The following is a 144,179-nucleotide window of genomic DNA, read 5'->3' as shown; positions in this document are numbered from 1 at the left end:
GGCACAGGGTAAGGCCCCCTTAGGGGAAAGCAGAAAAAGACAAACAGCAACTTTCCAGAGAGGACCTGGCACTGTGAAGCTGTGAGACTTTATGATTAAGCTGGAAACTGCCCCGTGTAGCATCGCTTGGCTGGCTAATATCTTGCATAATAAACGGAGTGAGCACAGAAAGATTTACTGGTTTGAGCATTTCTGTCCCTATTATGAATTCACCAAGTGGAGTGAAGTAGGCACCAAGCCTCCACGAGGCAAAGTAAATGAAATAAAATGAAAATCTAATTTTCTCTAGATTCACACAAGCCTTTAGGAGGACAAGAGGATTGCAATAGATATTTGTTTTCCTATAGGTTTCCAATCATACTTTTTTTGCCTCATATCACCTCTACATACTCAATGCCGGTTTATTTCTTCTCCATTCCATAAAAAGAGGGAAATAAGCTGGGAAAGTCTAATTACTGAAATTTAATTAAAACAATTTAAAAATTACTTAATCAATTTTCTAACAAGAGATCTTTTTGGTAACAGCTGTACACAGGCAATTTATTAGTTGCTGAAGCCAACCTTGTTTTTTAATATAAACAGACTAATTAATCAGTGGCTAACTCTCGTAATGACCAGCTCTAGCATGTAATTATTGCTGCTGTCATGAGGCATAATAGCTTATTTCCCAGGGTTATTATGCAAATTGCCAACATTGACCACTCTGTAAAGTTTAAAGCACGTTCTGTGATTATCTCTCATTTCCACATTCTCAGGACATTTTGGAACACATGTTTTTCCTAGTGTGAAAAGTTTTATGCAGCTTTTCAGTTCTGTAGCATATATCTGTGTGCTGGATACTGGAGAGAAACATTCCATTTCTTCCAGGTTTTAATTGCTGGAGGGAAATGAAAGAAGAAAAAATGTTTATTTCCCACATTAGAGACCTGCACTATGCACACCTTTTTCTATGGGCCTGTGGAAAGAAAGAACCAAGATCTCAACAGGCTGAAGTTGGAGGTATTTATTTCAGTATTTAACTAATTTTGGAGGTGAAGTCCTGCACATCCATGGAAGTGAGGCAGACCCCTGTGGACGAGAGCCAAGAGCTCTCCACAGCTCAGTAGAAGGCTGAAGCCTAAATGCAGGCACAGAGGAAAAGCAGCTCAATGTAAGACTAGTAGGAGAAGGCACAAAACCTCATGAGGTACCCAGAGCTCACAGACAGTGGACTAAGAGCTGCTTGGGGTTAGAAGAAAGGGAAAGAAAATATCACAGAGATGACCTAGTCCTGACCTTGGCCTTCAAAGGCTTTGGGGCAATGACCAAGATAAGGGCAATACATGGAATAATAGCACTTTAAAGGAGGCATGAAAGTCTCTGAGGTGAATATGCATATCTGGAACATGGATCTGTAGGCATGGCAAGTATGCATGGACAGGTAGGTGGAGAGATGTGTGCGCACAGCCAGCCTGTAAATCACCTCCTGCCCTTCCTTCTGCTCACCCCATGGTAATTGCCCCAGTACCGACCCAGTGCATGCACAGGGACACTGGGGCCACCCCTTCTGCTTCCCCATCCTTACCCAGCCCTGTGCACATTATGGAGTTAAAGATTATTTTTAACAGATCTAATAAACCTGAAATTTCCAGCAACAGATGCCAGATTTTATCATCTCACTGGAGCTGGCAATAAAGAGGTTCACACAAAGACAGCAGGAAGGAAAGCAGAGTGAGCAGAGGGGCTGTTAGAGAGGAGGCAAGTGTGAGGCAGTTGCAGGCAGCCGTCAGTAGGGCAGTAAAAGCTAATAAAACCTTGATGTACAAACCACACTAATCAAAGAACAGATATTGCATTCCTGTCTCCCATTTCCTCAGCCTTCACGCAGCAGCTGGTGGGAATATCGAGCTTGTTTTTGTAGACAAACAGATCCCAAGTGAGCTATACCTGAGCATCTCTGTCAGCCCACTGACGTGCAACAACCCTTCAAAATCTCTAAAATGAAACCATGAACTTTCATGAATTTTCTTGCTGCCATCTCTCCCTAGCCTTGTAGTATACAAAGGGCTCAGGGCAGGTTTTGAAGGTCTGAGTCAGCACCAGGGAAGGAAAGGAAGGAGGAAGGGAGGGAGAGCAAGAGAGGGAGAGGGGGCCTTTTTCCAGGGCCCATTTATGGCCTGGTAGACCATCTGTGTTAACTTCAGGAAGGTGAAGGGAGGGAGTTGCTGCAGTGGACCTGGACTAGACATGGATCTAAATTTCTGCCTGCCATGGCCACCCCTGTCTAATTCTTTGTATGAAGGCACCCAGTCCCCTTTGCCCGTCACAAAAATCCTTCAACATCTGCAGCCTGCTGTGGGGTTGGATCACAACTGAAGAAAATGAAACTATTTCCTTAGAGGCAGCATTACACATGATTGTCTGGGTCATGTCTAGAATTGAACCAATGTTGAAAAATTTAGTACTGTTCCACTACTGGTGAAGGCAGAATAAGCCCTGGACTTTATTTTTGTCAAAGAAATAGTTTCTTTGTGGCTCATCATCCAGAGCTGGGGTCAACCCAGCTGCCACCTAACTCAAACACCAAACCCAGAAGGAAGCAGAAGAGCAGCTCTGCCCGCTGGGAGCACGCTGTGGAGGCAGTTGTTCTTGTCCTGGCTGTTCAGACCACAATAAGTTAAAGTATGACCTGACAGCCTGTGCATTACTGCCAGTGCTGCAAGATTGCATGGGCTGTAAACAGACTGAACATGCCAGTAAGTGCTCCTCTTGCAGGGCAAGGATGGACAGACCTTTTGTTGGGGTCTGTGTCTGCCCTCATGCTGTCACTGGAGACAACAGGAAGGATTTTGCTGGCATCAGTGGCTTTCAGCAGATGTAAAAGCAGCCTCCTTCTGCAAGGACAGACCCAGGCTCCAACAGTGATGGGCCAGACACCTGGATGTTGTATGTCCCAAACACCAGGAAGGAGCTGAGATATGTGGCCCGTGTGCCACTGTGACTGGAGAGACGAGAAGGCAGCCTGCCTGACTGCAAGGCAGGACAGCAGGAGGTGAGCTCAGCTGGCTGAACATTGCCCTGCATGTGTATTATCTCAAAGGTTTTATGACTCAGAAGTTTGTTTTCATGGGTTGCAAAAAGGGAAATTTGCATTATTTCTTGTTTGTGTACCACAGCGTGTCTCCGGGAGCACAGATGCTTTTACAGCTCTTGATACCAACAGAGCAGAGATTGGTCTGGTCCAAACCACCACATTTTTACCAGCCATCAGGGGGTACCACTCCCCCCAGGAGCTGGCAGAAGTGAGTGGTTTGGTAAGTGATGTTACATCTCCCATCAGAAAGTGCATGGAATTGGGGCAGCCATATATTTCCTCCAATTTGGCATTGAACCAGAGGCACAGAACAAGCGTAATTTCCACATCGGGCTGGAGATGTAATAGGAAAGCCATCTAACAGGTGAAAAATGAAATGGCCCCTGACACGGGCAGTTAATCCCTCCTGCCTGTCACAGCTTTCCCCACTGCTCCCTGAAGTCTGTGTGTAATATAAACTGTGCTCATTTCACAAGCTCACTGCAGGCTAAGCAGCTGTTAATCGCCCTCGACTGCACTGCTGTGATCATCTGCAGCATTCGGCTCCTGGAGGGAAATCTCCACGCTGCTGCTGGAGGACAGCATGTGCTGCACTGCCCAGGCTGCTGGTACTCCAGGCTGACCTGCAAAACCTGATACCGCAGAAGCACAGACTTCACTGTGTGCTCTAAAAGCTTGCTGGCAGTCTGGGTATCCCCCTGTGCCTTCCTGACCTCAGCTGTGTCTGTGCACGTCAGGGCTGCAGCTCCTGGCAGCGCGATGCATGTGCCTGAGTCAGCAAGAACTTGGCACTTGGAGGGGGACACGTTTTTATTCACATTTTGATGGTCCAGGTTGCTAGCAGGCCCTTGGAATTTGGTGAGGATGTAGCATCTCCACCACTGTCATGGCCTGGCCTCGCCGCCCGGAGCTGATGTGTGGTGGTGTTCGCAGGGGTCCCAGGAGCAGGGAAGAGATGAGAATCCTGACTCCATATTTCAGAAGGCTGATTTATTATTTTATGATTTATATTATATTAAAAGAAAATGATATATTAAAACTATACTAAAAGAAGAAAAGATTTCATCAGAAGACTAGCAAGGAATAGAATGGAATGGAATTATAATAAAATCTTGTGACTGACCAGAGAGTCCGAGACAGCTGCACTGTGATTGACCATTGATTGGGAACAACCAACATGGACCAATCAAAGATGCACCTGTTGCATTCCACAGCAGCAGATAATTATTGTTTCCATTTCATTTCTGAGGCCTCTCAGCTTCTCAGGAGAAAAAATCCTAAGGAAAGGATTTTTCATAAAACATGTCTGTGACACTGATGCAGTGTGGTCCTGGCTGCAGGGTGAACCCTGCATGTGGTGTGTGGGGAGAATGCTGGATGGTGTGTCTGCTGGATGGGCAGGCAGATGGGTAACAAGCACAGGCTGCCAGAGCTTGGTAGTAAAAGCCTTGTTCAATAGGAGCCTTGTTTGTTTCATGTTCCTAAAAGAACAGCCACTTCTTTGCTTTTGCTGTGCCTTCCCTTTGGGGTCCAGCATCGCAGGACTTGATGGTTCCCCATCAACGACTTGATGGTTCCTCAGTCTTGGGAGAAGGCCTCCTCTTTCTACATTGGACTGCTCTCAGAAGCACCTCAACACCACCAGGGATGTCTTTCCACAGTCCTAAAATAATTTCATGGGTTTCCTTAGCAAAAGAGGATCTCCTTTGAAAGAGATCTTTTTCTTTATTGGATGTTTCTCTTTGTAGTTATCCTATCTTAACACTCTAGCCTTGATTTTTGTAGTATTTAACTGAAATGCAAGTGAGTTTCCCCTGATCCTGTTTTCTCTCCTTGTATGCTATATTTCCTCCCCTGAATATCAGCCTGCATTAAGTAAAGGCAGTCTTTTTTTTTAAATACCGGATATCTTCAGTGTTTGCTGTTTTGATTACATTAGCCCCTAGCTCACTGTAGACCTACTGTATAAGCAAGGGGCTAGGAACTTTGTTAATTTTCAAAACAGAATGCATCTTTAGGCCTACACCTGTATGACTGATGAGCAACACAGTGCTGTGACTGTGGCTTGATTAGACCTTAACATTTAAAATAATTGAATCTCCTTTAAGTGGTGCTTACACTTTTTTTTCTGCCTACTCCTCAGTCACCATGAGGAGACATGGTGGAGCTTGATTAAAAGAAAAGGATTTCAAAATAATGCTCCTATACATGGGCACCCAAACTGAATTTGAAATGTTTAAATATGCATGTCTGCTTTGCCTTCATGTTAATCAATCACAGAAGTGAACTGGCCCATTTTCTGTTAGCTAACCAATTAGGCAGCACAGCTTACAAGCTCTAAGTCAAATATTGGGCAAGATATCTGTCTGTCACATTTGAGAAATAGATTTAGGAGTTAATGGTATGTCCCCAGATATGTTATGAGCAAAAAATTGGCCTAAATGTGTAGAATGAATTATTTACTGTGCACAATACTCCCAGTTTTTCTCATTCAAAATGCAAGATAGTTAAACACATGCCATTATCTCCACTTTTCTAGATTCATAGATCTTAAGGCCAAGGGGGTAATTAAGACCATCTAGGCTGACCTGTAGCTTAATGCAGGCTAAAAACTCAGTTCTGATTATTTCTGCATGGAGAGCATAATTTTTGCTTGAGCAACAGCACATCTTTTAAAAAGACAGCTAATTATGGTTTGGAAACATCGTGTGTTACAGAATCCAGTACATCCCTTTAAGCTGTTTGGATAATTACCCTCGCTGCTATCATTTTTTTTCTTGTTTCTAGTCTTTTAGCTTTCAGCCATGGAATCTTATTATGCCTTTACATCACCAGATTACAGATCCATCTGCCACCAGAAATCCCTTTCATAATGGTTTGTAAGTCAGGATCAAGTCACCTTTTATCTTCTCTTGAATAAGCTAAAAGCATTAAGCTTTGTTCATCTTTTACTATAAAGCCTGGTTGTCCTATCTTGGATTATTCTTGCAGCTTCCACCTGAACCTTTTCTGGTTTTAGTTTTTATTAGGCAAGGCACAAAATTTCCTTAGAATTGCCAAAATCCATAGCTGGCAATTCCCTGTCTGGGGGACTGCATTCAGCCTCACATAGCTCCAAATTAGTCATTAACTCAGAAAGAAGGGTGCATTGGGCACAGAGCTGAAACTTGCCTTGTTCTTGAGTGTCCCTATTGCATTCATAGAAGCTAAAATCCAAGTCAGTAACACAGAAGGCCTATTAGTTTGAAAACCCAGTTTCCTGATGTCAAAAACATTTAAAAGCCAAATAATCCTATAGAAATAATTTGAAATGCAAGACATCATGGTAGTTTTGTTCCCCTGCAGCTCCAATTGAGTAAAGAAGAGGTAGAAAAGTTCAGAGAAGAAGTAGAAAAGTTCAGAGCAGGACAAAGAGAATGATCACAGATACAGTGAAAATACTTTCATTGTCAGAGTGATTAAATAGACTAGACTTTGCCAGCTTGGAAAAGAGTTGATTGAGCATGGAAGGTGGTAGAATGCAACCGAAAATGAGGTAAAAAAAGATGAATGGCAATGACTGAGTGCAATAATGAGGGATGCATTGAATGAAAAGACAGAGTGAACAAAAAGAAGTGCTTCTTCATCTGTCCTCTCACTCACTTTCATGTTTCCTGCCACGTGGCCTGTGTGGCTACTAAAAGTCTATCTGTATTCCAGAAGCCACCAGGCAAGGGAAGGGAAGAAAGATCCAGTGAAGGCTTCCAATGCCAGCTTGGGAGGACATGCTGGAGGGGTTGGAGGTGGTACAGGGAGGTGCTACTGGTGTTTGTGCTGCTCTATTATTTGTACTCCAGGCAAGCTGGCTGCTGCTGGAGGGTCACTTTGGAGGGCCTTTGATTGCACTCTTTCCAGCTCCTCTCGTGGTCTTAAAATGGGAAGCGTAATAGGGAATTTTATACAGTTGCTTACTGCATGCCCCAAAGAGAAAAAATGCTCCATGCAGCTCCCCAAGAGAAAAAATGTTGCATTGGTAAGAAAAACCAGACTGGCTTGAAATAGGCAAATGTAGCTGAATACAAATGCACACACACACAGGGGAAAGGAGATAGTAAAGAATATCAATTAGAAGGATGGAAAACCAGAAAAAGTCTTAATGAAGCGACAGGACACCAAGAAAAAGCCTAAGGTAAGAGGGCCATTGGCAATAAAAGAAAGGTTTGACTATGTCTGGTAACACAAAAAAAAAATCCTAACAATGATTCTAGTCTATAAAAACATGTTTTTAATGTAGAAATGTCAAATAGTTTCAATATATCTTGTTCCAAGTATTTTTTGAAAAGTCTGCATGAAGAATTCACAGAGGGTGAAGATGAAATCTGTTCTCTTCCAACAGTAACTTGGCATTATGCAGAGCTAATAAGCTGGCTGTTTTTAACCAGTAGGTCTGGATGCAGCAAGAACTTTAAAGAGCTGGATGAGGAGATGTGTGGGCTATTAAAGTTGGTAAATCATGGGAATGCTTGAAAGGCTTGCCTAGAGAAAAAGAAGATTCAGATATTGGTAATTATAGACATATCAGCCTGACATAGACGGCGAGCTGGAGCAAAATAGTGCAATCTCGTTAACAACAAGGCAAAAGAAAAAAGAACTGCACTTCACAGTAATCAGTTCAGGCTTAAGGGAAACAAATTGTTCAATACCATCGTGGCACCACATCTATTTGTTTGGTGGCAGAGTTGTTTGGAACAATTTATTAATATTTGTCTAAGGTATTTGATATTGTAATATTTTTTTATTAACAATTATTCCAAATAACAAGTAATATTAAGAATATGGTAACATACTAGGCCTAAAACCTGCTGTTGAGTATAGGGCTATATTCAGTAGCGGACTCTTGGCTTTCTTGATCTGTGGTGTCTAACCCTTGGCTGTATGAATGTCTTAAAAGCAAATCCACAAATATTATTGAAGTCTGCTGGGGAGAGAGGATAATGAAGACATTATTACAACACTAAAACAAATTACTTCTTACAATGGGAGCCTGCAAAGACTTTAATTTAGTACAGCCAAAAGTGAAGTGGTTCTTGTAGGGAGGACATGAGTAGGCTGCACTTCCAGAAAGGGGCATGCTGCTTTGAGTAACAGCAACCCCAGAAGAGATTTGACCACAGCCTACATAGCTACATCAACAACAGAAATCTGATCCTGGAGGGCTCCTTACCCTACAGGACCCAACAGTTTGAGCCTCAGCTACAAAGCTCCATTTTGAGCTAAGATCCACTCTTTTTAACACCAGGAGTTCCTAGCCATCTAACTGCTTCCTAAGATTTCTCACAGACTCTTTGTTGCCATAGAAGCATACAAAGGTCTTTTATACAGGAGGTCATTCCAGAAAAGCAATCTTCACTTTATTCAGTAAATGAACTTAAAAAAATTTCCATATGCTGACTCTTTTTGTGCTCTTTTACAGACCTTCCACAATTAGCCCATGGACACCTCAGGAGACCAAACTGGCCCATCGACCCCTTCTGCACACAAACACATTTTCATGAGTCTCTGAGAGGGGCACAGTATTTTTGTGGATTTTCACTGGATTTTTCCAGTATTTCACTGGATTTTTTTTCACTGGATTCCTCCACCTCCTCGGTATTTTCTCATGTCAACTGCATAACCACACTGTTGCATAGGATGTTAAGGTGTGTGCTCAGGCTGATCATCCTCATCCTTTTCAGCGTCCTGCTGTCCAGCTTTTAGGTGTCACTGTGTTCTTTCTTCCTGCAGACACGATCTGGTTCCTACGTTATGAACTCCCTGGATTGCTATGTATAAATGAGTTGCTTCCTTCACTACTTCATGCTCCCTTCTTTTTAGGCTCAGCCAGAACATTATCATTGATGATTTTAATAATTTATTTCAGATAACAGTGTTAAATGCAATTAGCTTGCAAACTGATAGTAAGCAGAGATCTTTATTGCCCAGCCTAATTCCTCACCATCTACAAAGACTCTTTGACTTTGAAGGGAGATGGATTCAGATTTGACCAAGCAAATTATGTTAGGATTAAGATGGTAATTTTGTACTTAGCTTGTTTTTCCTGCTTGGACTGCTAGACAACACTTCTGTCTCATTTATTTCTATAACAGCAGTAAGGGACAAAACCAGGATTCAATTGAGACAAAGAATGAAAGGCAGAAGAAATGTTCTTCAGTGGTACAGGATTGTTTCTTTCTGCAGAAGTACACAAAGTGCCTGTTTGTTGTGTGTACAATTGCCAAGCTGAGAAGTTATAGACAATATTGATTTGGGCTCCCAGCTCTTTGGAAGCAGGCACTGGGTGGAAGCCAAGAAGGCTGAGGTCTAAATGCGAAGCTGTTCGGGCTCAATGAGCCATTCTTTCAGAGAGGGGACCCTTCTTTTCAGTGTTTGCACCTGTGTGGGTTGTGTGTGTGTGCATAAGGAGTTAACAGGAGGCAGCATTGTTCAGACACCACAGCAGGGAAACCAAGGGAAGGATACTGCCCACTAGTTCATGGTTCCAAACTCTCTTGCTGGGTTTGCAGGCAGTCCATGTGAACTCTTTCCTAGGCTACATTTAAGTGCTCTCAAATGGGGATAACATGATGCATAACATGTTGAGGGTGGTTGGAGGGGGTCTAAATGAAAGCCAAAAATAAACCAGTAGTAAGTTTCATTATGGAATTTCACAAATCCTTTTAATGAGTTTTGATGGATATTAGCTTCTCATATAGTTTCATCACTGTGTACCATGAACCTTCTTTCACCAGCCATGAGATGAGTTAATCCAGATTGATATGGTTTTTATTTTTCAGGTAAGCCTTACAAGGTTACACAATAATTGTTTGACGGTGACCTCACACAGGTAAGAAGGAATATAACTTTACCAGTTATATTTCTGAGCAGAGTGTTTGGACTAGGTGTGGAAGGTGAAGTCTCCTTAATGAAAGTTTTTGCTATTTGAAATGTTTCTGTCATGTTCTCTTTCTGATGTGGGGAGCTTGCTGACAGAGAAGGCATTTCTCAATCACAACACTGGTTGGAAAATGTGAATTTGAATTATCTTTTCTGCTTTTATGAACAATATTATTTCTATAATAACATTTACATGGCTTATGACTCTATCTAGTTTTTATGGCCTGTAAATGTGGAAAAGGTGTGCCAAAGGGCAAAAGCATTCCCAGAGATCGATATAATACAAATAGCCCTGCACAGCCAGCCTGTAAGAAAAATGTGATGCTTGACAAATTCTTTGCTCCCCGCAGGACTCTGGGTTCTTGGCTAACCTCAAGCATACATCAGTTAAAGTCTATGTGGATGGCAGGATTTTGTTCACATCGGCATTGTCTGACCTCTCCATTTCTGCTGCATATCTGTGTCACCTCCTGATTGCTCTCTCTGTAAAATAATCCTCCTTAAATTATTTAGATACATATTCTGTCTTCCCCTTGGCTGCTGTTCTAATTCTGGCGAGTGAAATGACCTCAATTAGAAATTCTTGCTAAAACATACAACATCACTGAGAGGGTTGCAGCTTGTCTTGTCCCTTCTTGCTTTTCTTAAAGGCCCATTTTATATGTGTTTGCTTGTCTGCAACTCATTAGATCCTGTCATTACTTTCCTTTAAAACAAAACTAAGTAGAAGATAATTACTCTGTTTGCAAAAAGGAATTAAAAAATGCCATAATTAAGGTTACAGTTTTCCTTTTTATATCCTTGAGGGGATACTATGTTCCCTAATTATATAATCATACAAAACCAAGTACCATACACACATATGTGTGTGTTTTATATCAGCGGGGGGTTTTTTATTATTTCATTAGAAATGCTTCCAATTTGTGGCAGCAAAAGCAAGACTGGTGTGATGGCTGTTAATTTGTAACTCAGACCCTTTTATTGTTGCTCATGTTACTATACTAATTAAGACATACAGTATTGAATGTCTCTTAACAATTCTGTTTTAGTATCACTTCCAAATATGTTTTGCACATTACTCTGATGTCAAAATCAGTAATACCATAGTTCCAAAAGTAGCTGTTTTTTGACAGGGAGAGTACTTCAATTTACCAACTCTTGCAAAAAATTGTGTTTCACCCCAGCATCCACTTACTTACGAATATCTTTTTCATAGAAATTATCTGGAACTTGATCTGAAATTTAATTCTGTAGCCCACCAAATTTTTTATCACATTTTCCCCTTTTAATTCACCTATCTAAAACTTCTGGTGCTTCCTCATTCTTCATTACCCCTGAGAAAATCAGGACTGATAACATTGAACTCTGACCTCTGCATGAGCCAGGGGTCTCCTTCAGGTCAGGCTTTCCAAGGTCACTCCTGGCTGTCACATCCATGTGATCTAAAGTTTACTGAAAATATGCTTCAATTTTTTACCTCATCTTTCCAAAAGAAAGGTACTTTGTGGAGAAAACCCACATCTATCTGACATGATTTGCCTTTCAAAAAACTCTCCTGACTCATGATTAAGAAATGATTCTCTCAGAATGCACAGTTTATGGCCCAACTGTTTGATCCCTAATCTCCAATATTAACTGCAGATTAACTCATACTTTCCTGGTACTTTGTGTCTGTATCCTACACTAGAAGCTCTTTTGCAGTCTTTCATTAATCTCAGTAGTCTCTGGTTTGGACTCAGTAGCCACACATGTCCTCCACAGGTTTGTTATTAGCTAATTCAGAGACTAGGAAAATGTCCAGTTGCTTCCCCTCCCACCCCCCAAGAGCTGTATTTATTGACCCATTATTTTTCTGCAGTTTTCATTCCTCCACTATGCTGATGACTTTTCCTTTCTTTAATGATGACATTTCCTCTCTTTAATGATGACATTTCCTTTCCATATTTTATAATATTAGAATAATATTTCTATATTTATACACTTTCTCCTTGGTTGCATTTTCCCCTCTTTTTCTCACCATGTTCTAATGTTACTCATGTCTCTTCCTATAAAGTCTGAAGATTGCTGTTCTGTTATTTTTTTCAGTACCCACAGTTAGACAATCATTTCTTTACTGGAATCCTGGAAGTATGGCCAAATTCCACCCTGACAGCATTTGTTGGATTTGGCAGATGAAAACCAAACAAGCCACATCCGGCAATGGATTCATATGTAGATAGATTGCAAAATCAATCTTATATTTACTTCAAATATTTACTGACGTCAACAGACACCTTTCTTCTTCCTCCTGCCCTTCCCTCCTCCTTTTGCCCCTACATCTTTTTCTACCATACATCACCATATGCTGCATCCTGGACGGTCTCATCGGGCAACATCTCCTGGCATCTCATTCCAGTCACCTTCTTGCTCCTAGCACTGAACATCTCTGGCATTCATGTTGAAGGCTGCTGGATGAGCAAGAAGGAACTGCTGTCTTCCCCTTGAGCCACTGGGCAGGAGCAGGAAAAAGAGAGTGGATTGAGCACAGTGCATTTTTTTCCTGCATTATCTGATATCTCAATCAAATCCTTCCAAATGTATAATTTAATGGGAAAAGAGGGTTGGGTAAAAAAAGTGATTGAGGCAAAATCCAGGAAAATGAAAATTATTTGAGGAAAAAGGAGAAGAGCTCCACTTCAAACTCGATCAAATGAACATGACCTTGCTCTATTTTGTAAAACACTATTTCTGGTTTTTCATCATTTCTAGCAAATACACAGGAAGGGCGCTGACAGGAGAAGAGATTTATTGTGGCAAATTACAGTCTGTGGCCAAAGTAAGGGTAGCCTTTTTCACTGACTACAGCCTTAGAAAGACATTTGAGATTATATGAACCCAGCTGTCTGCAGCCTGTGGAATATAATAATCAGAGAGGTACCTGGTGGGATGTTTAATCTGTGTGAATTTATTATGTAGAGACTCCACACCTGGTGGCTGTGTGCCCCAGTATCCAGTATTTTGCTGTCCCTGCTGCCAGTTCCTATGGCTTGTAAATCTTCTCACTGACAACAGCACTATCATTCAGTTTTGACCACCTGTGTGAGAGCAGAAGAGGCAAACTAAACCAGACTGCTTACACCTACTGCCACTTCTGGTTTATTTATCTTTTTATCACTTTGCTTAGCAATAGTGCTTTGAGACTCTGACTGTGGACTGAAACCCCACTGTGCTGCATGCTGTGCAAGGACAAAACAAAAAGGAAGTCCTTGCCCTGAATGATTTACTTTTTCAAGATAAAACCCAGACAGCAGAATGAGATAAAGGAACAATAGTCATCATAGCAATAGTGAAGCACCAGGATTATAGGCAGGGGATGTGGGTCTCTGCAGCAATGTCCCTGCAGAAGGATAATGATTGCTTTAGCCAGGGAAATGGATGTTAGACCAACAGAGATGTGAGATGATGAGGAACAGGGTAAGATTCTTGCTGGGCAACTGCATCATATTATGAAAAATACACGATTTGGAAAGAAAAGACTGTGGAACTAAGTGGAGAGCCTTGGAGCCCCAAAACATGAAGGAAGGACAGAAAGACCTCCCAGCTGAAGGGACAGGAAAGAAATGCAGCAGCTGCCTGCATTGAGAGTGATGGACCAGTCACGATAAAGGATAAGGAGGAAGGTGGAATCTTGCTGTCTGATTTAGAACAGTCATTAATACTTGCCTGCAAATCCCTTGCCAAATCATGTCCCTAATGATATCTGAACAGCAAAAATATATCATTTTCATGTCCTCAATTCCTATGTGTAAAGCAGAAAAGGCTGTTCACAGTCAGGTAGAACAAGCAGATGTGCAGATAAAGCAGCATCCCTGTCTGAGAGCTATGATTGTTCAGGAAAGAGGAAAAGGAGGGATTAGAAGCTGCTCACACCTTCTCAGCTGCACAGTGCAGGAAGAAGGGAGCTGCAGGGAGCTCTTGTAGAAGCCAAGAGCAGTGGCAACAATTGAAAAAGGAAGCATGGGGAGTCCAGGAATGATGCTGAGGTTGCCAAAAGCACATGGAAGAGGAAACACGAGGAAAACAATTGAAATGCCAATAATACAATTGGCAAGAGAGCTGATGAAATCCACCAAGAGATCAGGAACATCAGGACAAGGGGGGAGAGGAAAACAAATAAATATCAAGATGATGCTGGCACATCCCTGTGCGTGTGTGTAGACAGTAGCCCCTGGTTCCTGTGCTGCATCCAACAGTACTGCTTCACTGTCTTCTCCAAAGAGGCTGGACAGAGCAGGTGGTGAACAAAGAGGTTGGCCAGAAACCATGGGGCTGGTGTCCAGTGAAAGGATTGGTTCTGCGGTGACCTTCTTCCTCTGCACATCACCCACCCCTGCCCCAAAGTGCACACCTGAAACAGGCCATTTTCTAACCATCAGGACTTTTAAAACTCATCCTATATTTTCTGCTCATGGCTTGTGACAGCATCCTCTTTGTGTTTATATTCTCTTTGGTTCGTTCTCTGTTTCTTCATGTGTGGATTTACACCTCTGCTTTGTGGTGTGTGAGATGGGGAGAGCCTTTACATAATATATGGCAGGTGATGTTCATTAAAAAAAGGAGGCTGAAAACAGAGAAGTGAATGATTTGCTACAGTAACTCAATAAGCTAAAACATATTTTACAAAAAACCCCACCGGCAGTCGTGTAGTATAATATCACATGCTGAGCAAAATTTGTGGCTATGCATAAGTTAGTGCAGTGCCTTGGCAGATAAAAAGATTAATGAAATCTTCCCTTTCTGCTCACAGAAAAAACAGTTCCCACAGACTCCCTTAAATCACTTGTCGTTGCCAAACTCCCATTTTCCTTTTCCATGAACTCAAAAGCCAGGGATGAAAAGGCATAGAGAAATTTTGCCAACCTCCAGCTTCATATTTTCTGGCATCAACATTTAATTATCTCTGCAGGCATGTGGCAGGCAAGTCTGTTGCCATACATTTTTTATACACAGAGTATGAAATTTTGTGTGGTGACTAGAAGGTACCTGATGTGGGACGAGGAGATTAATTGGCTTTGAAATGATTGTCTGTGTATCATCAAAAGTGTGTAGGGCACTCTATATACAAATTTAGAAAATCTAACTCACAGTGAAAATGAAACCTCTCAATCTCCAGTTCTGCACTGATTTACACAGCACCCAACTTAACCTACCCATGCTGCTTTAGGGGACTTGGAAACCACTGGATTTGATCCAGTGAGCCCCATATGGATGTTTAGAGACAATTGAGGTGCCCCTGGATAATGTGCCACAGCTGCAGCTGGTGACTGGGAGTGGTCCAGAGTTCCCAGGCACTGCTCCACCTGCCCATGTCTCAGGAACTGGGGGACCCCTCCGGCAGTACCAGAGAAAGCCTGGTCCCCAGGTGGCTTTGGGAGTCTCTCTGGGTGGCACTGAGCTCCTGGTGAGGTCAGAGGTTTGGGATGCCCAGGCGTTCGAGGTGCCTGGGCCAGGTGATAGCAAGCAGACACAGAGCTGGACAACAGGGTGAGAATTTTCCCTTGGCACTGCTTTCCCTTCCAGTATACTTTGTTAACACCCAGAACAGTGGTGGAAAGGACTGAAAAGTGAACTTAACACTCATTGTTTTCCTTCAGACAGAACTCAGCTGCAGCCTGGACAGCTGTTCTGTCTGCATTCTTGCTAGCTATATTTTTCTAAGATGCTCATTATTTTAGGTGCTGAGTTGTTCAAACTCTGTCCTTCTTCACAGCTGCCCTTTTAACAGCTCTATGGATTGCCAATTGATTTTCTTTTACTTTTTACTGTATGTGAGAATAAAAATTGGAGTGTGGAAGAGTTCATTTCCATATTTACAAGACAGATGCATGCTGGCAGAAGGAGTAACTACACGCATTATTCAGTCTTCCTTGTGGACTTTCTGCCCTTCTTTTCAGACCCTGCTCATAGTCTCTGCACTGTCATGTCTTTCACCTGCTGAAAAGGCTCCTCTTGGGAGATTTGCTGTGTCTACCCAGATGAGCTGGCTGATGAGTGAGTTTGTTACCAGCACAAAGCAACATATGTAGTTATTGTGAATGTCACACGGAGACAAATAGTGTACTTTGGCAAAAAAAGCAAAAAAAAAAACCAGAAAAGGGATTCTTTAGCATTTTTACTTGGTTGGTTTTTTTTTAGTTTTGGGGTTTGATTTAAAAAAAATCATTCTGCTTTATTTGAATGCCCCTCCACTGTTAGAGTTTTTATTTATTTATTTATTTTCATTCTCCCTTTGGCGGGAGTAAGTGTAAAAGAAAAGACGTAAAAATGTAAAATGATGGATTTTTCCCTCACGGAACAAACCAGAGCTGAATATTTTTAACCCATTTCCCTAACTCACATGGCTCTTTGCATCAGCAAAGATTGTAAAAACACTTAACCAGCTCTTGCCTAGAAAAATAGAGAGCAGCGAGCCCAAACTTTCCAGCTTGGTGGGTCATGATGTCATTGTGGTGTCAGGGTGGGCTGGATGCCAGACCCATTTCTCTTCTATCTGACTGGATTTCCTGCCCATGCACCATACAGTCTAGCACTCTAAATCCCAGCCCCTCGTCAGTGCATTGCACAGCACAGGTCATTGGCTGCTGCTTGGGGACAGTGAGCAGTCCCCAGCCAGGCAATCCAAGAGCAGACTGTACAAACATCTGTCACGAGAGCTGCAGGTTTAGTGTATGATGAGGCTTGATGGCTCCAGGGTCCCTCCAGCCATATGGCTGCGGATGCTGCCCACGACGTTCTTGTCACTCCTGGGGAGCTCCCAGGAGGTGGCCATCAGCAGGGCACCTGCTGCCTGGTCTCCAGCACCCTTTTCCTGAGAAATGCCTTCAGAGCACGCAGACAGAAGTGCACTGTCTGCTGTAGCTGCCCTGACAGCTACTGGGAAAACTCCTCCTTGGTCACTCTGAAGAGAAAGGATTTGCTCTACATATGAGCTGAGTTTGATATTCTGGTTGTGGATGCTTCAGGACCTCTCCAGGTGACACACTAAGGTGCAGGTAAAAGCAATGCAGAAAAATGTGAGTGGAAAGGACCCACAACAGTGAGACATTTGGAGGAAGACCAGCTGGTGGACCTTGAGATTTTCATCCTGTTGCCCTAAGGAGCTGAAGAGGTAGTAAGAAAGATGTTGAAGAGGCTGGAGGAGACTAGACAGATGGCACCAAATTGGTGTTGGAAGCAGCATCCCAGAGTGCTTCTGGAAAAACAGCAAGGGAAAGCATTGAGGAGGAATGGGGCAGAGGTACAGGGAAAGGCAGAGCTGATGGGAGTACAAGGAGCTTTATGGTATGATATAGGAAAGAAAGAAAGGTGGTGCACAAGGACCAGGCCGAGAGAGGATAAGGAAAGATTGAAAAGCTAGGAAAAGAGCTTATTCATTGTACTGGTTCATACATGTTATGGTTCAGGGAAGGATTATGGTTACCCTGTGAAATGAGGGTGAAGTGACAGTAATAGCCCAGCAAATGTGTGGCCCAGTACGAAATCACAAGCTGTGTCTGGCTTTTAATCACTCAGACACACATCTGGCTAGGATTAGTGTGCTCACGACCAGAGCAGCTCCATTAGTTGTGCCATCAGTAGTGCGGGTGAGACAGTGGGCTGGCAGTGGCTGGAATGCAGGGAGATCAAGAGATAGAGACTGAAAAGACTAACTTGAAGCAGGGTCCTCCCTCAAAACCTCCAAGCTGTTCTTTGGAGGACCTCTCTGCTTTGCATGGACCATGGGGGCATGCTGCCGCGTCCCTGAATCCCGGCTAGCTGAAACCAGCACACAGCCAGCAGTTGTTCGGGGCACAGCTCCACTCTTGGGCCTCTATGGCAAGGAGCTGTGCTTCTGGAGATCCCTGGCGTCATAGCCAGCAGACGTCTCCAGGCAGACGAGACATCAGGAGAGGCAACCAAGCCGGTAGGAAAGAAAGAGCGACTCTCCGATGGTGGCGAAGTCCAGGATTTATTAGTCAAAGGGAGGAACGACACCAACCCCAACAAAGCAGACCAAGAGAAAGCCCCGAGGACGGGGGGGACGGGAGGGGGGGGGGGGTTACATAAGGTTTTAAAGGGGAAGGGGGGGAGGAGAGGAGGAACCCCACCTCGGGCAAATAAGATTACAGAAACTAATGACTGACATGAAGGTACAACCAATGAAGACAGCGTCGGGGAGGGGCCCCGGTCCCTGAACCAATCACCCCACGCCTCAGAGAGAGATTTCTAGAAGAGAGTGTGTGGCTAGAGGGTGACTGGCAGGGAACCAGGGAGGAGTATAACAAAAGATACATTTAGAAACCAGGGCAACAGGGGAGGGGTTAGGAGATTGACACTGAGGTGGCGGGAAGGGGGAACCCGGGCAGAACCATTTTACATAACTTGTAGGGGTAACAGAACAGACCAAATGAACACACCACAACAGGGGCAGGCCAGGGAGACTCGCCTCCTGCCTCCTGCGCCCTGTGCCAGCAACACAGTCCCTGGCAGTGGGGAGGGCAGGCAGGTGGGTGCTCCAGAGCTCCCCTTGCCATCCCTCAGTCATTGATGCCCTTGCCCCATCAGCACAAGTGGCCAAAATCTTGGTCCCTTCGCAGTTTTATTCAGCCATGTGGTTTGCCGAGAAAGGGCGACACAAGTGTCATCGGCAGATCTGTTGGCCTCAGCTTGGTCCAAGCAGTACTCAGACTTGCAGGGTGTTAGGTGAGTGCTGTGATAGCTGTTAAATGCTTCCCATGTGCTATTCATGTTCATGTTGTTCTTCTGACCCGTGATACCTTTTTTCCATTGAAATGGTATCCCCTTGTTGGCAGGCTTTGGGTCAGCAAGGAGGAGACCTGGCCTGATCCAGTTAATTCTGTAATTGCCATCTAACTGCTGACAGAAAGCTTTTGGGAAGCTTCCTAAGCAGCCTAATGACATTACATTGTGTACACCTGAGAAGCACTCAGCCTTTCCAGCTCTTTGGTGCACTAACATGTCTTGTAATGAAACCATTCAGCTGAGATTAGAGGAAAGCTGTAGGGGCAGGCAGCAGGGAGCTGGCTGGTCACAACTGTGTCTTCCTGGCACTTGTATTGCCAGGGTCACAGAAATGGGGGGAGTGGAGCTTGAAATGAGTACATAGCTGAGAATTTATTAACAAACCAAATTGATGTTGAGCTGTCTAATAGGGAGACTAAGATTTTGCTCCAAAATCCAGCTGTTGCAATGTCACCCTCATATTCTTATAAAGCACTTTCCTCCCTCCAAGACCTTGAAGGACGTCTTTGTCTGAGCTCAGTAAATTTCAGTGTAAAGAGATGGCGATTTCTATTCCATCACAGAAGCTCCCCCATGCCTTGTTATTAATTGTTTTTAAAAGCTGAAGTTAAGTAAGCAAAATTGCAGTTGTTCTTCCCCTAATCTTCCAGCCAAGGGAGGGAGCATTTATACAGATACTGCTCAGAATATTTGAGAAAATATTTGTTTGTGGCTTTAAGTAAATTTCCAGTGGAGCCCCCCATGGGTTATTTCATAGTTCTGTGCTCAGGGAACTCAGAAGGACAGACTTCTGCAACCCTCCCAACTGCTGGGTGGCTTATGCTCCTGTGAGTAGCTCACAGAAGATTCAAGGGACTACTTTTGCAAGCACAACTAAAATTGCTCATGGGTTTCAGAATTTATCCTGGAAAGCATAGTAGAGAAAACTCAGAGAGTAGCGTGGTTTCTCATGCTCCAAACAGAAGAAATTGTATTTCTTTTGTTCTGTCATTCCTTCATTTCCTTCCTTCCCTTACTGCCTTCTCATCCTTCCTGGCTTGCTTTCTCTTCCTTCTCTTCCTTCCCCCTCTTCAATACAGATAATTGGAAAACTCATTCTGGAATTCCTTTGTCCCTGTAGAAGGCACTGAATAGTGATTCCAAAATAATGCAACCTTTCTTTCAATCCATAATTCATCATCCTAAATTGTTGCTCCTCACTGCAACCCTGAACAAAATGTCAGATGCAGCATAAAGAAAAGAAATCAAGCAAAAGAAAAAGGGACAAAAGGAAATGCAGCAAACCCTGAGGGTATTTGCAAAGAGAAATAATTTAATCCAAAAAGCCTTCTCAGCTCTCCTACAGGAGATCTGACTTGTGCCATGTGTATCACCCTGTATTAGGGGAAAGCAAGACTGGTCTTATCTCAAGATGTGCTGTAGAGCAACTTACTGTGGGGAATAAAACAGAGACATGGAAAGACAGTAGAAAACAATTTTATCTACCACCTGTACTTCCACAAGTAGAACTGCAGTGAGTAGCCAGGCTTGGCTCTATTGAGGCCTTCTCCACCCATGTCAGAGTCCCACCTGTCTCTGGTTTGCTCAGCTGACACAAAGAGCTGTCACTGACTGAGCCTCATGACCCTGCCTTGATCCCTGTGAAATATGTAGCAGCCATGGAAAAGCTGTGAGACCGAGACAGTAAAGTGGGATGGGGTCTGCTGGGGGTGGTAGTAGTGCCCTCAGGTCCCTGAGTTTTGTACCCAGTGCAAAACTCCTCACGCCTGTGAACATGCAGGTTGCCTCACAGTGATACACATGCCAACCTGATGTTGCACTAATATGGATTTTCTTGAGAATGGCTTTAACTGGAAGGAATCCAAAGAGTGAGTTTTGTGGGACTGTAGCCTGTAGTTTCTCTTCATCTCTGGCAGTGGTCACCTGGAAGCAGCATCCTTCTGTAACCTGTGAAGTGCCACCAGCTTCAGGTATAGAAACAGACAGAATCCAAAATCCAATCCTGTCCAGACAGGATTGCAAGAGTGGGCAGGTAGAAAGCCAGCTAGGCAACAAAGGATCCTGAGGGCTGGAATAATTGAATTAAGATGTACTAGTATTTCTGCCTCCGTTGAGGTCAATGGGGGCTCTTACCATGATCTTCACAGGAAACAGGATCAGGCTCACTTTGGGGAAGAGAAGATCAAAACTGGGGACAAATGCTTGTACGTGGGGTTGTGCCATGATTTGAATCTTTTTTGTTTTCCTGTGTTATCCATGCAAGGATGTTGGAGAAATTAGATTGAAAAAGATTTTAAGCTCCTCCTGTCAAGAGAAAAAGAATGGAGAAAGCCATGGGGTTAGTAAATGCAATTATTATCCATTCATTCCCCTTATCCCCTTAGGCTTGTGGCATTCCCATTAGAGTTGTCCTTTATACATGCTGATTTCAGTTAGTCTTGATGCTCCAAATAATGCAGGGGAGAGAAAAAAAAAGATAAACATATTCAAAGCCTTTCAAAAACTTGTTCTTCTGTGAGAAAGAGAGGTTAAGTCCTTGATCCAGCAAGGTATTTTAACATATGCCTTTATTTTAAATGTGTGAGTTGTCCCATTGATTTACACTCAAGAATTCTGCTGAAGTAGGGGTCTTTGGCTTGTGCCTCAGCAACACAGCTACACACGTGCTTTGCTTTTGGCATGTGCAGTCCTGTGACTTTCATGAGGACACTCACATGCTTGGCTGGCTCAGGGCTGAGGGAGAGTCTTCAGGAGAAGAAGCATTGCAGCACGACCAGGGTTAGAGGAAAAAATGTCCCAGATCCGTGTCTCTGTCTCAGTCCTCACCTCTCTCTCAACTGTTTTACTCTGTCCAATGGTTTGTAGTTCTAGGATAAACAATAGTAGTGGGAGAGATTCTTAGGAAAAAAACCCAAACTTTTACTCAACATTTTGGCCTTTGCAGTTCTGTCCTTTGCCAGACATGGGAAAGAAATGATGTAGCCAAAATTTTAGAGTGTGGAAGAAGACGATACTATAAGTTTGGTTTTAATCAGGGAGAGGAGTTTTGGAAAGCAGAGAGGAAACAACAACTTGGGTCTAATTCTGCTCCTTCTGGCAAAATACCCCCCCTCACCCCTCTGCATGAGATCATTAGTGTGGCTTTTCTCCAGGCTGATAGCAGAAGTGCCTGGCTCGTACGCCTTGCTCACATGCTCAGATAAACCTCCTGCCAGTTTTGAGGCTAAAAGGGATTTCTCTCCCAGGTCAGCTGCAGAGACTAAGTTTCCCCCTCCTCTGCAGAGAGAGGCAGAGTTTGCTCCCCCAGACCACTTTGGGATGGTGTGTCAGACCTCCTCCCAGTGCCTTCTGTGGGAATAGCCTCCTGCAGTAATAACTAGCAGTCTTTTCTACGAGACTTGAAATTATAATGGCACACTGAGAAGCATTGTAGGGTGCAGTAGACTGTTCCTCTGCCCCAGGTTTCACCCCACACTGCCTCCAATGCTGGAGTCTGGGCTCAGCAGTCCCAAGATGGTCCCATGCCCTCTAAAATCCAGCTAGTGTGTGCACTGTGGAGAGGGGGACCCATTGCAAGCAGTAGCTGCTGGCAAATAAATATTATTGCAGTGAGGGAGTGGGGTGGATACATACACAGGGTGTGTTTTTTCAATTCATTTTGAGCTGGAATATCTTCAGTCTCGCTGTCAATGCACAACCTCCCTGCTCCTTTCCAAGCAGAGCAAAGCCTCTGTGCCAGGCATGCCACTAAAGCTTTGCTGGGAGCTCAGCAGCTCAGGCAGCTTGAGCAAAGCTCACAGAGAAAGATCTGAGCATACTGGGGTGTAGGAATGCTGGGGAAAGGATGATGGAGTTGTCTGGGATTCCAGCTTCTTGGGCCTGACTCAAGGCTTTACACTTTGTTTATGCAATAGTAATCCCAAGCACTTCACGTGACAGATCCCTGGTGATACATTTCGGGGGGGTTTACACTGATTTACACTGCTTGAGGCTTTGGCCTCTATTTTCCAAAGAATTTTCCAAAGTTTTCTAATGAAAAATACCAGAGTGGTGGGATCAGTGCAGGGTTGGGTTACCTCTGTGAGCAGGCTGGAGAATGCAGGGAGCCCCTCTCCCCAGTGTCCCCCAGGGAAGCCCTGGGTGAAATCCCTTCCAGCCTGCAAAGGGGTGCAGGGTGAGGTCTGCAGGCACTTGTACTCCTGGAATTTATCTGCTGGCTCTCACACCCTGTGGAGGACTGTCTGTAATGCTCTCAGCTCCCACTTTCAAAAGCTGTAGGGCACCCCTTGGAAGGCACAGAATTTAAAAGTCTCAATCCTGATTAACTCCCTCAGGCCCAGAGAGCACCCCAGAAATCTTCTTCTCCCATTGCCTCCATTCAGCTCTGGGAGTGGCAAAAATGAGATGACAGTGCAAGAGGGCCTGCAAGATCCCACTTCCCAAGTCAGATGAAACAACAGTAGGATCCAGACTTATTCTCCATGTTCCTGCTGATGTACAGCTCAGAAACAGGCATTGCCTTTGCCAGTACCTGCTGGAGGGAGTCATTTGGCACGAGGCAGGAAAAAGAGGTCAGGAGATCCTCTGTGCTCTGCTGGAGCCTCAGACCCACCTCTGCATAGGAACAGCCCTAGCAGGTCAGCCATGGGATCCAACTTGCCCTGGCTCCTGTTTCCAGCAGTGGCACTGATTGGATGTCACATTTGTGACCCTCATCACCCTCCGTTTCCTTGTCCAGAGCTTCCCTGCAAGGCACTAGGTTCCTCTGAGTAAGGAACAGCACAAATGTAGGTAGAATCTGAGCATTTCTATCCAGGTAGGAGGCATTTGCTTGTGCTGAGTTTATGGATCAGTGGAGAAAGGGTGTAGGAGGAGAAAAAGGATGATGAGAACTAAGTGTGCAATCTAAACCAGAGTGTTTGTCAGGATTTTGAAGTCTGTGTAAACCATATTATTAATATTTAAACAAGGCTTGCTTTTAAAATTTTTCTTCTTTTTTTCCCTCTCGCCTGCCTTCTTGTTACAGGATTGCAAAACTCATTTCCAAAGAGACTTATTTTCTTGCTGTTACTATTAGCAGCAGAAGTGATTTATATGCACATTGGGAGAATAAGTGCATCTGAAAAGAAAAAAACATCCATCCTTTCTTCCACCTGTATCCAAACTTACTCTTTTTTCTTCATCTTTCCCTCAGGGCTCAAACACACAATGAACTTAGTGTGGTTTCTGGAGCTGCAATGGTAACTTGATAGTGTGTCCAGGCCCAAGAAAAGCCCAGCTTTGCCTTGTTGAAAGCAAAGTTTCAGTTTCAGGAGCTGGGAAAGGCTGAGATGTTAAGAGTATTGTCTGCCTACAGGCAGTGAGGTTTCCTCTGAAATTCACTGCTCTGGTTAGAATTTGCGTTGCAGATTTTCACCTGGAATTAATTTTAATGATTCCATCATGAGAGCTCTGCCAAAGCAAGTTTATAATGGGAACATTGTCTTCACTTTAATGGGAGCAATGAGAGGGCAATATCAATGCCTGTGAATATTTAAGCTTGTTTGGGCTATTTTTGGTATTGGAAATCTGAAGGTCTTCCTGAGGGGCCCCAGCCCACATCAGGCTGAAGAGTGGTGGCAGGGCTGTGGGTGGCAGCTGTCCCTGTGACAGAGCTGCTGCAGAGGGAGGCACAGACCGTGGCCACACCAGCCCTGCAGCTGGGAGTCCTGCCTGAATGCTTTTCTGTGCAAGTGTTTTGCAACCAGAATAGAAGAGCTCAGCACCAGCACTGTGCTTACACTGGGGGAGAAGAGACAGACTTAAGTGAAAAAGACTTTCTAAGGTGAAACAAGTGGCTGTGGGAGGGTTTTGTCAGGTTGGAACACATGAAGTTGACAACAAATACTGTGCTTGATTTTGGTGGGAGGGTTTTCTCTTTGATGTTGGTAAAGGTATGTTAATGAGTATCATTAGAATTGGGAAACAATGCTCTTCCATGTAGGGTTGCCTGACTCTCTTGCTGTGCTTTCAAGCTGAACATATGTTTTCAGTTATTAACATGATTAATGGGAGTCAGATGACTTGAATCCCAATCAGCTCTATCTTGCCATCACGTGCAAACCCCTTGGTTATGGGTATGTTTACGCAGTGTGGATGTGCATGATTTCCTTCTCTTTGTTTCCTTCTCTTTCTTCCTGGTCTTTGGAGGTCCAGGTGTCTAACTCTAAACAAATTTAGAGATCCACAATCAGAAGCCCTCACTGTATTTGAGTCCCTGGGCTCTTGCCCCTGTGTCTCCAGGAGTATGGGATATGGAAAGTACTGTGCAGGAGCCAATTCATATTGTGTGCCCCAGCTTGGCCTGGGTTTTTGTCCCAAGTCTGAGAAAGTTTGGGAAACATGAAACCACCTTCTCCCCATCATCACCTGGCACAACGTACAGGACACACAAATCTCCAATTCAGCTGAGACTCTCCCACTAATTTGTGTGGGCTCTAAACGTCCCTCTCCATTCTTGCTAAATTTTGCTGAATTGTGCATAATTTTTCACCCTGCTCTATGTTTTTGGGACGGGAGTAAAGCTGAGGATCTAGAACAAGAAAACCAGACATTGAATATTCTTGTAATGTTTAATTTTTCTCCAGCTTCTAGACCCAGAGATCATCTATATCCTGGACCTTTCCCCCCAGCCCCCTCATCAGTTAAGTCCTGGTCTAATTCCTTCTGACAGAAGTATATATCACTCACCCAAAATCTCAAACAATGTATCTGCAAATGAGTCATTCAGCACCTTAGCAAACAGAGGTCAAAGCAGAATTGCACAGAATGAGTGCGTTTGCCAAAGATCCAATATAGAAATGGATAAAGGAACACCCTCCTTCAGATCAACAGAAACAAAGCAGTGCCAGGAGGACTGGAACCAATGAAATCAGATTTCCCATTGTTTTGGGTCTGGTTCTTGAATGAAAGTTCTCATTTAATTTTCCTCAGATATCTAGACTTTCAGAATTTGCTGTCTCTTGCAGATTCTGTGGGTTAAAGTGAGAGTAAGTTCATATCACATCCTTTGCCTCAGTCACAATACAGATTGAGGTTTTCTCCTGTGTCTCAATGCATAGTCTTGTTGATTCTGTAAGAAACTAGCCATTTCCAGGTAAGCTGCCAGAAAGGTTTGAGACTGCAAGGAGAGCAAGCAGGTGGAAGGAGAGTGAATTCTTAATTTTTTTATCCTTGCGAAATGTGACTAAAACTGCTAAACAGTGCAAGCACAGATGGCTTTTACAGTACCAGCAGAGTGTGCATGTGTGCATGAAGATAGACATAAGTATGAGTTAGCATCAAGGAGCTGTGTGACTAAATCTCCTTTTTAGTTTTGAAATATTCTATATATGTGTAAATATGTATATATACACATAGGCAAAAATGATATATTTCTGTCTGTCTCTACACTTATATGTGTGGATTTTTCTGTCTAAGGATTCTATATATATTTAGAAAGAGTGTACCGCATTGTTAAATAGGCTGATATATGATTATTTGTCTTACTGCACTTTAGTAATATACTTATTATTTTCAGATTTACCAAAAGAAACAAACAGGTTGCATATCTGGACTCTTGAATTCAGCCACAGAAGAGTGTGGGGGGTGGGGGTGTGGGGTGTGTGTGTTAGTTTAGGTGAGTGTTTGTGTGCAGTAAGTGATGTACAGCTACATAAAGGTTGCATTCACTTGGATGAGAGGCAGCTACATATCTTAGCAGCAAGGCCACCCCAAACAATGCTATCAGATGGTCCATAGTCACCTGTTCATGCTCCATCTTTCTGAGAGGAATTTTACTGCTAGCAGATGTGAGAATTCATGTCACAGGAATAATCTGAAAATGGTTATGGGTTGTATTTCCCTGGGTGAGTCTAACTGGAATCTGTATGAATAAAAACTTGCCTAGTAACAAACTGTAAGTTCCCAGACTGTAAAAGCTTACAATGATCTGCACTCAGCTGGTGATTTGTTTGGGTGAGCTGCCATGACAGAGAAGACTATTACCAGTTAACTAATGGCAAGCTAGTAGAAATTATGGACTCAAGACCATCACTGCCAGAGGTGTACACAGAAGTTGCTGTCAAGCAGCAACAATTTCTGGTAATTGCCAAGCACAGGGTGAGGCAGCAGTGCTCCATATTCCATTACCCATTCTCCCAGACATCCACTTTTGCTGAGGAAAGGATTTTAGAAACAGAACCTATATTTAAGGTCAATTGAAGTCTGAAGAGGTTCCAATTTCTTTTAAAGTTGCCATTATTCAGTGTAATGCATCACTATGAGCATCTGGGAAAGGCAAGTCAGGGGAGGGAGCTGCTCTTATGCTGGGAGCTGAGCAGGTGTCTGGAAGCAAAGCAGCTGATGTTTGGTTGGGATAAAGCAAGCCCAAACTGTGGCCTTAAATGAAAGCAAACTGCAGCTTGTGAGAGAGCGTGTACCAGACTGCGAGCCACTTTCTGCATGACACCTCATCAGCATCAGCTGGGCTAAAGAGGTTACGTATTGCAGATGATGGGGTTTCAAACAGGAAAGAGAAACTGCTTTAGCAAAGGGTGTTGATGCATGCTCATGTAGGGCATGCTCCTATGGCTACCAGGCTGGGTCCCAAAAGACCTCTTAGCTTCCTGCATCCTTGGCTGCCTCCACTTGGGAGAAAGCCATGTGTGTGCTATAGCGGGACCTGATAAAGAGGACTGACTCCTTCACACATCTTTTTTATTTTTCTAAATAGCACACAACAGCCTGAGTTTTAATAACAAATGTTCATCATCTGGGAAGTGCCTACAATTAAAGATGAGCAGGAGTCCACGGTGCAGCAGTGTTAGCTAGCACCGAAACAGGTTGCAAGGTTTGTTGCCCTGTTTTGGTACCAGTTTTTGCTGGCAAAAGCCAAATCTTTGTATTTCATTCTCAGCTTCAGATTAATCAGTTGGTTGGGCTCTTATGTGACCCTGCTAGAACCTCAGTTCAGGGGGATTTCCAAAGATGGGTCTGGGAACTGATCATCCAGGCCAGAGCACAGTATGCAGTGGTGTGGGCACTGCTGAGCCCCCAAGTCATCCTACTCAGGACCTGGTGCCCTGAGATGCGGGCTGCGAGCTATGTGGGGGTGAGGAAGGAGTGGAGGTTTGCTTTATCCCACCCCTCCTTTCCCAGCACTTTGGGTGGGCTGGCAGCCCCTGCCAAATGGCTGAGGGAGAGCTGTGGGAGCACAGCAGCAGCTGTGCCCAAGCTTGCCTTCCCTATGCTTCAGTCACAGCCCTAACTCCCTTCCAGAGTGAATTAAGATAAACTGAATTTCGGGCTCTCTATTTCTGAATGAGAGTGTTTAATCTGCTGCTGATTATGTGTCATCACCTAATCCCCTTCCAAAGATAAATCAATTTAATTCTTCTGGACGTCCCCATATCAACAAGCCCTGAACATGACTATCTTCTATGCCTAAGGTGGCTGGAGAGATAACCAGGTTTAAGGACATCTGGAGCAAGTGATGACTGGAGGCAGGCATGGGGCATGGCAATAACCTACTTCTCTACAACCCCATGAACGTTTTCCTGCAAAGACCTTTGTGTCTGTGTCAGCAGAGCCATTTGGTGGCTTCAGTAGGAGAGTGAGAGCCAGAAGCCTGCGGGTGCTGGTGTTGGCTCGTTCTCAACTCCATCACTTCACACGCCCAGAGCACATTCCTGCAGCTGAAGGCAGCACCATGAACAAACCCACATTCTTCTGCCCACATTGTCTCCAGCTGCAGTAAATTTTAAGCAAAATCAGACCTTGTTTAACAAGGAAAGTTTACTTTTTTTACTTCTTCTTGCAGGTTTCAATTTTTAAATAGTACTTAAACCTCCATATTAGAGTATTTTACCACTATGACATGGCAGACTGTCAGTACAGTGCAGTACTTTGATGAATGCCAGAAGAGACATAGTGATCTGGAAGCATACCAAGACCTGAAATTCAGTTCTGAAAGTACTGTGAAAATTTGCCTAAAATGTAGATGTGTATTGGTACTATTATAAAACTGAGAATCTTTGATTTTTTTCCTTGCAATAGGATGACACTGAGAATACAGAGTTTGCTACTGCTGTGCTGCAAATAATGGGGTTCAAACCCAGCCAACTCAGACAGAAGAATCTTCACTGCAGACTGTTAGAGGACTGGTAAGAGCAATGACAATTTTGCTGTTGGAAACTACATCTAGAACATCGCAGCGGGGAACCTGAGTCATATTTTAAATACTTTTGAATTAAGTGGTTTTTTGAGAGAGCTATTTGAATGGCACCCCCTGAAAAGTCAGTAACTGCTCATACAGGACAGAACAGGGAAGCATGTATGCTTCCCTCTCTGTAGCCCCCAGTAAGAATGTGTTATAAGCCTCTATGTGATGCACAGAGGGTAAGAGTACTTGCATGAATGAAGAGGTGCAGCTCTTTGAGAACAATTATTCATGATTTTTTTTGTTTAGGAAAATCCTGGTATTATTATTATTATTATTATTATTATTATTATTATTATTATTATTATTACATTATTATTATTACTATTAATGCAACGTCATTTGAGATGGAAACAAACTATTTTATTTCAGATAAAACAAAATATTTCATGGAGATTAATTGCAGATGGGCTGTTACTCATTTCAAAAAATGTCTACTTTTTTCCAGTCCATTTTATCTAAACCTGGAGCTGTTTTTCGTTTTCTTCCTCCTCCAAATGCACACCACACTGAAAATCCAAGTATCACAAATCCTAGATCCAACTTCCTTTCAGCACTGTGTTTCACCCCTCAGTCCTCCTGGACTGGAAGGATGTGTCCATGACACATATCAGCTATGCTCCCAGAAATATGACTCACCTCTGAGCAGTGGGTTATATGAGACACCCTCTCTGCTGGTGCCTGAGTTTTTGGAAAGAAAAATTGTTCATACAGAAGATCCCAGATTTGTTCCCTCTGCCAGATGTTGGCTGAGAAGCTGTCTTTAACTGCTGATGTGAAAGCTCAGTTTTTGAGACACATGTCATCTGGTCCAGACCTATCAATATATTGTAGCTTGTGGCTTTTAGGTTAGCAGGATGAACAGGTGAGAAATCACCTGAAGAAGATCAACAGGGGATAAATATTTCTCTCTGTGTAGTGATGGAAGACAAGACTGAGTGATTTTCTGTTTCAGCAGATGGCTTTTGTGCTTTCTTCTTGCTCTCTGCTATACCCAGAATAAACTTCAGTAACTCATTCATAAAAATACCATTTCATCTTCTGCAAATCTCATGTTGTTTGTGAGGTACTGTTCAACTGTTTTGAGTAAATGTTTATTAGATGTTAATCACATGGTTTCAGTATTTCCTGGTTGTATCTTCTAAAGAATATAACTGTGCTACTTGTGCCCAGAACACAAGCATCTTATAATTTCTAGTCCTTCTCTTCATTTCTCAATTTCTTCTTTACAGGTCTTCTTCTTGCACTTGATGATTTGCCTTAAATATGATTTAAATGTATTTGATTTAGAGACTTTTTCCCTTGGTGCTTGTATGACAGCATGATTCTTGCCTAGCTACAGTACTAATAACAATCACACAATATTTTCTTATCATCACAGCAGGGACAACATGATCCTGTGGCTTCATCCTGCTTCCAAGTGAATTCTGCGGGAATTCAGATAATTCCCTATCTCTGGCAAGGGCAAGCTGGAGTCCATTACAACTGCAGGTCATCGATATCACCCTTCAAGGTGCATACCAGGGGCTCAGAGGTTCTGCTGGCTCAGGGCACAGCTCATCTGCCTGGGTGCATTTGTGGGGATGTCTTGTGCTTGGTGCTGCTCTGGTCACAGCTGGGGAGCCAAAGCTGATCTGGAAGGATGGTCAGTTCCTCACCCCAGTCAGCAATGTTTCTGGGAGCACTAAGCCAGGCAGTGGCTCTTCCAAAGTGCCTGAATGGGAATAGCTGAGATGTCAATTGACAGCAAGTAGCTTTCAATCCAAAACACTGAATTGCAATTTGATATGCATTTAATACCAGCTTGAAACAGCTGTTGTTCATCTGCTTGTCCATAGTGCTGAATTATTTACCTGTTGGCCATTGCATAGCATTTTCTTGCTGCAGTTTACTGTTTTGTACCCTGCACTCACTCTCAAAAGAATAGTACAGACTCACAGGAAAACTATGCATGTCAGTATCCAGCAACTAAAAATCCCTTTTATCGCTGCGGTTGTTCATTTTTGAACAACATGAGACAAAGGACAATTTCTGAGATAGATGTTTTTCCATCAACACTTTTGGGCTTTCTTCACTTTTCCAGGCTTTTTATTTCCCTTAGATCCCTTTCACAAAAAACAAGTGACATACCATAGACAAGTCTGGCAGGTCATCAAGACGCAAAGATTGGACTGTAAACTAAGAAAAAAACCAGATATAGTTAACACTTCAGGCATTATTCCCAGAACACCATCCTTTTGGTTTATGGGCCTAAATATAGTCTGACTGATAATTTATATACTATTTGTCCTACCACACCCACAGATTATTGTTTTTATCACACTGGAATAACTGGTGAAAAGTAACAATTACTGTACTCTGAGCTTGCAGTGGAAGTACATTTCCCAGTGCTGAAGGCAACGTGCCACGTCCAAGGGAGTTCCACACACAAGTAATTTCTGGGTATCCTTTGGGTTCTGCTGCAGGTTTTGTTATTGCTGTTTATTTACCGAGCACTGCCAACGAACTCGGCTTTGGACACTGTGTAAGGAAAGCATGCAGAGCCTGACTCCCAGCCAAGTTAAACTGGCATGTTGTGCTCTGGTGAGTCTGGCTCTCACTCCCTTATCCTTGGGGCTTACCACCAAAGGCTTTCCCTGCTGCATTAGGTACCAAGCTTATTTAATTTGCTAACTGTACATTCAAACACTGTTGGGGAACCAGCCTTGCCGAGAAACTGGGACTTAAATCAGCTGCAGTGGGAATTCCAGTACCTCATTCCTAAACCACACCAGTCTGCTTTTCCTTTTATTGTGTTTCTCTTATTTCTTTTATACCACTTCTTGCATGCAGAAAAACTGTCTTACTGTATCTTACTGGAAGCAAATACCACAAGGTTTCTCTCATTCCTTTGAACACCAAATCAAAATTCTCCTGGACATGAATAGCACACAGTCAGGGCACTTGGTGATGTGAGGTGCTGCACAGACAAAAAGTTAACCTCCATTACTTTCCTCCCTGCTTGGACTTCTAAATGCTGTTCACCAAGGGGGCTACAGAAAGTCTCACTTGTCTGGGGGAAGGCTTTTGTATTTGCAGGGTCCTCAGATGAAGAAATGATGAATCTGACTGCATGTTCTCAAAAGGCTAATTTATTATTTTAAGATACTATATTATATTAAAGAATACTAAACTATAATACATTAAATAATACAGAAAGGATACTTACAGAAGGCTAAAAAAGATAATAATGAAAACTCGTGACCCTCTCCAGAGTCCCGACACAGCTTGACCCTGATTGAGTCAATTGAGTCATTGAGTCAAAACAACTCACAGCAGAAACAAATGAAACAATCACCTGTGGTAAACAATCTCCAAACACATTCTGAAGGAGCAGAACACAGGAGAAGCAAATCAGATAATTATTGTTTTCCTTTTTCTCTGAGGCTTTTCAGCTTCCCATGAGAAGAATCCTGGGTGAAGGGATTTTCCCAGAAAATGTGAATGCCACAGAAGGCCATTTCCTCATGAAGGAAATTTCCTTGTGAGCTCTGCAGGGAGCAGCTGAAAGGCTACGTTCCTGGGCATTTGGCAAACTCCGGGTGGAGATGTGCTGAGGCATCATGAGTTGTGAGGAAAGGTATAGAAGGAAAGGGGGCACAGCTCTTTCCACTGCCGTTTCCAGACAGGACCATGTCTCCTGGAAGAGCCTTAGGAACATCCCCCTTTGAAGCCCAGCAGAGTTTCTGTGTTTCTCAGAGCATTCTGCAGCATGGGATAATGTACAGGTGGCTAAAGGCTGTCATGCCCTGCTTATGGAGACTGTGAGCTCCCTGGTGCACCTCTTACAGCTACTTTGCTATGCAAGGATGGGCTTACACCTCTCTTGGGCCTTGTATTTTTGTCACAGCAATGAGCTGAGCCACAGCTGAGGCTCCATGTATTTATTAAGGTCCTAGACAGACTTTGCAGTCCATGCTAAACTCTGCATTGCTCTAGTCCTACTGTTTTTCATACTGAGCTATTGTGAAACTAGGTGTTCCTTCAGCTGTAATTGTACTCTGGCTTGTAGTGTGCTCATAGCTGGAGGGATAGAGAACAAAAACCTACCCTACCTCCAGGGAACACGAGTCAAAACTGGGACATGATGGGAAATGTGAAAAATGTGAGGGCTTCTGTAAGGACAATAGCCAAAAGCAATAAATACATAAGTAAATAAATCCATAAATAATTGAGGAAACATGTCCTCAGGTGTCATAAGGAAAGTAAGTGGAAGATGGGATAGAATTGGAGAAAGGACTGGAAGAGAAGGAAAGGAGAAGCAATAAGAAAAACAGAGTATTTTACCATGTGTTCATTTTTCTTAGGGGAAGTTGGGAGAGGGAATTGTGGAACAGGAAGAAAGGAAATAGAAACATTAAGATCTGTGAAAGTAAGGAGAAAAGGGAAGATGCTGAAAGATGTAAAAAAAAGTTTAAAAATAATGTTGAAGTTTGCAATAGGAAAACACCGGCTGTGAAAGGAAGCAAAAAGCAAGCAGAACCACAGTTTACTGTCCTTACACACAACATCTGCTGCCCAGTGTGATTAAACAAGTGAACTCAGAGGGTTGCTCTGCAGAGCAAAGGGTTTGTCTGTGAGAGAAAAGGGGTAAGAATCTGGCAAGACAGTGAGGTAGATGGAGAATTGGATGGCTGAGAAGGTGCAAGAGAAATAAGAAAAATCAATGTTACTGTGGAAAGGCTGATGCCAGAACATTATGGCAACAAATATTAATTACTCGGTTTCTGCAGAGCATGACTGCAGAGAGGCAGGAGCACTGGGTAGGTTTTGTGGTGGCTGAATTGTGTGTTCACAAGCCCCTGCATTTGGGTGCAAGAGTGAATCTACCTCATCAGAAGATTTCTTGAGATATTTTTAGGAGTCACCTAAGTGCATCCATGCAGTGATCTTTTTTGGTGCACAGTGATGCATCCGAAGCCCAACAAGAGCAAGCTGGCAGGAGCCTTCCTTTATTCTGACTCAAAATCTCTTTCGAAAAAAAATAGAAATCTGAAAATAAAGAAACGTCATCAGACTAGAGATCTTCTTTGCATCACCATGCAGTGTTTTTATTATGGTTGGAAAATATCCTCCCCCTGCTCCAAGAGACAACAAAATCCGTGTGGAGAGGTAGTAAAGGAAAATGTAGAAGCTTTTATGTAAGCAATTCTCTTCTTAGAAAGTGTAAAAAGGTGCAATTGCCTGAGGCTGCCATTCAGTTGATTGCATTGTGGGGGGTTTAGGGCGGTGAACAAATAAGAGCCACAGTGAAACAAGGCAAATCAGCTTGTGTGGTGCTCCATCCTCCAGCAGATAAACTGCATCTTGTAATTTGAGGTTATCTCACACTTGTTGGTACCACACCACTGTCAGCAGCACACGAGAGAGTAGAGACAAAGACAAACATTGCCCACACTGCTCCTCAGCACCAAGACAGGAGCAGCTGAGGTGATGATGGTGGTACCTTCATCTTCTTGCAGCACAGGCACTCCCTGTACTTTAACCTGCAGGGGGTAAACTGGAACAGTGCTGTGGATTCCTCATTTTCTGGGCCCTGGTGGGCAGGGATACAGCACGTGCAGCAGTTCACACAGACCTGCACAGCAGCCCATGGTTCAGGTTGGAAGGGTTCCAGTATCCCACAACTCAAGCTTTGCCTTTAGCAAGGTTGATCCTGGGATGGAGATTGAATTCTAAGGGTCTTCATGGACAGCTGAAGCCTGAATAAACCTTCTCTGTCTTTGACTACAGAGAGGACAAAGATTCAGGGTGATCTAGAAATTATCGGTAGAGTCCAATATCAGAACAAGATCCAGGAGTGACTAGAAAGGGGTTATGTGTGACCACTGGAGTTTACTCATGCCATGTAGCTGTGAACACACACAGCTCACCAGGGAGGGAAAAGGGAATGGAAATTCCTCAGGACTCCCACTACTGGAAAATCCACATGTGAAAGCAGGGAGCAGAGTTGGACAATGACAATGATTCCCACTTGTCCAAGAAAAAAGCATGAGAAAGGAAAGGTGTCTGATCCTGAATTTGTAACTGCCAAAGTGTTGAAGTGACTGAAAAGCACCTGCAGCTCAGCTTCAACTCTGTGCTGTTGCAAACAAAAAGGAACTGGATGGATCTTTTGATAAAATAGGATTGAGAATGTTGACAAGCTGTATGAAACCACTGAGAAAATTTCCCTGCTCCGAGTGGGATAAAATATACCTGTAGCACTGTCAGATCTCTTCCTAAACTTTGCTACGAGCAGAGTCCTGAGTGTTCCTAAGATTTATTAACCAGTTCTGAATTTTCCTTCATCACCCAACTGCCATTCTACCAGATCCACTGGAATCTTTCCTGAAAACTGAGCAAAGGAATTAAGTTATTGTTGCCTTTTCTTTGACAGTCTTTCATATACTAGAAAACTATTATCAAATCTCCCAGTGAGGCTTCTAGAGTGACCAACCTAATTATGCAAGCTGTTTCTGATAGGCCATATTCTATAAATGTCCTACGTTTTTATTGGTATTTTTAAAAAAGGATTACCCAGAGCTAGATCCAATACACTAGCTGGATCTTCACCAGGGCACTGAAGAGCTGAATCATTCCCTATTGCATTTGACACTTCTGTAGTAATGCATCTCATGTGAGATTTGTCTTTCAGGATATTTAACTGCTTTGCTCATATTTGTATTGAGTCATATTCTAGTTCCACATCCTTTTTTCCCCCCAGCTGTTCCAATCTTTTATGATTCCTCATTTTGTATTTGTGCATTTGATCTTTCATTTCTCCATTTAGTGCTTCATGTGCATTGTTACTAAATTCTTTCTTGATAATTTTAGACTATTTCTCCAACACATTGAGATAATTCTGTATTCTGATCCTATCTTCTGAATTACTTCCATCCGCTCCCACCTTGGTGTCATCAGCAAATTTTATAAATGCTCTCTCTACTCCATCATCTCTCAGGATGGCAAGAAGATACTGAACTAGGTAATAAAACAGTATTTTTAAACCTTGCAAAGATAAATAGGGAGCTAAACTCTGATAAAGAACTTCAGGCTGAAAAAGGTGAGAATATATCTTAGGTCTAGGATTTCTAATCCCAGTTTGTGTGCCTACTTTGCATGTACTACACACTTCAGTAAAGATTGGGAAAATGCAATCCTAATTTTTGTGAGAGGCCTTTTTCCTCTACCAGCCTAACTGCAAATGAAAAAAGATGCTGGTAAACTAAAGTTTAAAAAGAGCCATATTGTATAGTACAAGACAGTACCAGGAAGAAGTTTAGTATTCAGGGAATGTGCAGCACTAAAGTACTTGTCAATGTTGCAGTATTTTGACATATAAGTGGGACACATCTGAAGCCTTATCTTTGCCCTCCATTGCCTAGTGCTAAGACTTGGCACAGTGACAGAATTCATCTTGCTCAGGAGTCAAGATGTTATAAGAGCCATCTCTAGGAAAGAAAAAAAGAGAGAGAAGAAATGGCAGCACCTCTAGAAGTCTTATACCTCTGGGCTGGCAATTGCAGCATCTATACTCTTGACAAGCTTGGAAGGCTTGTCTGAACTCAGAAGTGCACAATTTGTGAACTTGGTCTCTGAGAAAATGTCAAGAAGCATTGGATGAAGAGGATACTTTCCTTAGCCTTTGGGATGCTGCCAGTTCTCCCAAATTGCTGTCAACCTTGCCACTGCTTGTATGATTTCACCATCTGTGTAATCATTTGACAAAATATATCTTTTTGTTTCCAGAAGGTATTCATCCTGCCTTCACTTGAAGTGCTTTGTTGCTTTTGTTTTGTTTTGTTCTCTGTAGGGTTGTTTTCACACCTGGAGCTCTAAATGGAACAATGAACTGAAAGTACAGTAAATTCCAGTTGTATCTGTTCAATTTTTTTGGTTGGTTCCAGCAAATTTCATGATTCTGAATGGTGCCATGCCAGCAGCCTCTGTACCAAAGTTGCCCTTCTTTTCCAAAGAGCAGGAACAGGATCAGTGCTGGCTTTACCAAGGTTCCTTTACTGGTTTGTATCTCAGCCCAGCAGGGCTAAGAGCAGTGTAGGCACTCGGTTGTGGTCCCATCACACAGGAACCTGTTACAAGTGCAAATGATCAGAAGCTCTGCTGTGGACTCTGATCCACTCTGAGTGGGCTGAGGCCAGACCATTTCAGAGACAGCTACTGAACAGCACTGGGAGGGACTGAGCAGCCACTTCTTTCTGGCAGAGACTGGGAGCTCTGTGTGTGCTGTTCCCAGCTGCCTGGGGCTGCCAGCTCTCCCAGCAGACACATGGAGCCCCTGCTTGTGGCAAGACCAGTCTGAATGCTTCTGTGCGTTTCTCAAGGAGGCAGAGGAAAACCTTGGCAGAGAGAGACTTACATGGGAAGGGAGTAACTGATTACACACTGAAAAGACTCCTTGGCTCATCTGATTTATTTTTTCAAACTTTTCTCAGCTCTAAATAATGTCACTTGCCATGGGGCATGCAGGATAAAAGCACAGTTCTAGCAGGGTTTCCTGCACTGGAGAGGTTCCTCTCTAAAGACTTGATTCTTCTTTGAAAGCAAAACTTCTCCACCTGGTAAATTCAGACTTCTCTCATATTTGCAGGTACATGCCCTTTGGTTCTGCATTTCTTTGAATGTCAGAAGCACACTAACTCCTCTCAACATCTATTAGCTACTGCCTCAAGTTTCCACCAGGACCTTGCTTCCTTCTCTGTGGGGGTGGGGTGTGGGAACCCTGTCAGGGTTCTCCTGGCTCTTGGAGGCCCTTTCTTCCAAGTCTTTTTTCCTGTGCATTGGCACAGAACAATTTTTCAAGAACTAATAGAATGACATATGCAGAGGGACCCTGATATGCACTTGAGATCCAAAGTCCCCATCTTTCCCTCTCTCTCCATGAGTGATGATATGAGCTCATGGCTGATCAAATGCAGCCGTTGAAGCACCAGTGGGATTCTGAACTTGTTTGGTGTCCTATCAAATTCTTTGATATAACTATACAACAGCTCAATGTTTTAGTGACTGGGGGAAAAAAAAGCAACAAAGCAGCTCTTCTGAGTGTATTGGGCCTGCTGATATTTTTTGGCTTTTAGAACAGAAAATCTAACTAAAATAATAATCTTATGAACTGCTTCATTTTCCCTGTTTGTTATTGTTACTCAAGCACATGGTATGCCTGGAGATAATCTAGCCAAGAAAGCAGCATTGACAGCAAGGAAGCATTGTGGAAAGCCAACACAGAGCATCATGATTTAACCCAGGGTACCTCCAGCTGCCAGGTTAATTATTATTTACTCACATGGCAGAAAATATGTGATTAATTAAAGCAAGAAAGTGCACTGCCCTTTATTGAATTTAAAAGAAATCTGCCTGCCAGGAAGAAGGACAAAATATGTGAAACTGAAAAACCAAAGTAGGAGTAGGAAAGAGAAACACACAAACTAACAGTGGTCCTGCAGTAGCTGAGGCTTCCCATTGCGTTCAGCCTCTGGCAGGGTCTCATCAGAAAGCAGGGGAAACCATGATACTCAAGCACTGAGGATATTCCTTTTGTTCTGGCTGAAATTCTGGGCCAGTGTCTGGACAAGGCCCTGGGAAAGTGTGGGAGCACAGGGAGATATTTCTTAAATACTGTGTTTGTCTGCACTGTGTAGGTGTGTGCCTGGCTAAGGTGTAGTGCCATGGCCCTTTTCCTGACGGGATCCTTGCCTTCAGGTGTGGTGGTGTCACCATTCTCCTTGGCCCCTCCTTAGCAAGAACTCCATGCCTCAGCTACTCCACCACATGAAAGATGCTGGATCCTGAAAGGGCAGATGGCTCAGACAAATAATGGTTAAGGTGAGGTACTGCCAGGCTTGGCAGGGGCTCTACGGGTTAAAGACAGGATCCTGCTGCTGGACTGCTAGGATTTTTGCCAAGGTCAGTACAGTGTATGCACATTTGTCTAGCCACTGTCACACTGTACCTCTGCAGGTACATCTGTGTCCCTAGGCAAGTATTTAGTGAGCTCCTCTGTAACAAGGACACACAGAGAATAGCTGGTAAATGTTTTATATGGGGCAGTACACTCAAGGATATTTGTTCCCAAAAGGGTGTCCTGGGACATCCATCTAGAGGGGATGACTCAGACAGTACAAAAAAAAAATAGTATACAGTAGAAGTGCTATTTGCAAAGATATGATACCAGAAACAGTGCTTTTATTGTTCAGCATCACAGAGTTTTCTATTCCCAGAATCACAGCAGGAAGCATTTCCCAAAATGTGTGAGGTTTCTTTCCTTAACAAGTGATGTGTAAGAGGCTACAGCACAAAAGCTTCAGGTCCCTATTGCTGGGCTACTTGACCCAAGCAGTTCATCCCCATACTTCACCAAGTGGAGGGCGTCTTTTTTTCAATTCTCATCTCTTTTCCCCCTTCCTCTCCCTCTCCTGCTCCCTTTCCCTCTCCCTCTCTTTCTCCCTCTCCCTCTCTCTTTCCCTCTCCCTCTTCTATTTCTGTGCCTTCTTCACCCTTGTCACCTCTGCCATCTGTGCCCACAAGCCCCGTGAGCATTTTCATGCACTGTGTTTCCAGTGGTGATATTTTTTTAGGCATGTTTGGTGAGATACAGATGCTCAAGTGCAGGACTCTGAAAGCACTTTTCTCCACAATATATTACCATTTTTTGGTAAGAGAAGGAGCTCTATGGGAAACCTGATTCTTTTTTTCAACTTGCATCAATTTAACTTGTTGTAATGACTTGGCCTTCTACAGAGTCACTCCCAATTTACACCAGTGTGTGCAAGATTACAACTGAACAAAGTATTGCTGTCTTGAACTTATGGTGAATTCCTGGGGCAAAAAATATTATTTTCATAGGGGAAGCCTCATTTACAACTCTATGTGCTGGAAAAATCTAATTTACAAGTAAAAAGAAAATCATTATTTGACCACCTCTCCCCAAGGTGCATGTCTCTTAGTTCAGATAGAGTTTTGAAAGCTAGAGAAAACAGTGAGCAATATCCTGGTAGAATGTGAAAAGAAAAGTGTTATTAACCTCAGCTGACAAAGTCACAGACCTTCAGCTCACAGGACAAGGACAGAAAGTTCTTTTATTTGATGTTTGACTCCTTGGAAGAAAACAGTTGCTCCTCTACTTGAAACTCTTGAAAGAACAAAGGGGATAGAAAATACATGGTCTCTGCAGGGAAATCCCAGCTTTTCTTTCAAATTATTTTGTGTGATAGGCACTGGGACCAGGGTCATTGTGGTTCAGTTGTATTATGGAGGGCGTGGGTCTGGCTCCTTCTGTTGGAAGAGGAAGAGTGTAAAACTAATTTCTTGAGGTTTGTTGTTTTTGGTCCTGTTTTCAGAAACAATCTTTCATTATTTTAACGGATGATGATAAAGGTTTGAAGCCAAACTGATCGTGAAGGTTACAAATGGGGTCAATTTCCATCTCTTGTGGTAAGTGAGCCTATTTACTGTCTGTTCCAAAGTACTGAAAGATTAAACTTGGGAGAAATCAATATATGACTTCTGGAGAGTATGTGAACTGAAAGAAACATCTCTTTCCCCTATTATATGAAATACGTTCTTGAGTGTGATAGAGATGACATGTGTAATTTGTTATAATGATTTGGGAATCCAAACACAAAATTTTGCAAATTGGCAAATATGCAAAAGGAACGTGACAAACTAATGTATTTATTGATAATATGTGCTGTCTGAAAATACTACTTTTAATTGCACAGTGAAAAATATTCTTGAGCAATATCCAGGAGTACAATATATAGTGTTGACAAAAATACATTGCTGGGGTTTATTTGTTTAGCCACTGTTGTAATGCAAAAGCAGGTGTGGTGCTAAGGCAGGTGTGGGAGGAGTGGTGTACTTCACCTGGTGCAGAGGATGTACAGCACTGCTAACTGTCAGATTGCACTGTGTCCAGCGGGAATAGGTTGCTATGGGCAGCACACCACTTTTGAGGCATGAGCTCCACTATGTGCACCTGAGTGGGAGGCAATAGTATGAAGATGGAAAATTACATTTAAAAAAATTAATCAAAGACATCTGAGCTATATTCAGCCTGTTCATGATGGCATTTCGAATGTAACTTGCCATTGTCAGTGATTAGAGTGTTTCTCCAGAGAACTGGAGACCTGCTTGCCCTATCTCAGACTGAAGGCACATGCTTTAACTCCTAATATGAGGGAAGTGGGGAAGAAGTAAGAAAATGCTTTCCACTATCCAGTTGAATCTAAAATACCGTATAGCAAGGAAAGGTTTTCTTCTCTGCCCTTCTGAATGATACACCATCACTGAAGAGAAATATTTACAATGCACTCACTAAGTATCAGGTTCTCCCTGCCATCTGGGTCTGATATCCTGGGTAGCTGGTGATCTACACCACTTATCAATATTTTCAATTCAGAAACTGCAGATGGTGCAGCAGCTTTGGAAGACAAAAGCCTGTGTTGCTTCCTTGTATGCTCACCTCCCCTCTTACCATGCCTCCTTCAGTCTTCTTTATGTTTTTTTCTTTCTTTTTCTCTTTTTCTATGGCATTCCCTGTAGTGAGCTGATGATGGTACAACTGGCTAAGAAAATCTTTATGTAAAGACATGAGCAAAACCTGCTTCTGGTAAAACACGTTGACTAAGGAAAATATTTTTCTTAATCTCCATGAATCTGATTGTAGGGTAACTCAGCTGCATTTTCTGTGCTTTGCTGTAGCAAACTTGTATCATAGATAGTCTCAAATTTCTTGGCTGGAGCCTTACTGCTCTGGATTATAAATTTGAATGGACAAAGTACCAGTTGAGATTACAGCACCATTGTCTGATAGGTTCACATTTGTCTTTGTTGCTCAAAAATAGACTTGTGTATTATGCATTAGCACACAGTGTTTACCCCTAGCCTCAAATTACTTACAGTACTACAGCTGCACTCCACTGCTACATAGTGTTGCTCGAGAGGAAAGGATGGAATTTCCTGCCTCATCTCAGACCATAGATCATCAGTCTTTACCACTTCTGGCAGCTATGACCTTCGGAATTTGGATAATTCCAATGAAGGAGTGTCAAATTACCTCAATCAAAGGTGAGGTTGTTGTTTCTGCAAGTCTCTCTCCATGGCTGATTCTCTCTTTCATCTATCATCGCTCTCCTATGAGAGAGACTTCTGAGCCATATCACATTTTGATATCCGATCAGCAGCCTACAGAATGCTGCAAGAGGTTTGTTTTGTTCTGCTGAAGTTCAGTCCAACATGCAAAGTGACTCAGGAAGAATAGCTGGCAGTAGGACTGCAGTTTGTTCTGGCTTCTGCCATCTTTAGCGGGAAGCTGAGCAAAGGCTGAGTTGTTCTTTCTTTGCCTTCACCACCCATAGGAAAAGAATCTGTTTCCTCTCCTTGTTGAACTGAATGACTCCAAGGAATGTTGAACCTTAAACTTTATTTAATAGAGAGGAAAGGCTTCCAGATTTGGATAATTTGCTTTGGAAGCATGAGGGCTTAAACTCATACTTCAAACTCACGTGAGAAAGTGCAGTGTTTACAATATCTGCATCGCATGATGTAATATGTTGATCAATCTCTAATGTGGAAATAGCATAACAGCAGTGCTATCAGAGGAAATAGCCATTATTTTATGCTTTAAAAGAGAAGATACTACCTTCTTAAATTCAGAGTCTAGGATGAGAGAGCTTTAGTTCTGCAATGCCTGAACATATTTGGACCTTGCCTGACAAACCCTATGGTCAGGCAGGGTGACACACTGTTTTCAAGGTAAAATGTGCATGTACAATATTGCTGCTTGGAGTTTTAACAGTTCAAAAAACATTCTTGGAGGCTAACAAGATTTTCTGGAAGTGAGCCACTTTTGAATGCTATTGCCAGTACGTCTGCCTACTCTGGGTAGCATCAGAAACTCCGCTGAAAAATTAAACAAACATAGTTCTTGGCATCTAAACAGATGGGAAAGGACATGTTGACTCCCAAGTCTTTAGCTGAGGAGGTAGTCTGTTTCTCATTGTTACCACTGTGCAGTGAGGAATTGCAAAACACCTACATAGACTTTCAGACCTGCTAGCTGCACTTAACCTTTAATCCCGCAAGTACTCAGCCATAAGCATATAATTTTAAATGTCTGAGTAGTCCAACTGACTCCAATGGGAATACGAGCTGAATGAAGTTAAACATTTGCATAGACATTTTCAGGATCAGGCTCTTTCACTACAAACAGAATTCTAGCACTACAAACACACACTGGGCTTGTGCTGAGTCAAGATTTCAAGACTTTAGTAGACCTGTATCCTCTACAGATGTATTTTAAATTTCATGTAAATGTGTGATTTCTGTGTTATAAAACACCCTACGTTAGGCTAATAAGTAATCTTTCTCATGAGAGAGAAGAAATTATTTACTTTGTGACATAACTGCACAGGTTTGAAAGAATGTAATATGAACTGGATTACCTACGTTTTAGCTTCCATATCAAAGAGGTTGTCACATCTTGATTGGTTATATTTTTGCCTTTTAAAGTCTTTTAAACTTATTTTCTGTGTTTTAGACCTGGTCTGAAAATCCTTCTTCCTGTTTTTGCAAGGACAAGATTGCTAGCATGAGTAAGAGGTTGACTCACTTATTCCTGAAGGTGAGGGTTGCTTTCCATTTGCCCTGCAGAAGGATTTGTTCACCTTTGACTAGATAATATAACTCCAGAAAAGGAGTTTTTGTGGTGTCCAAATTAGTCTGGTCATGGTTGTGGCTGGTTTTGTACCCTCTCTAAAATGAGTTCAGTGATGTTCCCTCTGGTTTACACCCTAACTAACTAGATCAGATTTCTGTCCCTCAAATCTAGGTGTCTGCATTGCAGATCAAAAGCAAAGTTTTGATAATTCCTTCTGCAAATTTCACTCCCATTTGTATTCTCACATGCTTGATCTCTTTTGTTTAAAGGGCTGTGCTTGATACAGAAGCATTTCTATTCTGTGAATCATTCTAGCAATGCTGCTTTTAAAATATGCTAATGTTTTCTTTTGAAATGCACTGGAAAAATAATTAAAAAATATCTTACATTTTTCTTGAATTCCTTCCCTTAATTGAAGTGCATTTTTTTTTCAGTTTTTCTTTGCTGACTAAACATGTTAGGACTTTTGAGGTAAAAAGATATCTGTATGCAAATGCATTGTAATAGAACAGGCAGCTTTTCCTAGAGTTGAATCAATGTAACATTTTCCATTCTAAACCTCTGTGTTTTTTGTGGTCTCTGAAATATAAATGATTCAGGATGAAATCTGCCGAATTGGGACTTTGTCCAAATGTGAATATTTTGGAAAGACTTGAACAAAACTGGTTCAGCCAGTTCAGAATATCAGGAGAGTAGAAAAAAATTCTTGATCTAAATAGACTCTTACAACCTTTTTTTTTGAGCATTTCTGTAATTTATCAGCAGAAGGCTGAAAAATGAACTCTGACATGGAAATAGCCTTCCTTGAAGTAGGCATGTATCTGCTTGTTTGAGAAGAAATTAGTTTTGATTTGACTGAGTTATAAACCTTTGAGAACTGTGGTTGAGCATGAGCAGTGGATTATTTCGATAAGCTTGTGAAGTGTGCAGCTATGGAAGAATTTTCTGTACATGCATGGCTGGCTAATTTTGCTGGAAAGGGAAAAATCTATCAAAGCACGTTGCTAAAATTATTGAAAATACCTGCGGCTGCAGAGAGACCTTTGAAGACCATCCCAAGATATTTAAGACTATGAAAAGGGCAAGAAAAGTTCCTGTAGGCTTTGTAGGGTGTTTAAAGACTAAGCGGTCTGCAGATTTTGTAAGTTAAATAGGATTATGGCTTCCCTTAACACATGAAATTGTATGATGTTTTCCCTGGGGACATATGTCATGCAAAGCACCCTTTCCCTCAGCAGATCTGCCCAGTGAAGGAATCCCCCAACAGCAAGGAAGTTACTTCTCCATCTCATTGTAGAGCTCAAGAAGTAGGAGTTTATCAGGATGTTCCCAAGCTTGGGTGGCTGAGTCCTCTGATTTATATAGAAAACCTCGCTAATGGAAATTTAGCTTTGGAGTGAGGCATGTTTATGTGTGTACGTGTGCATGTGTCTTTTTAGATGCAGGCACAGTCAGTGATTTTGGAGGAACTGCTATCACTTGCATCAAACACAGTCTGGATAAATCAAAAACTCTCATCTAGAACATCTGTGTGTCTCCTGGCAGCCCATACTTTCCAGTGTACATCACTTCAAATAGTGGGTAGCTATTTGATTCCAAAACTTGTATTTTGCCGAAATTGGGCATCTGTCTCCAACTCCCTCCAAACTAAATTCATAATGCTCAGTTTATTGAACGATTCATTTCCTCTGAAGAAATCAATCTCTTTGTTTTACACTCCCTGAATGGATACATATTTGGGATTCCTTCCTTTGTCTTTTTACCCATGCCATCTCTCCAGCAGTGCTCTGCCAGGTGGGAAGGTATGCAGTTATCCCCTGAAATTCCTGCATGCCAGACAACTTCTGCCCAGGCAGTGCCAACACTGACACAATTCACCTTCTTGACAAGACTGTCAGTGGAGTGACTGTTCTGGTGAGCAGGTGAGTTTTTGATGCCATTTCTTCTGCTGCTGGATCTTTTCCTGTTTATGCAACAGAATTTATGCCAGACCCTCTGGCCACATCCTGGCCCAGGTTGGTGAGCAGTCTGCTACAGAGGCTCTGTAGCCACTGGTGTGGCTGGACTGGCAGAGGCCTGACATTGGTGTGGAGACAAGAGAAATGTGGGATACAGTCAGAACATGTGGGAGTAAAACAGTCTATTGATAGAACACAGTGAGAGGACAGAAAAAACCCCAAAACATTTCAAAACCAGGCATGCTCTCCTTTGAGTTGATATTATGCCTCTGACATAGAGGTGCTTTTTAATTGTTAGAGAATGTGTCTCTTGTTAGTTTTGTGTTCTCATTTCTTGATGTCTCACAGTGGGATGAGATAACAGCAAATGCTGAACAACAGGAAACTCATTGGTGTGGAATAACAGCAGCATGAGCTGTGCACATGTGAGTCAGTGAACTAGTGCACTGTAGTGTCTGTCCTGGGGTGTTCAGGGGTGCAACTGGGTCAGTAGAAAGACAGATAATTTTAGCAGACAATAAGCCCATATCAACAGACCAGCCTCTAAGAGCAGAGCCTTACGTGGGTCAGCTGTCTGGGAAGATCCAGGCAGAATCCCCAGAGATCCCGCTAGGCCTGTGTTAGTGGTGCCCATGCTTCCAGACTGGGCACTGCTGTAGTGGTGACTTCAGAAGTGCAAGCAGAGCAGGTATGTGACCTCAGTGAGGTGATGGGCTGTCAGGTCCTCGATGCGTTCCATAGAGCCATAGAAAAATCTCTTCAATAATGTCATGCAGAGGGTAGTGGACATGTCCTGACAAGACTTTCTGATCTTGGAGGCATAATGAAGACCAGCCTTGCTACCTATCTCAAGTGACTTCAGGGACAACACCTTCCGAGAGCACATTTTCCATTCTGAAAAGAGTCAGAGACACAACTTGTGTTGTGGTCAGTCTGGAATTTCTGGTGGCTTGGGAGCCTCTATGTGATCATCCAATATGAGTAGGGGAGCAAGACCACTCCAAAGAGGCGAGAGCCACACACTAGTGCTGTATTATAGTCCTTGGAGGATGCACTAAACGAGGGCGCAGCCACTACGAACCGCGGTGAGCCCGGAGCACCCCTCATGTCCGAGGTGCCCTGCGGCACTGCCCAGGGCCCGGCAGCGCGGGGACCCGCGCACCGCTGCAGGAGCGCGGGCACGGACACTTCGGGCTACGGCAGGCGGGGGGTGCGGGGCGTGGACCGGGGCCAGTTCGGAGTTTTTGCGGTACCGAGAGTCTCCGTGTAATCGGCCACTATGAGCGGGGAGGGAGTGCGACAACTCCGAGGAGGAGGAGAGACCCGCATGGCTGCGCAGTCCCGCGGTGCCCCGCCGCCTCAGGGCGGGGAGCGGCCTGCCCCCCGCCGCCTGCCCGCTGCCCGCGGGGCGCGGCTACCGCCCCCGGCCCGGCTCAGGCAGCGCCCGCGGAGACCCGCGGCCAGCGAGGGGATCCCGGGGGTGCTCGGCGGCGGGAGGGGCGGGCGGGGCCGGTCCGGGCCGTGCCGGTGCCCGCCCTGCGGGGGCGCGCAGCCCCCGGCCCGCGGGCGCGCCGGAGGCGGCGGCCCGGCGTGCTGCAACCATGGCGACGGCGGCGGAGCCGGCCCGCCCCGCGGGGCCGGGCGGCGCGGGATTGGTCGGGGGGCGGGCGCTCGCCCTCTGCCCCCTGACCCTGCGCGGCGGCGGCGGCAGGAGCGGAGGCGGCGGCTGCAGGAGCGGAGGCGGCGGCTGCTGGCGGCCGTTTCCTGGTGGCCTGGCGGCGGCGCGGGAGGGAGGATGCGGCGCAGGTCTCGGCTGCTGCTCTGCTTCGCCTTCCTCTGGGTGCTGGGCATCGCCTACTACATGTACTCGGGCGGCAGCGCCGCGCTGGCCGGCGGCGGCGGAGGCGGCAGGAGGAAGGTGAGAGCTCAGCCCGGGGAAGGTGCGCCCGCTCCGTGCCCCCGGCGGCGGGGCGGCGCGGGCCGGGCGGGGGGCAGCGCTGCGCGGCCCTGGGGCTGGGAGCAGGGGCGGCGGCCGGGGCGATCTGTTCGCCGCCGCTCGCTTGCAGGCGGCGTGAAACTACCCCGGGCTGCTCCTTCCCCCTTCCCGCCCGCCCTTCTCCAGCCCGCTTCCCGGAGGCAGATGGCTTCTTTGTGGACTTCAGACCGATTTCAGCCCCGTCGCGTCGCTCCTTATCCGACTGCACCCGGCCACGTCCCGGGCCGGAGGAAGTTGTTGCGGGAAGGGAGGGTGGGGAGGGCCAGGGCTGCGCTCCGGGGCGGGGGGGCCTCGCCTGGCCCCGCTCCGCTCCCGGCACTGAGCGTCTGCCCCTTTCAGCATTCCCCGTCTGCCCCTTTCAGCATTCCCCGCCGGCACCAGAGTCCTTCTGGCTCGTGTTCCCACCTAGAGAGCACGCGAGGATCCGAGCTGCTAATGCATTTTCCCTTTGGATGCAAAGCACTTTCCTTTCTCGTTAGCTCTGTGTCTGAAGGGTACCGTTTTCCGACCGGTTTTGCAATATTCCAGGAAATTGCCGGATTTGTCATGTTTTGTGTCTGTGGCGTGGAAGGTCTGTCTCTTCCTTCTTATAGCAGCTCACGTTACAAGTGTTACTAATGTTCAAGAAGTTCCCTGCGGACAATGCATGAGTAATTTTTCAGTATTCTGGCCATCAAGTTATTAAAGAGATTGTCCAAGGTGTTGTAGTAATTCATCGATTGGGACCACAGCTGGAAGTTAAGCCCCTCACAGTTCACGTTTGTGTCAGTCAGAACGGGTTTTTATGGCATAATGTGGACGAAGTTGCCACTTCCCACTATCTCTGCTTAGAAAAATTAAGTGCTTTTTGTTTTGTGGTATTTTGCCTGCAATAAAGATTAGGAAAATCAAGAGCTTTTAGAAACTGCTGTTTAAGCCTTCTATTTTGAAATAGGAAAGGTGTAAAGCATCTCATAATTCTGTAATTTTTTTACAGAAAACCCAGAGTAGGGCAAGAGGGCAATTGAATGAAGTGCACTGTACTTGAACAGTGTTGTTTGCTAATGAATTGCTGCTTCCTGTTAAATGAAAAGTAGTGTTTTGTAGGTCTTGCTGCTATGTAAAAAGAGGAATATTTTTATGTTTCTTTGATACAGTTTGGTTCATCACTGTATGTACTCCCTGTAAAAAAATGCTGATGACTTGTTCCTGTGTCAGGTTGTGGAAGCAAATACTTGGATGGCTACTTATGTGAGCAAGGGTTTAGAGAATGAGTCACTGCTTGCTGATAATTGCCTCTCTGTCCTGTTTTTTATTCTCTCTGTACCTTAGGAATGTGTTCAACAGCGACTTTTGATGTAATATATTAAAGCAAGTGTAAGTATGTATTGCCACATACAAGCTCCTGGTCCTTCAAAGTAGATACAATAGCAGAAATAGATCAAGCATGTGATAGGAGGTAAGGCAGTAGCCTAAAGCCTTTCTTGAAGAACCACCAGAGTGTATTTAGAAAGTGAAAGCAATCTTACACTGCTGCTGTATAGTGGGATAAAGAAAAGCTATCAAGGCAAATGTATCTGCAGATAGGGAAATATATTTTTAACTCTTATGGTGTGTTACATTTGGAGTTTCCAGACAGATTTACAATTCTGTTCAATTAATTTTTACTGCTGGGGAAACTGCAGTGTGGAGGTAGTGATTTGCCCAAGGTCACCTGGAAGACTTGGAGAGAATAAAATAGGAAAGAAGCCAGTATTTCTGAGTAAGAGTCTGGTGTTTAATCTGCTAGAACCTGTTGCTGTTTATTATTGATATTAGTAGCAGTTTTTATTATGGTTTTAAGAAATCAATGAACCTGTTACTTGCTTCGGTAGCATAATTTGGTGTCATTCCGCACAAAATTTAGTAAACCTTACTGGTCTGGGTAATTGGGAAAGTTTAGTAAGGAATAATTTCAAGAAAATGAGACATTTCATAGACCTGAGCTGAAGCCCACTGCTGTGTTTAAAAATATGGAAGTTTAAAGCAGGGCCATGGTAAGGAAGAAAGTAGGTACTGTGACCACAAGAAACAAGTGGGGAAATTAACTATTATATGTGGATTGGTGATTTAGGATTCTATTTTCTGTCAGTGAAGCATAAAATTTAATCCCAGGCTTCAGCGTAGGTTAGCAAATGTAAGTAGAGGAAGATGTGTGTAGTGTAATAGCTTTTGAATCAGAATAAAAGGCTTATTAACTTAGTGTCAGACACTGCTGTAAAGCAAAAAACACAGACTGTCTTAAACTTAGGAGCAGAAACCCTGCTGTAGTAAATTTCTTGATGTGTATGACTTCATATAGTCTTTTTGACTTGCCCACTATTTCAATATAATCGAAACAGAGTTGCTTATAGGAGAACACAATTTTTAATAAATTGTAGTCTCTGCTGTTTTCAGTCTATAAATTTACAAAAACCAGGCGGGAATAGTTCTTCATTTGTCTAAGTAATTTGCATGTTAATTACAGATCTGGTTGTACAAACAGAATGTGTTTTTCCATAAGGATTATATTTTTCTTTTTTTTTTTCCCATGCACAGACCTAATGTGTTATTCAGACATACTGGGCTTGTTTGATATGACATCCAGTCCTGTCATGTGTTGAACAGCACCAATTCTCTTTCTCTTCAGTAGAGTTGAAGGTGTTTGCCCTCTGCCAGGATTGCACCTGAGTAAGAGAAAAGAGTGTTTTTTTTTTAATTGCTTTTCTTATTAGTGTCAGAGTTAATTTGAGCTCCTGTTTATTTTGGTTCTTCATTTACAGCCTTTCTAATAAGACCTGTGAAGCTGTTTGGATGTTGTAGGGTGTGGTACAGCCTTGATAAAGTCTTTGGCCCCTCTCAGCAGTGGTGCACACATCTCTGTGTGCAGTATATTGGCCTGGTAGGGTCTGAGCAGGCATGAAGGAGTCTAAAGCACACAAAGCACATGATATCTCCCTGGTAAATGTGTAAATAATAATAACCTAAAAAAAAAGAGTACAATGCTTCTCATTCTGAACCTAGGCATAAAAACTGTAGTAAAAAGAAGTGATGTATTCCACATCTGGAATTTTGTGTGTGACAACTTTTTTTTTTAAAATATCTGCTTGAAAAGAAGAAAAGGGTAGAATCAAAGCCTCTCATTCAAGATGTACTTGAAGGGAACAGAAATATTTTGGGGGGTTTTTCCCCCTTTTCCCTCTGGTGAATCTCCAATCAAAATTTTTGTGAACATGAGAGAGCCATGTTCAGTTGACTCTTTTCCAGCTGGATCACTGAGTTGTAGATTGGAAAGAGTGAGTCTGATTCACATGTCTAAAGGTTAGAGAAATGGTTCCCATACAGAGGCTGTGACAGAGAAGAGCACAAGTTGAAAGCCTAACAATTGTGAGACTGAAAAAAAATCTGGTCTACTTTTATGTTCACTAAATGTGTTTTATATTAAAAAGCCTTTGGAGTGGAGACTGGAAGTTCCCTTATTTTCATGGGTGAATTTCCTAACCCAGAGCAAAAGCAGTTCATGCTCTGTCTTAGACTTGCATAAAAATGCAGCAGCTTCTGCAAGATGGTTAGAAAGCCAAAGCCATCCTGATGTGATCCCCTCCTAAGACTGGTGTGAATTTGTATATTTGTCACACAGATTTTAAGTTGTTGAACTACTAAGCTCTTGCACAATAGAGTGACTGGATTGAAATAAAAAAGAAATTAAAAAACCTAATACAACAAAACCCCACACCAAAACCAGCCAAAAACTCCAGCTGATTTCTAAAGAACTTGCTCTTCTAGGCATTGAGAAAGTAGCTCCATGTAATTGAGCCCTTCAGGCTGAACAGAGGAAGGTCTGCATCTTGTTGAAAGTGCCAAATGCTTTGCTGCTGCCAAGAGAGAACTCCTGAGGCATCCCCAGGAGGAGATCTGTGGGCAGAATGGGGATTTACTGGTGAAAGCTAAGGCATCCAGAGAGGCCTGCAAAGTTAAGCCACAGCTGAACCAAGGTTCGTAGCCTTCTGGATTTAGCTGCCAGAGTGCTGACAGGCTTTTGCATTTGTTGCCATGTAAAGAATCTCAGTTGTTTTTAAGTGGAACATCTATCATCTTCCACCCTGTCTAGAGGAGAAGGCTAAAAGCAATATTTCGGTAAGGAGTGATGGATCACTTTCACAGGTACTTCCAACATTTAGAAACATTCTTCCTGTTCATCAACTCCACCCCCCTGAAAACCAAAACCCCAAACTGCCTTGAACTAGAAGACTGTTACTCTCTTGGCTCCCCAGATTTACTGGGTGTAATGGAATGAACTGGAGAAATCTAATTTAGGGCTAGTCGAGCCACAAGGAGGCAGGCTTTTCCTGTGGAACTGGTTATCCTGTACATCGTGCTAGTTTTCCCTTCTCTTCCCTTTTATTCGTTTTGCTTTTTTTCTTTATTATGGAGCAGACTTTAGAGAGGTGACTGTACTGGAGCTAGCTGAGGTGAAATAAATGAAGGTAAAGGCTGATGCTTCATATTGAGTGTGTGACTGATTAAAAATGTCTCAATTGCTGGGTAAAGCAGGGGAAAAAGAAGCAAGCCTTGTAAGTTCTTGTTCTGTTGGATAAAACTTTAAAATAACTCCTTTCAGCATACACAAAGCTTTCTTTTCCTTGTTGTTTTTTTTTTTTGGGGACCCCTCTACTATTTCAGTTACTGGTAAAGGAGGCTTTTATTGACGTGTACGTAATACACTCTTCCTCTCTTCATGCATAAACTACAGATTTAGTGTACCTAAGTGCTTTTTTGATGGTTCAGGTAAGGAGGGAAGGAAATGTATGTTGACTTAAGTTCATTAATCTGTTTATGTGCAACTTGAGTGTTTCTCTTGAGGTATGTGAAACAAAGGGGTTAAACTTCAACTCTGTTGGTTTCTTTCATCACAGGAAGGCATTACCTGATTTAATTTCTAGATACTGCTTACTTTGCTGCATCATTTTTAATGTAACTTTAGTCCCTTATGTGTTGTGACATTGAATGTAATTTCTGATACCTTGATCTTGAGACAAGTGAAGATATCAGAGGTTAAAAAAGTCAAATTGTCGTATGTCCTTTTCTGTATCATTCACTTCCTAGAAGGTGCAAAGAGATAGAAAATTATGTTCCTCTCTGTAACAGGTAACTGTTTCTGCTAATAGATCTTTCTTTTATATGATTCTGTAATAAATGGGAAAGAGATTAAATGCCCAGGCACTTCAATAATAAATCTGTCCTCTCAATAGAATGTAAATGTCATACATGTATATTTTCTTAATCTAACATATGTCAATTGACTAAATTACTGTCTTGGCAATTCAGCCAGTTATTTTTATGGATTACTTCATAAAACTTAACTTTGGGTACAATGAAAAGGTGGTCTGTTACAAATTCTGTGCAGTCTCTTTAGGTCTGTAGCTGTATTCCCTTTTCCTCTCTTTTTTAAAATGCGTCATTGAGGGAGTTTCTTTCTTTGTTGACATTGAGAAATTAATTCTTTGCTTAGAAGACTTGTGTTGTCCCCTGCAACCTGCTAGGTTAGAAACTGATGAGTGATACAGGGGCTATGGATCTTGGATTACTGTTAGCTGCTTTGTTCATTAATGCAGAAGTAGAGGAGGGCCGTAGATAGAAGGGGTTGGAGAAACAAGAATGACTTCTTTGGTACTTTAATACCAAATGGGGTAGTTAACCACCTTTCCCTGTTATTTTTCCCTTTCATGTGGATATTGTAGTAGTTTACCGTGCTCCCGTGTTATTCCATTGCTGCTGTGGTTTGCTGTTTTCTGGAATCTCTGGTACAAAGGTTGTAAGTTGTAGTGATGTCCTTTGACAGATAGGTAGTCCAGTAACGAATTGTGCATGTGCCTTACCTGTGTTTGTCCCATCATTCTTGGGATTTGAGGTGTATTACAAATAAATGCCAGTAATTTTTTCCATGTGTTCTAGACACTTCCAAAGATACAACATAAAAAGTGGTAGAATAGCACCTTTTTCTAATTTAGAAAAGGCACAATATGACTTCATGTGAAGTGAAAAAAAATTGAGATTCATCTGAATAGTGCTACCTCACTTATTCTTTACGCCAGCCTAGAATAAAAATATAAACTGTGTAAACAAATCTTAGCAAACTTAATTCTTAGTCTTCAAAGTAACATGAATATTCTACATTTTTTCCTTGGAAATCCTGTTATTTTTTTCCCTTTTGACTTGCCTGTCCTTTTCAGTTTTTCAGTGTGATGTGTTATCTAAGTGTTTGTGTATAACTGGTAGTGTTTGGTTAAAATGATGCTAATGTCAGATGAGAGAAGAGTTATTGTCTGCTGGAAAGCTGCTTGCAGTGATACTCTACTACAGAATAGAAGAGACACCTTTGTCATGGAGCTGGGTGTCCCAACAGAGTGACCCTTGTTGCATGCCTAGAAGCTGTTTAAAACAATTCTACCAGGCAGCCTAGAAAATGGGTTTACTTGGCTTTTGGTAGCTACATATAAATTATACATAATTTAATACACAGTACTTTTGGTTAAGTTAAATCAGTTTGAAAGGAAAACATTAGAATACAGTTGATCCTGTGAATAGAAACTGCTCAGATTAAGTCAGTGCAAATGATTTAAGGTGATTTGGTCCACTTTTAAGTAACTTTTGGTTACTTTTCTTAAATGACCTACTCTTGACAGTGGTTAAGCTATAGTGGTACAAAGCAATATATAGCCAGGTGGTGTACAAACATTTTTTACTCCCTGCCCAACAGTAACGTTGTAACTAAATGTGATTTTTATTAGGACTTAGGAGAAGATGTGTATTGCTAATATGTTGGCAATGCCATGTGTTGGCAAATCATTTGAATTCTAAAAATGAATCTGCAGGAAGCAGTGAGGCATTTGCAATTTTTTCAGGAGTATGGGGCTGAATGTCATTGCCCGAATATATCAGGGTATTGTGGAAGTGGAATATCAGTGTGGGTGTTACAGAAGGAAACGTTAAGCAGGTTGTTAAAATTACATATTGCCATCATGTAATGCAAAGTGGTGGTATCTTAAGCTATATAAATTTTAAAACCTGGATACAGTCTTTAATGCTGTTTGTTTTGGATTAAGTAAGGTGCCCTCTTCTCTTCTGCTTTTCCCTTTCATTTAAGCTTTCAAAGGAATAAGGGATGGATTGAGGAGGGAAAATGGGGAAAAGAAGTTAGTGTCCACATCAAAATATTTGGTTTGTATGTTTGGGATTTTGAAGATATGGCATAAGAGAATCTACCTAACACTAGAATGGAACCATTTCACGTTCCCTCTAAGTCCATAAAGTTCTTTCACAGGAATCTTCATACAGGGACCTTTCCTGATAAGTGGAAGTGAAGATATTTGAATGTCTGATGTTTTTTCCTTTTCCTCCATTACTTGGAGAATGAATTTTTTTGCATACCTGTATCTTACTGACATATCCAGAGTATGTGTTTAGCTGTCATTTACTTAAATGTTCATTTGCCATGTGTTCTTTCCATGAATTAAGCAGACCTGCTATTTATTGTGTCACATGAAGTCATTAATGATCAAGTAAAAAAAAATCAGCATGTGTTTTCTATGAACTGAATCCCCTGTTGCAATGTAGCATATTTTAAATTTATATTTGGCTTATAGGTAGGATTTTTTTATTGTTTGTGTGTTTTTCTTGGATCTGTCACATTGAGTGCTAAAAGCTGTTTTTCTTCTGCAAAATCAAGGTAACTTGTTAATATGACTGGCTTCCAGTGTAGCCTGCTAAAATTACTATCAAGACTATTTTTTTTCCTTGTTTACTTTTCATCTGTCTAAACTGTTTAATTTTTCCCACTATCCCTGTTTTATACACTGGTTTTGTTAATTGCTCAGGGTACCTGTATTGTCATTTAAACAAGTTAAAATATGGAAGTTCAAATAGCTCCATCAACTGACAGGAGCACATTTGTGTGAAGGGACTATGCAGGCAGATGTTGGTTTTGAGCTTTGCTTATGAAATTCAAGTGGGAAAAGAATAGGATAGTAAAAGAACAGCAAGTTTGAATTTTAGGGCATTCCATATATCTCCGAAATTGCTATGTAGTGCACATCAAAGGCAATAATTTGGATTTCTCTTCTTTGTAGCTGTGGTCTTGTATGGAAAAAAGAGCCTATTGAAAAGGTTGCAAGTTCAGTTGTTAGTAACTTTTCTGAAGCTGTAAAATTGTCATAAAACCTGGGTGCTTTATTAAGGGAAGCAGAGAATAACTAGAGATTCTGCTGAGTTCAAGCATTATCAAAGTGCAGTGGACCGCCTGTACTGAGTAACGGATCTGCTCGAACAAAAGAACTTTGGCCAAGGAAAGACTATGCAAAGAATTGGCACCCAGCTAATGCTATTGTGCATGAATTCTCAAAGTGCTATGACTTGATGGCCAGAAAATGTTTTCTCCTTGTGTTAAGTTCCAAATGTTTAGCCACCCTGGAGATACGAGCACAGCTGAAATTTGTTACTAAAATAAATTTTCTCTATCTGGCCTGGTTTACAGATCGTCAATAAATATACAAGTGTGTGTATATAATGGATATATGCTTCTGTGATATGAAGGTTTTTGAGGCTTGATTTTTCTTTTCTTGCTTCTTTTATTTGAAATGGAAAAGTCTGTTCACTGAAGTACGCTTTGACTCTCTTGGGACCTTGGTAAGGAAAAGGAAGGTTTTGTCCTCATAAAGTAGTTCATTTGGTAGCAAAATGCTCCTGGCTAATAGTGGGCCAGCCTAGATTCTTAGACGTTACATTGTTCCAATATTGGGAAATGCCCCTATGGAAAAACTGCTGCTGTGGTATGTGTGCCTGCCGAGAGTGTGGGGGTGATGGAATTGCAGTGTCTCTGCTGGAGTGTGTCAGTGTGTCACAAAATTAGGTCTGCACATGCTGTAGTAAGCTCTTGTTATGGGTGGTGGCGTGGCTCCTGCTCCAGTGGAATGCCAAAGTCCTTCCGGTTGCTGTGGCACATCAACCATCAACTGCAGCCTTAGCATTTTCTGAGTGGAGCAAATAGGGGCTGGTCTTGAGTCCTCTGACTTGTGCTCTTACACCACAATGTGTGCTGTGCTGTAAGAAATGTGTGTAAATGTCTTACACACATTTCAGTGGCTGCTGAGCAGCCACTGAAATGAAGATGTGCTATGTCATTTAGCCTCAACAAACATAAAACTGACCATTCCACCATGTGGAGTAGTTACAACACATATACACTATGTTAGTGACTACTCTTTGAAGTTTTAGCTAAGGAAATGTTCTTTTTTTGTTCCGCTGACACGGTGTATACCTTTCTTTCAGTGTACTCTGAAAGTGCTGTGGGTGAACAGTAGTTGTAGCAAGTCCTGTAAGGACTTGGTGAGAAAATTGGAGTTTGATACCTAAAAGAGCAGAGAGTCATTCTTAAAACATCTTAAACTGATAGATGTCTATCAAAGACAATGCCCCCACCACATAGGCTAACCTGTGTGCTTTCTATTAATAAGTATGGATTAAGAATTTACAGGTCTTGACAATTAAATTAAAAGGCATTTGGAGTCTGAAATAAGTATTTAAATGAAAAGTAGTGGGCAGTGGGCTAGCAAACATCAGCACATTTTTACATTCTTACCTTCATGCTTAATGTTCAAAAATTGATGGAGAGACTTGACTTATTTGTACTGCAAAAAGTATGTCTGAAGGCCCTTTTTTGAGGAAACTTCTTTCCCTATAGAGATATAAGTGCAAGTGTTGTTTAGCCTGGTAGATTCTTAAAGAAAAGATTGAACTGTGTGGCAGGTTGTTTATACCACCCCTGAGTTATCACAAGACTTAGAAATATGTTAGGGCAAAATGTACACTGATCAGAAAATTTAAAAAAAACACACTTTGAAAGACTTCTCTGCAATGGCTATCAGGTTTCTGAAAGGCTTGATAAGAATGCAGTATGTCTTGTTAAGGTACAATTCCTCAGTTATTCCCAATACTTTCTGAATATTCTCTAGTAAAAATAAGCAAGAGATTGATTTTGATGTTCATGTTAGCTTAGACCTAAAATATCTGTCTTTATACAAAGCGAAAGCTATTTGCTTAAAAATCCATTTCTGTTACCTACTGAGATAACTAATGCCTCTTGCATCCTGGGAACAATAGTGAGAAAATCAAGGTGCATCAAGGTGCTAAAATCAGCCTGCAGTCATTTAATGTTGTCCCTCATGTGCGTGCAATTCTAAGAGCCAGAAACTTGGGTAAAACCTGATTTTATACACATGGATTTTCATGGTGTGTGACTTTTCAAAAAATTTTTTTTGGTTTTCATTATTCCCTAGTGGTTACAGATGTTTCAGATTTGGTCATTGTTTTTTTCTTTTAGTTAAGCATGTAGAAAATATTTTTACAGTTTCAGAGTACATTTGCTAGGTTGTTTCTGTATAAGTAATCCTTTTCTTGGTGAACTTGGATGTTGTAAAAATTGTTCAACTGTATGGGAAAGAGTGGTGAAAGGATACCACCACTTGCTCAGGACACTTCTGAATGTTGTGTTGTAGTGCTGTGTAGAGTCCTGGTTCTGTTGTGCCAAAGACTGAATGGTCTTAACCAATGGTCTTAATAACCTTAAGGTTATTTCTACACCATGAACTTAGAAAAGGGTTTATTCCCAGTAGGATTTAGGTACCCGAGTGTGAATGTCAGCTGTGGTCATATGGTAGAAATTCTCATGTGGTTCTCTCTTGCTGTGGCCTTCTGCTCAAAAGCAGACTTGTTTTGTACTCAGCAAACTTTATTAGATAATTGGCTTTTATTGCTTAAGTCTCAGTGGTTGAATGGATTTCAAGAAGTTATAATGTTCCAAGTTATATGTTGTATGGAAAAGATAGCTCAAGCTTTCCACTCTTCAGCACTGATGTATGATGGGACCTCGTGCTTCTTGCTGAGCTTACTGGAGTATGGATCTGGAGCTGGTACAGTAGTCAGGCTATGCAGGGAACCATGTCTAGTGTCTAATCTTAATGTGGTTGATGCTGACCTCTTCTGAAACCCTCAGTTCACACATGTTCAGTTTGGTTTAGAATTGTGATATTGTAATGTTTATTTCTAAGAGCAGCTTACAGCTCAGGGGCAGGCAACAGTTCGGAAATGTCATGGTATTTGTTCAAATTAATTGTGATTGTGGCTGTCATCTCATGATGTTGTTATCCCAGTTTCTGAGATAAGTTTCCAGTGTAGAAATATGGAAGAAAATTGATGTAAAGACTGATTGCTTTCTCAGTTGTGCTTTGAAGATTTTTTCTTTTTTAAGAGAACTTTTACTTGAATGATTTGGTAAAATCTTGTAGAGACTTTAAAAGCTATGTTAAGAAGTGTTGGTTTTAGTACACTCAGTTTGTGATGAAAGGCAGTTTGTAATGTTGAATAAGCAAGGTGTTGGATGCTGGTGGGTGTAGGTACTTGATAGTTTCTGAAGACATTGTCTTCTTTTTTAAAAGATGTGACTGGTAGAGCTTAGAGCCCTGCTGTGCTTAAGAAGACAATTTCTTATAAAATATTCCACAGAAACACTGACATTAGCTGAGTTTAAGACTCTAAGCACTTGTTTATGTATGCAAAACAAATGTCTGTAGCTGACTTTGATTATTAATACTTTTTTCGTTTGAGTCTTATATACCATCTTATTTTGAGTTTATTGCTAGCTATATATTTATGTAGGTTATCCCCTTAGCTATATGACTTAGCTGTGTCCTTTCCTCTTGTAGTGTCATAATGTGTTGTCATTGGCACATGGTGTGTGTTTTTTTAAAGCATAATTAGTTTAGACAGGTTTTTAGGTAGACATTCTATTTTATTATACAAATGAAGATAGATGTAGAACTTATTTTGGCAAAATGTGTGTGTGACTTTTGTTCTCAGTGTTTTGGGTTTTTTTTGTTTAAAACTAAGGACAGTGGCCTTCTTGTTGATACTGATAATTTGTTTGCTGCTGTTTCTCATACAATACTGAGCATATTTCTCATATAGTATTCTTGCTTGGTTTGTGAGCTTTGCCGTAATGCAGCTTGATATCAAGCGAGTTGAAGATATTTGTCTGCATTTGTGTTCTGTAGGCTAAAGTAATGCACTCCCTATCCTGGAGGAAGGTGATAGAGGGGGAGCATTAAATGATCAATCTGGAAAATGTGATTTCACATAAGCATCTTATTAGAATAATTAAAAGGCTTTTTGTGATCAGCTAGGGCTTGTGAATATCAAATTTCTAGCACTGAATTCTTTTGTCAGCTGGAGGAAGAAGAGTCTCTAATGGGAGAGTTTTTTTGGACGTATGTCAGTTGCTGTTCTGGCAACTGCATGATGTTTTCATTTAGACTGTTCTCATGCTCTTATTGGCAGTAGGCTATAGCAGCTGGGATGGCAGCATGTTTGCTTTCTTGTGACATGGTTTAGGCTTCTTTTTCTGGCTTATCAGTTTAAGACAATAATTGTGTAGTAATTTTTTTCCTCCTGTATTTGAATGGCTTTTTGCCATTATACAAACAGTGAAGAAAATGGCAGTGCAATGATAGGAAGTGCTCATGCTGGCTTTCCTTCTGGTTTTGGAAGTCAGAGTTGTTGCTGCATGCCTGAATGCTGTTATTTGCCCCAGTACAATGATCAAGCACTTGATTCTTTTCTTCCACAGACTATCCTGTGTTGGAAGGGAGAAAACAAAGCTTTCCCAGGTCTGCCAGTGAACAGCAGTGCTTTCCAGTTACTGCAATGATACTAGAATGGATAGAGCTACTGGTGAGATGGGAATTGTTCCAATTGTACTCTTTGAATAGAAGCATAACATGGTAGGGGCTACATTCCTCCTGCTTCTTTGAGTGCCAGCGTGCAGAAATGTGTGGTCTTGGTGTCCGTGTTAACCTGAAGATTAATTCCCTCAATACTTTAGGCTAGTATAGCCTATCTCACATGCAGCACTGTGTAGTTCTTCAACTGCTAACTTAATTTTGCCTGGTTTTTCTGGAAGTGCAGTTCTAACTCTTTTGCCCATTCAAATAAGAGAGGTGACTTTAACATACCCTGCCCTCTTACTCCCTTGAGAACTGAATATGTGCAGCAGAAATTGTATGGGTTCTATTCGCCCAGTTTCTGTACTGTGCTCCTGGGTTTGTATTTGAATCTCTAGCAGCTTTGCTCTTCATATCATAGTTGAAAATTAAGTACTGTGTAAATAAATTGCTTGTTCTTTTTCCATGGGAGAATGGAAAACTACTGAAACTGACATGGCATATTCCTGCCATGCAATAAAGAATATAGTGTAAGAAGTATTCTTGGGAAATCTACCATCTAACCAAAGCTTAAAAAGACAAAGTTAGATGGACCCTTGATGGTTTTTCACTAACTAGAACTCTTATGGTCTTAGATTTAAGAATTAAATGATTGCATCCTGGTAGAATATGAAAAGAAAATTCAATATTTCAGTAAGTAATTTAAGCTAGGAACTGGCTGCTTCTATTTTTGATGCCCAAACCCAGTGTTTCTGTGAAGGAAGAAGGGCTGCAGGAATCTAGTAATTTTCATAGTATCTGGCACACATTGACATTTTACTTGTGTTCTGCAACAGAAAAGGGAGAGATAATTATACAGGCTGCTACTTTGTTTTAAAGGCTTAGTAGCTGTTGTACATAATTTTCATCAGTTGCCAGCGATGCATCCTGTGTAGAGAAGGAAGTAATGTGTTGAAGATAAGCTGCAGGTCATAAAAAAAGAAAGGTATTTTAAAGATGTGTAGTCTTTTACTTTGTTTTTGTCTATCTCAGAAAATCATTGCAAGTCCTAAGAGAACAAATGTGTTTTTACTAATCTTACTGTTAGTATAAAACCATGCCTGTATTGTCTGTACTCTGCATGAAAGTCTAGTCCAGTTGAACTGAAGAAAATCTGGGGAGAATACCATGCTGCAGAGTTTTTTTGATGTTCATTTGTACTAATGGCAGCAATATATAATTTTAATTATTCTATTAAATTCTCTTGGCTTTCACTTTTACAAAACGATAAATAGTCTCTGTGCTAAGAATAGCAAAGCAGTTTCTGACTGAGCTGTTCAGTATACCTATTTACCAAGTTTGCTTGAAGGCAAAAGCAGTTATTTTCTATTCAGAGCAAACATGAGTGGAAAGCTGTTCTCTTCGCGTTTGTTTGGTTATTTGGGCTCTTGTATCCCTCTGCTTGACCATTCTGTCACTTCTTGACAACACAACTGATTTATTTCTTTTTCAGTCACACTTGGATTTTAATGATGACAATTGGGTTTTCTCAGACAGTCAGCTGCCTTCAGATTTGCATTAGCAGAAAAGGAGGCTTCTAGAAATGGAAATTATATCTGTCATGGTACTATGGTGTCTTTTTTGTCAGCTCTGAAGAATGGCATGTATAGAGAGAAATGAAATATGTTGTGTATGAGTGTTCAAATCTGAGTTAAGATACGATAGTCACAGTGTATGATCCTAGGACACCAGGTCATTTTGATTGTACCCACTTTTGAGGGATACATTTCCAAGAAATTTTCTAGTCACAGTAATCTGTAAAAATCTGGGTTTTGTGTCGCCACTAATGATGTTACAAAGACTGTTGGAAATACTCCTCTGGGTGGTAGAACTCACAACTGGCAAAATTAAGGTATTAAAAAATCTCTTAAGAGAAGATTCAGTTTACTATAACCATCACTGTGACTCCAGCTATTGAAATACTGGATTTAGGTTATCTTTAAAGCTAGAGGATATGTCCCTTTTTTGCATTGATGGCTCTTAGAGAACTCACAGTAACTTTTTGCTAGCAGTGCATTGGATTCTGGAGCATGGATTGCCTGTGGCCTCCACTGCATTCAGTGTCTTTGTGTGGTACAAATCACTTGGCACAGAACTTGTTTTTCAGTCTTCCTTTCTGCTCAGGCCATCAGTGCTGCTAGTCATAGGCACTGGCTCTAGCAGTGTCAATGCCTATCTTAATGTTGCACTTCAGCTTATTTCCAAAGAGATCAGAAGGTGTTTTGAGGGATGATCTGCGATTATGAAAGGGAAGTTAAATTGACAGTGTAGTTTTTATGCTGGGGTTGGGTACCTACAAATTTTAACTTGTTTGCTATTTTTGCAATGTGGTTTTTCAAACTCTACTTCAGTGGTATGCTTGGACTGTTCATTGAGAGAAGCTGTTTATTTCACAACAATGTTGATCTGCCAAGGCTCTATTTTGCAGCTGCCATTAGAGATGCACTAATTCTGAATGCGCTGCATGTTCAGCATCCCTCTCTGTCCATCTTTGTTTCCTAAATCAAAACCTGTCTTGTCATGTTACTGTAAAAAAAGTTGGAATGGAGATTTCTACTATTGCAACAAGAAATAACAGGCCCCATTTTTCCAAAATATTTTTACCATTTGATGTAAGCATGTTATTTTACTTTATAAACTGTCTGCTTGAGTGAAAGTGGAAAGTATTATGTCTTATAAATAAAGGCTAATTTAATCTGCTTGTGATATTTTTGTCATTGTACTGTTTACAATTTAAGACTTCCTAGATATGCTGGAGCTTGTTTCTTTTTGGGATTAGCAAAATATCTCATTGCTTTTTTTAAATCACCATTTACTCTGGGCTACAATTTGAAGCAAAAGTGCTGTTGGAGCCTTCAATTCTCTACTTAAGGCTGCCGACCAACACCTTGTTTTCTTCATCTTGGGTTATTAGACAGTTGTAGTTGAACATGTATTCCAAACCAGAGAAATGTTGACCTGAAATGTCACAAGGATAAGGACTTTGTAATAATTTCCTCTGTAAAGAACTGAGGAAGTAGAATAAAATCCATGTGTACAGGTCATTTGTGTTTTATTTTTGTCTGTTGGAGGAAACGCACTGTTACTGAACTATTTCATGGCATAATACCATGACCATATGGTCATGATTAATGCATAAGTGGACTTAATTAAAAATGTGACAGTTCTTTCTTTTTCCTCTTTTTCCTCTCCTCAGTGTGCAGTGTGAACTAAGAGGAATGAAATTTTAATATACGCTATTCTTTTCCTTGACAGTTAAAGAGGGTGATAGCCTTTGGGAGATCAAGTACCTCGTGGTAGCTCTTGATGGAGCATGTTGTTCTGTATAAAAAAAGTCTTTCTTCTGCAGAGACTGAACAGCATCTTCCACATACAGTTGTCACTATAAACAAATTTCGGTGTGTGGGCAAATGCTTGAAATTCAAGTAGGGTTTAGTAGGCTTTCTTTGAATCATCATACAGAAGTTGTACAGAGGCTACCAAACTAAAAATTAATGTTTATTTTCAACATGATACTGAAAAACATTCAGTATTCAGTTTTTCAAGTGTTTTTCAACACTAATAATCAAGTGTTCAGATGATTAGTTTGTTCCTGTACTGAGCTGCGTCATCGGCTCTGCTCCAGGAAGGGAGCTTTGATTAGGTTTGTAAAGGTTGCTGAGTAGGTTTTCCTCCTGTGCTGATTGGCTTTCTTTGTGTCAGGTAATCGTGTTGAGCCTTTTGTTTTCTCCCTTCATCCAGATATTAGACTGCTCCAACTAAACACCTGTGTAGTTCCTGTTGTAGTTCCCTTTTTTGTCTGTTGATGGTTTTGGCCCCTAGTGCAAACTAGTACCCTCTGAGGAGGGGGTTATAAAAACTTTGCAATGGTACAAGAATAATTTTGATCCCCTCTTGTTTAGAGTGAATCCTCAAATCAGTGTGAGAGGAGGAAGTTCAGAAACAAAGGAAAATAACATGATTATTTTCCTGCTGGTGAGGAGGTGTGACGCAGTGCTATGCTGATGGTAACCAGAACCCAAGGAATATAATGGTCTTAAAAACCCCCCAGTTATTCTGTATGAGAATGTGTGTTGGGTGCTAGATGGCTGAAAGGCAGCGCTTCAGTTTGCTGCATCAGGCAATTTGATGTTTCAAACTGATCTTGGGTATGAATTTTTTTCAAAGATTTTGAATGAAGGTTAACTTAAAGATGGCTTCACAAGGACATTTTGAGAAAGAGTTTCTGCCTGATCTGGATTTATTTTCATTGTGGCATTTTTTTTCCAAAGAAATCTGCTGCAGCAGCAATCTTGGAGTCTGAGTTTGTGTGGCATGGCATATCTCCAGAGGCTTGGGGGATTTGTTTTTGAAGAGTGGTGATGTAGTGACTTCCTTATTTTAGTTGCATTCAAAATCAACCATCTTTGTTCTGCACATGCTAAGATATTTGTTCCATGAAATAGATATAACCCTCCATATTTTTCTTTGAAAATTCTCTTGCCTTGGTGACATTGTCAGTTGCTTGGCTTGGAGGACCGACTTTCAAACCCTTGATGATTTGTATTTAGTGAGAGGGATATAAAAATTAACATTTCTGCTTTTCACATCTGAGATTTGCACATATTGATGTGTATTGATGACAAGAGTGCAATATATGAGCTGCAGGGAAATATGCTTTACTGGTGGTGATCAACATGTATGTATGGGTAGAAATTACAATAATGCAGAAATCCCTTGAAATTCAGCCTTTAAAGCTGGATGTCAACAGCTAGATTCAGAAGTTGAAATGTTGTTATAAGTAGTTCAGAGTGGTTTCTGGAATTTAAAATCTGGTTTTAAAATTTTTGGTTGTAAGCTATACATTTTTGTACTTTGGCAAAGCCAATGTAAGTATTTTTCTGATATAAGAAAAAAGCAATCCATTCAGTGGCTTTTAATTTTTGACAGCAACACACTGGAATTCTTGCCTGCCATTGCTCCCTTTGACCACATGAATGCTCTTAAGGGTTTTTTGTTTCTCTAACCATGTGACTGCTTGTAAGGGTTTTTTTGGTCAATTTAGTGTGGTTTTCCAATGGAAAGGTTAAATTTTTCAGGCAGTCTTTCTTTCCCATTGCCATAACAGTAGTATTGCCATACTCTTGAGTAGCTTGTTTTCTGATCAGAAAGCAAGTCTTATGAAGTACTGCATGGGCACTTACCTGTTGAATGGATGAATAAGTAGTCTCAATTTGTGCAGAAAGCAACTGACATAATTATTTTGTTAAGAGATGGATTTCAAATATGCTTGATTCACTGTAATTGCTGATTGACTAGTTCAGTAATTGGCCACATCTGTATATTGTGCATCTGGTAGCTTCAGACTTTTGGTGGAATGGTCCTTGCCTTGAAGTTTTGGGAAATGTAATACTTAATTGTCAAGCTGGCACCAACTCCAAAAGCAGTCATGCTAGAAAATGTTTCAAGACCCAAAGCTTCCTAATTCTGCATAAACTTTCATGGAAGTTGTTCCTAAAGGAGAAAAAGTAGGTTTTCCTTTTCCTGTTTCAGAATTTAATTTCTCAAGAAGAACATGTGTTTAGGAGAATGGAATTCTTGTGTTGAACACAAGTGCTCCTGTGTTTAATAAATGAATGGTTTTGATAGTTTTAATTATTGTTATTTTTTTAGAGAATGTGCTTAGAAGAGCCGATTTGATTGAATTGGTTGATTTGAAACTAATTTTTAGCTATAAATCTTTGTGGCCTTTCTTGCGGAGAAGGGGGAACATAAGGAGAAGAGTTGGAGGAGGGGTGTTACTGCGTTAAAAAGGAAGCCTAGTGTTGGACTCTTAGGTACTGTACTAATTTTCCCAGTTCCCTAATTTTCTCGGTCAGCTGTGCAGGACAGAGTGTGTTCATACAAGTGGCTATGATGATCTCTTCTTAAGGGGTGAGAGAGGCTGCATGGTTCTATATACCCTTATTAGCGCAATAGTATTTAAGGGTCTTTTTAAAATCGAAGTAGTAAATTTTAAAATTGAAAAGTTGAATCTGTCAACGAATAGTGAAGGTATTTTGGTACTTCTAAAAGTACAGTGCCTTTCTTGCTAGGCAATCTAGGCTTCCATCTCCTCCTTGCTTTTGGGGTAGGCAGTGTGATAGGTAGTTTCTCATGGTTAATCTGTCTAGTCAGACTCCAAAGAACAAGCCTATGGACAACTTGATAAACTTTGTGATTCTGTGTTGTATTGGAATCTCCTTTTTGTGTAAAAGGCAAGTAGTGAAGAGGAAAGCCAGGCATGCAAATACACTTTCTTCTTTGGCTTTGCTGTATTCTGCAGTAATAAGTGTAGCCTATAAAAATCATTCAGTTATTTTCTCAGTGCTTACTCTTTGTGAAGATATTTTCTTCTTGTAATGTGACAATTCTTGATTCTTGGATCTATGCTGGAATATCGATAGACTCTGAACTCATAGCTAGTGAGTGCCATTGTAAAAGGCCATTGTAGATGGAAGCATGTGACGGGGGTCACAAGGGTTTTTGGGATGAAGGAAGAGACGTAGATCTGGCTCCATGATCAGAAGGCTTGATTTATTATTTTATGATATATACATCTATTTAAACTATACTAAAAAGAAAAGGAAAGGAGAGTTTCCAGAACCTGCTACCTAACCAAAGAATAGAAAAGTAAAGAATGAAAACAAAGGAGCTCTCTCTGACTCTGTCTGAGACAATTCAGTCCTGGATTGGCCACTAACTAAAAACATCCAAGCTGGGCCAATCCAGACGAACCTGTTGCATTCCACAGCAGCAGATAACCTATTGTTTATGTCTGGTTCTGAACTTCTCAGCTTCAGCAGGAAAAATCCTGAGAGAAGATTTTTCATAAAAGAAATGTCTGTGACAGAAGCAAGTCAAAATAATTGCTTTGTGGATGTTGGGCTGTGCTGTCTGTGAGATTTTTTTGTCAAAAGCACTGTGGGGTGAATTCACAACTACAGTAGAGTGCAAGCCCATGGAATTGCTGCAGCAGAAATAGGTAGTGCCTTGGAAACACAGCAGTGTGTCTATGTTGCAATGGAAATTAGACCTGCTCTTCCTGTTTGTGAATGACCATGTATTGTCAGCCTTGGCTCTCTGAGGTGAGTAGGATATGCTTTGCTGTTCTTCACCACATTAGGGTGGATTACAATATGGTTTTGTGCATGTGGCTTACACTGTCAGGAAGATTTTACTCTCTAGCCATGATAAGACTGCATTTGTACTACAGTATTGTATAAAAAATACTTTACACCACAAGTTAGAAAGGAGATTCTGGAAGCACCAGGAATGCTTGATGGCTATTCATTTTCAAGTCAAGTGTATGACTATAGCACTTCATTCAGCTGTGCTCGGTGTGGTGGGTTAACTTAACTGGCCACAAGGTGCATACCAAGCTGCTCTGTCACTTCCCATCTTCATCAGGATGGTGAGAAAACAGAATGAAGAGTTTGTGGGTTGAGGTAAGGACAGGAAGATCACTGAACAATTGCTATCACTGTCAAAACAAACTCAGCTTAAGGAAATTGATTTATTGCCTGATAACAGATTAGGATAGTGAGAATTGAGAACAATAAAATAAAACCACCTTTTCCTACCCCTCCCTTCTTTTCAGGCTCAAATCTACTCTTGATTCTTCTACCTTCTCCCTTTTATCATGTACTGTACAGTATGGTAAAACTCAGTTGCTTTTTAATTTTCTGCTTGTCCAGCTCTTTAAGTGAGTAAAAACTAATGACATTACTTAAAACTGTGGAAAGTCAGTAAAGCAAGAGAGTAGTTGTCAAATCCAGTGCACAGTTCATAGGCACATTTACAGTGTAGTAAAATGCACTAACTTGTCTTAAACACGACTGGGAAAAAGGGGCTTCTGTATCATTAGGAGCATGACCATGGACTTCTAACGACTTGATACTGTCTGCAGGAAAAATGTATGAGCGCACATGTTAAAACCTCTTGGTTATCACTGCCGTCTCATTCAGCAATTGGAGCAGTGTGTGTGTGTAAAATCTAAACAGATGTGTTCACCCTCACATTTTGAGGAAATAGAAGAGCACCATGTAGCACCACTGATATAAAACAGTTACTAGTCTTGGTAGAGGTCCAATAAATGTGTGAGGCCTTTCATGTAATCGGTGGGTTATTAGACAACATGCTAGAGAAGTGGGCATGTGTTCTCAGACTCGCTGTTAAAGTTTGGTTGCCTTTCAATATGCGTCACTAATCTCTAGGTGGTTTTCTAAGAGTTTTGTGCCAGTAACCTTTATTTTGGGTTTATAAAGCCTGGTAAGGCAGTGCATCATCTAGAAGTAAAGCAGAAGTGATAAGGAAACAATTTTCTGTTTACCTTGTGAATGTCAGTCTAACTTAAAGCAGTTTAGCTCAGGTGTGAGTCTGGGCTCCTGCAGGAGGCCTCTTTTCAGCGTTTTATTAACTTTAATTGGTTTATGTGATGTCAATTACTGTGTATCAATACTTAGCAGCAGATAATTTACTGGGCAGTACTGCTGAGTACGTTGCTAGAGAGTTTGCTCTAGACTCAGCTATTCTGCAGCCCATAAAGCAAAGAGGTAGGAAAAGAGAATTGGGAAAGGGAGCAGAAAAGAAGCTAAAAATAACCCCAAAACAAAACAGTAAAGGTTGAGGAAGGGCAGAAGAAGAAAATATGTAAGGATGTATACCAAAGTCTATGAACACAGCACAGTAGGAATAGTTGCTCTGCTTTAGGAGAAAAGAGTTGGCAGAGCACAGGGAGTGGGCACTGTAGAGCTGGAGGAGCAGATGGGTCTTAGCAAAAAGAGGGTAGATCATAGAATGAATTTAAGCATGTTATTTTTGATCTTGTGCCTTTAAAATGACAGTGGGTAGACCAAACACCTGTTCTTTATCATCACTTTTTAGGAAATGTAAATAAGTCAAAATGTTAATTCAGTTCTAAAACTTCACCTTAGCTTACTTCTAAAATATTTGCTGGTGTGTTTGTTCCCTTTGGCATGCTGAATTTCTATTGTAAATGCAGCTGGTGTGAGCCACATCTATTACCTCATTGTTAATGTTTTCAATGAGCTGTAATCTGCTTACTGAATGCTTGATTACATAGAATCACAGTATTATTTAGGTTGGAGTAGACCTTTAAGATCATCACGTTGAACCCTTTACATACCACTGCCAAGTCTGCCACTAAACCATCCCCTGAGCACTGCAACTCCTTATCTTTAAATACCTCAATGACTGACAAATTCCCTCAGTGTAGCCCTTGTGTGTTGGCAGTGATGGTTTTTTTCTGCATTTGTATGTTTTTTCATCAGCCATCAGGGCATACAGGAGTATAACCCTGACAAATTTACAAACGGAGAAACAAGCATGGCCTACTTTATTTCGTGTTTGTTTGTGTCTTCAGAAAGTCCTAGTGCTAAATTGTATGAAATTACAACCCTGAGATTTCTATAAGGTAGTGCCAGTATTAGCCTGCACAACTTGAAGTTATAATTTTTCTAATCATTCTTGATTACATCTTCATTTCTTGCATCCCAGGGATAATTAAGTGTTGACTGATTGTAGTGCTTTAGATTTTTGCTGACAAAAGCCTGCTTTAGAAGGTGCAAATTCCTGTTCTAGCTACAGTTGTTTTCTTCCAGCCTATATTTTAAGACACAAAAATATCACTTGAAGGCTGTCTATGTAAAAGTGAAAACAATCTGAATCACAGTGATTGGCCTCCTTGAACTTCAGGAGCTGTAGAATTAGCTGACTTGAAATGGTGGTACTTGCTGGGCACATCTACCTGTGCGGTGGTTCTTACCTGCCAGCCACTTCTACAGTTCTTTTGCTGGAGTCCAGGATAGCAAAGAGTTGTGTTTTCTGTTGGGTTTTACTAACTGAATTCAGTAATAGAAAGTTCAGTTACGTTTCACAAAGCACCATGCAAAGCTTAAATGTGGAGCATCTGTAAATGAGATCTCTAGTTGTCAGTTAGCAAAATAATTACATTGCAATTGCATTACATTCATTGTAGAAAGCAGCTATCTATGGGAATTGCAGGAAATTGAAAGATGTCCTGAAACACTAACCATGAATCTAGAAGAGGATTAAATTCTGTTGATGCTCTTCAGCCTTTTAGAGTGTAAGACTTGTGTTTTGGTGTGCCAACTGGCATAACTGGTTGTATATCTGAATTGAGTCCCTACAGTAGAGGGTAAAAATGTATACTACTCTTGTCAGTATACTTCTGTGATGTTCTATTTGTCAACTTGGCATGGATTTTCAAGAATTAAGATATAAATTGCTGAAGATGCACCTCTAGTTCTCCTAACTCCAAGAAGGTTTTATAGAGATTCAATCATCAGTATTTTGTGCAGTACAGTGAGTTACCATACTAGAATCTTTTTTATAAGAAGTACAAATGCAATATCCCATAGCTTTCTGTAACAATTTTTTTAAAAGTATCACGTATAGCCTTGAAGATATAAAGTACTTCTTCACTTACTGTGAATATATAGGGTTGTAATTTTAGATAAGGCAAAATATTCTTGGCACTTCTTGTGATAACACTTCTTTAGTTGACTCAGAAAATTGAGAGATTATAGTGATTTCATGGCAGAGTGACCACAGAAAAATTATTCCTAGTACTGAAGCAGACCTTGGTTCTGGCTTTTTGGTTTTGCTATAAAGCACACTCACAAGCAATTGTGAAAATAAAACTTTACTTATCTAGCCTGCCTGGTGTGTTAGAGGAGTATTGATTGTTCTTGAAATTGATTTAGAGATGCAACTTGCTGTGTGTCTCTGTGATGACTATATAAAATCTGTGGGCCTGTTCTATATGTGGTGGTTTTTTTAGTGTTTCATTATAAAGAGCCTCCCAACTGTGCAATTGGCATTGCCGTGTGTGCTGCCCAGGAAACAGGCACTGCCAGTGTGCCCTCTGAAGCTTTGCTACAACCCTCACACCCCTGTGCAACTTTTAATGGCCCTGTGTTAGATGTGGAAAACATCTTGCTGAGAGGATGAATATGTCTCATGTTCCTTAATGGTTTTCTTTTGAAATATCTATAAATTTTTTTTTGCAATGTACTTGGCAGGTTGGTTTCACATGAGAGGCTGTATCTTGTTTCTGCAGTTTCAGAACTGCACTTCTTTGTCATCAGTGAACAATCAGTAGAGCCAGTCATGTACAGATATGCCATTTCTCAAAATGGTTTTGATGATTAAAATGCGATTTGTCAGTGAAGTCAAATGTGTATTTTCCCCTCCGCACTAGTCTCCCTTGAATGACGAGTTTTGAAACTTGACTGTCAATTAAAACAAGAGTTGGAGCCTGATAGCCTGGGTGGAACATGCAGCTGAGGTATTTTGGATGGGACCTCTGATGTTGGTGATTTCTGACAGGAAGGTTACAGTTGGTGCAGTGTATTGCAATTTCTTTACATTATTACTCCAACCATTTCCATTTGAGTTTCTTGTCTTCCATATCTGATCTCCTTAGCCGCTTTATCCATTCAGCTCTGTTCTTTTACTGCAGGCAAAAAGTCTGGTAAATAGATATAGAGCACTCTTCCCTTGATGGGTAGGTTGTGTTGCATAGCACACTGGGTGTACAGGCATCTGTGTTCAGTTTCCTGATCGCTCCCTTCCCAGCTCCAGTGAGTCTTTCACAGTTCTTAATATTTTTGAAAAGTCTCTTAGTAATCACAATGTTAAACAAAGGTTTAGTGGTTCTGATCTTGGACTGTGGTTCTGGGAAGAAATAGGTTTTATTGTTACCTTCTGCCTGCTGGGGCTAACAAAAGACTTCCCAGGCAGCACAGTTTCTCTAGCCTCTGGTAGCAGGTGTAGCATTCATCTAAGCTTCAACTCCCTCTGAACAGGGGAAGTAAAGGTTTTCTTCAGGGTGCTGCAAAAAGGTCACTAATCTAAAAATGTCACTTGTTTTTATTGCCAGATTTTCATAGGTTATGTAATTTCTCAGATAAGTAATAGTGACATCCTTCAAATAATTGAGTTTATATTTCTGTAGTGTTTGAGAAGGTTTTGAACAAGAATATTGGGACTGCAACAGGGATGCTTCACTGTAAATTTGCTTTCTATTGACTCCTGAAAAACTGTCTTGGGAGAATTAATGTCATGTCTGACAGTCATGAAAAAAGTTGAAAAACATCTTGGCTCTGCCTTCATTTGATGTGATACTTGTGTTACTAGTGGTTTGCTGCTATTTTAGAAAGCTGAGAGGAGATACCATCTGATCTGGACAGTATCCCTAGCTGAAAATTAAAATAGAGATACACTTATCTGTTTAAATGCATGTTGCTATAGGCTTGTTCTGTACCTTCTAAATTTCTTTGAAGAATAAGGTCTGTAGGAAATAAATTTATAGAGTAATTGGAATTTCTTCTATAATAGGGGGAGCAAAATGGTCATCAGTGCAAATTAATGTGACAAATCAGCAGAAATTGAATTTTTTTTCTTTGTGTGATTGTTGTTTTGGCTAAAATTCAAGTTTTTGAATCTTTTGTGTGTCCTTCTTAGTTTGTCTGAGTACTTGAGAATTGACACAAACTATATGCCAAAAAAGATTAAATATCAAAATGCAAATTCTCCTAATACTTGGTTTTCCTTGTGTTGGTTCCCTATGTTGTAACCCTTTCATACTTTATTTCCCAGAGATTTTATGCAGTTCTTTGTAATCACAGCTGGGTGTAAACATACTTTTTTTAAACCAGCAAGGATGCCAGTTCCATGATTCTCTAAAGAAGTTAGGGGCGTTTTTAAGGCTACTAGCTGCAAAATTATGGTTTTGAAAGTGAATTTGGACATGCTGAATAATGGAAGATGTGGCTTCTAATGAACATCAGATTATCTGGATGGGAAAAAAAGCCTTTCAAAAATTGAATATATGAGAAGCATGAGTGTATTCCTACTGTGTAAGTAGTGTTCCAGGCTAAGCACACCCTGGATATTCAACACAGAGCTTGACAGTTCAAGTTATCAGAGAAAAAGATGCACACAGGCTATCAGTTCAGTGAGGGGAGAAATTACTTCTTCCTTTACAGTTGAGTGAAGAAAAATGTTTCCTGTTCCTTAATGTGAAGGTGCTCTATTTTTAGTAGTTTACTTCACCTATGCCGTCTACTAAAGTGTGACAATTAATAGTGGATGCTCTTTGATAAATCTGAGACTAAAAGAATTTGGTGTTATACCCTTTGTTCTCTCATTTAAAAACAAAATTTAGGAAAAAAACTTGGAAGGCACAGAGCAGTCTTCCAACCAGTCCTTCTTTTTGGGTTGACTTTTAAAAGATTTTCAGTCAAGCAAGATTTCACTTGGAAAAAGCATTGTGTCTCATTTCTTGCTGTTCTTCTATTGCAAGTTGTTGGGTTAAGGATATCTTTTGGAATTTGTATCTTCTGAAGCTGTGAAGTCTGCAGTGGTGTGGATTTGTGGTTATGAAAACATTTGTTCAGAGCATGACTGATCAAGTAAGACAGGGCCTCCTTCCTTAGTTTAAACAGGAAAGGAGTGTGGTTGCTTTTGAAGACTCAGGAGGGCAAATGTAAAATGTTTCTCTGGGAATTCTAGTTAGCTTCTTGCAAAAATGCTTCTTGAAATGCATATAGAGAGGGAAATTTCACTTGCAACTTTCTTCACTTGCGCCTACAAGAGAAAAAAAGTTGTATTTCAGGAGCTTATTTTTGATCTGTACTGAAACCTATGGCAAGGATTGTAATACTCAGTGGCTCTTGAGAGTTTCTTTGTTAGAAGCATAGTAATGATACATTTAAGGTATTTTGTACCTTTTTAGATGCTGAATGCTTTAAATGTCTTTCTGGAGTTAAAACAGTGTATGAAACTGCTTAGCATTTCTGGGCTGGAGATGTGTGTCTCACTTCAGTGTGCTTGCTTATAAGTATTCATGGTTAATTTGTACAGTATTTTTACTGAGATTCTCCCTTCCAAGAATCTATGGCATTGTCTGGTTTTTTTCTGTTCTTCTGTTCCTCATAGTCATGAGGATTTTGAATTATTCTGAAGACACCACAGAGAGATCAGATTTTCCCCAAAGCATCTCTGCAGAACTGAAAGTTATTAGAAATGTCATATTACTAATCTCCAATATTGCTTTAGCAATTAGGTGGCTCTTAAGTGCTCAAAATCCCTTTACCAATTAATGATGACAGACTTTTAACTACATGCATCTCTAAAATGAGTTTTATGTGAAAGATCTACTTTTACATGATAAATGTAAATCCAATCCGCTGGCAGAGTAGGGTTTGAAATGCCTTTATGCAAGTTTTGTCTTAAAAGTTATACCAAATAGGTCAAATAGATGGTGTACTTGAGAGATTTTTCTTTTTTTTTCCTCCCTCTAACTGTCAAAGATTCTTTTTTGGTATTGATGAAGAAAATTCACTGTGTGGTGGTTTTTTTTTGGTTGTTGTTGTGTGTGTTTGTGTAATGATAAACCAAAGTTTGTTTGCTTTTTGTTTTCTCCTCTCTTCCCCTGTCCCAATTATTATCAGTATCAGCTTATTTTTTTAAAGCAGAAGAATTGTTATAGCTCTACCTTTATGTCTGCCTCCTTCCTGAGCGACTTCTCTTCCTCAAGAGCCCAGCTGTAAGGACATTTCTTAAGCTTTATTACTTGTCATTTTTATAAAAGCCCTCTACCTTAATAATTTTTTACGATAAAGTAAGCCAGATAGTTAATTTTTTAGGTTTCACTGAAGCTTCTTCACTGAATCTCAGTCAAAGAAAGTTTGATTAAGGCTCAGTTTTGTACAGTTAAACTGTTGGTGGGGAGAAAAGGAAGGTAGAGGTTTAGGGAGGATTGCTTTTGTAAGATAAGATGGAAATGTCTCAATTTACTTCTAGTTAACTTTTTTTGTCTCCATGTGTGTGATATTGAAGAGATTCTTAACTGATTTTTAAATTTTTCTTTCTCTTATCTGGCCACACGCCTACTATCTTGACTGTTTCTGAGTTCTCTCTTTTCTTGAAATTACTGTCTTTACAAGAAACGCTATGGCTTGGAATGAAGTTACATAAAAATGAGGCAAACCCTTTCCACATCCCTCAGTCATTAGTTATTGCAGACAACTAATAATCATGTGAAACAATGACTTTTGTTTTCGAAAAGTACTCTACAGCGGTTAAAGTAGTAAACAAATTACTGTAATGCAAATTTTATCTTTCTCAGTACCTTTCTCTACATTTGCAGAATCTTAATGTGAACTTTTGGTCAAATAAAGGTTGGCTTCCAAAATGAAGTCCTTAGAGTAACTGGGAAATTCTTTTGTTGTCAGGGTGAACTAATTAGTATCACATTGCTTGGCTTTTAGCACTTGCTAAGTGAACTCAAATTAAATTGCACATGTCTATTTGTTTCCAAAATAATAATTTTGGATGTTTGACAAATGGGCTTGCCTTTGTTATCACACACTCATTCTAGGATAGTTTCTCCATTCCAAATGAAAATAAGGATGTCTATGAATTTAATCAGAAGATTAATGAGGTAGCTTTGTATTTAAGTATTTCAAGGAGATAGGGCCTAATTATGTCCTTAGGTGCCTTAGACTCTAGTCATGCAAATGAAGAGAAATTGAATATTTCTTCTCTTACTGTGACACGCTTTGTTTGAAGTAAGAACCCGTGCTGTACAGTGTGAGATGGATGGCAAAACTGGCTGTTAGTCTCTTCTGCTTTTTATGCCATTTAGTTAGATACTCACTTATGTGCCAAAAAGTGAGGCATTCCACAGGCCATGCATCACCAGGGAAGTGAAGGGTTGCCTGGTTTTCAGGCATATTTGTCAGCTGCACTTATTGCAGTTAGGAAGTGTATTTTATAATAAATCATCTATTGCTGATGAGGCTGATGGGCTGATCAGAGATTAGGCTCAAGTTGTATTTGCCATGAATGGTCTCACAACAAGGGGACTGGATGCACAGCAAGCACCCGTGGGGCAAGCATGTCCTGGCACTTTGGTTTGTTAACAGTTAAATGTCATCAAAACTGCACATAATTGATTTGAGCCTGCTGAATGTAGCAGTGAAGCAAAACCCAATGCTTTTTGTGACTGCAGTAAATTAATAGTGGAAAATATGTCTGGAGAAGAGTGATGAAGTCTAGTGTGCTTGCTGCTTTTCAAGTTGTTTTTAAGGACTAATTGATTATCAGTTGCTCTTTCTCCCAGACTTTTCTGAATCCACAGAATAATGGCTTTCTGGCAGAGCTCAGGGCTCAGCTGGCAGCTCTGAGCAGGCGAGTGGTGCCAGCTTCTGCGTGGTGCAGGGGATGGCCCAGGGCCAAGCAGTGAGCCGTGAACTTTGGGTATAGTTCTTCTGCAGGTCATTGTGGAGGCACTGAAGTGAATTCTGCCCTTAACACAGCCTTTTGAGTTAAAAGGAAAACTTCCATTTTCTCAAGTTCTATTTGTGCTGGCAGATTGGCCAAACAACTTAATTCAGCTCTCTTCAGTTAATGCTTCAGAAAGGTATGAATCATGTTGCAACATGGGTATTGTGCCTTCATTTTGAAGGCTTAAAACTCTGTTACAAACAAATTACGTTAGGAATAGCTGTTCTTCATTTTAAAAAGAATCAGGGAAAACTCTGAATATAATACTAAACTCTGTGTGTGTAAACTTCAATGTTCGAAACATTTCATAAAGAAAACCTTACATTCTTGATTTAAGCAGGGCTGAGAAAGTGAATGGACCAGAATATGTTAACTGCATGGAAAAGCTAGCTGTAGCTGCTGCTGAATATTTGACTGTTCTGTAATGTTCTATTAACTTTATCTTTTAGATAGTTTGAGTAATGTCTACAGTATATGTTCCTCCAAGGGTTTAAAAACAGAAGTTGAAAATCATTTTCTTTACAGTCACCTTCTCAAGATGGAAAAGGAATGTTACTAGGTAATATTTTAATATATTAAATTATAGAATTCTCACAGATTTGCCAGGTTATTCTTCAGTCATCTGAAAGCAGAGTTGTCTTAGCAAACAGCACCTTAATTGGTAGACCCAGACACATATCTAGTGTACTCTTAATAAATCTTTATTATTATTCTCAATACTTAAGTATTACTCAGAACAGGACTGCTATCAGCCCGCAGATAAGCACTCACACAGAAACTTTAGGGTTAGCACTTTATTTTTTTTTTGCATTTTCACTATCTGATTTTGATAAAGCCCTTTTTTTCTTGTTTGCTTCTATATAAACCTTATCAGTGGTAATTTCATTAAAAACTATTTAAAAGATGAAAATTTGTTTGCTTGTATGTGAGTCATTGGAAGACTAGTGCAAGAACTCGATAAGATCATGAGTAGGAGGAAGAGAAAGCTGCACTTGGTTTTCTGGCACTGAAATGAAATTTGGCAGCCTGGGGATTCAAGAATTTAATTTCTTTATTAATACATTTTTCAAGATAGATGACATGCAGTGTGTTTTTCTAGGATAACAGAAGTATTGATTGCCAGAACACCTATTTCATTTTCTGTTCTCTCCCTTGAAGCTCTCCCTCCTTTGAAAGGAATATGTTTCTGTATAGTTTGCTGGTTGTGTAACAAAAGATCTGTTCATCTAATATTTTTTTTTTTTTTTTTGGCTGGGGAGATTTTTATGCTTCTGCTGTGGTATTTGGTTGTATCAAAGTACCACGAGAGACCAGTGGAAGAGGAGAAATACTTTTTTTGTCATATTGGTCCATGTTGCTGTGTAAGGTGCTGTAAAACAATTAAGAATGATATCCCATAGCCTGTGTTAGCTTCTGGAAAGGTAGGCTTCTGAGGTGAAATCTATTTTTACTTTTACACAGAGATCATATCATGGAAATATAGTTTGTTGCTAATAGATTCTTTTTTTTGTTACAGAAGTTCACACCTCACTTGTATTGCAAGTTAGAAAGATCTATTTGAAAGTTTACCTGTAAGTATTACACACTCATAGAGTAGTTTGGGTTAGAAGGGTCCTTAAAGGTAATCATGTTCCAACTCCCCTGCTATGGGTGGGGACACCTCCTACTAGACCAGCTTGCTCAAAGCCCCATCCAGCCTGGCCAGGAGCAATTCCAGAGATGGGGCATCCAAGCTTTTCTGGGCAAGCTGAGCTAGTGCCTCATCTCCCTCACAGGAAAGAATGTCTTCTAGATACTGTATCTAAACCTACCCTTTCCAGTTTAAAACCATTCCCCTCTCATATCACTACATGCCCTTAAGCATTAGGCGCCTGGAAAATGAAAAATGGCACATTTCAAAGTTTTGTACCTTTTTTAAGGATTAAATACGTATTGTGGTTTGGGTTTGCTTGTCCTTTGTTCCCCTTTTTCTTGTGTGTTTGAAAGGTTTCAGGAAAGGTGAGAGGTGTTTTTGTTTTGGTGGGTTTTTATTTTGTTAAATTATATAAATTATATTCAGAGCAATTTTGGTGTAGAAGTTAACGTTGTTGAGAAAATACATCCTTTCTTTGGACTCAGCAGGAATTAGAAAAATGCAAGTGAATTTACTACCAGAAAATTGGATTTACTTATGTACTTTTTAAAATGTCTTGCACATTGTTTTTAGGTCAGCCTAGTGGATCAGATTTAGTAGATCTTCCAATGTCTAGCAAAAGAGTGAAGCCTTTCAGGGCACAAAATCCTTTAGTTCTAAGGTCTCTGAGCAGTCGAGGTGGCTGTTCTCATGACCAGATTCTCCTTTTGATGGCTTAACCCTGCTTGCTACTTTGGCTGGACCATACCCCCCCACTACATTGAGATATTTTTGCTGCGGTGTGCCCTCAGCTTTGCTAACTCTGCCACATGAAGAGGATTTGTGTAATTGGTCTAGCAGAACACCTTCTGTTGAACATCTGGGTTCCTGTCAGTGCTTGCATGCTCTTGAGCTTCACAATTTTTGCCTGGGCCATAGCTAGCATGACTGCATGCCTTGGATTCCCTACTCTAATGTAATGGTTGCTTAGAAATCCTTGAAAGTGTCTTCAGTGGAAAATGAAACCAAAAGCTGAAAAGTGGTGCTTTGTTGGCACTCAGTAAGAGATTAATAGATATCGTGATGGAAGGATGACAAGCTTATCTTCAAAGTATTCTGTGATAGTTTTGAGTCACTACTAGAAGAGCTGAGGTCTGTCAAAGCAGAGGTCTCCTTTGTTCTCTCTTCTGTAGATCCCTGATGAAGAGCATCTGGACAGAAATAGTCTGTGTCCACCAGCTTTGCTCCTTAGCCTTTATCCTGTGTTCTGTGGTTCTTGCTGGCTGAGTTGATTGCTATTGGAAAAGGCTGATCTTTTGGTGGCATTGTGCATGTAACAGAATTGGGTTTATTTTTCTGTGTATTCGGAATTAGATATATAACACTGATTAGAAGTAAGCTTTAAGGATTTTGAAACAGTTTTTCAACTGTAACTAAACATATTGTCAATGTACATGTGTAAGAATATCCTCCTGTGTGCTGAACCGCTGTAGAAAGCAGATTAAGAATGCAAACTGCAAAAAGTCTGATATGAGAGCAGGGAAAAGTAATTTTAGTTTAGTCCTTTATTGAAAAGCAGACATGTCTAGTTTATCGATAACATGGAGGAGCAAGGTGGTATTTTTCTTCCAGTAGATCTCTCCCTTGTGTTCCCTGAGTCATGTATTGGCTCAGGGAACACAAATACATACACTGTATTTCATTTCCTGCTTCATACGTTGTATTTCTTACCCGAGCTACAGAAATTAATGCCAGTGTTTAACTGGTAATAAAGCCACCTTATTGCCAAAAGGGTACAAGATTTCAGTACAGTTTTTGAAAAACTGGGAGCTCTTAAGGTCATACTGAACTTTGCCAAGAAAATGCGTTGTCATCAGGGAAGCAGTTCCACTTTTAAGGGGATGAAAATGTGAGAACTAAAGTAAAAATAGCCAATCTTTTATTTCATCTCCAAAGGAACGATTTTGTTAAGAGAACTAATATTTACTTTCTCTTATCTGGACTATGTATTATTCATACTGTTATATAGCTTGTAGATATTCATGATTCAGATTCATTTTGGACTTCAGAGCAGGTTTATTTTTTCTTGATCCTGCTGGTGCAAAGCTCTGGGTTTCTTTCATTTTGGACAACCATTCCTTATGATCTCTGCTTCCTTTCAGGAAGTTATGGTAGAAGGAATCCCAAGATGCTTTTCCTTTATTAAACCTGAGTACACAGTTTTTTTTTTTTTTGTTTTTGTTTTTGTTTTGGGTTTTTTTTTCCCCTTAGATGCATGTGTTTGGGTTTTGTGAGTAAACAGTGTATTCTCTTTTCCTTCTCCCTTGAGAGTTCCAGATGAGCCCCTTTCTTCTGAAAAGTCTGTTGACTCTGCTTTAGTTGTGCATGTTCTGCATTTTTTTCCACAAATTGATTTATCTTTGCCCTCACTACAAATTTTCCTGTAATTTAACCTGGGTGGATCTAAGTACATACAAAGGACTAATTGGTTAAAAAGGAGAAGCATTATATTTTGTTCAGAAGAGAGTCCTTTTAATATGACATCTGAGGATTGATAGTTTATATTCTCCAGATGACCTTTTGTATTATTTCCTTGCTTCACATATTCCCCCTTCTTCATATGGTTGAGATTCTATTGGTTGTGGAGGTAGGTGCTCCCCAAAATTATTCCTAAGAATTGTAATCAAATAGGTAAACTGCTTGAGAAGTACTGTGTATTTTTTGTTGGGAAGGCAGGCAAGAAAGAAATATATGGTGAAATAAGAGCTACTGTTCCTCTTTTAATTTAAATCATTCTATATAGAGAAGTGAGTTTAAAAATATCAGTAAACTGTTTCAATCCAGACACCCAGTGGAATGCAACATGTGTTGGAAAATTGGGCTAAGAAATAGAAATTAATCAGGATAGGAAAAACATACTACTTTAACATTTTCAAGTTGAAAGTGAGAAGATACTGGCATAGGTTCATCCCTGTATAAAGGGTCATCATAAAAGACGCTGCTTGCAATCCACAAAGCTGAAAGTGTGGTTACCAGGGTGCTATTTTCAAATACTATATTCAATAGAGAAGTCTTGAATAATAGTTGATAAAACTTTATATCCTAGGCTTAAAAAGTCCACTCTGCTTTTTACTTACAGTGGTGTCAAGGGTATCTCATTATTCCATAAATCCAATTTTATTATTAGTTAAAATATTTCTGAAAAGCAACGTGAAAGAATATTTGAAAATCTAAAACTGGAATTGTGTTATTTCTCTTCAGTGAGGCTAGCAGCAGTGGTTTGTAGTCAGTGGAATGAACTGATTGTTTAGACAGAATCAATATCTTCCATTCAACTGTAGTGTAAACTTTAGTGTTTGAGTCTCTCTGTAAGTTTATCTTTGCCTCAAGCAGGTTGATTTCATAAATGCAAGATCTTCCTGTGTCCAAAAATAATCAATAAACCTGTCTGTGTGCACTGCTTCAGGCTTACTTTAACCAAGGATTGAACCAAGATCATTCTCCAAATTGTTGTTTGTAGCTGCGCATTTAATAAGATGTTCCTATTACTGTATCTGAAGAGAATTTAAACCAATAGCCTGATTAACAAGGAATTTACTTAAAATGTTTTTCCTTAAGAGAAAACCTGTGGCTCTTATTTTAGGTTGTGAATTTTAACAAATATTCAATTTATTACTGTTTTTCATCTACTTGAATATAATTCTAAAATTGTAAGTTCCTGCTTATGACTGACAATTCACCTCTTTCATCTTTAGCAATAGGCTGGTTGTTTTCACTAACTCAACCAGAAAAGAGAATTCTCTTGGTAGTAATGAAAGCAGCTGATACAAAAATAATCACAATAATTTTGTGCTACTAGTGTTCCAAACTAATTTATTGTATTTGTTCACCTATGAAGGGAAACTCTTGGCCATTTTTTCTGTGTGTAAGAAAGCTTAGACACTGCCTCTATATTATGCCAGCATTATTTATAAATATGTCTCGTTGCAACAAATGGTTAGCACTGGATATATAGCTGATAATGGGGTTTTGAGTGTTTTGCCTTAAATGCTGATGGTAGAGGGGTCACAAGTATGAGAGATTGCAAAATCATTAATTTCTCTGTATGTGGCTCTGAAGCAGTAGCAGAAAATAGGCAAAGAGTGTTTAATAGAATACAACAACCTGGAATTATCATGTATAGATTTTTCAGCTAATGCTCATGGCAAGCAACTCCTTTGTATAACACCAGGAGTTAAAAACGTGTTGTCAAAGGTAAAGGGGCAGGATTGGAACAGGCTGTGATGTTAGGTTGAGGAAATAGATAAATAGTGGCTTTCAAAAGCAGTACCAGAGGCAATTGCTGTAACCTACTCATGTTTGTGTTACAGCTTGGGTCAGTGACACCTGATCAGTTTGGGCATCAAGGAGTCCTACTCTGGTTTTGAGGACTGATGAATCCTTTTTGAGGGAAGGAGTGTGGGTGCATGAGTGGAAAGGAAAAAAGGAAGAAGGCTGGAGACATCAAGCAATATTGCTTGGGGCTGGCAAAAAGGTGCCAGACACTTGGCTTTTGGAAAGAAGCATTCAGTGACTGGAGAAGTTAACATGTATCTCCCCCTTCGTAAATTGTTTGTAAATGTTTCTTTGTGTTTCTGTAAATTTAGGGGATTTTCTCTTCCAGGTTTTCTCTAGCACTTCCTTTTTCAGCTTTAATCTCAATTTGTGGATAATATCTATCAGCAGAATAAAACACTGTGAGAACAGATGATCTAATCTATGTCTGTCTTTATCTGTGCTTTCCTGCAAGTGAAAAATAAATGAGTTTTCAAGGGATCTATATGTGTAATAATAAACCTCCTAAAGCTGCTGTTATCTAAAACATATGTATCCAGTAGTGAGAATTAAGTGTCAAAGAAAGACTTACTTTGAATTGTTACTTGGTGGGTCTGAAGTTTTTTCTTCATTTTCTCTAGGAAGTTTCAGGTTTTTTTCTGGTTTTGCATGTGTGTGTCAGGCTTTTTTTAGGCTTTCGTCCTGACCCAGAAAACTCTTTTGATGGACTATCCTGTTCTTTCCTTTCTTATTAGTCCTCCTCGTTCTGCTTTTGAATCTGTTGCTCAATTCAAAATAGACTTCAGTGTGTCATCTTTGACAAGGTGTTTGAAAGACACTAGGCAATGTAGCAGATAAGGGCAGATCAGATTATGACTTCCCTGAAGGAAAGGCTGTATTGTGAATTTAAATATTTGTAGGTCCTTGTGGGTTAAGATTAGAAAGTCTGATTTCTCATAGCCTTAGTTTATAAATGCTTCTGCTTGTGTTATTCTGTTACCCATTGTAGTCTTAACTGAAATATTAAATTATAGTGAAGGTGCATCTAGGCTGCAATTCAACTATCAATCTGGGTATGTGAGTCAAAATAGAAGGAATTTTGACAGATCATGTTTACTCGTTAGTCTAGAAATAGCTTTTTGAGTTATTAGTCTGCGTGAGAAATGCGCTACACACTACTTCTCTGAAGCTCAACTTGTGTGCGATGGCTCAATATTTTGGTGCTTTTTTCTCCCAAAATAGAAGCAAAATGGGGTAAGGCATTAGAGCAATGTGTGGGATTCTAAAACCTGGTGGCTCTAACTTTTGACAGCATGACTGGTCTAAAAAGTCAAGCCATTTGACTGTACCCACTTTATTTATCCACACTATTCAAAACAAATCATTGAAAAGATTCTGACTCATGTAGTTTGAATTCCTCCAAGTTTGATGAACAACTTGTTTCTTGTTCTCTAAATATTTTAGGATCTCTCTTATCTTTAAGGACTTTTCTAATCCCTATGACTGTTTATTCTACCAGCTAAAATTGAGAATACTGCTGTGGCTTGGGTTCAAGATGGTTATTACTATTGTTTTTCTCAAGTTTTGTGAATTCTTGCTCCTTAGGTTTTGTTTTGGTTGGTTGTCTTTTCTTTGTGGTAATATATCTCTTAATTTTGTTATTTGCTCTTGTGCTGGGATTGATTTCAACTCTTCTCACTCTTGCCAGAGACCAATTAATTATATTTTTTTTCTTCTATCATTTAGCAGGAGCTTAAATTTGTTGTATTTTTGAAATTGTACTTGGTCTCTTACCCTGTGCCTCTCCCCAGTTTTCTAGTACAAAGTAAGCCTGTGATTAACTCTGTATATGCATGTGTGTATGTTTTTGTGTGTACATATATATGCATGCACATCATACACATCAGTACAAGGACTCTTTCTCCTGAAATCCTTTTGTTTTCTCACCTACTTTGGGCAGACTTAAATGTCAGTGTATGGTCATATATAGTGAGAAGAGGCGGAGAGCTCAGTGTTAAAAATAGTGGGGTAGTATGTGTTGTGAAAACACTAGATGATAGGAGTGACATTTTGCTCTTGGTTTGTTATATACCATTCATGACTTCCAAACTATATGATTGCTTTGATCTCATCTTCTGACATGTTTTGACCTTAAGGTTGGTATTCCGTGTATTTGAAGGTATTGTAGAGAATGGTACCTCATAAAATTCTGCAGAATGGTTTAAATTTTACCTGAGAGGTTTCTAACAGCTGGAGTTAGGCAGCCAGAAAGCAGAGTCTGGGTTGGAGTAATTTTTCCTGCTGGAGTCTTTTGAGTTGTTAAATTTCAAGACTTTTTCATATTTTGGTAGGTTTGAGAGCAGCAAAAAAGCTTTCTGCACTGCCCTTGGCTTAGCTGTCATGCTTGGATCAGGCTTTAATTCTGGCTCTCCCCGATTTATGTCAGTTTCTGTGAGAAGGGCTCTTTGTGGAGATTGTGTGAGATCACCACTAAGGGTGCACAGTTGGTGACCTCTCCTCTGAGAGATTGCAGATGAATAGGCCATAACTTCAGCAGACTTGAGCCCCCAACCTTTTGCTGTTAGGCCTTAGCATCCCAGAGGAGGTTTTCCATCTCTCTTTAGAATGGGATTAACTCCAGTGTGTCTGCATAGTGTGAAATCGCCTTGCTGCTTGCAGAATTCCTTGAGTGCCTCAGTAAATTGCCCAGTCTTTTCTAAACTTCCCCCCCCCCTCAGTTTTTTCCATGAATAAGTTTGTGTATTGTTAACTTTATGTGCTCCCAAGTCTGATAGATATCTGCTACACAGTGGGAGTATTGAATGTTTTGCACACAGAACCTGAATTGTATCTAAAGAGCTCGATTTATACTCTTGCTATAAAATTTTCCTGAAATTACTGCTTCCCTCTGTGCTTTACAATCTGCCTTTGCTCAGGGCTGGACTAACAGTATCCCATCTTGAAGGACTACTTTTTCTGAGAGTACAAACAAATTAATGCAGCCCAGATTGCCGGAAAGGCAGTGCTGTCTGTGAGGAGCAGCAAAATGCCTGATTTCCTGCCTTGAAGCTCTGGGTCTGTGTGGTCGAAATTTTACTAATAGAGTGCTCTAATAGCTTCCTGTAATAGCATGAGTTTGAGTGTTAACCTCAGTAGACAAAAACCTCCAATCTTTTTCTTTTCCAGTTGGTGCCTTATTGCAGAATGATGTCTTTCAAAGGAATAATCAGTTTTGTTCTGTGTTGAGCAAAGATACGAAGATCTGCCTTGCCTACTTCAGGTAGAAATCTTAGTACTAAAGTTTGGCAGAAAATTTTCAAGTATAGATGTCTGTTATCTCAGGAAGGACTAGTATTTGTTCCTTCTGATGTAGGGGTCTGTCTTCCACACTTCTTGTCTTGTTTGTGGTAGGCATTTGTTTCATTATGGGACTGAGTTTTGATTTAGTAGTCCAGACTATTGCAGATGAATGATGCTGACTGGGTCTGGCAAAAATCAAAGATGTTATTGGCAATCATCCATGTGAATTCTGTAGTATGGAGCCTTTTATGTTTAATGCATTAATAGATATCATTTTCTGTCAGAATTTATGAACTGGAGTAAAACTTCACACTAGCTGTGGACAATAATTTTTTAGTAAAAATCTGCAGTTAAACACAGATGCTGAAAAGTGATACTATGTGTACTGTGTCACGGGCCCAGAGCTGCAGAGACCTGATCATAAATCCTAGTGTTGGGATAGAGGGAAAACATGCAGAGAGTTATTGAAGGCAGACGTCATCTGTCAAGCACAAGCTTTCTCTGAAGGTTATTTAATTAGAGGAGTTACTAAGTAATTTTTCAGACTCCTGGGACTTATTCCATCTCTTTGTGTTCAAAGATGACCTCCTTGAAAGAGGTACAAGGAAATGGTTTCCTTGTTTTACAATGCCTTGATTTCTGAATCTGAAGATTAACCTTTTTCCATTTAAAAAGAAGTCAAGATTTTTGTATCAGTCTTGCTTTTTTTCCTCCTCATTGTTTTCTTAGAGACCAACACAATGCTCTTGCATTCTACAGAAAAGTTCCAAGACCCAGCAACTTTAATTCCATTGTCTCAGTCTATCTTCACTTTCCTTATGCCTGTGGTAACCTTCCATTATGGCTGAGAAAATGTGTTGTGATGTTGTGTTGCTTTATTGCATTGTAGCTCTACAGATCTCATCCAGCAAAACATTCAACTTGTCAACTGCATCTTGTTGGGGTTTTTTTCCCTTTCTTTTTCCTTAATGCAAGATAGTTTTCTTGGTTTAACAGTTTCTATGTTATTTCGGTATAATAGTCACCTTTCCCCTTTGCTAACAAACTGTAGATGTGACTGCCCAAGCAGTTTTTGTTTTAGATGTAATTGCATTTCTGATATCCTTTTGATGTCAGTTACATTTGCAGGCTTAAATATTTATAAAATAAAACTAAGTGAAAAGGCTTTTGTTCCAATTACTTGGTTTCTGCTCTCTGTGCTTCAAGATGCATTTACAAATTATGGGGATTTTTTTTCTTCATTTTTGCTGCATCTGGTTCTTGTATTGCCGGTGAGCAATTTTCTTATTGTTTCATTCAGATGTAAATAGGTGGAGACTTACAAATGCCTGTGCTATTGAAATACTTCAGTATACTTATAGTTTCGGATGCATTTATGTTGAGTTCTGCTTATTTATTCAGTACTTCACTTTTATTTTAATTAATTACCTTTAGTTCCTGGGACTTCCAGAGAATATGACACTTTCTCACATAAGTAAATATTAAAATAAAATTTTGCTTTCTGTGCTTTCCCTTTTCTTCCTGTGGAAAAGCTTTTTTTTTCTTTTTTTCTTTAGCAAGTCATTCTTTAGAGAGCTGAGAGCAAGCAGTGATGAGTTGGAATTCAAAGAGGATTAGGGGTAGGACTTTGAAATAGACTAATTCCTCAGACACTTCTGATGTTGTAGAATTAAGAGGTGGCATTAAATCATGCCTGAGCATTTGTTGAGTAATTCCTTCTTACAAGGAAGGAAAATTTGTAGTGGTTTTGAGTGATGGGTAGTTTAATGTTGTAACTGAACTTGTAATCCTTTACTTGTAATGGGAACACCCCTTTTGGCACTTTTTTCCCTGCTACCCTAGCTGAGAATGCTCCCTTGCATCCAGTACCTCAGATTTAGTGGTTGGTCTTGTAGTTCAAAAAATCCCACCCAGTGAAATGATACATCCACACCTCTCCCCAGCTCACTGCCAAGTCAGCCAAACGAGTTGGATGAGCTGATGTGCCGCACCAGTGTCTGTAAGGGAGCAGTGGGGACAGTGCAGCAGCTGGGGATGGAGATGTGGTGAGGTGTGAACAGCCCCTGTAAGCAGCAGCTGCCTTGTCAGAGGGAGCAGCACCAGCTCCACATTTGCTGTGCAAAGCATTGCGGCACTTTAGGATGACATCCTTTCTCCCCCTTACTGGACTAGTTGTTCCATGGGATCTTTCGTCTGCTCTAAGTAGAATCAACTGGGATTGTTAAACAGGAGTTTAGACTAATCTCATAAATTTTTTGAATGACATGGCTTCTGTACCCCTTGGATCTGAATTGAGGCCTGTGTGTTTGTATTAAGCTATTTGGACGTTCACGTTTCACATCTTGGAAAGCACTCGAGTGCGAAAATGAATGTACACAGTAATTCTCAAACAAGAGCTATGGACTTTGAAAGTAACACAGGGGGAACATACAGTTTGTGTATCAAGCCTGTCCTGTTTGGAAGCAGTTACCACTTTTTCTTCATTTTCCCATTTCAGAAACTCATCCATTAAAACAAAAACCCCCAGAAAACAAAAACAACAACAAAAAAAACCCAAACAAGAAAGAGAAATATTACTTGCAAACATTAGAAGTTATGGGATAGGCATGCTACAATTAATGCTGCTGCCTTAATGTGTACTTCAAAACACTTTTAAACTCGGATCAGACATGATGACAAAATGTTCCTTGGAGGTGAAAATACCAGTAAGATGTTTTTATGAAGTTGCAAATAGTAAAGTTTTGCTTTCTTTTTTTTGCTGTTGAAGTTTTGGGATTTTTTTTTTTGCTTGCGTATCTCTAACAGATCAGCTCAATCAGTTCATTTTGATTGATGATGATTTGTGATTAATATATTCTTGGATTTTTTTTTCCTAATCTAGCACAACTGAAAGAGCAACTTAAACACTATTGCTGCTGAGTGTGTACTTATAATATAAATCATGTAACTATGTCTGTACTGACAAATACTTTCGGAATAGAAGGCTGTTTCCAACATTATTTTAAAAAAACCCATGAATTAACTTTTCAAGGAAAGGTCTTTTGTCAACATCAATATTTCCTTTTGGAAACTAAAATTGAGTGATAATAGCCTTTGATGTTACCCTTAATTGAAATAATCACTGCAAGTGTTTTCTGATGTTTTATTTTCATAGTTTGTGGCAGGTAGTGCAGACAAGTGAGGTTTTTCTGAGACATGATAAATTTAATAGGAAATACTGGATCCTGTTTATGACTTGCTGCCATTCTTAGAGGTGTTTATTCCTTGCTTTCAGAGCTACTGGTGCACTTGAGATTATTCCCTTCTATCAGTCCCAATACCCTTATATGTTACTCCTACTCTTCTTCCCTCCCCTTTCTTTTTGCCATCTATCCTTGTACATTGATGCAGCTTCATGAATCATGAGGATTGAGTGATCTTAGAAAAAACAGTAAAGCCTTTTCACAACTGCTCTGCATTGTTTGTCCATTTGTGTTCTGTCTGGTGTATGAGACCTTCCCCTCACTTCTGCTGCTTCTGTGAAGAGGTGACAATCAAGCCAGAAAAGACCTATTTTGCTTTCTGCTGTTTGGGCACTGCACAGCAGGTGCTGATTCTGCTTCTGTCTGTGGTGGCCTCTGTGGAGATATTTGGTTGGCAAGGCTTCTTTTGGCATGAAAGACTTCAACAGAAGTAGCCTCTAGCAAGAAGATATGTTCTTACCCACACTTTATCTGTGGGGGTGTGTGTCATTGCATTGTCTTGACTGTCAGTCTGACAATCACTTTAGCTCTAACAGTGTTTTTTCACTGTAGAGCTGAAGGAAATGAAAGAGGTGTTCTAGTTTCTGGGGTTTCTGGGTTTTTTGTTTCCTCTTTCTGGTGATATATTAGATTGTCAATTTTGTAAGGCAAGTTATGTTTAATTCTCTGCTTTCCTGGTAGGTGATGAGGTTGTCCCGCTTAGTTTTGACATTTATCACTAGAGTGGATGAAGTCTCTAGGCAAAAGGAAACCTGGTTTATTAGAGGTTACCTGGAGCTGGGTACCTGAATTCCCACCAAGCTGTAAGAGTGTTGTGGGTTTTGTTTAATTTATTGACACGTACTTATAGAAAAAATTAATTTTTTTTAAATGCTGAAATACAGTCTAAAACTGTATTGCATTTGTGGGCTAATCAGTTAATCCAGTGTATGTTATACCAATGTGGGTATTTGGAAGAGAACTCATGCTATTATTTTTAGGGAACTAAGGAAAATTTGAAGATAACCTAAAATATACTTGCATGCAAATCTTCATATTTAATAGCTTATCTATACTTCTTGAATAGCCTGACCTGCCTTACCTGGGGTTTTGTATTGCTCCTTGGCTTTTGTCAGTTGAGTAGGTCTATTGTGCCCAGAAATTAAGTTGAACACGAATTTCCAGTTGATCCTAATTGCTGTACAAATAAGTCTTCAACTGCAAAGTTGGATGAGACCTTCCTCGGAGAATATGTATACTTGTTTTCCGGAAACCTCAGATCAAGCATTATTTTTGTTTAATCCCATTCTATGTTTAGAAAATGTCATGTTTTATAGTTGTTTTAGTACTTTAGATAGTGCCTGTGAGCTACAAAAATATGTACTTTGCACTAAGCAAAGGTAACATTTACAGAGATGGTAGGACACAAAGGCATTTAATTTTGTCTAGAGAGTACAGCTTATAGTAATTGCCATTTTCAAAATGTTTTGAATGTATTAACTGAGAGTATATCTAAACATATTTCCTGTATATGTAGCTATCAAGGTATAATCTTGATGCTTTTCCCTGTTGTTTGGTTTTTTTTTTTGAGAATATAGAATGTTCTTCTTAATGAGGGCTATGTGTGTTCCTCCTGCTGGAAGCTTCTACTTTTGTTCTGAGTACTCAAATAGATGAAAAGAATGTGCCTTTGACAGCAATTTACTTACACTGAGTAAAGGAGTAAGAATGAAAATGAAATCATCTTTGCTGTAATAATTTTGGACACTAACAGTGATAATCAAATATTGCAAAATATGTAGTTTTTCAGTGTTTACCCTTCACTTCTTGGTGTGCTTGGAAATGTCTGCTTTAGTATGCTAAGCAGGTTGGCAGTCAGAAGAAGTTAGCATTTTTTATGGGATATTTTCTGCTTGTCTTTTCTGTAAGAAGCAGCATTCCAGGCATTTTCAGAGGATGCTTTATCTGTTTTGTATAAAACGCTTTTGCTGAGAAGGGAAGAAGTGGGTGCCCCATAATGTAATTACATTAAATTGCTAGGGTACTTGCCTGGCACACAGGAAAGCTGGATTCATTTACTGCAGCAGGAGAGACTGGAGTTATATTTCTGGAGACTCCTTGGGAGGCAGGGAGCAAGTACTGGGTCAGAAATCAGGCTGAGCTGGACACTGGACTCTGCTGAAGGAGCTCCTGTGTTGGAAGGAGCTGGTGCTTTGGAGCTTATTCTGCTGATGTGATGGGTAATTGAAAGATTGTGAACTGAATTGGGTGGGGGGAAGGGCACGCACTGAATACAGAGGGAACTACTAAGCAGCAGCAAAGAAACTTGGGTTTAGTGTGTCAGTGTCTTAGTCAGCTGTCAGATTCTCCTTGTGTTTGAGTCTTTTTCTTAGGAGGAGCCTTTATGCTTGGTTTAGGGATGCAAACTTCAGCAGGCATTACACTGTTGCAATGCCAAGTGCTGCTCCACGCAACATGAAGTGCTTCTGTGTGTCTGGTCCCAATTATGTGGTCAGAACAGAAGTGTATGAAGTCCTGAGAGGAGTCATCTTGCAGTGAGAGCACCCTTCCAAATCATCACTTGGTGTGACTGATGTGTACTGCTGGATGCAGCACAGCCTTGTGTTAGGCCAGCTGGACCAAATGCTGCTCTTTGAAGGTGCTGCCAGTATTCACTTTCCTCTTAGAAAATCACCACTAGAAGAAAATCTGTCTGCAGTAGCCCTCACCTAAAAACAAGTTCTGAAACAGATATTAAGCCTTAACATGTATTTTGTTCAACAAAGATACATTTCTCAATTATTTTGTTAGAGTGTCTGCCTGTCCAGGTAGCACATAAGTTGCAGCCACCTCTTGTGCCCAAATGTTGCATGCTGTTCAGCATCTAGGTTGCCTGTGAGAGGAATGACTGGTATTGGGAGCACAGTCAGCTCCCACTTGAGATATTTCCAAACTCAAGAGCTTTTCAGAGATCTGTGTTGAGTTGCTACTTGTAAAGTCTGTGTGATATCTTGATGTATCTAAGGATGTTTCATATTGTTAAGTTGTTCTCTTGATAGGAAGCCACTGTTGGGTTGAAATCTCTGCTATAATGAGATCTAGTTCGTAGCAGTTAAATGTCAAATCCGTGATACTTGAAACTATAATTAAAAGGAAAAAAAGTATTATGAGACAAAAATAAGAAAAACAGTAGTAGTTTTAAGTGTGGTTTAATTTTTTTTATACAGAAGCAATACCTAGGGACTTGGAACTGTTTAAAATTGGTTTTGATGCCAAGTGAAATAACAACTGACGAAGAATTGCTTTGTAATGCTTGTAAGGAATATAATATTTAATGCATACAAATATACCAAAACTAAAGGGAAGCGGTCTGGAAGATTTAAATGATGGTAATGAAATTATCCACTAATGTACATCTGTGTATAATTATAGGTTTCTAAACTCAAATTGAGTACTCTTAAATTTCTCATGGAATACATCATGTCTTGTTGTATATGTGTAGAAGTGCTGTGAAAAATGTTTGAATCCTGCTTTGAATTTGAACTACCTCATCCTTTCCCTGCAGCAGAGCAGCTGCAAATGTGTAACCAATCATTTCCTGAAACAATTTTTTTGAGTCTAGTTCACAGAAACTAGACTCAGAAAAGCTTTATATTTCATCTTCAACATATCTCAAATTCAGTCTTCCAGCTAGTCTTAATGGAGTGAGTGAGTTGAGCAGGGAAAGAAAACTGAGCTGTAATAGCAGGGTTTTTCAGTACATGTGGGCTTTCTGAGGCGTGCAGAGCTTGCAGTGTCCTAAAAGAAAAAGTTGCGACAGCTCTGTGATTAATCAGCCTAAAAAAACCTTCACCACCCCACCTTCAGATTAGTCAATTTACCATAATGAATTGTGCAAGGTTATGGCTGCAAGGGATGTTTTAACAAAATGTTAAATAAATGTGCATCCCTTAGTTTCAGAGCTTTAGGAATAGCAAAGGTATTTAGAGAATTGAATTTTAAAATTAGATTTAATGTACATTTATTTCTTATGTTAAAAATATTACCGTAGTATCATTGTAATATTTCCCAGTGAATGGACTTGAAAACTTGCAGTTTTGGATTTTTGCATGTCGTCTGCTACTGAATCAGAAATTAGTGGGAAGCAGTGACATGTTGTGTAAAATTAAAATATGCCAAATCCCTGCAACACTTGCATTTTAGCTGATGTGCACTTATTTTCTTGTTGATGTGTGTCCTGGCCTAAGAAAATAACTGCATGAGCAATGCCTGCAAAGGTTTTATTCTAGTGGTGTTCTGTGTGCATCTAATGTGTGGTCAATGTCTCTGCTAGTTGGCAGCTACCTTTTTATTTTTCAATAACTTCAAAGTGGTTGTCCATGTGCATTTTCATACCAAGTTGTAGCCTGACATTGTCAGCTCTTTTTAAAAATGTCAGGAAAATACTATTTTAAAGTATTACTAGTATTTTAATGTAGAAAAATACAGTAGCCTTTTCTTTTTAATTTTTATTCATTAAATCTCCCTCTTGTGCTCTCATGATGAAAGAGCTGTGCCTCCTCTTAAGCAGTTTAAGTTGCTTTCAATCTTCCCTTAAGCTTAGCTTTCTGTATGAATGAGTTTTGTCAGTGCCAGCATTGTTGTCTTTTACCAAGAAGATTACTCCTCAAAGGCAAGTGGCCTTTTAATATTGCATTAGAAGTTGGGATTTTGTTTCACTCAAGACAAGCTGAAAAAGCAATTCTCTCTGTGGTGATGGCAACATGGTAATGCCATTTGAACTTATGATTGATTCCTATATAGCACCAAATTACCATGCTGAAGCAGTTTGCAATCAATGATATAGAGAAACTGGGTGTGTTTATGCCTATGGTTTCAATAACTGCTTCAATCTCTTCTTGTGCTCTCAAGTTCTTGCTAAAGGATGTAACATCTTGTTTGCACCTAAAAGGTTGGGGTTTCCCACATGTACCTTCCAAAGTCTTAACTGGATGAAAGTTAGTGCTTACACCAGAGTATCAGGTTTAACTAAGTTGCCGATTTTAGAGCCACTAAATCCTAATCTAGGGCACAAAGTTCGAGGTAAATATCCCTTAATGCCCCATACTCACCCATCACAATACTGTTTTATAAGGAGTCATAGGAGGCAAGGTGAGCATCAAGCAATATACAATGACAACTTCCATCCTGGCAGCTTGGCTCACCTCAAAATGTCTGAAGGCTGTACCAAGTAGTTTCCTGAAAGGGTCACATTTATAAGAATTCAAAATGGTATTTAACCATAAGATTTCTGAATCTAACTTTGCCTTTGGCAGTTTGTTTATTTTATAAAAAACAAAACACAACAGCAACAAAATCCAAAGTGGAAGAACTTGATAAATAATTATTCTCAATGGCACATGCACCCTACCTAGAAGGATTAATGGGAAGGCAGAGTTTTACCCCAAAGACTTTAAAGGGAGGGAGACAATGAGGAAGCACTCAATAGTTTGTTTTGTTTAATTACAGGAGAAAAACCTGCATTATTACTTTTATTGTTATTTCTGCTTTTGAGCAGATGTTTTGCCTTTATTTTTCAACTTGCATGTTTTTTCGACTCATTACAGTCATCTGGAATAGTAAAGAGCTTCATTGATTTTGCAGCTACAGTTGATACTTGGATTTCAGTGCTGCTGTAGTGTCTTTAAAATGGTGCACAAAGCCAAATAATGAATGAAATACAACTTTCTCAAAACACAGAAAGTGTCTATTTCTCTGTGCTGGTGGGACTCAGTGCACAGTGACATATAATTTCCCTCATCAGTGTGAGTCATAAACATTTTCTTGAAATGTGTTGTGTGGTTTTGGGAGTGTGTTTTTGTGTTGGTGTGGGTTTTTTGTTTTTTTTTCGTTGTTGTTGTCCTAAAGCTTTCTCTAAGCAGAGGTATCAATTGAGGTTCACAGACCCCAGTAGCCCAAAGCATGTACCAATATGAGGATGTGTAGTGTAAGAACCTGTTAAAATTCCTTCTCTCCGGGATCCTTGATGCATGATGCTATGAAAAACATGCATGTATTTATATAGTAGTACTTAGTTTTTAACTGATTTAGCTGTATTTTGGGGGGGGGAAGCATCTGTATTTAGGTTTTAATTTCAGTATTTTAGAAATATGTTGCCTTTTTCAACATATTTCTAAGTATTAGTGCCAACTTAGCACTTAGAGACTTAAGCTGAATTTACATTGGAAAGTTCTGGGATGCCTTGGGACAATCTGAAATGGTATCATTTGTGGTTGAAATGTTCCCCAGCATAACTTAGGCCTGTTCCAACTACTTACTGTTCCATCAAAGAATTCCCCAGATGTGGCTTAGGAGCTGGGACAGCAGAGATATTTTCCAGTATGCACTTTGTATACCATCACCCTGCTCTGGAGACTCTAGCAGATTCCTGTAAGAGATGGGAATTGTTCTGCACTGCTTGGCTTCAGTGCACTCAGTGAGTAGTGTAGGCATAGTGTTGTATCTTCTTGCATGTTGTAGTAATGATCTTGTCTTTCTCAGGATAGTGCCAATATAACTAGTTTTATAGATGGGACTCATTTGGTGCAGATTTAAAAAAGGAAACAGAATTTCTTTCAGCAAGTGTGCAAGAACAACAGAAGCTGATGGCACTTAATTGGCTAAGTGTAGTGTACAAATTGGCATACAGTCCATGCAGTTGCTAGTTTTTTTTGTTTTAAAATTAGCCTCTTCTCCACTTCTTCCAAATGCATGATGGGGTAATTCCAGCTTCATATTTTGTATTTTTGTGGTGATAAGAATGCAAAAGTGTGGTGGTCAGGGTTTTTTTTTCTTTCCCTGTTGAAAGGAAAATGAGATTTATAGGTTCAAAATAAATGCTGGAAATTGGAGGAGGGTGTTGGTGAAACTATTTAACCCCCACCCATCTAAATCATCAATATCTCTGCAATCACAAATCCAGCAGAGTTGCCTGTGAAGCCCAGAATAAACTCCCATGACATTAACACAGGAAAATATATTGGAAGTATTTTTCCAATAGTAAGGCTGCCATTCTGGATATAATTGCTAGATAACCTGATTTCTCTTTTCAAATAACTTTCTGTTTAGGCTGTTCCTTATTAGAGCAGGGCTTTCTTCAGGTCTTGCTTAACCTTTTTGCCCACATAGCTCCTTGGAGCATAACTGATTAAAAAAAGGTGAATTCTTTTTTTAAGATAATTAGGAAATTATCTTTCCTAATAATTTCCTTTTTTTTTCTCCAAAGAAGAATTTTTACATAAATTAATTGCAAAAGCCTGACTCAATTTTTGTTGTGTTTTTCAAGAAATGGAGAAAATAATCATTGTTTCTCTTAAATCCTTGTCTTCTTGGACCACTCTAAGTTTAAAATCTGGAAAACCTAGTTTACTTTGAAGACACAAAACTAAATTAAGATTACTTTAAAGATTATGTCCTTTTTTTTTTCAGGAGGACCCAAATGATATTGACCCCAAAAGGAAAGAAGTGCATGGCAATGATGTGGAGGACAAGGCACAAAGTGTGGAGACACTACCTCCAGGTATTGCAGTAAGATTTGTTATGAAAGATCCATAGCCATAAAACATTTATCAGGGAAAGCCATAAAACACTGCAGTTGTTCTGATTCTAATAATTCTTTGTAGTTTGAAAGTACTGGGATTATTTTAGCAACATGTACTTCTCTGTGCTTATAGCTTCAGCATCCTTAAATCTTCCCTGCTTCACTGCTCCTTTGAGATAAAACAATAGGAGTGTGGTTCTTTGCTGGTATGTTTGTATTGTCCTTCAATAGGTTTGAGATACTGTAAAAGCCTCTGGTACAAAAGTAGTCCATTTCTCTTGGTGGATGATGCTGGCAGGCTACAGACAAGTCACCTTGGGACTGTTATTTTGACTGAAGATTCAGCCAAGGTTCATACTTTTTTAGGTTTATTTCTAGCTTTTGATTTGGCAGATTTTCCTAACTGTGCTGCTGGTGTACTTTATTTTTTCCTCATGCTTGCTCAGAATTTGTCACGTGTTGGAAAATAACAGAGCAACGTGATTTTTATTTTGTTTGAGTGAAATCCTCATGCCTTGAGGATGAGTTAGGAAAATTAAGTGTTAAGGAATTTTCGTTTCGTGTGAATATTTCCGTTAATTTTTTTGCTGCTTAACTGTTTCACATCAATGAGATTTCATATATCTCTACAATTGACATACTAAAGCATACAGAAAAATTAAAATTGAATTTGATTATTTTATACAATTGAAAAAGTTTAACCTGTGACGAGGACAACTACTGATGAGATAGCATCACACGTTTTGCTTCTCTTCTCTTCTATGAATCCTTATGTTTTGCTTACAAATATGTCTGGCCAAACATTTGAAATATTATGAGCTCTTGCAGAAAGAACTAACCAAGGCAAGCTTTCTTTTAAGCAGCTGGGAACTTCCACCCCCAGGAACATGTGAGATACGATTTTTCTTTTTCAGTCATAAGCTCTTTGCTATTGATGCCTTTTTTCTGTATCCTTTGACCTACCTTAACTTAGCTACTGTTTGGAGAAGGGAAATAAGACTGGTTATGTATGTATACCTTTCTGGCAAAGCCTTTACTTTGTGTATGTATTGAGAAATCAATCTCCAAAAGGTGAAGAGCCTGGCTTATTTAAGTTGGTTTCTGGCAGATATTTTCAGTTATTTGTTCTGCTTAACAGGCCTGTCTACAAATTTTGTTTCTGGTATTAGATCAGCCAATATTGCACCTTCCAGCAGTTCATATTTCCCTTTTTTTGAATGTTTATGTATTCTGGACCAAACTTTATACCTTCCCAGTGGCCTTTAGTAGTCTGTTTGAGTATTAAAGGGAATGGGAAGTGTCACAGGTTGAAAAGGAGAGCTATCAGAAGCTGGAAGGGTTGAAACTAGAAGTAAGATAAAGCGTGAAGTAGAGCAGGTCACGGCTTTTTTTCATTTCATATGTTGATTAGGAGTCTCTTATGGCTTGTTGTAGCAGACAGGAGAATTGTTACTGCAAAGCAGTATTAGAGTCTGGAATCAAACATCAGAGGTGTCACAGACAGAGCTATACACCCTTAAATCACTATTTTCTTTATTTTCAGTTAATATAGGTCAACTTCTGAATCCTTGTGGCAGTGAAGCTGGGTATTCATATTTCTGCAGATTCTTTGCATTGTTTTAAAAATTTGATACTTATTTGCAGGATAGTCTAGATAAATTTAATATACAAAAGTGAGTTTTGATGTTCCACCGTTAACACTACAGTTGAAGTTTAGTTACTTAGCTAAATATTTCATCAGTTGTGTTTGGATGACTGAATGTTGTTCCTTAAATCATGAATACTAACTTGGATATTTCCGTGTTTTTCTACCGTAGGAAAAGTTCGGTGGCAAGACTTTGATCAGGACGCCTATGTTGGTGCTACCGTGGTGCGATCGGGCCAGGATCCGTACGCACGGAATAAATTCAATCAGGTGGAGAGTGACAAACTGCGAATGGACCGCAGCATTCCTGACACCAGGCATGATCAGTAAGTGCCAAACTGAGCCATCTTGGCTTGGATTAGCCTTTCTGTATTTATTGCTCTTGAGCTGCTTTTTCTGAAGCAGGAGTTTGCAGCTTTAGAAAGGCCAGTAACAGTAAACTGCCTGATCCTTGAACAGTGGGTTAAGGAACAATAAATCTTACTCAAGTTTTTCTGTTTCCAGGACTTGCATCAGTGTGTATTATATATCCAAACTGGTGCTGCATTTCAGTCTTTGTTCCTGTTTATCTGGTGGCATTTCTTGGTTTCTGTGTTTGTAAGTCTCTTTCATGGTGAGGATGATCAAACAGTGGAGCAGGTTGCCCAGAGAGGATGTGAAGTCTCCAGGCTTAGGGATATTCGAAGCCCAGTGCAGAGCCTACTGTAGCAGGCACTGCTTCAAGGGAATTTGGGCTCAGAGATTTACCGGGGAAAGGCTATATCTGATCTTCAGGGCCACTTTGGATCTCAGTCACTCTGTGATTCTGTTTGTATATGATGATTGTCAACTCTAAACCTAAAGGAATCAATTTATTCACACCCTGGTAAACGTAGGACAGATTTATACTTCAGGCTGGTTGTGCAGTTTCAGGAAACAGTACAGTTCCCAGTAAGGAAAGATATTATTTACTATTGGTTAGAGAAAACATGCATTTTAAAAAGGATTTAATAACTTGCATGAGTCTTGCTTAAAAAAAAGTTGTTCATTAGGGCTTTGTAACTTGAAAATACAAAACCAGGTTTGGTTTGGTTTTAAAAACTAGGCAAGCCAGTCTCAAAACATATTATTAGCCAGCCATATGTGGGTAATTTGCCTAACTAATTCTACAGTTAGGATGAATGTACATTCACAGATTCGTAAGTAGAAGAAGCAAAAAAAGACCCCAGAAGAGGAAAGAGAACAGGAAGGTTCCTGTTTTCTCCCATAAAGCTCTTTAATCAGAAATGGCCTAGTGAAGAAAATTTGTGTAGAAACTCAGTCATTTTTGAAATCCCTTGTATAATAGTGTGGGTTTAGGTTTCTTATGCAAAGTAGTTGTAGATGGAGTAAAGCAAGTAATTTGTTGCTAATTGCATGTCAAAGTAGGAAGAATCTGGTGGTTCACCTGTTGTCAAGAAAGCAGTAAAAAGCACGATGTTTGTGGTGTTGTACTGAGGAGTTTCAAATTACTTTTGAGTTTTCTTCATAGCATATACTTTCCACAAGAAACGTATTCTAACTTTTTAGATCAGGTATTCTTTTCCAAGAGATCAAATTCAACTACCAACTTTTAGAAGTTTCTATGATTCAGATATGCTGAATTTGAATTTTTTTAGATACCTAATCACCTTGGGGGGGGGGGGGCATGTCTCTAAAGACAAAGGCTGTCTGTTGAGAACAACTTGAATAAGAGAGACATACAGACATAAATTATATTACGATGGCCATGTTTCTTTTAAATGTTAGTCTTGTTATTATATGCTGGCTTGCTTAAGTGTTTCCACTAAACAGAGCTGAAAAAGAACCCAGAGAGAGATGTTACTGGGGAAAGGCTATATCTGAGCTGGGATTATTACTTAGACTGTGCCATGGAGCAGATTTAAGTGCCTATCAGTCTGTGAATAGTCATCTTTTAAAGAAAAAATGAACCAAACAGTAAAACAAACTGAAGCAATCAGTTACAGTCAGTCTTACAAGCTGTTCTTAATGAGTTCCCTGCCATGTTGCATTTAGTTTTCATTCTATTTTGGGACGACCTTTCACTGCAAAAGCTGTAAAAACTGCATGAAATATTTTTTTGGGAAGTGTGCAATGGAAAGAATAAAAGCAATAGCCATAGGAAGAAGACTATCTGAGCACAAAACACTTTGAAGCATGTTAGTTTCTAATAAAATTGAAGGCAGCTGGGTTGGGATTAAGATCTCTTGTGGAGCTGTTGCAGTCTTCATTAAGGAAAGAAACCTGGGTGAAAAAATACTTTGTTTCTTCTTAAGTAATTTGTTATTAATTGTATTGATGTGTCCAAGAGGCTCATTGACTTTAAAAAAATTACATAGCAGAATTTTTTAATTGCTGAAATTTTCTAGACTGTTTAGAAAGAGTTTATCAGGATTCTGCATTACATATGTAGATGTGAGTGTAACTATGCATCTTTTTAATACTATATTATTAAGTCTATATTTACATCATGCAAACTTATACTAGCAGGAAGACAAAAAGTTTTCCTCGTGCTTTTTGTGAAAGCATGCCAGCAGTACCACCAGACACTTTTGGTTCACTCATTTTAGCTGCTTGCCTTTGTTTTAAGCAAAAGGAAGAAGGGAGAAACAGGCAGATACAACATAAGAAAGGAAGTGGAGAGAGCTCTGAGCAGGAACATGGATTCTCACTCCAGCTGATGCTCACAACTACCACTTGGGCTGATGCTCACAACAACTCTAAGAAACCTCTGGGTTTCCTTTCATTTCATGGTAGATTTGGGAAATCCAGAAAGTGACAAGTGGGTGTCACAGTTGTAATAGCAAACTCACAGAGCTGTCCTTCTGTCAATGTAAAATAGTTTCCCAAGGGGGGTAAAGGATTAAATACTCCATGTTTTTTGTGGACCAATGTTCCCCATGTATGCTTTGGAGTAGTGATTTCTGGTCACATCTTCTAGTTGATGTGTTGTGATGATTTTAAAGAATTACTGTCAAGTACTATAGCTGCACTGAACTGTTTTCTTTGTCATTTGGCACCTATTAGAAGCTTCTGACCTCACGCTTAAGCTTTATTCTTAGGTAGACAAGAAACAAACTTTCCTGTGCCTTTAGTACCAGTTGAAATGAATATTCTCCTTGCACTGTATATTTCTGCCAAAGAGTGGTTTCAAACAAATTAGAGGTTCTGGGAAAAATTATTAATTAAATGAACCAGTCCAAATCACTGGGGGAAGAAATGTACTTTTCATGTTTTAACTGATTTTTACCGACCATGTTAAACATTGAAGGTCTTGATTGAAATTTTCAGTTCAAGTTCTGTCTTAAATAAATGTATTTTTTTACTCTGCATATAAAATTGAAGTGCTGCAGCTTGAGGAGACAAAGTTTAAACTTTGTGCCAAAAATAATGACATTGTTTCTTTGGTTTGAATTTTAACTGTGGCCCTGTTGACACAGCAGAGTAGGAGGAAGACTGATATTGAGTTAGTTAAAGCAGGGATTTATGAAGAGCTGAAAACAGTGATACTTGTTGAAACATTCCTTCAGTTTTATTTGGATGACTAGAAGTCTTATTTCTCCCTCAGAAATACACAGTAGTGCTCTTCTCTTGAGTTTTCTTAAAATTGAGAGGCTTCATTGCCTTGAGTAATTCCCCCTAATATGTGATCTGGCTCAAGTGCTCTCTTCTGCAAAGAGATCAATATAAGTTTAATGTGTCTTTTTAATTATTCTAATGCAAGTCCTTTGTGTGATAACTGTGTGCATAGTAGCTCTGTCCTCTGTGGGTAATTTGAAAGCTAGCAGGATAAAGAATATCTTTGGCACCGCAGACTTTGGAGTATAATAATTACATGTCTTTTAGCTGTCTAGATGAATTGCCAGGAGCTCACAGTAGAGGAGCTGCTCTTTATTTTTCAGGAGCACAGGCATTTGAGATTTATTTGTTCCACGCGGGGCTCTAGTGACATGCACCCACCACAGAGCCAGAGACACCCCTGCTAATCTGACACAGCAGTTGCAGGCTTGGCTTAGACTGTTTTTGTGCAGAGCCAAGTGAGGTCACTGCAGCATGAGAATGTTTTGTTTCGTGCACGCACTAATGTGTGACACTATGCTTATGTTGTACCAAAAATACCACAGGTTGTTGGGTTGTTGTAGGGCGGGCCAAGGGAAGAAACACATTGCTGCTTGCTCTCTGATTCCAAGAAGGTGGAGGTTGTATTGTTTATGGTGCACGTTGCAGGTGTTTAATTGGGTGTGGAGTGGGTTTTTATAGAGGCAGAAGCCTAGTTTTAGAAGTGTGGGTGGCAAACTTCTCTTAAAAACTGGTCTGATTAATACTGCACAGATTACAGAAATTGAATTGCTGAAATAAGTACTGAAATGAATCGCTGAATTTGCTCCAGGTGTATGCTAGTTGGGTTTATTCTTTCTGAAGACAGCTAGGCCTGTTAGAACTCTAGCCTTAATTAAAGGACATGGAAGAAATACATCACTGGTGTGTGTCACTGCACAAATGGCAGTCAGTATTGTGACTTGTCACATTGTAGTGCTTTTGGCATAAACTCAATATACATTGTTTTCTAGAACTGTTAGTTTCTAATACAATGAGCATATCTTTTTTAGGTTTATTTTATTAGATTAAATAGCTTAACTGTATGTAGTCCTGAAGGAAGCATTTTGGGATTTGCTTCTTTTTGCTTATTATATGAATTTCAGGTTTCTAGAGGTGATGAAAAATTAGTTGACATAGGTAGAATATTTATTATCTTTATGGTTTGGAAGGATATGGTTTTGTGTTTAGTTGGCTCAGCATTGTCACAGCTAACTCTGTTTTTCAAGTTCTGAATATTCACGATCCTTACAAGTTCTCATTAGAATGGAAAACTAGTTTTATCTATGAGTATGGCCAGGATGTTACAGGAGCTTTAAAAATAAAGGGAGAAGTGGACACATGCCATTCTGAAGAAGAAACGTGGTAGCCTGTGACCTGTGCATTTTTGTTGAAAATATGCTTATTGCCTTGAATGCTTTTAGTGTAAAAGAAGGGCTCTGGTTTCATACTCAGCTGCACAAAAGACATTTGATATAGTGCAGTGATGATGGTCTGGTGACTTGTCTGAACCTGCCCATATCTGCCACTGACATTTTAGTCTTGTGTGTACTAAAACAGCTGCCAAAACTGTCAAAAGACAGGTTGATTATAATCTCACTTGAAAACAAGCTATTTCATTCTTCTTAGGCAGCATGTCTGTGAGTTTAATAAATAAATGCTTTGCAATGAAGGCAGTGTCCCAAGCCTGGGATGTAAAAGTTAGGTTGAGCTGACAAGGTTTTGTTTCTTTCAGGTGCCAGCGGAAACAGTGGCGGATAGACTTGCCAGCCACCAGTGTGGTGATCACCTTTCATAATGAGGCAAGATCTGCTTTGCTTCGAACTGTTGTCAGGTATGCACAAGAGAGCCTTATTTTTCTTTAAGGCCATTCATTTCTGTCAGCTTGTGATAAGAAAGGGAAGTAACAACCCATTATTGAACTATTTGCAGAGGAAAAGGTAAGTTTTAATTTCATTGAGATCTTCAGTTCTTACATCCTGAAATAGTGATGTTAAACAAAATTGCTCACCTTAACTAAAATGCATGAACGTATGGGACTGATTATCAGATGATGTTTGGAGGCTGGCTGTTCCAAGAAGAAGTCAGGGTAGATGGATTCCCAGGTGATATTTGACTCAAAGATATCTGCAAAAGTTTCATGTTGGACATTGTCTACTGCACTGATTTCTGGGAGCTGGAATAGTGGAGGTGGGGGAGGTAGGGAGGCAGGGAAGAAGGAGCACACAAAATTAAACATGTGCCTCTTTTCATGCTTTTTTGTAAGAACAGACCATCAGCTGTTGTTAAAAGTAACATCCTGGGCTAGATTCTACTGCAGCTTAACTAAGTAACTGCTTTTCTGACATTATTTTGGAAAATTAACACTGCTGGAATGATTTTTTGTTTTGGTCTGTTTCAGTGTCCTTAAAAAAAGTCCATCACATCTTATTAAGGAAATCATACTAGTGGATGACTACAGTAATGATCGTAAGTACTTTTATAGGATCCTACCTTACTGTGCTTATTCTGGTAGGATTTCCTGATGCTGATAGGTGAATCAGTTGAGAATAGGACACATGAATAGGAGTTGGCAGAGACTTGTTCAAAACCAAGTCTTAACTCTTCCATATCTGTCACTGTGGAAATGTGAAGTCTCTATAAATATTTCCAGTATATCTTGTCCTTCAGCTAACAGGAAATAATAAAAGTGTATCTTTAAAAAGAGCTTTTTCATAGTATGTTATCTTAAATAAAAGTAAAACCCATGGTTCTTGCAACAAATATTTTTGTAGTGCTGTTTTAAACAAATGCCTGTCTCCATCAGTCTCAGAAAAAAAATCTTACGAAATCTAAAATAAGTCAATATCTTGTAGGTACTAGTGTATCATGACATAAGTTTAAACAGTTGAAATTGACCTCAGAGTAATATTTCTTAGAAGAAGCTAATATATATATTTGCATTAATACTTTCACTAATACTAGCTTAGGTCAGGTTTGTCTTAATGTTGGTTAGAAAGTGAGCTTTCTTATAGGCAGTGAACGCAGTTTATTTAATCTTATGGAAGTTTTTTCTCTATGTAATGTAGAAACTTTCTTAAGTAAGCAAATAGAAAATAGTTAAATAAAATTATTTCAAGACTGTAAAATTAAGCTAGCTTTAAGTAACATGGTGAGTGTAGTAATTTCTTAACCTGGTAATATTTCTTTATTTCTTGTGAGATGAGTAACTAATTATGACCACAAACATTTTCACCTACAAAGCTTTTGTTTTCTTTGAAGATGGCCTCTCTTCTGGTATACAAATGTTGGATGCGAAACTGATTCTCATCGCTTGATTTTTTTTTCTTTATTTTTTAGATTCTTAAAGTTATTACTGTTTTTTTTTTTAAGCTGATGATGGGGCTCTCTTGGGAAAAATTGAAAAAGTACGAGTTCTTCGGAATGATCGGCGAGAAGGTAGGCTTAATTTTAAGGAAGTAAGATACAAATTCCACTGTGCTGCCTTATCTGTTAGTTTTCATCAAGTCTTTTCAAGGAATATTCTGCTTTGCTTTCCTTATTGGAAGAGAGATCTTCACTTTATAAATCTACTAGTAGAGGGAATAAAAAACTGTAATTGTGCAGGTAAAAACAGTAATTGTGATTGTTTCCGTATTGTTCTGTGCACAATTGCCCATGGTTGGCTTTTAGAGTGTGAGCTTCCTTCAGGAATTGCATTTAATCTTCAGCCTTTCCTTTCTCTTCCTGCACTGAATCCTTAGTTAAGCTGCTTCCATAGTATGCAAGATCTCACTGTAAAATGTATCTGTGTTTGAAATGATGCAGCTTAAAAATAGCCCTCTTTTTTTGCTGGTTCCCTTATTAGATATCATTTTATGGATTTAGTTATGGGCAGTCAGACAAACAATTTGCTTTGACTAGAGGGCTTGAGGAGCCAGGAGGGCTGCGACCAAGTATGCTGGTTTTTCTGAAGCCAGTGTGCCCTGTAACAAATTTGTCTTACATTTGTGTTTTCTTCTATGTTGCTTTATAAATTGTGGTCTCACATGACTGAGCCCTTCAGTCAGCAGTTCACTGACAGTGATGTTTAAAGTATTAGATGCAGGCAACTGTTATCTACAGCTGTTTGAAATAATAACTGAGATTTGACAGTTGAAATAGCTGACTGAATTAGCACATATGTGCTTGCTAATTTTTATAAGCTTCATCTTCCAGACTGCTGGCCAGGCCTTGGGAAGAGCTGGAATCATTAGATTGTCAGGAACTGGAAACTACATGCCCAAAACATGTGTTGTCCCATAATTAAAGTTAGTGAAATAACTGATGGGTTCTTAGTGTTTAAATATTCTGATTGGAATATACTTGTGAACAAAGGCTTATTAGGAAAGCAAGTCTTTTATGACTTGCCATGGTTGCCAGGTTCTGAGTAAGTTAATGTCATTTTTCAGTGCATCACTTGAAGATGGAGGTAGCAGTAAGGAAAACACAGAATGAAGTAACACATTTTTGATGTTTGTTTCTTTTAGTAATCTTAAATATTAATTTGCAATGCATATACAAATACATGGTTAGGAATGTGTATCTGTATATCTGAAAATTAAATATAACTTGCCAAATCTATTATGTCAGAAGAGCACAAATATTTGCAGATAGAAGACAGATAGTATCAGTTTGTATCTTTGTGAGATTAAGATTAAATATTGCACAAACAAATGAAATTCAAGAGAATTAGTGAAATTTACCAATGTGTAGGGTGCTAAGAGTAGCTCAGTAGTGTGAACAATAGAGGAAAACAGTGTGTTTTAAAGAAAAAGTTGAGGTGAAGAGATGGTGTCAGTTAAGGGGGTGACATAAACTGCTGTTCTTTCAAAAATAAATATTAGCGGCTATTAGTCTCATCTCTAGTACCAGAGTTTGTTATGGGAACAGATGTGTTTTAGGGTGTGGTAGTCTACAGAACAAATGTTCAGTGGAACCTTTTCAGCTCTATTCATTATAAGCCTGAATGTGATTGTGGAGGACTCAATGACCAAAGTGCTAACGTCCATTTTTTTAAACTCTGAAATTAGAAACACTGTTGTGTGTTTTCTGTAGAATTAGAGTAAAACAGTAGGGTCTTCAATAATATTATTTAGAAATAATAAGCTCTGGAGGGAGGAATTGGAGAAGTTAAAAAAAACTATAGCAATAGTGCTTGAGGAATGGTTTGATATGGAAAAACTGAACAGAACAGATTCAAAGGGTGAAATTAAGGCACCAGCACTAAGTCTATGAGGTACACTTAGGTGTCAGTGTGGCACAGATAAAATGTAAAATGTTGGAGAGCCAGGGCACAGCATGTATCTGGAACTGTGCTCACACTTGAAATAAGAGATAGGAAAAGGATCTTGATGGGGCTGTTATTGAATGTTGGTCAGAGCAAACAAGCTTTTCCTCTTAAGCATCTTGTGTTCTGTTGGCATAGTCATGTTTTGCATATTTATTTTATAAAGAGAGTCGTAAGTAACAGGCTGGTCTCTTTTACAGTAGTTCTGTTGAGGGAGGAAAATATCTGAAGAAACCAGAACCGATTTAGTGGGAAACAATGAAGAAAGAAAAAAAAACCAAACCAAAACAAAGCTAAAAAGGAAAAAAAGCCAGAACAGAACAGACTTGGCTTTGGTCTCACATGATAAAAAGAAATCAATGAATTTCTGAATAGTAGTAGAAAAAAGTAGGTAGGAAATTTGCAAAGGAATGGGAGGAAGCTTGCTATGTGTGTATTTATAGCAAGGGACTTCAAGGATTGGTGAGGTCATCCAGTGAACAGATTGTAAAAGAAAAGGAAGAAAAGGAGCAGGGTAAATCTGTGAGAGTATCTCTGTAATCGAGACGCAGACAAGGGAAGAACAGTTTGGTTTGGCCAGAAGTTTCTGCCTAAAGATAGCTATTCAGAACAGACAAACCCCAAACAAACTGCAAAACAAGAGAATGGCTGTAGTCACAGAGGAAAGACAAATGGGTTGGGGTAAGGCTCTCAGATGGGAATTAATCAAGCTTGGTTATTTCTTGGAGAAGTTCATAGGAGACTGTACAGACTCTGGTAAGTACTAAGATGGGGGGTGGCAAAAAGGTGGGGAGGGTAAGTTAATGATAGTGCTTTCCTTAGTTGCATAGTACAACTTTAGGGGACATACTTGTTTTCAGGTCCAATCTTAAGTAAGATTTATTGGTGTAAATACCACTTAGGGTAATACAGATCACTCTGTATTTGTGTATCGCTTGTTTTGAAAAGGTACTTTGCTTCTGCTTAAATCAGATGGAAACTGTAGAGTGCAGTAGGCTGGGCACTTGCAGGCTGTTTGGTGTGAAGTCATTTCACTAAATTCTTAATGAGCATCTGATTTTGATAATGGAGCTTGTGTATTTGCCCTGTCTGAGTAATTTAACTGACTGCTAACTTAGAATGCAATAGTTTCTCACTACTGTTGATTGTTTTCCCCAGGGAGTACTTAAAACTTTCTGTCTTTACTTCTCAGGCCTGATGCGCTCCCGTGTCAGAGGGGCAGATGCAGCACAAGCCAAAGTGTTGACCTTCCTGGATAGTCACTGTGAGTGCAATGAACATTGGCTGGAACCGCTTTTGGAAAGAGTAGCTGAGGTGAGTAAAGAGTTGTAAAGTAATTTCCTGAAGAAGCAGCTTTTAAATTTTAAAGCCATCTGGTTTATACTAGATTAATTTTATTCATTTTCCTGAGGAAGCTTTTTCCCTGATTTAAGATGATGGAGATGATTGGAGTGTTCTGTGATTAAAACATATTTTTGTTCATTTAATCTGTGAACACAGGAACATAAAATCTGAATATTTATTACTGTCTTGGCAAGTAATTCAAATATATGCTTCCTTGGTTCTTTGGGGACTGCCTCAGTAAGCTGAAAATCTTTAGAGCAAAGTATGATTCTCCTCTACCAGTATCATCTTGATGTGATTCAGTTTACCTGAATCTTTATGCTGCATTAAAATTCAGTGTGATAATAGGAGAGAGGATGACTTGTCAAACCAAATTCTCATGGAAACTAGCAGGAACTAGAGGCTCTCAGCCTCTATGAAAATGATGCTTAGTCTGTGTCCTGGAAAAGCAATTGAGAGGATTGAGAGTTAAACTATACTGTTTTCTCCAGGGGTTGGTTATACTTGTTAACTTGCTGTGGAAGAACTCAGTTGAAGTGGAAATGGAATGAAGTGTGATTCCAAAAAAGCACTAAGAAACACTCAAGACAACAGGGTTTTTATTCTTTCTTAATTGCATTCCCTTTCTGGAAAGCTAGTCTTGCAGGAAAGTTTGGTTCCAAAATACTTCTGATCAAAATGGCTTTGCTAAGCTACTCTGTTTGGTTAATGCCCCGTTCTCCACTTATCCGCCTTATGCTTTCCTTTGCATTCCCCAAAAGCAGAAAGGGGGAGAGGAAGGAAGCAAACCCTGTATACTCATTATGCCAATGAAGAAGCTGTCAATTGGTGACTGATTTTCTTTATTCTGTTTGGTTCTGTGATCTGTTTAGAATCATAAAATCATATAGGTTGGAAATGACATTTAAGATCATTGAGTCTAGCTGTTACCCAAGCACATGCCAATCCCATTATTAAACTATGTCCCTGAAGTGCCACATCTACACATCTCTTAAATAAATACCTCCAGGGATGGTGACCCCTCCACTTCCCCGGGCAGTCCGTTCCAATGCTTGACCACTCTTTCAGTGAAGAAATTTTTCCTAATACCCAATCCAAATCTCTGTGATGTAACTTGAAGCTATTTCCTCTTTCCTGTGCTTGTTACTTCTGAGAAGAGACTGATCTCCACCTTGCTGCAAACTTCTGTGAGGTAGTTCTACAGAGTCATAAACTCTCCCCTGAGACTCCTTTCTCCAGGCTAAACACCCTCAGCTCCTCCTCAAAAGGCTTGTGTTCCAGACCCTTGATAGTTTCCTGTTACTTTTCCCTGGACACACTCCAGCACCTCAATATCTTGGAGTGAGGAGCCCAGAAAAGGACCCAGGATTTGGGGTGTGGCCCCAGCAGTGCTGAATACAAAGGGATGATCACTTTTCTGGTCCTGCTGGCCACACAGTTGCTGATCCAGGCCAGGATGCCATTGACCTTCTTGGCCACCTGGGCACAGCTGGGTCATGTTCAGCTGCTGTCAATCAGCATCTCCAATCCTGTAGGTATTGCATGAAATTGTGAATCAAGTGCAGAACCTGGCACTTGGCCTTGTTGAACCTCTTAAAATTGGCAATAACCTGTTAGATTTACTAGGTGTTCCAGAAATACTGCAAGTTGCCCAAGACACAGCAGCAGGTGAAGTCCTGTTTTAGAGTAGAAATAACTAATCAGCTCAAACCTGGACACTGTTAAAGTACCTAGAGCCTAAAAAGCCCTTGAACATAAGTACCATAGCACTTCCTCCTATTTTTGTTGCAGCTTCAGAAGGATTGGGGGAATTTCTCTGTAATTATTAACTAGGAAAATAAACTTGAAGGCATGAAATATATCTCTAAAAGAAGTGGAGAATACTTGCAGCTAAAGCACTAATGAATTCTAGGACATGGGAACTGTTTTCAGGCCTTTTGTGTAAACTATTTGAAGCATCTATTTATTCAAGAAATAAGACGACAAGTGGTTGTTTTGGTCAGCAAAACCCTGCATTTGGTAAGACAGTTACTTGATAATTTTCCCATTTCTTTATATATGACTTTTTGCAGGTCATACTCATTTATCTTTCTGAAACTGATACGGAATTTGAAAAAGCGTTACCTTTTCATTGTAACAGAATGTAAAACCTCTTAGCAAATTGCTGGCAATTTTGTGAAGATCCAGCATTGAATGGAGTGTATTAGGTTGGAGAAGCTGGTGCATATTTTGCTTCTTGCAGCAGCTATATTTTAGTGGCATGTGAATTATTAGATCCTTCAAAACTCACTGCTTCCAGTTGTCACCATAGTACACACTAATTGTGTACCACTGAATAGTTTTCAGCTGTATGAATATATTTTTCTCAGTCTTAAAAGATTGATGTACTGTTAAATAAATAATGGATATAGAATTCCATTTAACTGTCATCTGCAAAGATTCCCAGCCAACAGCTATGGGGATTGAAAAAGCAGCTTTTAAGTTTTCTGGTTGTTCAAATAATTAAGGCCGAGTTAGTGTTTATATATTATATATGATAACTCTTTGTTATTTTAAATGGATTAATTCAGCTCACAGGGCAGACAGTATGTTAGTTGATGTTAATTGGCAGCATTTTTTGATAGTCTCAGTGACAAGAAGCTGAATAGACATGAACGCTTTTCTGCTCACTGGTAGCTTTTTTCAGGTCAGGGCTCCTGTTCATGAATACTGTGTTTTCTGATAGGCAGCTGCTTCTATTGTATATCTGGTGGAAAGAGTGTTTTGTTCTTCTTTTTTTTCTTTCTGTTCCAGAATTGCCCACTTGGCATTTATTTTTGTTGCAGTGTTAGGAGATTAGTAGTGTGTGTTACAATATAAGAATTTACAGCTTCCAAGAAACAGTCTGAATCAAGTCAGTTCTGCAGAACTCTATCTGATGTGCTATAACCGCTTTAGAAAGCTCTGCCTCTGACACCTGAGATATCAAACTTTCCTCCTGAACTGAAGCATGATCCATCCCACAGTTTTCTTCTAAAAGATGGTTTCCTGGTTAGAATATCTTCCTTTTTTCAGGAGCCATGTTTGCCTAGCATTTCTGGAGGGGGTCTGATTCTGCTAGGGACTTTTCTACAGCACTTTGACCAAAAGCTCAATGCAGAAGCAGCATACACACAAGATGACCACTTTAGAGTTCAGAATGTTTACAGATACTATTGTAACCTAGAGCTGGTGTACCTTTTGCTCCTTCCTGGAGTGTGGTTTTTTGCTTGATTCTTAAGGCTACCTTTTATGCCCTCTAGATTTTTTGTGTGTGTGATTAAATGAGGAGACAGTGGAGGTTAACCCTTTGATTCCTCAAAAATGTCAGCATAGTAATAAGTATACATAGTCCTGAAAACATCAATAACTACTAGCAATTTCATGGGCACTCATCTACTTGGCTTTTTCCTTTTCAAATTTCTAAACACTTTGACATTCTGTTCTTAGAATTCAGCAATTGTGTGAGAAAAATAAATTCAAAGATTCTGGTGCAGAACTGAACTAATCTGTTTTCATAGCATAGCAGTAAATCCTCTGTCGCATTTAGGAAGGTATTTTTAAACAGAGATGGTCTTAAAAGGAAGAAATAACTAAGATTAAGAAGTGAGATGTGGTTTGCTTTTTCATGTCTGTCTCAGATTTTTTGACTTTGAGTGAGTCCACTTCTATCTGATGCTAAAAGGAAAATATTTATATTTTCTCTTAAGAGTGTTGTGAGGTTTAACCTTTGAAGTGTTGTGAGACTTTTAGAAGAGGGAAGCAATGAATGCAGAATCTCGAGGATAATTTCTCGTGGTTTATAAGAACAATATATAAAGCCTAATTCTCTAGAGTATTCAGAACTTCCTTATAAATTGTCAAGATGATGTGGTTTGCTACAAATTTTCAGGTGCTAGAGACTTGCAGTGTTTGCAGGCTATTTCTTTTAATTATGTTCACCAAGAAGTACATGGCTTTCCAGTTGCACCTTCCATTAGAAGGCAAAAGATTTTCTACATTAAATTATCCTAAAACAAGGTACTTATTTATCCATGGTGTGATTAAAGGAGCCAGCTGCTTTTTAGTCTTTTAAATGAATGAACTCTGTAATTTGGAGACCCACAAGCTTTCTTAGCAGTCTCTGCATTAACAACTTTCTAGTGCTCTGCAAAGCATCGCCTTAAGAATGTACAGAGCTTTTTTCTGTTTTGCTACTGAGCAAATCCTGTAATTTCAAGTCACAGAAGGGCAGCACATTTCCAAGCCAACAATGTGAGGGTTATACATTGGACTGAATGCACATAGCCTGGGTATTTGGCTGTCAGTGAAACAACTGGGAGTTGTTTAAATATACTAGGTGTAGCAAATGGTGTTAGTGTGGTGTTGCACTGATACTGATAAAAATAATCAGACCAGCAGTAAAAGCCCAGCTGTATAGAGACAACATGCTACCTGCTTATGCAGCTTGGTGGACATAAGCTGAAGCCTAAATGAAGCTCTGCCTAATGTGGCACCTGATAACTTGGGCAGCTCTTACCACCAGTTTCAACCTGGCCAAGTAGTACCATTTGAAAAAGAAATCTTCTTCAAAAATACTTTTAGAGAGGGGCATGGATGTATAAGCTGTCTCAATTTCAGCTAAGGAATAAATGAGAAAGAAAGGAAGGATGTTTTCATTTTTGTATTTTATGCTCATAGGTATACTGTGAATAACTGGACAGGTCGATATCTTGTCTCATCAGTCTTTATTTAAAGGAGTTTCCTAATTCTATCACTATATATAGAATGCCTAAAATAAGGGCATGGGTACATCTAAAGCATTTCAGTGATGTAGGAAGGTATGCACACACACACACACACACAGAGGGCTTTGCAGTGAAGTAAATTGTAATTGCCTCCCAAGTACAACACAGTTAGCAAAACTGTGCCTTGCTGGTCATTGCAAACATGGGCTTGAGGCTATCACTAGCAGAAATAGGAGCTAAAGATGTGATCCATGGAGGAATATGACAGGTTGGCCTTTTTTTGTTTGTATTTCTAGTTTGCTTTAGACCAAATGAATAAATTCTCAGTAGGAGACCAGATTAGATGTTATATTACATTTCTCATAAAAGCAAATTTTTAGCCTGGTTGGCATAGCTGCAGTGATAGTAAAGGGAGTGGAAAAAGCAATGTGTCTTCAGCTTTTCACTTAGTCTTCAGCTTGAATTCTCTTGGGCTGGCTTGAATTCTTCTTTTGGATGATACAGAAATTCATGACCTTTTGCTCACTCAGGCAGAATGACCTAGTAGATGCCATTTATGTAATTAGGGCTGATTTAAAATCAGCAGAGATTGAATAGTTAAGATTCAATAAAAAGAAAATGGGTGTTGAAAGTTCTTATTGGACTAAGCAAAGCATTTGTCTAAGTTGCTTTTAAGTCTCTTCTTATGACCTCAAGCTATTTTCATACTAATTTGGTTCCAGTCTGCTCTGTATAATACTGGTTAGTAAGGGGGATACATTGCTTGAACCATCACCACCATGTAGAGTTTGTGTGGTGTTGTTTCAAGACATATTTATAAAATAAATTCCTAAAACTGAGATGTTTAGGTTGTATTTCTTTTAACCATGAGAACAGTTTCTCTATAATAGGAGTTACCAAAATACCTCCTGTTTGTTCAAAACATTTTTTTATATTCACAGATTTGATGATATGCTGTTCTGAAGTTATCTGTTCTCTGAATGATGTTAAATTGTGCAGCTCCAAACTTTTATTTTGAATTCAAGCAGTAACTCATGGAGACAAACTGGCTTAACCATGATACTGCATTTCTAACATTAGATGAGTCTTATTTTAGAACACTGAGGTCTTGTGATTCTGCTGGATAATACACATGGAGTTGCTGGAAAGATTTTTGTTCTTAAACTATTTTGGCAAAAACATCAGTTAAAATAATTAACATTGCTCAGAATAGTATACGAGACCATGGTTGGATAGAGGACTGTGGTTATCTGTACCACTGGAATCTTAACTGCTGGAGATTAATAGTATCCATGAGTCTGAGGTACTTTTTAGGTTCTCTTTCCTACTTGAGTATCTGTTATTGAAGTGTGATTCTTCTAGTGTGAAATGGATTGGCATTAACCTAAGACCTTTCTGATTGCAGAAAGACCTAAGTGTCCCTTAAAGGTTGCAATAATAAGACTGTAGTCCACTGCATGGCTGGAGACTTGCTGTGAAAAATATGAATTGTCTGGATGCTTTTCTTTGCACTGGGTTTAAAACTTAAGAATGGAAGGGCTGTTTGCTTGAATGCCTTTAGAACCACAGGTTTTCTGCCTTCTTCAAGAGCAAGTCAGAAGAGGGGGCTTGCTGAATGAAAGTAGCCTAGAATAGAAAGAGGATTTCCAGTCATACCCTATGGTTTCTGCTCTCTGAAGCAGTGCTGAGCAGTGCTATTCACAGCACAGGCTCTTTGGAAGTAGGGGGAGAGCTGGGGAGACATGCTAATGAAATCCTGCTGAACTGTTCAACATCACATCCTGCCTGAATTTTTATATAGTGATTTCATTATTTCAATATTACTTTCTAACATTTATTTTAGGACAAGACCAGAGTTGTGTCTCCTATTATTGATGTAATTAATATGGACAACTTCCAGTACGTGGGGGCGTCAGCTGATTTAAAAGGCGGTATGTACCTGTACTGGAATACAGACTTTAAAAAACCCATCAAGAATCAAAGCTCATAATCACTGCAGTTGTGGAATGGGCAATTAACATACTGTTCTTCCCTTTCCTAGATCTAGTTTCAAGTTCCATAGGTCACTTGCTTCTTGGCTTGGATTTTAATTGGCCTTACTGTTCTCTGCTTTAGAAGTTCATCTTTATTATACTAATTCTTGTAAGTTTATGCTGCCTTTTACCAATATGCAAGACTTGCTCCAAGGTTTGTAGGGTTGTGTAAATGTGTCAGAAAAAGCTAATAGCCAGAGCTTATGGTTCTCTTTTTAGATAACAAAGGCTTTAATTGCTCACTAGTTTAGAAGCCCATCCACAATGCAGTGTCTATGAGGTTTTTTTCAAGATGCTGGTTTGCTTAAAAAATTAAACTCTTCTGAATAAGCAGAAGGCTTTGGAATGTGTTTAAAAAAATAAATGTTTGTTAGCCATGATCTGTAATTGTGAAAACACTCACATGTGACTATGAAAATTTGTAGTATTTATACCTTTGCCATTGAAAATATCCCCAGTTAAACGGAGAAGTACTACAATTTCAATATGGCTAGGTAGTGTAAAGTATTGACAGCAAATAGCAAGAAGAATTTTGAAGCCCTAAATAAGAATAAATAAAAAAATTATTCTCATCTTCTTTCTCAAAGAGGGATAGGGCAACTACATGCTAAACTCCTTACTTATCACAGATTTTTAAAACTTCTTTAAGTGCTAACAAAAATCTAATATTTAAAATAGTTGTTCTCTACCCACTTATCCCCCTTTTTCAACTATTATTTGTAAATAATTGTTCCTACAACCCTGGAAACACAACTGTCTGCATAAAAGGTCTAAAATGAGCCACAATATAAAAATTAGAGTGCTGTTCTCAGAGTGTCCTGTCTTTTTCTGAATGGATTTCCTGAAGTGAGGAAGGAAAAAACAGTTTCCAATCTATTATTTTAGATTCTAGTCTCTGACTGGTCACCTAGGTTGTTGCAGTGAACTAAAATAAAAGCAATATTTTCATAATGTTGCATATGCTCCAGTGATCTGGAGGTGAGAGGTTCTATGTCCTTTTAATTAATGTTTTGAAATGACACCTATGGTGCATATATTCACAGTATGCTAATGTATAATTCTGTGCTATTGTATGTGCCAGCATTATTAAACCTTAAGGCCCTTACCCAATCTATTCATTAAATATTAACTACAGAAATCTCTATACCATTGTGTGGCTTTTATTGTTGTCTGCAGGAGCAGTAGGAGGAATTCTTTATTGAAGCCTTAGATCAGGTTGCTGCTGGGTTCATGCTAAATTCTTCCCAAGTTAAGTGGGAGAGGATTGAGAGATTGTTTCATTACTACTGGCCTTCATGCTTTATCTTTTAGTTTATGTTACCTAATTTGTTCATTTATCTGTTATTTTTTAGTACTAATTTTTTTCCTTGTGTACACGGAAAGAGATTGGGTTTTTCATTTTTTAAGGTGCATGAATCCTACATACTTATGATTGAGGAGTGAGAAACTGTCTTTTTTGACCTTAATGGAAATTTTGCACCTACTAGTGTGCCAAGCTATTTGAGGGTCAGTTGAAATATAAATAATATATTTGTCAGTTCCCAAAAGACAGATTGCCATGTTAGAAGCGCTACAGCATTTGGCACCACAGGACACTTTCACTGGGGCCAAGTCTAAACATGGAAACCGAACTATGCTTTCAACCTTAGGTACAGTGTCTGTGTGGCTGAAGCATGGAGAGCTGAAACAGCTGGGACAGCATTTGTGCCTGCTCTGTCTTAAAAGGACTTAATCACCCAAGACAAGCAACCTAGCAAATGGTACACACTTTTTTCAAGTGTGTACAAGTCTGAAGTAATTCCCAAGTCTGGCCAAAACTAAATCCGTACATTTAATGTTACAGGTTCTTTATTTGGTTGGTTTTTTTGTTTTGTGTTTTTTTTGAGGGGGGGTTTCTGAAATTGTTTATGCCACCCTGAGAAACACCACAATTACTGGAACAAGCTGTAGTTAACTGAGAGCTAATAATTTAGAGTGTGCCTGTGATGCAGTTTACACTGGATAGAGTTTCATACTGGATATGCACTGTGTTTAAAAATACTCCTTTTACAGAGTTACTGATACTATCTCATTGAGTGCAGATTTTTCCCGGAGTCTGTGAAAATGGAGACGGAAAAGCAGTTTTGAATGGGCAGAGGCTTTATACACTTGTTCAGTTTGTGAGAGAGCTGTGTTCCAAAAGAGACCCCTTGTGTTCACTGGAGTACACAGTAACTGTGTCTCTCTCTGCTGCTGCTGCAGAACAGGGCGTTTTTCAACTTCTCCCAGATGCAAGTAATTTTGCTGGCTATCTAGGATGAATTGTGGCTTTTTAACTGCATGGAATTATTGGAACTCATTTTACTCTTCATGCTGGAGGCTTTGCAGTACTGTGGGTTGGAGCCATTTTTCAGTTTTGCTACTTGGAGTTTTGGAGTAGTTTGACAGTCTTTCATTTTTACAGTGCAATGCTTCATGAAATACTCAGACATGGAGAGAAGGAGCTGCCATGCATGCTATAAAGACTGTTCAGGGTAATTTCTGTATTGTGTGTGATAAGTATCTCGTGAGTTAAAGTGAAAACTGTGGAGTTTTTAACTTCCTACATCAGTCACTGCTATGCACCTTTACGGATGCAGACAGGCAGTTTGTAGGGCTGTAATTGTTGCCTGTTTACATTAGCTTTTTTCTCCACTTCCCTGCAAAGCAATTGCTTTATCTTTATGCTGAAGAATGAAAACTATTGACATCTGTGCACCAGAAATCTGGAAATCATTCATTACATGACCTCATAGGATCTAAATGTGTTTGGCAGCAGGCAGAGTGTACAAGGCTGATTTGCTAGGTGTACTGGGAGAGGGCTATGGGTCTTGTGCAGTTTTTTAATAGATGTTCATGACTGTGAGCATAACCCAGCACAAAAACTGTTCTGAAAGTGTTTCCTATAGGAATTTTGTCCTATACCAGCTCTGTATCATTGCCTGAAAGAGATAATTTAGTGGCTCTAATGTAGAAAGCTACTATAGGTGACCTATTGATCTTGTCTGTTCTAGTGATCTTTGTGCTTCTGTCCTTAGCTCACGACAGGCCCAGACCAGTTGTTGCTGTGTGTTCACACTTACATGTATATGCATAAGGAAAGTAAGATTTTGGTGCTCTAACACTTGCCTCAGGTTTAAACAATGATGCCTTTAGAAACACAATGTTTTTAAAGTATGAAGTTAAATGAATGTTGACCAGATAAGTGGAACCTACGTAATAAGTTGTGACCTTCATGATGGAAAGCTCTTGCTGGTAGAGTACCTCCAAGAATACTGCATAAAGCCTGTGTAAATGTAAATATGAGATCACTGCTAAAGAGTGGAAAGGCGGTTATTCAGTAAAGATTTTTGGGAGCATTTGTAATGGCTGGAAGATCATCATATGATATTTGATGTAAGGAAGCCACTTGAGTTTCCCACTTTGTGAAATAGATGAAGACAAGAAATCCGAAGTTATTTGGTGGTTTTGATTTACTCTCTTTTCTTTACCTTTCATCTGGACTTCTTATTTGTTTTCTACTCAGAATTTTGCACAAGTTTAAATTCTTCATTTTAATTACGGTTCCTGAAGTTTTTAGTGAACATTGTTACTACAAGTTGAATGATGACCACAATAATTTTAACATCCTACTTTTCTTCTTGAAGGCTTTGACTGGAATCTTGTATTCAAGTGGGATTACATGACCCCAGAGCAAAGAAGAGCACGACAAGGAAATCCAGTTGCTCCCATAAAGTATGTCTGTACCACCATTTCTCAGATTGTAGTTTGCAATTAAGCAAAGTTAGAAATCATTTTCTTGGAGTCTGAAAGAATATCTTCACTGTATCTTACATCAAAATTTAAATTTCATTCATGTATATGGAGGATTATGAGATTCTCAGAAATAAATGGTATTTAAAAAATCATTTAAAACACACTAGTTAATTGTTTACCCTTAAGGAAAAGTAGATGTCACTCTGTTTAAAGTCAGTGTGTTTTGAGGCCTAAAAATACTGCATCAGTTTTAATGTTTTTTGTTGGCACAAATCGCCACCCTTAAAGTAAGTGACTTGTGAGCCAAGTGGAGATTTGGAAGCTGCCTCAGAAGGTGGTAATGGCCATAGAAATGTCCCATAGGAATGTGTGGAAACAACATTTGAAGTGATAGATGCAAAATAAGTTCCATTCAAAAACATTGCCAGTTTTTTCAAGAAAGTATTAATCTTGATGTACAAATTATAGTTACCCGCACGTTCATGGTTCTGTAACTAATTTAATTTTTCTTTTTTCTTTAGGACACCCATGATAGCTGGTGGATTATTTGTGATGGACAAATCCTATTTTGAAGAACTAGGGAAGTATGACATGATGATGGATGTTTGGGGTGGAGAAAACCTAGGTATGTGTATTATTTACCTTCTGAACAAACTTGAAAAAAAAGCAGGTTTCATAATTTCCTTTATTGTCAAGGAGTCGTGGTTTTCCTGATTTTGTGCAAAGAGGGTTAAAACCAGCATTTAAATTTCATACATTTTATTGGCAAAATCCAAAACGTTTATTTCAATGAAAGAATTAAAACAAATGAAAAATTATATGCTAAATTTGAGGGAATAACAGTATTAGCTCATTGAGCAGTTACTTTTTTTGTAATGGAAGTTGGTTAGTAAAAAAATTGCAGGCTGTAGATAGGCAATTAAATATAATAATGTTTAAATGCTGACAGTTGAAGGCATGTTTTAAGATGTTGCTTAATTTAATCATGAAAAGTGGAATGCAGGAGAATTAATTTAATATTACTACATACACCTTAATAAATCAATTAATTTAGCTGACTGAAGAATTATCTGTTTCTGAACTTTGCCAGTAGTATTCTGCCTGGCATCTAAACTTAGTGAATTTTGTAGTTTTATACCCCTTCTTTAGCTCTATGAGATATTAATGGTTGAGAAGGCATTTTTTCTGTAGCTCCTTATTTTCAGATGTTGACACAAGTGAGGTTTAGGCAAGAGGGAGGAGGGGCTGAGAGAACTTGTGCTTTAGCCATTCTCCTTTGACCTGGTGGTTAAATCTGGCTTTAGTAGGTTTTTCTGGCTGTTTGCATTACAGCATTGTGCAAAGGTTTTCTCTAGTTAAGGCCAGTATACTTGGTTTAAAACAATAAATATTTGAAAGGAAGAGAATTTTACACCTCCTCAAGAATTCCAGTTTGTCATTAGTTTAGTTTTTGAGGTAGAGATGCATCTCAGACATTGCAAGTAGTGCGTTTTAGGAACACTTCTAAGCATAGAAGCTTCTCTACTGCACATGCTAGCTGCAAAATCCTGAAATACCTTGAACTTGTAAAAACCCACGAGTATTTTGAGTTACTGAAATCTGCATATGCATTAAACATATGCTGGGCCTACAAGCAAATGTCTGCTGTGTGGAGACATGGTAACAAAGTGTTCAGTGCTGCTGTAATGCACGGAAAAGTTGGAAGTGGCATTCCTACAGTCCTCTCTCTCTGACCATCCTGGGCAGTACTCAAAGAAACCCTACGGGTATTTTGAGCAGTTACATTCCATGTTTCTGTTGTCTTGCTATTTTGACTATATATTGCTAAATTGTATTTATGTAAACATAATAATTTTTCATTTTTTAAATGTCCTGTAAAGTCATTGGATGAATTTAATGCAGCAATACTATTTTCACTCTGAAAACCGCTTTTGCCACTCGAGCACTTAAATATTTGATTAGTTACAAGTGTGTTCTTGAGCTACTGAGTTTTTTCCTGAGCACTTAGCAACTACTTTTATGCATTGATAATTGAGGCTTTGATAGCAGGAAAGGGCACAAGCAACAGCTTCTCTCTCAAGGATGCCAAGAGATGTTTGGCTCCTCCTGCTCTATTCCGTTCCTCCCCCTCCATGGGAAGAAAAAGATGGAGACTTAGGGGTGCCTGAAAAGCAGGCAGAAGGCAGCTAATGGTTTCTTCCTAGTTGTTAGACTAATTGAAGATGAGTAAAAGTCACATGGCATATGATTTAATTGGCAATAAATGACACATGCAGCAGATAACTGGAAATCTGTGATGTGCAGTTTAAAATTCAATGTGCACACTTGTCAGGCCTCTTTACTCTCAAGTATAGCTCTGCATCAGGGGCTTGGTGTTACATGCAAATAAATGCTAAATGGACTAGCAAAATAATTCTGCACATCATATTCATTTATAATAGCTAGCATTTTTCCTTCAAGCATGTACAGAGCAGCTGTTACGAGGTTTTGTTCACATGTCAGTATCAATTTGACAAATTTTAAGATGAGCCTGCAGTATTTTCTCTAAATTGCCCAAATTACCATGAAGATAGGTACATTCTCAGACTGCTGCTAAATGTAACTGGTAATGCATGTGTGCTGTACAAAAAGTGGATCAAGTTTAGTTCAATCTCTTTTCCAACTCAAAAACTTAAATTCTCAGTGTGTTTATGATGCTTTTGATTAGCTTAGGAGAATCAGAGTATACCAGACAACTGGGTGGACCATGAGAAGATTTGGGTCTAATTAGAAAACTTAGGCTTTTCTTACTAGTTTTCCTAAAATTAGGGAATGAGTAAGACATTCCTTGTCTACTATATTGATGACACACTTTAATAAAAAGAACAGATCTGTTACAGAAATGTAACTTGATCTCATAAAGAATTTTTGATGTGCTGCTTATGCCTTTTCATTTAAAAACTATGTCCACTGAACTTGCTGTGGTTGTAACATTTCCTACTGTTTGAGTATAACAAAAGAGATGTCTTAAAGGAGTTTGTGGGGTTGTTTTGAGTTTTAGCTGCTGTATATTCTTTTTTCTTTTTCATGCAGGCTTTAGAAGCCATGTTGGTGCAAATAAGAATTAGTTTGCTTCTCCCTGTATTCTAGTCCTTTGCTGTGTTTCCCACTGAGCTATTTTGCGTAATGCTCACATTTTTTGATATTCTTCACAATCTAAGGTGCTGGAAGGTGTACAAAATTGAAAAATTAGTTTTGCCCATTGTCTTATGTGAATGCTGTCAAAGACGATGTTGTCATTCAAGTTTTTGGAGTATGATCTATCTATAGCTTGAGCTATGTTGACTGTCTAGGATTCATCAATATGGCCATCAAGAAGAAAGGCATTTAACTTGCACTGTCAACAGCTGAAATCACAGCATCTCTTTTTATTTACTTTTAATTTTTTTCTAAATTTTCCCTGGACATGGAATGAAGATGACATGTTCTCTAACTTGTGGTTGTGGGAAAGTTGTCTCTCCAGGTGACTTCTGCCATCAGAAGTTGAAGTTGAGAAAAGTTTTAGACCTTCATGTCATCACTAGCTGGCTCAGATCATTAGTTTGGCTTAGAGGTGTACTGTCCATAACCTTCAATTTACAGAAGTTATGTTTTTATTTGGTCTATCCTCAAGTCAACATTGACTTGATATAATTCCTTCCACTGTTTGGGAGTGTTCGTTTATCTGCCGTAATAAGTTGACAGCTCAAATCTATTGGTTATTTTAGTTTGCCTTGTTTTCACTTATCTTCAGTTATTCTATTTTCAGCTGAAAATTTTTGTTATAAACTAGGTCATTAATTTATTTGTTAAATGTGCCTACTCTTGTTTGCTGTTCAGATAAAGCACATATACCTAACTCACTGGCAAATTGCAGCAGGATTTATGGATTTGGGCAATACTGGTAACTTCAGATAAGAGAAGATACACATTTTGCTTCCAAGATAGTATGTTTATTTCTGCTGAGCTTGCAGAATCATAAATGCTTTAGATATATGCCTTTGTTTATCCTACAACTTATAAAAAACTGTCTCTCTTGATCTTCTCAACAACAATCACTAAAAGCCTTCTCTGTAAATATAATACAAAATAACAGTAGTATATGATGTTGGTCTTTCATTCCTGTTTTTATTTCAGAGATCTCATTCAGAGTTTGGCAATGTGGTGGGAGCCTAGAGATCATCCCTTGCAGCAGAGTGGGTCACGTGTTCCGCAAACAGCATCCCTACACGTTTCCCGGCGGGAGCGGTACTGTGTTTGCAAGGTGAGTGCTGAACAGCAATGGTTTGGGTTTCCTCAGATGGTCAGCAGGTGGCAGTAATTTCCTTTTAAGGATCTCATCTTTAGAAAAATGTGCAATATTATCTATCATGATAAAATATCAATTAAAAAGAAACTAATGACTTTGAGTCAGTTATGTAGGTTGAGAGAAGAACCTGTGAGCTGAAAGAGGGAAACTTCTCATGGACACAGACTGAGAATCTGGAAAATAAGGAAATGCTTAGCTTGGCATTTCATCAATATTGTGTGTATCTGATTTTAAAGAAGGCTTTATTTTCAAAACAGTCATAAAACTTCATTTTGTAGAAACAGTTTCATTGTTCACAAAAAGCCACAATACACTAAGTTATGAATATGCTTTGCTTGCTTTTCATTAACACATGATCAGCATGTGAGATGCAAATGATTATGGAGACTGAATTTCAGTATTTATGCCAGTCTGTTGGCAACTTGGTTCTCTATATTTGCCTTTTCTGTGCAATGTTTAAAAATGCATTTTCTATAGACCTAAGAAATTGCAGTTTTAAAGGCTTAGATTAATAGGCCTGTTAATTTTCCTGTTGGTACCCATGCATAGCAGTAGCTGAACTACTGAGCTGTCTCCTCAGTTTCTCTTCTATAAAGTGCTGTGAACAACATGTTCATAGTGGTTTTGACTTAATATGGAGGAAAGTATTGCGTGAATGTACTGAGGGCATTTTGATCAAGGCTGTATCAGTTGTAGCTGAAGAATCACTGTAGATTTTGGTTTAGAGACGTGAACTTGATGCTCAGGGAGCTGGAGAAGTACAAGTCTCAGCTAAAGATTCTGTTGGCTAAGAGCTGGAAATAAAATTGTTTATTTACACTTGAAGGGATGTGGAGCCCAAATTCTGTTTAACATGAAGCAACACAGAGTGCAGATGTACTTAAATTCATAAGAATGTTCTAAGCTGCTGATATTTTTGGACTTGTGATTCACTTTAGACTGAGGAATCTCCTTAGGGTGTAGTTCTTCCCTTCCATGCTGGTTATACCACCAAGGTGACTTTAATGAATTTAATATCTGCTAAAATAAAGTCACTGTCCTGGTTTTTTCAGTATAGTAGGCACTCTAGTATCTTTTTTCTTTTTTCCCATTCTTTGAGATATATATTTTATGCTGCAGTGAAAAATGAATAATAGTACTTATGTGAAAACAAAAGCTAGCAATGAAATGTCCTCGGTACATCGCATCTCTGTTCCAACATTTATAGTGTGCATCAGGAGAGTTGAAAGCTTTACCTTTTAAACTGCTTTGTGTAAGCTTAGGATGCAACTGGTGTAGTTTAATGAGGTTTTGAAATGACAGTGTCATAACAAGGAGCATGGTTAGTAAAAGTGAATAAATGTATGAATATACTGTGCAGTTTTCCCACTTCTGCAGCTTTTCCATCTTTGGGGTGTTGCCAAGATACTGCTTTTCTTGTGCTTTCTTGGATGTCAAACCAATATAATGGATGCCTTAAAATCAATTTTAGCAATGAGAGGTTAAGAAACCTTAGTAGTAGGATATCCTTGTAATACAGGTGTTTTAATACACATGTGTGTAGGACCATGGTGCCAAGAAACTTGGTGCATGGAATCTGTGCTGGTGGTGCAGTTGGGATGTGTTGGCTTATGCCATCGTCAGTCTCTTGGCTGTAGGCAGCTTGTTCTGGACTCTTCTCTTTTTAGCTGGCTAGTCAGTATGCACAGCCTTTTGGCAGCCCAAACAGGTTGGTAATTTTGGGTGAGAGACTGGGAGTCTTGTTTCATGGGAGGAGGGACCACATCACCGTGTCCTGGCCGTGTGATGTGGGCAGGACAGCTTGTGTGACCAGGGCTGCCTTAGCACTCCAGAGAGCCTTGCAGACCCAGTCTGCTCCAAGCAAAGCTGCCTCTGGTCTCTCAGTGCTCTGTTTCATTAACTGGCTCAACATTAAGTGTATCCCATGCTGTGTTCCTCAGCACCCTGAGTTCTTTAGGGCCTTGCTAGTTCAGGCAGTTCTCAGCATCTCCACAGTGCCCATATTCGTGTCGCCCAAAGCCTGAGCTGTTCTTCCTCCATGAGTTTGGGCCAGTGGGATACAGGCTGGCATTCTGGCCTTGAAAGTGCCTTTGGGGTTGTTAAACCCTGGCAAACAAAGTAGTTCCTCTCTTACCACCAAAATCTGTTTGGCCTCTGGGCAGCCAGGCTGGTTGCTGGGCAGACAGGGGGACTGAGTGACTGACACTCACACAGGCCTGAGAGACTGCGGGTGAAGATACATTCACATAGCTTCTAATCTGAATCTAGTAGGATTTTACTTACAAAAAATTTCTTTGCAAGAAAAAAATCAGTCCTCAAACAAAAAAATTATTCAGGTCTGTCTTGTGAAATTTTTATTCCCGACATCCTTTTTGCTCAGCAACCTACAAGCCTCCTCACTTAATCCTGATTATGTTTTGTCTTTTGAATTGGAAAATCATATTAAAGAAGTTATTGGCTTACTGAGTTCACTCCAGCTGCTTTAGGTGAACTTTCTGCCAAATGTAAAGTAAGCTTCAGAGCGTGGCAGTTGCAAGTGAAGTAAGACTTACTTTTCAAAGCATAAAATTATGAACAGTAGAAGTAAATGAGTTTTACATGGAAGCCAGGGGAGGGGAAAAGCCATTGGACCATGTTGCAATCCAAAAGGAAATGTTAAGACACCAATTACATAAATACAGGAATTTTAGTTAGAGATGTGTTTGATTAGAAGTAAAACATTTGGATTAGGATTTTTTCACATTTATTAGCATAATCAATCTGTCTCAAATTTTAAAGCATTTCCTCTTACCTCAGCTATAAAAGACTTGTTTGTTTCATAGCCTTAAGTATTGTGACAGCTTGTGTCTTTTTGGAACTTTGTGTGCTCTACTGGTAGGAATATGATGAAGAGTGAAAATATCTTACCTGTGTTAGCATATTTGTTTTCAGAAATGTCCAAGACATTTTTAAAATATTTCTAGTTGTTAAGATTTTCGTTTCCAATTAGTTTGCTTTATCCAGGTGAACACTCACTGAATTTGTCTTCTGTCAACTTACTGTTATAAAAAGATCAACCAAACATCAACCTAATAAATTCCACGAAGTTTTGAGAAAGAACTGAAAGATGTGTGTTAAATTCTAGATGAAAACCTGAAGCAGTGACAAGTGTGGAAAATATATAAATTTCATTATAAATGCATTGATTTCAGTTATGTTACTCCAATGGTTTTCTATTACTTGGGTCTTTTATAGGGAGTCTGCTGCCTGACTTGAGGCTACTGAGTGTGTAGTACTGGGAAGGGTTAAAATCAATCTGAGGAAAAATTGCGTGGTTTAATTGCACCTAGAGAAAATATAACCTATGTGCTTCATGTGATTGTCTCTAGAAATACACGCAGAGCAGCAGAAGTCTGGATGGATGAGTATAAAAACTTCTATTATGCAGCAGTGCCTTCAGCCAGGAATGTACCTTATGGCAAGTAAGTCACAAGTGATTCTTTGCCCTATTTAATTCTTCATGTCATAGCACCTTCTGAGGTGAAAGCAGTGCTAAATCTGATGTTGTCTCTAACATATATTTCTACAGTTCTACTGTTCTTGCGTTTTCTGTGTATTCCATAAAATACGTGAAGACAGCAGCCTGACTCCTTTTTTTCTCCTCTAGTATTCAAAGCCGAATGGAGCTCAGAAAGAGACTTAGCTGCAAACCCTTTAAGTGGTATCTTGAAAATGTTTATCCTGAGTTACGGTGAGTTTTGGCTGAAACAGAGTTCATATGGAGTTTTCTTTTTTGCCCTCCCCAGAAATCATTGATTTCTCTTCCTCCATCCTTGGATGTAAAGAATGTGTTTTACCTTTTCTGTGAACGCAATGCCTTATGCAGATTTATTTGCTTTTTTTATTAGTTCTGTTCCTAAAGAGTAATTTTTCCATAGTTAGCTGCTTTTTCTACTTATGGCAACTACAGCTGCACTATTTTAGAGAACAGTGTCCAAAGGGCTGAACTTACCTGAGCCTGGAGTTAATCTCCTACCCAAGCCATTTGCTCAAAAACACATATTCTGTATCCTGTTGTCACCCCTTTAAAGCTTTTGCCTATGCCTAAGCCCATGCCTAGCTAAGTGAGGACTGGATCTCGTTGTAGTACAAATGATGACATTCAGCAGACAAAAGGGCCTTGTGTGTTTGGCAGACAAGGGTAGATGTCTAAGGCTCTGAGAAGCTGAGTCTCCTATTCCTTCTTGTCTCCTTTTCTCTTGTCACTGAATAATCACTGGCTTCTGGGAAGGACTGAGAAGGGGAAAGGCTGAGGGATGACACTGCAAACAGTTTTTGTAACATGAACATCCTAACTAATGAGAAATCCTTGAAAAGAAATACTTATTGAAAGGATAGAAAGATTTTGGCTAAATAATCCATTAAAAAGTATGTTGGTCAGATCTGAGCCCACTAACTAGTCTGACTAGCCTGTCAAGCTAATACTGGTAGTGTAGTGGTGTAAGATATTGTGTGTATCTTGTAAGAATGCTTCAGGTTTTTTCCTGGGGCCACTTCATGTCAGTGGTGCTAAGTAACTGCTAGAGACAATCAGGCTTGAGATGCAAAAGCTGCACCAGCTATTACAGCCCCAGTGCAACATGTGCAGAACCATACATACTAATGTATGAGTCTCATAAAGCGGGATGGTACTGAGGAAGTAAGTTCTCCTTTATTTTCTCTTAAGAGTGCCAGAGGATAGTTGGTTTTGTTTAATCTGTGAGACAAAATGTCTCTCCTGGAAAATGTGCTACCATAAGCATTACTTACATGTAATGTTGTCTTGTTCTGTCATCCCTCATGTGCTCATTCTGCTGGGTTGAATTATTGTACTCATATTATAGTCTGGAGTTTTTAAAGGCTCTGATATGCCCTTGTTTTACTGTTCATCGTGAACTCATGGGCTCTACCCACAACTGGGCTTTGCTGAATGGACTTGCCTAGGTGTTTCCATGCTAGGAGTGTACTTATGTGCAACCATTAAAAAATAGATATCAGAAAAGCTTTGATTTTTTTTTTTTCAAATTCCTAACCCCTTTTTTAACATTTCAGTAAAAGCAGTCTGAGAAACAGGTAGTGTCCTGTTTCTGCCACAAGCTATGTTGCCTGAAAGGACAAAAGGACTTGGATGAGCTAATTAAGCTTTGAGTCACTTTAAATGATAAGCCATCTTTAATTTGATTTTTGTGCCGAGTTTGTATGTTCACCCTCCTTCTCTGGTACAAGTCTTCTGGTACTGTGTGTGTGGTAAGCTTGCAAGTTTACTCATGCTTGATCAATTCATTATTAGATAATTGCCTCCCCTCAAAAGATGATTGAGATTTTCAGATGATAGTCATCATTCATCCTTAACCTCTCATCTTAAAAATACTCTGAGTGTTTTTACAAACAAGGAGTTTCAAAAACAAAAAAAACAAAACAACTAGGAAAAACCTGCCAAACAAACCCTGAACTGAATCAAGCAGATATTTCTGGTTTTGTTTTAGGGTACCTGATCATCAAGATATAGCCTTTGGGGCTTTGCAGCAGGGTACCAATTGCCTTGACACTTTGGGCCATTTTGCAGATGGAGTGGTTGGAGTTTATGAATGTCATAATGCCGGGGGAAACCAGGTCTGTACGCCATTAATTTTGCTTTCTACAGTAAGTCTTGAACAAAAGAAAGAAAGTGAAGCTTACCTTTTAAACTCAAGCAGTTACTGTGTATTGGTGAAAGATGAACCCAAACCAGCACATCAGTTGTTGTTGCAGATGGGCTAAAAAGCTTCTCCCTCAAATATAATTTTGTGTTTTCAGGATTAGAATCTGAGCCCAGAGATTCATTCACTGAGCATCACATTATCCCCTTCCTTTGTTACTTTTGCACTAGAGGCCATAGCTTCCTTCTCAGGGGTTTTGTACTTGCATAGAAAGCTTTTTTCCAGTGAAATGTTGTGTTTGATTTTTTGGGAGCAATTTTTACTTAAGAAAATATTTGGGTTGCATTAAGCATATAGCCTAAGATAGCAAAATAAAAGAATGCTTTGCTGTGCTGCACTGTTAGTCATTTACAGTTTGCAATAGTGGAGTATAAAAAAAATCTGTCATAAATCCCCATTTGGCTCTTCTAGAAAACAGCAGTGCCTAAATGTTCACTCACAGTAAGGGGAGTGTTTTAACAAATCCTTTCTAATGCTACTCCTAAACTAATTGTAAATGTGTCAGATCTTTAAATGAGAGCATTAATTATTTCAAAGAATCTATTTATGCAGTTGTGACTTAGTTATCATTCATGAAATACACACAGAGGTTCTCACTGCTTTGTGTGCTGCTTTGTCACTAAATCCTTGTCAGATTAAACCTGACTTTAAATCAAATGTAATATTCATGTGTCAAGTACAGCTGTTAAAATAGAAGCCTGACCAATTAAAAACTACTCTTGAATGAGTGTCAGAAGTTTGCTCTAATTTAAATTAGAAGGGGAAAAACCTAAAATAAGATGAAACCTAAAATGAAGTAATTTCCTGGAAGATGTATGATGACAATTCATTCAAATCAACATGTGAGAAATGCCTCCTTTCCCTATCATTAAAGAGAATTTATCTGTGGAGGCTTTTTCCATTACCTTTATGAAAGTACCCTCATATTTTCAGAAACCACAGTGGGGTTTTTGGGAGAAAGGGTAAACATGTCACAATTGCCTTGGAGCAGAAATTGTAGAATTTCCTGCTGATGTTGTGTATTCTTTGTAGATACACAAAGTTATCTTCCTTTTTCAATCTCCCCCTCCCTGAAGCTGACCCTCTTCTTTCTCTGCATGTGTTTTTTTCTGTGGCACTGACCTTGACAAACCACTATGCACTTGCTCTGAACAAGTACCTTTGAGAGGACATTCAGACAGGTCGAACCCAGGTTTTATGTCCAAGCAGAACTCGTATTGGGTTGAAAAGAAATGACAGCATGGGAGGAGAGGGATAGGGAACAAACCACAGTCTGTAGATCTGTACTTTGTGTTTTGCACCTTATTCTTATCAGGAGGTTTTTCAAGGAGTTAAGGACGTTATAGGCTGTGGCAATCTTCTATAACTTGAAGAGTATATTCTGTCTTATGTTCAACACAACTTAAAATGCAAAACCAAGTAAAAATAGAGTTTCTGCCCCCCTTTTTCCCCTGCTCTCCCCTCCCCCAGGGTGGTAGAACTCAGGGGTAGTTGTGCACCCCCAGAGGGCTGAATAGCTTGTGGTGTGCTTGACAATATGCAAATATGCAGGGTTGTGATAAAGAGCTAAAGGTAAAACCAAATGCACTTATGTTCAAGGAGAAGGTTTCAGGTTAGTTTATCTACTAACTTTTTATTTCTGATTTGACACAGATTTTCTCAGATATTCTGATTTTTTCAATAAAGCTATCCAATTTCCACCCTGTGCCCTGAGCATATGCACTGTTTACAATTTCTCCTCTGGTGTAGTGGAACTTGTTCCATCTTACCTCCATTATAGTCATAGTTACTGATCTGTGGAGGAAGGTATCTATACACTGTGTCTTCTAACATGAGGGGCCCTCATGTAGATGTTTCCAGCAACAGGGCTTGGAGCTTTCATGAAGCAGCTGTACTTGGCTTTTAAAAGGGTTAGCTTCTTGCATAATTTCTGTTGTGGCTGGAGCTCATACAGCCTTTTGATGGAAGGGTAATAAAGGCAATAATTTCAAGGCTCTAACTCACTGCAGGATTCTCAGATGCAAGTTTTACTACATCCCTGGTAGTATTTTCAACTGTCATTTTTCACTATAAATCTTACCAGGGAAGAGTTTGGGGCCATTTGTAATTCCTGATAAGCTCTGAAAAGAACTTGCTTAATTCCTTTAGCTGTGGCTAAAAAAAGTGGCTATTAATATTTTATTATACATCAATGGTTCTTGTTGCCATCTTACAAACTGGTCAGAACTGAGAAGGCAGGTGATTTTGCTGTCATCTGAGTTTAACATGCTGAGAGTAAAAGGAGAAGTTATCAGCTAAGAGTTTGGAAAACAAAGGGATATACAGATTTGTCCTGGCTTTGCTTGGTTTTCCACAGTTGTCATCATTCTAGTACTTGCAGAATACAGTACCCATCCAGTGGCTTGGGACCTGTATGGTTGTGATTACTTGTAATCTCTTGGGTTGCAAATTCTGACAGTATTCTGAGCATCTCTTCCCAAAGAGATTTAATAATTGTTAAATCTGCTGAGTTTCAAAGTAATTATACATTTATTTTATTTCTGAAACACTGATTACATGCAAAATAACATTTAAATGTTATTTAATATACAGGCTTGGACCTGTATGTCTAAGGTTTTGTATTATACAAGTCTAAATCCTCTTAAGTTGCTTGAGAGAAGCTAATCATGCCATTTTAAGTAGTTTATAAGCATGATTTGAATCATTAGCCTGGCTTTAATCAAGTGGCTTCTTTTCTCAAAGGGTAGTTAGACAAATGGAGACCAATGTGGACCCTGGAGACCAAGCTTGAAAGGGGAGAGGCATATGGAGAGAGTCTGAACATCAGTGCAAGATCAGGCTCTGTGTGACAAGATGCTGAGATCAAACAAGCTGGGCAGCAGTACATGCAGAACAGCTTCTCTTTGCTCTCTATTTAAGAGTTGCATATTTAGATAGATTTAACAGAGATTCTGTTGTACATCATGCCTTGGATGGGAGGGAACATTCTCTTTACCCCTTTTGTGCACTGCTTTCTGGTGGTCTTTATTGTATTAAGAACTGCTGTTTCCTCACTGTGGTCCATGTGCTTTGTTCAGTGTGTGGGCAGGGTGGCCTGTGGTGCTGCAGACCAGGCTTGTAGGGGTTTTATGTATATAATTTTATATATATATATATTTACAAATGTAGAAATCCTTCCACATAGAAGAAGGGGACAGGTGTGATACAAACACACACACGTATAAAAATAAATATCTAACTAAATAAGCATTTGGAGGAATATCTTCCAGGAGGCCCTGTGTGACTGCCAGCAGCAGAAGCTGTGTAAAGCCAGCAGAGGGAGCAAACAGCAAGCTCAGCCCTGAGCTGGTGTGGGGACACCGAAGCAATTGGAATTACTGTTTGAAACGGACTTTTCATCTCCTGGCCTGTGGGAAGCAATGAACTGTTCTAAAGCCTGTACATAGCTATTTGCAGGATTTTAACTTGGGCTGTGTATGCAGAGGTAGCATGTGTTAACATACACAATTTTGTGCATTTTTTGTTTCTTCCTTTTTGTAGGAATGGGCCTTAACAAAGGACAAGTCAGTGAAACACATGGATTTGTGCCTTACTGTTGTGGACAGAGCTCCTGGTTCACTAATAAAACTTCAGGGCTGTAGGGAAAACGACAGCAGACAGGTTAGTATGTCATGATTGCACTCTGCAGACAGTGGGGTAAACAAGGATGGTGAATAAACAATGCCCTGGTGATGTGTCATATCTTCTGTAGGCTCTGCTTTTAATGTTGTTAGTGTGTGTGAAGCTAGGATTCATAATGTCATAAGGGCAGAATAAGCTTTATCCAAACAGGGCCTATGTGAAGGTTTCACCCATTGATGTGTAACAGTGTTCAACTGCCTCGTGTGTCTTCTGAAAGAGTTTGTATATTCCACAATGTCTTTTTGAAAGGTCACACTTGGTGACGTTTGAATATTATGTATGCTGTTTCTCAGAAGAATGTGGTTTGGCTTTCCTTCTTTTCAGTTGTGGCCTGCTTATGGCAGCACTAGAAATCCTTAAATTCATTTTTATCAATGCAGCATTGTAACTTCATCTATTTCCCATGCCTGAGGAAATGCACATTTGCAGAGTCATACCATCTTTTTGATCTAGTCATAAAACAACTCATCTTCTTTCTGCTCAGTCATCAGTACTAATCATCTGCCAGCTTCTTTGTTTCTATATCTGTTTTTGCAGACAGGTAACTGAAACACTGTTTATTGATGAAGGAAGGAATATTCTTGCCACTCTTCAGAGAAAGAAACTAAGGAAGCAAGATTTTCTTGATAAGGTTTACAGGCATATTATGGTAGACATACAAGAGAAACCACCCACCTTTTTTTTTTAATCCTGTATTTGGGATTTATTCTGTCCTTGACATTATCTTGGACAAAGAACTTTTGACAGCACAGAGTGCTTATCTTCTGTAGAATTGAAAGGTGTCTGACAAATTTCTGAATTTCTGTAGAGTTGTCTATAGTGAATGTGCTTCTTGCTTCTCTGTGCTCAGTATTGTAGTGGTATGTGGATGGATTTTGATTCTCATTTTTTTCTTCAGACCAAAGGTGTCGCACAGGTAACAGGGTGAGGTAGTGTATTTGAGAAGTTCTGAACTAGAGGGAAATGTGTTGGTGTATTCTGTGTCTTGCAGAGTGTTAGCAGAAAGAACAGCTGTTCTGGCAAGGCTTGCCAGAACTTACTCTTACTCAAGAATCATCCAAACTGCTCCTGTTATTGCAGTTTGTACACATTTCCAGGCACAAGCCAGGGAAGCTTATGAAGACTGCAAAGGACGCAATGTAGAATTCTTCCTTTTCCTGCTTTTCCAGGTCAATAACTGTATTTTCTCTTCCAGAAATGGGAACAAATTGAAAGCAATTCTAAACTGAGGCACGTTGGCAGCAACCTCTGTCTAGACAGCCGAAATGCCAAAAATGGTGGTCTCACCGTTGAGATCTGCAATCCTTCTTTGTCACAGCAGTGGAAATTCACACTTAATCTGCAGCAGTAGAAGGACTTACAAGCAAAGTGCTGTTTCAACTGCAAAACATTGGGCAAAGTTTTGATTGAATTACTGATGTATTTCTTAAAACTTTCCACGGAACTTATATACCTCAGTATTCCACCTTTATCTGAAAGTAGAGTGCTGAAGCAGACACCAGGGATCCAGGGGACTCGGAGCACTGCAAAGATGTCACTGAGCATTACTTCACAGGAAGAAGGAATTGTGCTGCAGACTTCAACTGTTCCTTTCTGTCTTCAGCTACTACTTGCACAGCAGATAATTAACTCTAGGAACAACTGACGTATTGTAAACAAAAGGATCTGAAGAAACATCTGTGGGGAACAGTGTGGGAGGGAGGGTGGGAAAAACTACTAGGAGAAGGTCATTTGAAAACTCCATTGGAATAGAAGTCATGGTTTGTCATTTCCAGAACCAGAAGTGTCATTTTGAAGTTTTTTTTTTCTCCTGTGTGTACTTGGTAATTTGAATATGAACTTTTCTATGATGGACTCTAAATATAAATATATGAAAGTATCTATATTGTCAGCTCCCAATGATTTGTATCAGTTTTCATCATCCTATAATTATCAACAAAGTGATTGACATATGTATAACCAGAAATTGGAGTGCTAGGAGAGAGAAACTCGGAGGAGTGTGGATTTTGTGCTGCTGGGTGTGATGTCCCTGTTAACACTGGATGCTTTTGCTTTGCAAACTGGATCTACTTCTTAACACTTCACCCTCGCTGGAGATCATGAAACTCAGGAGGAGAAAGAAAATAGAGGAAGTTAATGCATCTGCCCAGATGATTGCTTGGATTGTTTATTCCAGCTTGGGAATTCATCACCTGTGCTCTGGATAACGTTAAACCTGTACTTTATATTTGTGTTGATAATTTCTGTAGTATTTTGTCTTTAAAATATTTCTTCCTTTGTTACAAAATTATATAAACTGCACAGAGCTTTTGTGCAGGTGTATTGGTTCAGCAGAGTTTTATTCTGGGCCCTAATGAGGAAAAAAATGTTTCAAACTCCCCTTTTGAGTTGTAGAAATAAGTTAGAATTGAAACACCACTGACAACAGCACACGATCTAAATTTTAATTTGCAAGGATGAGCAGCTATGTAGTATCTCTGAATTGCACTTGCTTAATTTATAGACCTACTACTGGGGAATTTTCTTCCATTTTGTTTCTTTAAATGTAGCTTTTGAATGAATTCAGGCTTGACTCTGGGAATCAGCCTGGATACCTGCATAGCCTATGTGTTTTTAACCATAGAACTTGTGCATTTTGCAGCTTCAGTCCAGCTGATGTCATTTTTATAAAACAATGCTGTCAAAGGTAACCCCAACTTTGACCTGTCCTTTCTTATGTTTGCATAGACTATATACTTTTTTATGAAAAGCAAATGCTTCAATGAGCTTTTAAAATGAGAAGGAAGGTAAAAAGGTATTAATAAGTAAGATAGCATTGACAAAAATTAGTGCAGACGTGGAATGCCAGGAAGTGGTTTTGGAAGGATGGATCTTGGGAAAATATAAGGGTTGATCTTAAGGAGATGCAAAACATCTGCTGTACTGTAGTATGCTGGTACAGTTCCCCTCTTTCTTTGTCCTGGAAGTAGAGTAGTTCCTGATTTTTTTATTTTCCCTTGGCTGTACCTGTGCATCAGGTGTAGAGGTGGTACTCTCGTGGGCAGGGTGGCTTCACTGTGCCCGTAGATACCTTGTGTGTCTGAAGTTATGACCTGCAGGTACCTGCTTACCTTTTGGATGGGGCCCTTACATCCAGTTTTACCCATCCCTCATAATCTGACTTTTTTTATAAATAATTAATACTTCTCTGCTTATCCACAATCCACTTTCTCCAAAACTTGCCTGTTTTAAAGGCCAGTGGATAAACTATTTTCAGCTTTTAGTCTCTCCCTGTAGCCTTTGAACCTAGCTGAGAACTTGAAGAACGTATTTCATAAACATAGCAATAGATGCCTTCATGTTTTGGAAAATAAATGCTGAAATATGAGCTCAGCAGCAAACCAGTTGTTTGAGGCTTTGGAAAACTGAATTTAAAAGGAAGTTAAAAAAACCCAACCACTCAGCTTCAACCGTGGAGGTATTTCCATTCACAGCTTTGATCTGATTGAGGATGGTACTAACTGAAATCAGCACCTACAACTCTCAATATTGACCTGCCTCTTATCTCTGAATCTGAATTGCTAGTAAAAAGAAATTTTAAAAAAATCCATATTCTATCACTTTAGTCTTTAATGACTGCAATATTCATAAAGTAGGAATAACTTTTCAGTAATTCCCCATGGATGTTGTGCATAGGGGTTTTAATGTAGGAGCTGTATGCTTTTCTTTGAGAGAACAGACAAGAAGTGGTATCCTTTTGTTATGTTTACATGACAGTGTGCCAAAGTTACTTACTGTGATTTTAGGGGTTTTTAATGCTGAAGAAATTCATCTGTTTGAAAGATAAATTAAGAGCCCTTGAAGCAAATTGTGATGGAGTCTCCTGAGAACTTTTCTTACCGTCTTCAGAACAAGAATGGTGATACTGTTTATTTTGCAGATTTTCAAAACATAGTTTGGAAACTGTTTTTTTCAGTTGGTTTGAAAAGTCTGCTGTACAGAGCTTGTACTTGTTCATTTTATAGATGGAAACCATCCTTGAAAATTTGTTTAACTTAAATAAAGAAGAACGCTTTATAGATAAGTGTGTGCTGGTGAATAGAACTGAGTAAAGCCAGTAAAAGTCTGCCTGGAGCTTGTAGGTTGAAGTAGTTTTCAAACACTTCATTTCACGTGGTTGCTTCATAAAGTTCCTGTTCTATATGTGAGTGCATATTTGTATTTATGAAAAGAGATTTTGTTTGTGTTTAATACTGTAATTTTGAGGAAATTGTCTTATTTTAGAAGCTGTGTTACACTGAGGAGGGGGCTAATGCTGGCTGTATAGTCACCTGAAAATATGTTGTCAGGGCACTCCCCCTCCCCCTCTAGGCCTGAGCTTCTGGAGATTCCCACTGTTTGCTGCCAGCAATCCCTGTGCCAGGGCCTGAAGCAGCTCTCAGCCCCTCAGGGTGCCTGTGCTCATGGGCTCCTGAGCTCTCCCTGGTCTCTTGTGCAGGGTGAGCATTCAGGTGCTGCACGAGATGATCTGTTGGAAATATTTAAACCAAAAAATACTTTTTTTTTTTTAATAAAGGTTTTTTAGGGGCAAACACTCCACCGGTCTAGTTTAGAGAGTTTGCAAGTGAACCTGCACCAGGACAGCTGGGGAGGGAGCAAATTCCACTCAGGAGGTGCGAAAGGAGAATTTTCCTGCTGCCTTTAGAAGAAATGGGGATGCCAACAGGGCCTGGCCTGGCATCCCCTTGGCAGAGCTGGGGTGCAAGCTAAATGGGCTGAAGATGGGACCAAAAATTTCATCTGCAAACTTCTGTGCAGCCTCAGAGATGCCACAGGGCAGCTTTTGGGGCACATCATTCTTTCCCACTCCATGGCATCCAGGGCTAGGTTGTTTGCTTCTGGTCTGAGAAACTCAGCTTTGCAGTCAGCCCCAAGGGCAGGATTGGCCAGCAGAACCTGCAGAAGCATCCACAGGAAAGAGTGAAACATTTCCACTCTTAATTGTAGTGACTGGAAGAGCTTTGTCTAGCAGCCTGTGGGAAAGGAGAAATCATGGGTACAAACTTCCTCTGTGGAACAGAAGTCAGTGACTTTCAAAATCTAAATTAAATCAAGGAAATAGGTCTTTAATATTAATGGCTGGCAAAAATAAAAAACCTTGTCAAGCTGCAGTAAACAAAAGGAACAGTTTTCCATCTGCTGATTGTATTTGAGAATTCAAATGAGGATTCTCTATCTTAAATGCCCTTTAACACCTGGGAGCTTGCAGGTGATACCTAAATATAATTACAAAGGGCTTCTGGCAATAGAAGCTTTTAATCTAATCCAATGTTAAATGTAGGAGTCTGTTACTTCTCTGCTTAGAGTCTTCCATGTTTCCTGTGTGTACAGTTCCCAGTTCACTTCTCAGAGTAAGTAGCAGGACTGAATGAACCATCCAGCAAATTTTTGCATTGCTGCTGACCAGATCTCCCTTGTTGCTGTGTTACCCGAGTGCATAGATCTGAAAAAAAGTTCATTTTCTGGAAATTCAGGTCATGCTTTTTAGCAGCTTTTTATGCATGGGTTTACTCTGCTTGCTTGTTGCTGTGCATAAAAGCAGATATCTTTATACTGCTTTTATAAGGGAATGTTTAAGCTTTACTCTCTGGGGATTTAAAAAAGCATTTAAAATCCTGATTTTTCACAAAGATGCCTTTCTGTATTTGGAAAAGAAGTTGAATTTTGGGAGAGATAAAAAGGCTGCAGCCTGCTTGAGGTAAAGACTGTTGTCTTGTTTGAAGTGGATCCTATAGAGCATTGCCTGGTTCCATTCTGGGTGTTACTGCCATAACCTTAGTTGTTTTAAGATGTTTAATTGTTGTGCACAAATACCAACATCTACTTTGCCTTACTTTAGGTTTATTTTAAATGTAGATGCTGTATGAATTTACATGGCCACGAGTGGCACAGAGGCATCACCTGTGTCCTCCTTCCAGCAGGAAACACAGTGAGTAATTTCATAGCAATAGCTTCTTACAGATCTCTAGCAAGAGGCTTGTTCCTCTACAGATTCATTTCAAGTGAATGAAGCCACTGAAAAAAACTCTGGGATAATAGGCCATGATTACAGAATGAGCACAAATGTCAGAGTTGCAGCTTTTGTTAGTCTGCACATTTTATTTACAGCTTAGCATCCAGTAGCTATTTTAAGATCTGCTAGTAATCAAGCTTAAAAATTGGGAATAAACTGAGTCCACAGATGTTCTCTCTACAGCCCTCCAAGAGGTCTGAATGGGTGCAAAATACCCTTTTGATTTGGTTTGATTTCTTGCAGCAAAGCAGCAGGTTGCTGCTCTGTATGCAGGAAGAGGGAACTGTTTGATTTCAAGTTCCTGTTTCTACCCAGAAGATGTTTTTAATCCAAGGACTTTTCGAGGTATTTTTTAATTAAAAAGGATCTGGAAGTAGCAAATAGCTTTCTGTCAAACCTGTATTAATTAAAGATCACCTTTGTTAGTCTGGTAAAAACAAGGTTAGAAAATTACTACCAAGGGTCTGTTGTGCTCTGGTAGTGTGATCAGTACTACTTCTATAAAATACTTTCCTCAACTTTTGTGCCACCTCTCTCCCTGTGCAGCAGGTTGTTTTTGAAGTGACCAGGAGTAGATTCCTGGTGGCAGCTCTGTGCTCAGCTGAGCCAGCCTGTTTGAGGAAAGGAATGCTGATCCTACCTCTCCTCCCTTGGAATAGTGTTTCTGCCCATTCCATAAGACAATATAGGGAAGGCTGGCAAAAACAAACAAACAAAGAAAATAATCAATGACCCAAACATAGGCAGTGTTGTCACTCTTGGTAGCTGAAAGCCCTTTGAGCTTGGCTTAACTAGACTGTAAAATCAAGCCTTATGTTTCTGTAAGACTGAGGTGAGGGATGCTCTGGTTTGCCTTCCAGTTGAGATGCCTGTTGTAACAATAATAACAACAACAACTTATGCCAAAACAGTCTTATTGCTATATCTAAAGCCAGCAGCACCTATAGTATCAAGAGAGGAGGAACACAGGTGAGAGAGAAAAAAAGACTTTAAGCTTTGCATCAAGGTCTTGGTTTCAACATAAAGCCAATGTTTGACAGGGAGTTTCTTACTAGAAAGGGATATAACATTTTGGTCTAGACAGTCTGGAGAAGAAATTGCTCCACCCTGCGTGCAGTTTGTGCTTTGTGTGGCATGGAGCTCACCATGCTGGTGTCAGGCTCTCTCTAGCTGGTTTCAGAATTGTATGAAGATGTTGCTCTTACTTTTCCTGTTGAATGAGTTATTTGAGAGAAGGGGGGCATCTTCAGGTCACTGGTGAGGATCAGAGCTTCTGTCATGGGAGAAACTTAAAAAGAAAATGACACACACTCTCTTCTTGGTGTCTCGGTAGAAAAGATATTTAAAAAAAAGTGAAGCAGAAGAGAAAGAGGTGCAAAGTGAGAGGGTGGGGAGAAGCAGATGCAGAGCTGCAGCTTAGAATGTATTCAAAATCAGTAATTCATAGTTTAAGGAAAAATGAGATCATGCTATCCTGTGCTCTACAGCATCAGCTGTAATGTCTTCAGCAGTGGTGTTTGTGCCAAGTGCTCAGCTTCTGTCTGGATTGACCTCTGGGAAGAGCTCAGATGTAAAAGACCAGCTGAATTTTCGGAAGTTTTTAGGACAGTTTTTAAAAATAAAATTTAGGAAGTTTAAACATCTTGAGAAACAGAAGAAATTTGAGAATTAGGAAATCTTCAGCTGATCTAATTCTCCCTTTTTCAGTTCTTCCAATATAAATTTGCTATAATGAATAATTGCTTTCAGGCTGAATGTTTAGCTTCAACTGCCAGCCATTTCTCTGGTGATTATGTTTAACCCCTTAAACCATTTTGTCATAGAATCAGAGCTCCTGGAATATGATTCTGTCATTTCTTTACTTTTGCCCTTACAGACTGAGCCCTTAAACTAGGTGAGAAGCAGGTTTTCCAGGTCACACATTGCTACAGCTCTTCCCTGAGCTGTCCTCAAGGCTGACAGAGGGCTGATGAGGGGTGAAGGTCCTCCTCTCAACTCCAGAAAAATAGGATGGGACCCCTATGGTTGTTACTTGTGTAAGATTCCCACTGGTGCTTCTCACGCACATTGCTCTTGGGGCTTTGTAAGAAGGACAGCCAGGCAGTGCTCTGAAGGATCCTGAGGGCTCTTACATCTTCCTCAGCTTCCAGCAAATCCAGTGTGGCAAGGCAAATCAGTGTTGGGCCTATAGCTGCTTATTTTTCTGGATGAAATCAGCAAAGAGAACCCTGCTAGATGTCCATGAGCAGTGCTTGCAGGCAGCTGGTCAGAACTGATGCTCTTGAGGGCCCGTCAGTTTGCTCAGGGAACATCCCAAAAATTTGGGTGATGGAGATTATGCACCTGAGAATCTCTGTGGTTCCCATGAATGGATCAAAGTATTCATACTGGTTAAATCTTAAGAGGGGAAAATGGAATAAGGGAGACAGACATAGCTCAATTACAAGCCAAGTGGCACAGAGTGGATGCCAGGGGCCACTTCTTTCCCTGCTAAATCTGAAGTCCTTTATCAGCAAGGAGCAAGAATTGTCCCATTTTGAGCTAAAAAAGCAGGGTGCCTGTACAAGAAGAGGTTAGATCATGAACAGTAAGGAGTATATGGATAGTATGGATAAGGAGTTAATTCATGCCTGTTTTTTTACAAGTAGTGAGTGAGAAGACCAAAAAAACCCAAAAAACAAAAACAAAAAAAACACAAACAAAACAAAACAAAACAAAACAAAAAAAAGACAAACCAAAAAAAAACCAAAAAAAAAACCCCAAAAAACCCCCCAAAAACAAAAAAAAAAAAAAAAAAAAAAAGCCCGATGCTTCCAGGTACCAGGTTTAGGACAAAAGCTCTTCATATTGTTGAAAATTACTCCATGGATGTGACAGCCCTTTCAGTGGAAACCAGGGCTGTAAAACATGCAAATGTATAAATGGGCACTGGAAAGTTTCTACACCAGAGATTGATGGGAGCTTGAAGGGCAGGTGGAGGTAATACTGTTTGGTTTTAATTCCATTCCTTTGGTTTTTCCTCAGGCAATTGGTTACTGGGTTATTAAATCCTTTGGTCCATGCTGAATCCGTGTTTTCCACCTGAAGTGTCCTGGGGCTGGACAAACACATGGATGCACTGAGCACCTTTGGAGCACAGCAGGCAAGAGAAGACAGTGCAGCACCAGGAACGTGCCAAGGGATGGTGCCAGGTGAGCACACCCAGAAGGAGTGAGCCAGCAGCTGGTATTTAATGTGCTGGGTGGAGAATCCCATCTTCAGCTCTCATCTCAAATTACTTTCCTTGCTACTTTCAAAATGGTGTCCTCAGCCTCTCACATAAAATGTGAAGATGTTTCTGGCTGATTTTTATATTATAATGGAAAATGGCTGCAGAGTGTTTTTAAATTTCAGACTTTCACATTGAGGAAATATGGGAAGAAATGAGCCTGGAAAGGATTAGTAAACTAATTTTGTATTTTATTGTAAATAGCAGTTTAGTGCCTTTGAGGACCAAATTCTACATGATTTTAAGAATTTTATTCCTATCCAAAACTGCCACAGAAGTCTGCCCATAGAATTTGCATTTTGAATAGTCCCTTAGGTAGAGGATGGCATCTTTGACGTTCTGGTGTCTTTTCATTGCATGAGTCCCTAAGGACAGTCTTTGAGAGCTTCTGAAGAAAACAGGTAATATAGAGTTCTGAAAGCTTGCCATGGGATTCGCAATTAGCCTGGATGCAAAGCTCTTTGTGCTGCATTTGAATTTTGACCTTCATTAGCAGTGCCTGGGGAAAGGCTTGTATGAGCTTCTGGATATCCTCACCTGGCACAAAGGAGGTCCTGGTTCAAGGTGGGGCACCCTGGGCTCTATTGCTAGAGGAATTATGACAAAAAGGGCAGATGGCTCTTGTCCCTGGGAACCTCTGCACTGTGGGATTGGTTGGAACCAACCCTGCTGTTTTCCTCATGCCAGTACTCTGGTACTTCTGTGATCCACATTGTATGGGTTAAACACTTCCTGGTCATGAAACTGAAGATGTGCCCAGCCTGTGTGGAGCAGAGCTGAGCCTGGCAGGAGTGAGCAATGCCCTTGTAGCAATGACCCTCGGGTGACTTTCCAGGAAGATTTAAAAATCAAAATAAAATAGGAAAAGCATTCACTTATATAGATTTGGCTAAATAAATGTCATTTCATGGGGGACACAAAGGGTGAGCCCAAATCTATGTGAGTGGAAGGTGACCCTTTAGCCTGCTTGCTTCAATTCTGGCTGTGCCTGAATACCTGTACTGGAGGAGGCATGGAGCCAGCCTGGCTCCCTGTGCCTGCACAGGCTGGAGCTGGAGCAGTCACAAGCAGTGTTACTGCTCCTGCTGTTGTGTGAAGAGCTCTGTTATTGTGCTGGTGCTCTCTGGTGGGGCAGGGGAGGTTACCTGCCCCTCACAGGAAAGATTTTGGGGGGAGTTGCACATACAAAAGAAGCAGTCTGAGCCCAAGGTATTCCCAGAGAAAATGCTTGTCTGTGCAGGTTGGTTATTTCTGTGTCCACCTATGCATCCCACTCCACTGCTGTTTTATCTGTGGGAAATGTCCTTCCCTTTCCCAGCAGATGGACTTGGCTTCCCTTGTGGGTAGGATCAGAGTCGTGCATCCTGTTGGCAGCTCTCTTTCTTTGACTGGGTGCCCTGGAGCATGAATTTCCTTAGGAAAGCCAGAGATGGCAGCAAGACAAGTTTTCTGCTGGTTCCCTTGTTCCAGTTTCCTCCTTTTGGCAGAGCAGGATTGGATTTTCTTTCTCACTATTATTATGGGCTGCAAAGAACAGCTCTTAAATTAGCCCTGAGGAGGTGGAAGGGTAGAGGAATCGCTGTGGGGAGTTTGGTCTGACGCATGTAATAAGCACAAGCTCTGCCTGATTCGACTGATGAACCCTGTCATAGGCACAGCCCTCTCCCCAGTTTGGTTTTGTTGTTTTAATTAACTTTTGGCAGCCATGCCAAATGCAACTCCCATGCCTTTTCCCAACCACTGCTGCAATGTTGCAGTGAAGTTCTTTGGCCACAGCTTGGCTTGGGAGGCTTGGGTCCATCCAAGGAGCCTCCTGTGAAACTCAAG

General features: G+C 39.9%; 1 protein-coding gene across 3 annotated transcripts; it reads left to right on the top strand.

Moving 5' to 3' along the window:
* The first annotated feature begins 47,381 nt into the window (after positions 1-47,381).
* Positions 47,382-134,719, top strand: GALNT2 (polypeptide N-acetylgalactosaminyltransferase 2). 3 transcript variants are annotated; one of them, XM_030946765.1, is made up of 16 exons: positions 47,382-47,574; positions 96,732-96,822; positions 98,661-98,814; positions 103,839-103,937; positions 104,505-104,572; positions 105,476-105,541; positions 108,604-108,725; positions 115,344-115,431; positions 119,199-119,286; positions 119,829-119,932; positions 123,463-123,589; positions 127,003-127,095; positions 127,281-127,364; positions 129,139-129,265; positions 132,892-133,011; positions 134,228-134,719. In XM_030946765.1, the coding sequence occupies exons 1-16, from the start codon at positions 47,452-47,454 to the stop codon at positions 134,381-134,383; spliced, it is 1,710 nt and encodes a 569-aa protein (XP_030802625.1). In that variant the 5' UTR covers positions 47,382-47,451; the 3' UTR covers positions 134,384-134,719. The 3 variants fall into 3 exon arrangements, with proteins under 3 accessions (XP_030802625.1, XP_030802626.1, XP_030802627.1); XM_030946766.1 differs by lacking the exon at positions 47,382-47,574 and adding an exon at positions 58,854-60,432; XM_030946767.1 differs by lacking the exon at positions 47,382-47,574 and adding an exon at positions 85,784-86,023.
* Positions 134,720-144,179: the final 9,460 nt, after the last annotated feature.

This window comes from Camarhynchus parvulus, chromosome 3 (genome assembly GCF_901933205.1).
Source record: "Camarhynchus parvulus chromosome 3, STF_HiC, whole genome shotgun sequence".
Classification (NCBI taxonomy): Eukaryota; Metazoa; Chordata; class Aves; order Passeriformes; family Thraupidae; genus Camarhynchus; species Camarhynchus parvulus.
Note: the sequence above shows the minus strand (reverse complement) of the source record. Positions and strands in the feature narration are given on the sequence as shown.

Bases quoted from the DNA above. Each gene is read 5' to 3' on its own strand.
- GALNT2 (XM_030946765.1), top strand. From the start codon at position 47,452: ATGCGGCGCAGGTCTCGGCTGCTGCTCTGCTTCGCCTTCCTCTGGGTG. The intron at 127,365-129,138 runs GTGAGTTTTGGC...GTTTTGTTTTAG, and splicing joins AATGTTTATCCTGAGTTACG to GGTACCTGATCATCAAGATA. The intron at 129,266-132,891 runs GTCTGTACGCCA...TCCTTTTTGTAG, and splicing joins ATAATGCCGGGGGAAACCAG to GAATGGGCCTTAACAAAGGA.